Source organism: Vipera ursinii, assembly GCF_947247035.1.
Source record: "Vipera ursinii genome assembly, chromosome: 7".
In the NCBI taxonomy this organism is placed as follows: Eukaryota; Metazoa; Chordata; class Lepidosauria; order Squamata; family Viperidae; genus Vipera; species Vipera ursinii.
Genome location: NC_139521.1, coordinates 27,449,680 through 27,593,858, shown reverse-complemented (window position 1 = coordinate 27,593,858; position 144,179 = coordinate 27,449,680). Strand labels below are relative to the sequence as shown.

Genomic DNA, 144,179 nt, shown 5'->3' with positions numbered 1-144,179 from the left:
TTTAGTAAGATTATGCGTCGTGTTTTTCTTGCCTTCCTGCATGCACATCATGCATTCTCTGAAGCACGGTCCGTCGCCCTCTACAAAGGTGATTTTTACCTTGACATTTTGGTATTGAGGATGGTTTGATTTATGTTTTTGGAGATGCATGTTTCTGCGGCTGTTATCAGTTAGTTAGTGCTAGTGAGGCAGTGGTGATTAACTGCTGAAACATGTCAGGAAGGAAGCCACGGCTGAAAAGGAGTCTTTCTGTGGGGCAGCTCCCTTCTACTTTAAGAACTCCGATAGCTTCGGCCACACGCCTTGGAGAAGACGCACCTGCTCCTGTCGACGATGCAAGGTCAGTCACTCCTTTTTCTACTTTTCCAAGCTCCCTGGCAGCTGCTTTTGGAAATGTTCACACTCCAGGGGCTCAAGATGAATTTCAAAGGCTTGGAGCGAAACCTAAAGTTCAGCCGAAGAAAATTCCTTCTGCTCCTTCAAGCCCCAAGCAAACTATGCGAGATAGGGCTATGCAAGGCTACTGTGAACAAATTGGGGTTTTTGAAAGGCGTTTGCAGCAGGCAAAGAAATATGTGTCAATGGTTCAGCAATATGAGAGGAATTATGAGCATGAACCGGCCATATTGCCACACCCACAAGGAGAAGCCATATTGCCTCCTTCTTCTCCGAAGCCAAAGTCATTGAGTGTCATGCAAGACGATTGGGAACCGGAGGCTCCTATGTCACATGATTATGGGCTGTCCCAAAGGACATACAGAGCCACAGTGATGCCTGAAGCAAATGTTATAGCACCATCTACTGGTGAAGCTGCATTAAGACATGCATTGGAGCTCTCACTCTCGCAATTGTCTATGGAGGAGTCTTTGCTCAGAGATACAAGATTTCTGCCGTTATCTGAGGCTCCAGTCCCTGATGGTGCTAGGATTCCTGTTACTATTGCTTCTCTTGTTAATATTGCTTCTATGCAAGCCCCTCTACCTGGCAGAACACAGCCATATTTAACCCACATGCAATTGCCACCGGGTTCTTATATGCGAAGGCCAGTGTCATCTGCAGGTTATGCTAATGCACCAGCCCCAGCGCCAGCACCTCCTGCTGGCCAGGGTGGAATAGCAGCTCAAAGACAGTCGCAGCCAGCACCAAGACTACCGGCAGCTTCAATGCAACTGCCGCATGTCCAGGCACAGACGCCACTGGTGCCTCCTGCAGGTTATGGTCAGATTGCACAACCTGCACAGCCAGTACCTCAATTGTATATTCCTCATCAAACACCTTCCATTGTACCACTGACTGGTGATTCAAAATTAAAGAAGTCAGGACAGAATTACAGGGCATGGGTCAGTGAGGTTGGACTTTTGTTACGCAGAGAAGGTACTCACATGATGGTGTTTAATCCTCCTGCCCAGCCATGGACTCCTGACATATGGGACTTGGATAATAGAGCATGCACAACATTATTGATGTCAATGGACACTGAATTGCAGCTCACGTTTTCACAAGATGCAACTGCCCAACAAATTTGGACTCAGTTAGAAACATGTTATCGGCCTACATCAATTGAGTCTACATGTTTGCTTTTGTCTGAGTTCCATGGTTCCAGATTAAAACCTGGTGAACATATTGGAGCACATTTGACTAAAATGAAAGGTATTAGAAAAGAACTGGGTGAAAAAGGCTATCCTATTGATGATTTTCAAATGATCAGCATTATCATCAATTCTTTGAATCATGAGTGGAAAGATGCTATTTCCAAGATCAATCAAGTGCCTATTGCTCAACGCACAGTGGATCATGTATGCAGGATTTTAGCCGAAGAAGAGGCACTTATGCAAGCTGCGCCACATTTAAGGGAACCACCTGCATCAAGAGCTTCAGCGAGGCGTGCCTTCCGTGGAAGGGCCTACGTTCCAAGGATGCCAAGATGCTACATCTGCAATCGTGTGGGACATGCCACCCGGGATTGTCCCCAACGAGTTCCAGCGCCCGTCACATACCAGCCCAGAGGAACAGATTCCAGAGGAGGCAGAGGTAGAGGCGGACGACAAGGTCGTGGTCGTGGTTCCAGGCGTGATCCACAAGCTCCACTTGTCACATTGGTTGTGACCAACGATCCACAGCCTCAACCAGAGTACGACAGACGACTTCTTTGGACTTTGGACAGTGGAGCAGCATTACATGTTACCTACAGAAAAGAGTTTTACACAGAGATGCACGAGCCTGAACCTGAACTTCATGAACTTTACTCTTTTTCCAATCATCCTGTTCAGGTCATGGGAAAAGGAACTGTCTATATTGAAGAGCTGGATGCTCTCATTCCAAATGTTTACTATGTTCCGTCTGCCAGTAGTAATTTGCTTAGTCAGAGTCATTTGTCTAGGTTTTCTCATTTTCAGGTCCACCATCTTGAAAAAGCAAGTTATATAGTCAAAGACGGAGATATTGTTGCTGAAACCGTGTTGATTGGTGGTGTTTATTACTTAAAACCAAAGTCTAAGCAGCAAGAGCAGGCAAGTATACACGTTCCAAAGAGCACAGGCCCAGAGAGAGACGTCTCAGAGAGAGATCCTGTTGCTACTCCAAAGGTTCCTAAAGATAATAAAAATACAAAAAAGACACAGGTTGCTCACAGCAAGCCTGGGGTTCCTAATAAAAATGCTGATGTTGAGAATTCACTAACAGGTAAACCTTTGCATTCCAGGTGTATCCATAAGTGACATAGAAGATTGGGTCATGCCAGTTTCCGTGTTCTGAAGAAGATGCCAGAGTTCGCAAGAGGTTTGGATCTAAAGGGGTGTAAGGTGTTTTTGGACTGTGCTGTCTGCAAGAAAGCCAAATCCAAAGCAGCAGCAATTCCAAAACGTGCTACACGCCTGTCAACACGCATTTTTGATTTGGTACACACTGACATAGTTGGTCCTTTTGCACCAACACTTGGTGGTAAAAGATATTTCTTGACAATCGTTGACAATTATTCTAGATATGGATATGTATATCCTATGAAAGAAAAATCTGAGACCTTTCAGATCTTTAAAGACTTTGCTAGTCTTGTCTATACCCAATTCGAGGTCAACATTGCCAGAATCCAGAGTGATCGCGGTGCTGAATTCATGTCTCAGCGTTTCCAGGACTGGATGCGTGAGAATGGGATAGTACATCAGACATCTGCTCCTTATACTCCAGCTGAAAATGGGGTGGCAGAACGCAGAAATGGGGTTTTGCAAACCATGATGCATTGCCTCCTTGAAGATGCTAACCTCAGTCTTCCATACTGGGGTGAAGCTATCAAATATGCTAACCATATCATCAACCATACTTGGAGTAGTGTGATAAATCAGACCCCTTATTTCATGTTGTATGGACACAAGCCTGATCTCTCACATCTCCATATTTTTGGTTCCTATGCTATGGTGAATATTCCTTTAGCCCAAAGAAAGAAAGGGGGTCCTGCAGCAAAAAGGATGAGATTTATGGGCATTGATGATAATTCAAAATGGAGCAAATACATTGACTCTCATCATGTTATTGTGGTTTCACAATCTGCTACTTTTGAGGAAGATGCTGACTGGTCCAGGATTCATTCTAACGATCCTGGAGTTTATTTTCCTAGAGATGATGTTGCTGATGCCACGCAACCTGATCAAGAATCACAGGAGATTGTTCCTTCCATGAGTTCTTCTCAACCTACTGTTCCGTCTTCGCAAGCCACTGATGTTGCTGCTGGCGACGATGAAGACGAGCACGACACAGAAGAAGAATGGACGGTTGGCCTGAGATGTTCCAAGAGGACCACAAAGGGAATTCCTCCAAAACGGTATTCGTGGCAAGTAACAAAAACACCTGTACCTTTGATTTGTAATGTTACACTTCCACCTGAGAAGTTCACACAGATCAAACATCTTCCTGAATCAGAACAAGATAAATGGTTTGAGGCAATGCAGGGTGAAATGGACAGTTTAAAGAAACTTCAAGTGTTTACGCCTGCAAGCCCTCCAGCAAACAAGAAAGTTATTGGTACTCGATGGGTCTACAGGATCAAAAAGAAGCCGAATGGTGAGTCGTTGTACAAGGCCAGACTCGTAGCCCAGGGTTTTGCTCAACGTTATCCTGAGGACTATACAAATACATACTCACCCACAGTGCGGACTGAAAGTGTGAAAATTGCATTAGCCACTGCAACTATCCTTGGCCTGGAAGTTTTCCAGTTCGACGTTGAAACGGCTTATCTACACGCTGATCTTGACGAGGACATCTACGTCAAAGGTCCTCCAGGTTTCAGACAGCAAGAAGGGGATACCTGGTTTCTACACAAAAGTCTTTATGGTCTGAAACAGTCTGGTTTAATGTGGTACTTATGTCTTTCTGAGAAACTAAATTCAATGGGCTTTATTAAGTCTGAAACAGATGAATGCGTGTTTACCAAAAGATCCGGTAATAGGTATGAGATAATTCTTGTTTATGTCGATGATATTGTTTATATTGGTCCAAATAAGCAGATGAGTGAGGTTTTTGCTAAAGCTTTACAAAAGTTTTTCAAGTTGAAGTCTTTAGGATGTATTAACACTTATTTAGGTGTTCAAATTGCCAAAACTCAGAAGGGGTTTAGTCTCACACAAGAAGAGAAGATTGAACAACTGTTACATCACTGTAACATGGAGGACGCTAAGCCTGTGAGTATACCCATGCAAACTGATTTTCACATTTTGGCACATGAACCAAGTCCTGAGTTCGAAGATCAAACACTATATCGCTCAGTCATTGGGTCGCTGCTGTATATTAGTAGTTGGACTAGACCCGACATTGCACTTAGTGTTAATCTTTTATCACGACACGTAGGCAAGGCAAAACAGTTTCATTGGACATGTGTTAAAAAGTTATTGAGGTATCTAAAACACACTAAAGACATGAAGTTGTTGTTGGAACCAACACATACTGACTATGCAGAGTTATGTTGTTTTGCAGATTCAGATTAGGTGAGTGATAAGAAGTCACGGAAAAGTACATCAGGTTACATGATGTTCTTAAATGGATGTCCTGTTTACTGGCATGTGCGTAAACAGACTTTTGTTTCTTGTTCCTCTACAGAAGCTGAGTATGCTTGTGTGTCTGATGCATGCAATTCTTTAACCTGGTTTGATGCTTTAGTCACAGATATCTGGACACATCCGATTCGACCAATCACAGTGATGGAAGATAATGAATCTGTGGTTTATATTTCTGAAACACGTTTTACAGGTTCAAGGTCCAGACACATTGACATCCGATATCAAAACATAAGGCAACTGGTTAAACAAGGTTTTGTGACGTTACAGTATGTGCCTACACGTGATCAAATTGCTGACATGCTGAACAAACCACTTCCTACAGCCCAGCATGAGTATCTGCGTGAGAAGATGTGCCTTACTTGAGTCTTCACTTTGCTGACGAAAGAAGGGGAATGTCACTGCACGTTTTTTTTATGTTCGTCAGAAAAGTTCATTTCTAACTGTACATTTCCCCTGCTTTCTGCACCTGTTGTGATAACTTATCTGGTAACCATAGTGAATCCCATATGACTAGCTATGTTATGGTTTCAGTCTGTTTATTGCGCATGTCTAGAGAAAGTTCTGAGTTATTATCTGTATTGTTTTTTTCACTTTGCTGTTACTGTCTGTTACGTTAGGATGTAGTGAGCTAGCTCTGTATAATATATATTTAGTTTTTATATTTTTGTAAGTAAAAGGTATTTAGTAAGATTATGCGTCGTGTTTTTCTTGCCTTCCTGCATGCACATCATGCATTCTCTGAAGCACGGTCCGTCGCCCTCTACAAAGGTGATTTTTACCTTGACACGACTGATCATTGTGAAAAACAAAACACAGTGTCAAAACCCATTCCTTTTTTATTTTATTTCATTTCTATTTCATTCCACCTCTCCTGGGTTTTGCCAGGCTTCCAAGGGGGAGGGGGGATGTGCCTGCAGGGCATTGCTTTCACTTCCTCCCCTCGCTACAATGTAATCACTTACTTTGTTTATTGGGTCTGTATCTTGTTTCCTGTGTTATCTCTCTCTCTGAACTCTATCGGCCTGCCAGCTGTTGAGATCTGAGATGTCCTACTCCTCAGAAGAAGAAGTGGGAGATACATGCAGCCACAAATCTCGGTGGTCGATGGTCATTGGGAAGAAAGATGAGTGGGAGAAGAGATCAAGGAAGGTGACCCTGACATGTGGCAGCCACCAACATGGATGTAAGCAAGAAATGGAGAGATCCCTTCACCTTAGCAAAGAGGAAGGAGATTGTGCGCAGCACTCAAATTGGATCCTAAAGAAAGCTATTGACCTGATGTGGAAAACCCTCGGCGTTCTTGGGGATGAGAAACCTGAACTCCGCAGCCGCTCCACTATCGTGGACCACAGCCAGAGAGACACTGAGGGGGAATCAGATGCTGAAGTCCTGGGGACATCTGCTGATGCAGCAGCCACCACTTCGGCAGCCCCCACTCCCCGCCTGCCTGCAACCACTGATTGGGATGGGAGACAACACCGTCGGGCGGCGAAAGCACCGGACCATCCAAAGATTTCTGCCACTGGATGCAAAACTCAGGGGGGAGTTGCAGTGCTTGGGGTTCTTCCTAACTGAAGTCCTAAGTTACATGGAAGAGTATGGACGAGACATCCCCAGTGACAAAGCCCAGATCCGTATCGTGCAATCCACTCAGGACAGGGCGGCTACAGACTGGATGGTGAACCTGCATGATTCTGACACCTCAGAGCTCCACAACTTCAACCACTTCATGTCCTCTCTGAGAAGGCTATTCGAGGACCCCCTGGCTGAATGGAAAGCCATGAGAGAATCAAAATGGTGAGGCAGGGCAGGCACCCAGTAGCTGAATACAAACAAGAATTCTGGGCCATCACCAACAAGCTGAACTGGCCAGAAGACATTTCAAAGACAGACTAAACTAAGACCTGTATGATGCTTGCCTGCCTAGAGGAGACCCACACCAACTTGATGAATGGTATGCCCTAGCGGAGGAGGCAGAAATCGATCTACTGAAGAGACACCACCCAGGAAGACCATGGGGCTACTCACCTTCTGAGCCATCGTGCGAACCAGCTGTCAGAAGAGTAAATAAAACCCTATCAGAGGGCGATGAATCGTGGTTCATTTGATGCATGATAAACAAAGGTGAAAGAAAGAAAACCTGAAGCATATATTCTTCTATTAACCTTTTAATTACAAAAAACTTGTAAAAACACAGAAAGACTCATGCCTGCATGTCTATCTCCCCAGAGAGCACAAAGGAAAGGAAAGAGAAAGTAACTTTTGTTTTGGACATGCACACACAGTAATAAATATAAAACCAAACAAAATACATGGCTGAACATGTGACACTCACCATGGTTACAATGATAAGATAACAATTCAACTTGCAAAGAAACAGACTGCAAGGAGCTTACTGACAAAACCTAAAACACGCAGTGACACCAGCAAAACCACTGGCCACAGCTAAGAAATCAACAGGCTGTTTCAAATGTGGGAGAGAGGGGCATTGTGCCTTAGAGTGCTACTTGAAAGTCCCTCCACACAACCCAGACCAATCACCAGCCAGGAATTGGGAATGTCCCCAGCCTAGCCATGAGAACCTGCCACAAGGGCAACAGAGGCTGCATTGTCCCCACCATCTGCCAAGCATGGGCAGGGAACTCTGGCCTAAACCACAGGGGTGGCAGATACCTCGGATGACAACTCAGAAGGTGAACCCCTGGTAAGTGGACCCATTGCTCCTATCCTCAAGACTATATTAGCCCCCTCCATGCCCGAAGCTGTCAAAGTAAAAGCCTTAATAGACTCTGGCTGCACCTGCATAGACAGGGACCATTGGTGGAAGCGTATTAAGAGGCCCCTGGTATGTTTTTAGCCAGTTGTTTTATGGGGTTAGGGAGGGGGTGGAATGGTAGGGTTGGGAGAGATATGGGGTGTATTTGTTCAACCGGTTGTCAGTCCGGGCCAGAGACAGTTCCCGGCGAGACAGGGCTGGGGTTGGGGACCTCCAGTTTTCCCAGCAGTGGGGTGGGGTTTCAAATACCCACGACGATTGGGAATGGCAGCAGGTGGTTACACGGAGGGCCATATCAACACCTGGGATCATGCCCCTGCTGTCTTCAAGCGGTGGCGTGCTCCGACCCTCCGGTTGCTACCCGTTTATCCGGGGGTGAGGGGGGCCAGGTCCCTGAGCTCAGGCTGGTGTATTTTAATGCCAGATCTGTTGTGAACAAAGCTCCCCTCATCTGTGACTTGATCGAGGAGGAATGCGCGGATCTCGCATGCATTATGGAAACCTGGTTGGGCTCGGAGGGAGGTCACCCTCTGACTGAGCTTTGCCCTCCAGGTTTCTGTGTGTTTCACCAGCCATAGGCTCAGGGCAGGGGCGGGGGTGTGGCAGTGGTTATACAGGAGACCTTATGTCCGCGGGAGACCACTGTTGTACAGGTGGGTGGGAGTCACTCCTCCTGAGGTGTGGCCCTGGGGCTCAGTTGGGCTTGTTGCTTACATACCTGGTGCCCAGCTGTGTAGCAACGGCTCTGCCCGGGCTTTTCAACGCCCTTTCAGGGTTGGTGGTTGAGTTTCCCAGACTCATAGTTCTGGGCGACTTTAACCTCCCTTCCCTGTGGGGGGTCGTCAGAGTTGGCTCGGGAGTTCATGGCTTCCATGACGGCCATGGACCTGACCCAAATAATTCAGGGTCCGACTCATAGGGGGTCACACTCTCAACGTAGTTTTTCTATCTGGACAGTGGCTTCATGATCTGGGAGGGGGCTCGCCAACGATTGCCCCCCTGTCATGGTCCGATCATCATCTCCTACGGTTGGTCTTCCATTTTGCCACCCCTCGCTGCTGGGCTGCGGAACTGACCAGGTGGTTCCGCCCCAGGCACCTAATGGATCTGGAACAGTTCCAGACGGCGCTTGGGTCTATACCTATCTCCCTCAGTCACAGCTCGGCTGACGCCTTGGTGGACGCCTGGGAAAGGGCTGCCACCAAGGCGCTCGACCATGTTGTACCCTTGCAACCCCTGATCCGGCGCAGATCCCGATGGGCCCCATGGTTTTCTATGGAGGTCTGGGAGATGAAGCATCAGAGATGGGGTCTGGAGAGCAGTTGGAGATCCAGCTGGTCTGAATCTGACCGATTGTGGTTGAGAACCGCTACGAGGCTTTACCTTGAGGCAATGAGGATGGCAAAGTCTAATTACTTCACTGCCCTCATCGCGTCCGCAGATCATCACCCGGCTGCCCTGTTTAGGGTGACCCGCTCCCTCCTTAATCAGGAGGTGAGGGAGGAGCCCTTGCAGGGGCGGGCCGAGGAGTTTAGTCATCATCTTGTGGACAAGATGCTCAGATTCGAGCTGGTTTGGATTCTGACTGGGCGGAGACTGACGGGGAGGAATTGAGCGGTCTTGAGAATGCCATTTGGACTGAATTCGATCCTGTGACCCTGGATGAAGTGGACAGGTTCATGAGGAGCCTGAGTTCCACCATGTGTTTATTGGACCCATGCCCCTCCTGGCTGGTGTATGCAGCTCGGGAGGGGACACGAGGCTGCTTCCAGGCAGTAATAACTGCTTCTTTGAGGGAGGGTATCTTCCCCGCCACCTTGAAGGAGACTGTGGTGAGGCCCCTCCTCAAGAAGCCTGCCCTGGACCCAGCTATTTTAAATAACTATCGTCCGGTCTCCAACCTTCACTTTTTAGCGAAGGTTGTTGAGAGCGTGATGGCGCACCAGCTTCCCTTGTTCCTGGAGGAAACTGATTATCTAGACCCATACCAATCGGGCTTTAGGCCCGGATACAGCACGGAGACGGCATTGGTCATGCTGGTGAATGATCTCTGGCAGGCTCAGGACAGGGGTTGCTCCTCTGTCCTAGTCCTGTTAGATCTCTCAGCAGCTTTTGATACCATCGACCATGGTATCCTACTGCAGCGTCTCAGGGGGTTGGGAGTGGGTGGCACTGTTCTACAGTGCTTCTCCTCCTACCTCCTGGGCCGCTCGCAGTCGGTGTTGACAGAAAGGCAGAGGTCAGCTCCGAGGTCTCTTGTTTGTGGAATTCCTCAGGGGTCGGTCCTCTCCTCCTTCCTTTTCAACATCTATATGAAGCCGCTGGGCGAGCTCATTCACGGTTTCAGGGTGGGGTATCATCAGTACACTGATGATACCTAACATTTTCTTTCCACCCTGAACCAACCCAGTGATGCCCTCGACATGATGTCCCGTTGCCTAGAGGCGGTCCGGGTTTGGATGGGGAGAAACAGGCTTCGACTCAATCCCACCAAGACTGAGTGGCTGTGCATACTGGCATCTCGGATGAACCAGTTTTGTCCATCTTTAACTATGGGGGGATGAGGTGTTACCCCCCGTTGATAGGGATCGCAACTTGGGCGTCCTCCTGGACTCACGGCTCAGTTTGGAAGATCATATAGGAGCTGTGACCAGGGGAGCTTTTGCCCAAGTTCACCTGGTGCACCAGTTGCGGCCCTATCTGGACCGAGATGCCCTACGCACAGTCACTCATGTGCTTGTGACCTCCCGGTTAGACTACTGCAATGCTCTCTACATGGGGCTGTCCTTGAGGACCACTCCAAGGCTTCAGCTGGTGCAGAATACAGCCGCACGAGTTGTGATGGGAGTTTCTTGATACTCCCATGTAACACCTCTCCTCCGCGAGCTGCATTGGCTCCTGGTTGCCCTCCGGGTGAGTTTCAAGGTGCTGGTGATGACCTATAAAGCCCTAAATGGCATGGGTCCAGGTTATCTTAAGGAGCACTTGCTGCCAGCATCAATCTCCCATTGTCCTGTGCACTCCCACAGGGAAGGCCTCCTTAGGGTGCTGCCGGTCAGTGAGTGCCGGTGGGTGATCCCCCGGGGGAGGGCATTCTCTGTGGACATGCCTGCCCTGTGGAACGACCTGCCTGTGGAACTCCAGACTGCCCCTGACCTTCGTTCGTTTCACCAGGACCTAAAAACCTGGCTGTGTGATTTATCTGGCCTGGACTGAGGGGTTTTAAAATTTTAAAATTTTAAATTTAAATTTTAAATTTGGGCTATTGTTATTTAATCCTATTTCAATTTTAACTTTATCTTAACCTTTGTACTGTTTTAACTGTTTTTAACTTTGCCCTGTAAACCGCCCTGAGTCCTTCGGGAATAGGGCGGTATAGAAATCTAATTAATAAATAATAATAAATAAATTAGCCTGATGCTAGTGGGGAACCTGGGCATCCTGGTGAGGAGGCTGAGACAACTGATCTCATTCAGCCAGTTAGATGGGTCCATAGTATGAAGGGTACCAGCTACCCTAGCCACTTTACCAATCCATCTATCCCTGGGGGCCCACAAAGAAGACATAATATTTGTAGTGACCCCAGGCATGGAATGCCCAATGATCCTAGGGTTGGAGTGGCTAAAGAGATGGAACCCCAGGGTAAATTGGAGGATGGCAGAGCTCAATTTCCTGGAGGGGGATCTTGTGAACTTAACACCCCAAAGGCCCCCACCAACCCTAAGAGTGGGGGAGAAGAGAAGGGATTACCAGAAATACCAGAAGAATACTGAGACCTTGCTGAGGTCTTCAGCGAGGAATGAGTGGATGAGCTCCCTCCTCAGCAATCCATGAAATGTGCTATAGAAATCAAACCCAGGGCAAACTCCCAAAGCCCAGATTGTACTCCATTAGCCCTAAAGAGATGGAGGAGATGGAAAGATTCATAAATAAAAACCTAGAAAGGGGATTTATCGAACCTGCCAAACCCAAAGTGGCCGCCCCAGTCCTCTTTAGTGAGAAGAAAGATGGCACTTTGAATTTTTGCATGGATTACTGTGCCCTGAATGCAATCAGTGAAAGTAACCTGTATCCCCTCATGAAGGACATGTTATCCCACCTATTGAAAGGAAGGATTTTTACCAAACTAGACATAAGAGAAGTGTACTACTGCATTAGGATCAAGGAAGGGGATGAATGGAAGACTGCATTTAATTGTCCAATGGGATGCTACCAATTCAAAGTGTTTTTTTTTAATTCCATTTATATCCCGCCCTTCTCCGAAGACTCAGGGCAGCTTACAAGCTTAGCAGTAGCCTTCATTCTATGTATATGCCTGCTTATTAGGGCTTTCACACCCCTCCCAAGCGGCATTATTACAAAGTCATCTTAATTGCCCCCAACAATCTGGGTCCTCATTTTATCTACCTCGGAAGGATGGAAGGCTGAGTCAACCTTGAGCCTGGTGGGATGCGAACCTGCACTAATTGCAGGCAGCTGGTGTTACTTAAGGAGGCATTAGCCCACTGTTCCACCAAGTTTTGCCATTCAGACTACAAGGGCCTCCCACAGTCCTCCCACAGTATTTATGCAATTAATCAATGAAGTGCTAAGGGAGTACCTATTTAAGGGGGGGCTGGTTTATTTAGATGACACTAAAACACCCAGACAACTCACTCCTAAGCAAGCCCGCTGGTCTCAGCATTTTCACCAATTCCGTTTCACACTTGCCAAGGGGAAAGAACTTCCTGGCAGATGCACTGTCTTGCATGCCCCAATATAAGAGCATGCAAGCCACCAATTCTAAATCACTCATGCCCGAACCACAACTGGCAGCACCAGTAACCAACAGGGCCCAAGCCAAATAAAGCTGCAGCTGGGTAGCCAAACCATAATTGAATTCCACAAAACTTTAGAAACAGATGAATGGTTCCAGAGAAATATATGTGTGTGAACGATCAAGGATGGGCTGCCATGGGTGAGAGAGAAGTTATATATACCAGCCACCCAGAGGGTCAATTTCATGCAGCTGTGCCATGATACAAAATCAGCAAGGCATTTTGGATTTGTAAAAACTTTACATTTTATTAAAAGGCAATTTTGATGGCCATCCATGAAAAAGGACATAGAAAGCTACATGGCCAGCTGCCCAACTTGCACCGCTGCCAAGAAATTGCAAGGGAAATCACCTGGACTGCTACAACCAGTGGCGAATCCGTCGGCTCGATGGAAGGAAATATCCATGGATTTTACAGTGGAATTACCAGAAATCAACAGAAACACTGTCATCTGGGTGATTATGGACCTGTTCTCAAAACAAGTGCATTCATCTGGGTGATTATGGACCTGTTCTCAAAACAAGTGCATTTTATCCCTTGTCAAAAGATCCCCACCACAAAAACTTTAGTGAAACTATTTGTGCAGCACATCTACAGACTGCATGGGGTACCCCAACACATCATATCAGATAGGGGAGTGCAATTTACATCAGAATTCTGGAAGGAGTTTTTATCCCTCTTAGGAACCACTCAGGGACTGTCATCTTGTCATCATCCTCAATGTAACAGCCAAACTGAACGGTCCAACTCAGTACTCGAACAATACTTAAGATGCTTTATTAATTTCCAGCAAATGAACTGGACAGACCTACTCCCTTTTGCAGAAGTTACCTACAATAATACAGTCCACTCTAGCATAGGCTACACTCCCTTTCAAGTAGCCACTGATCAAAGTTTCAACCCTATGCCAGAACTAACCCCAAACCATTCATTGTGTACAAATACCTAAAATCCCTACAGTCCTGTAAAAAATGTGGTCCAAAATATATAGGACCTTTCCCAATCAAAAGAATCATAAACCCAGTAACAGTAGAATTAGAAGTGCCCAAAACCTGAAGCAAATACACCCATTTTTTCATTGCAGCTTGCTGAAAAGAGAACAACAGTCTCCCTTAAGACCAAAACTCCCCCACCACCACCTCCAATTATGGTTGAAGGGGAACAACACTTTGAGATAAAATAAATCTTAGATTCTAGGAAGTATCATGGGACAACACAATACCTAGTAGCCTGGAAACACCTTCCCTCCTCACAAAATGAGTGGGTCCTCAAACGTCTCATCAGAGCACCCAAACTGCTAAAGAAGTTTCATACAGAATATCCTAACAAACCAGACTAACCTATATACCTGTTTTGTTTTCTCTACAGGTGTATCTCTCCTATTTTTAAGGGGGGGCAGGATATCAAAACCCATTCCTATTTTATTTCGTTTCATTTCTATTTCATCCCACCTCTCCTGTGTTTTGCCATGCTTCCAAGGGGTAGGGGGGATGTTCCTGCAGGGCTATTGCTTTCACTTCCTCTCCTCGCTACAATGTAATCCCTTACTTTGTTTGTTGGGTCTGTATCATGTTTCCTGCGTTATTTCTCTCTCTGAACTCTATCTTTTAAACTGTCAATTAAGAACAAAGGAGAAGATAGAACAAAGGAGGAGATAGGAATCTAACCTAAGTGCCTGGATTTTGTCTACACTCCCAGAGAAAGATGTGAAGAGATGGAGACAGGCCAATATTATCTCTTTGGTTCCCACAATGGACTTAACATTTGGGGATTGGCTATCCCACATGGGTGGGGTCGATCTATGGGGTGGGGTCCTGCTTGGGGACATTATAATCTACTGTGTTGCATGGGAAATCTCAGATCCTGTCTATTATGCCTGCTATCTCCTATTCTTAATAAAAGTTCCTGCTTGGAAGAAATTGTTTCCAAAAGTTCTGCTTTTTTAAGATGTGGGCTTCAAGTGGGTCCTGACACACAGAACTGATGTGAGCTTTGGACTAATTGAACAAGGCTCTTCTTAATTATAACAATATATCTTTATATTTATATTTTAAAAAGCAAAAGCAAGTGTGTGTTCTCTTCTGCAATGAGTAATATCTAATAGTGAAGTTGGTTACAGGTGGGTGGTTAATCCATCTACACAGCATGACTTCTTCCCTTAAGGCTTGGGATTGAATGTAGCATTCTAAATACACCCTGGCATTTTTTCTGTACCAGCATGCATTTTTTTAGGAAATATGAAAGAAAAAAAATCAATTTGTTCCACATTATATGTTAGATAGTAAGAAACATTTAAAAATATAGATTTTATATATGAGTCATTTTTAATACAAAACATTTCTGTAGTACTAAATTGTATAGAAATGAAGTGCAGGCTGTTTATTTTTATGACTTATGAGTTACATTTGTTTTTTAGTTTGTATATCATCCTTTGTTCAAAGCAACAAAACAAAATAGGAGAATGGAATGTTGTTTCAAAATCCTGCCCCATTTGATGACAAGCAATTTAATAATGTGATATCTTGTTCATTTTAATTTATTTAAATACTTCATGCATTGCAGCTCCAAAGTACTTATTCTAGTGCAGAAAAAAACCAGAGTACACAACCCAATCCAATACCCAAATATAAATATGAGATAAATATAAAGATGCTATATACATTCTAATTGATAAATGAACTAGTAAGGTCTCAAGAATCTAACAAAAACATCTACTTGAAAAGGTTATGGAAGAATCTTAGAGGTAAAAGACAGGGGGGAAAGTGCTATTCTAAAGTAGCAAATGAAAATCAATACACTTGGTGGCCACTGATAGCTTTCAGTGTATGTAGCTTTCCGCTTGCCCATGGTACAGCAAGGATGACAATGTCCTATATTTTTATTTATTTATTTGTAAAAAGGTAAAAGTTTTCCCTGTAAGTCATACCAATTCCAGGGCACAATGCTCATCACAGTTTCTTGGCTAAGGAAGCCAGCATTGTCCAAAGACAATTTCTGTGGTCATGTGGGGTACATTTATTTCCACCTCACTCTTATTATTTTTACAAATAAGGCAGTGAACATATCTAACACACCTTTGTCTTTCTGTTTTCCACACAACAACCATCCTGTCAGGTGGGTTGGACTGACAGAGAGTGATTAGCCCAAAATCATCCATCTTGCTTTCATGGCTAAGATGGGATTTGAACTAATGGTGTCTGGTTTTCTAGCCTAAACCAAACCACTAGAGCAATAAGGTGGAGTGACAACAATGTTAGTCATGGACTGCAATGTCAGTTTTATGTAGTTCTATTATGGTATCAGCCAATTAAGATGTCAGAACCCATTCCTATTTCATTTCTATCTATCCCCTCTGACCTAAAATCAAATCTCACCTTTCCTTGGGTTCTGCCATATTCCTAAGGGGGAGGGGGGATGTGCCTGCAGGTTATTGCTTTTGCTTCCTCTATCCACTACAATGTAACCTTTTGCTTCATTTATTGCCTCTGTATCTTTGCTTCCTGTGTTATCTCCATCTCTGAACTTTATAACCCTAAACTGTCAGCTAGAACAAGGGAGGAAATAAGGAAGGTAATCCATAGCATATGTATTTCTACACTCTCAGAGGAAGGTGTGAACAAGGCGCCGACCCTCGCTGCATGAGCTGGATATGGGCCAGTGTTATCTCCCCTTTTCCCATGATGGACTTAACACCTGGGGATTGGCCGTCCCAAACCAGATGGGCGGACTATGGGGTGGGGTCTTGTTTGGGGATACTTTAATCTATTGCTCTGCGTGGGAAATGTCAGATCCTGTCTATTATGCCTGCTATCAACTACTTTTAATAAAAGTTCCTGTTGGAAGAAATCACTTCCAAGAGTTCTGCTTTCTTAAGATGTGGGATTGAGGTGGGTCCTGACAAAAGCTTTGTAATCACCACAGCTTATCCCCAATCTTGCAAAATCTTTGATATCCTCCCTGGCCATGGAAATAGGATATGGCTGGAAATAGAATATTCCTGGAAGAGGCAGAGCTGGCCAGTTAACTATTAGCATAAGCAGGTCCTGTTGGTAGATACAATAAGACAGTGTAACCCTTGTTTGCAGATGGTATCCAGCTGCAGACATTTCAATTATAAATAATACTGCTTCTAGCTAAATAGAAAAAAGTTAAACAATTAACTGAGCCTGCTAGAAACTGTATGCAGTATATACTAGGAGAGATATGAAATCACAGGAGATACGTGGTGAGTATTTAACCTGTATTTCTTGATGAAACTATATGCTGCACGTGCACAGTAGGACAGCCATAATTATTTCATTCTTTTCTTCCATGCATAGCAGATTCAGCTGTGGCTATCTCATGCCCATTCAAAGTCTTTTCAGTTTTATTAATTGACTGATTGGCAGCTGAAATAAGGTGCAGAATCTCTACCATCGTGTTATGAATGCATATCTTCAGTATGCAAACTAATCAGCCTGGGAATCTTGCATCACCAGGACCAAGTCGAAACAAGAAAATTCTTATCACCGATCTTCCCCCATTTCTGAAAAAATGTCCCTGCACACTTTCTGAATGGGGAGATAATCTTCTCACCATTTAACTTTCTTTTATGATATCTGATAGCAAACCTTTCTTGATACATTGGTAAATACACTTCCAAAATATGTTTGGGAAATAGAAAGCAACAGAGATGCTTTCTGCTCCTACTTGTATTTCATACTACTCTTGCTCCTGGCAGGAAAAGTGCAGCATGAAGACATCAGTATGCAAAAAACATTATAGAAATATACATGTGATACAAAATGGAATGGTTTGAAGGGTTATACGGAGGGAGAAGGCCTAAAGGAAAAATAAATGTAATTTTTACCAATACAACATGAGCCTGAGCTATGGAAGCTCTTAAACCAGGCAAAAGAGAGGAAATATAACCTGCACAGAAAGTGTTATCATATCAGCAGTAATGTTTCTTGTGTGAGATAGTTTAATGGAGGCAGATGACAACAGATATTTAAGCTAAATGTGGCCTGATGGGTAGAATGCTAATCTTGTGAAACTACGACTTTTAGAATAACCTAAGGTAGTAAAGAGAGCTTTCAAATTAAAAGTTAATAATAAAGCCTCCATCTGACATTATTCTAAGTACAACATCATAACAAAATAGAAGAGATATAGTACAGATCTACAACCACAGTGATGCAAACACTGGCACCATTCTATCTTGGCTCTCTTCTGTCTTCTGTGTTTAGAAAATTGAGTTATCAAAATACTTGGTGATCATCTGGTTCTGTTCTCTGATTACATTTAAAGCATTTACTAAAATATATTTTATAAGCTGTTACTATTTTATTAAGTAAAAATGGATGAAGTAAAAAGTCAGAGATTTTCCATCTAGTTAAAGAAATGAAAATCTCTCTGTAAGGAAACAAGCATTTTATGCATAAGCTTAACAAAAAGGCACAAATAACTGATATTTGAAAATTTTCTGCCCAACTTAAGCAAACCTCAGCATTCTTGTTTGTGCACAGATAAAATAAATTCAGGGATTTAATAATTAAGAAAGATCTAGACCTTGGATAATAAAAAGGAAGCAATAATCATTATTCCTTTTGGTTTGGAATTCTTCTCTCTGTATACGGAAGAGTTGCTATTATTTATAGCTCTATTGATTTCTGTTATTTATTATTTTAATCTAATTATTTTAATTTTAATTTATAGATTTATACTTTGTCTTTTTCTCCAAAAAAACATAGGTCAAATACCATAGCCACTCAATTTACCCCCTCAATAACAACAATTCTGGGAGCTTCAAAATTAATTGACATTTCTAAGTAGACCCTATTATATTTTCGGTTCTTCAGGCATTAAGCGAGACAAAGTGTTGAAACAGCAAACAAGTTTATTAACTCAGAACAGAAGCAAACCCTAATGGCTGCTGCACAGCTATTTATACAGTTAGCCTCTAGGGGTCAACCAATAGGTTTAAAGTAACAGTTTTCCACCCCAAACCTAATTATCAGCCTGGAGACAGCAAGTCTGGTTTTCAGTAACAGCAACCATTACATAACAGAGAAATCTAGGTCAGACATTAAGCAAGTGATCAGACATTAAGAAAGTGATTTAAACAATTATGACCAATGCATTACACCCCTTCCTCCTAGATAGTTCAAACTCTCAATTGTTTGACATAATAAAGAGCCTTGGTGGAGCAGTTGGCTAATGCCTCCTTAAGTAACACCAGCTGCCTGCAATTAGTGCAGGTTCGCATCCCACCAGGCTCAAGGTTGACTCAGCCTTCCATCCTTCCGAGGTAGGTAAAATGAGGACCCAGATTGTTGGGGGCAATTAAGCTGACTTTGTAATAATGCTGCTTGGGAGGGGTGTGAAAGCCCTAATAAGCAGGCATATACATAGAATGAAGGCTACTGCTAAGCTTGTAAGCCGCCCTGAGTCTTCGGAGAAGGGCGGGATATAAATGGAATTAAAATAAAAAAATAAAAATAAATAATCTTCCAGATATTTAGGCGGCCTTTTTGACCATTCAGAACGTCTAAGGGTTACAGAGATCTCTTGGTCTACCTGCTTGCCTGCCAGGCTGGATAGACCAGGGCTATGAGGTTCAGTGGAGTGGGATTGACTCGAGTCCCTTTGGCTGGCCAGTCCCAGTCAGCCCAAACCAAAGTGCGATTGTGCAACAAAGTCTGCAGGGCTGTCTCTCAGTGCAGTTTGCCTATCCTGATCAGTGTATACAGTCTGTGTGTCCAGAGGAGACTCTTCTATGGCCATCTCCCCATCTCCTTGAGCAAAAGTTCTTTCAGAGTGTGCAAACTGCTCTGTTGGACTGCTGTCATGCGGATCCTGTGTTTGGCTCTCTTGGGAGTCCTGAGCCAGCAATTGATCTGCTAGCCACCAACACTGTGCTGGCTAATGACTTACCCATCTTCCAGGACCACCTCGTAGGAGAGTGGTCCTGACACCTTAACAACCCTTGCTGCCACCCACAAGGCCCCTTGCCCGTAATTCTGGGTCCAAACCCAGTCACCCACTTGTAAGCTTCTTGGTGCCTTTGGCTGTGCAGTGTCTGAGGTGACTCTGTCAGGGTGTAGCCTGTCCAGTTTGGTCATCAAGCATTGGCCCCATTGTAGCTTGGATGGGCTCCTGCCTGTGGTGGTGCAGGGTGATGTGTGCTGGCAGAGTAGAAAATTGGCCAGTCTGTGGTGCCAATCCCCTGTGACAATCCATTTCAGGGATTCCTTGGTTGTGCGGACCATGCATTCTGCTTGACTGCTCGATGACGGGTGAAAGGGAGCTGACGTGGCATGCGTTATGAGATTTGCCCTGAGGAAGGCCTGGAATTCTGAAGCAGTGAACTGATTCCCATTGTCTGAGACTAAGACATCTGGAAGCCCATATGTTGCAAATATTCTGCGCAGTTTCTGAATGGTCCTGGCAGTAGTCATAGTGGGAATTGGTACAACCTCTAACCATTTAGAGTGGCTGTCGACCACTATTAAAAACAGCTGTCCCTGAAAGGGCCCAGCAAAGTTGATGTGCATCCTTGACCACTGTGTGTAAGTGTCGTCTCATCGGTGGACAAGGGCCTGTGGCATCTCTGGTCTGGATTGTTGGCACATGTAGCAACCATGTACTTGGGCCTCGATAGCTTTATCTAGCCCTGGCCACCAAAGGTAGATCCTCGCCAGTGCCTTCATCCGGACTATTTCCAGATGGCCTTCATGCAGAGACTCAAGAACTCTGGGCCTTAAAGAGCTGGGGACTATATATATATATTTATTATTGGTATTTTTTAACAGAACATAAGTCATTCAGTCATTTGTAAACAGTATGTTGTCTGGGTAACTTTTATAAGACAATCTTTAACAATTGATTTCTATAATCTATATTCCATATGTTAATTTCAGTTGATTTCCACTTTCTTCAAAATATCTTTCTTTGCAAACATTAGATTAAAACAATTCTCATTATTTTGATAAACAATTTATATAGTTTTTCCAATATTCCTATTTGTCATTTTAGTTGCCTTATCGTAAATCCTGTTACCATGCTTATTTCAGTTTATTTCTCCCCCCAAATTCTAAATATTTTTACTAGTGACAGTTTCTCAACAATTAATTACATTTACATTGGTGGATTTAATTTTTTTTTCATATAGGTCCTCTCATACTTTTATATTTGTTAATCAATAGGTAAAAAAGTAGAAAGAGAAAAGAAAAGAGGAGAGGGACAAAAAAGAGGAGAAAAAGAAGAAAGAGAAAAGAAAAAAATCATAAGCACTGAAATACAAAAAATAACATACTACTTAAAATATGTATTCCTCGTAATTTAATATATATATATTCTCTCAATTTCTTATTCTTTTTAACCATAGCTGAGAATATATTTAATCTATTTAAACTTTAAGTATTCCACTCAATAGATCTAATCATTTAATCCTTTAACTCTAATTCCAAACACATTTTTATGCTTTTCTCATTGTCACATTTAAGTAACTAAAACATTTGTTTTGTTTAAATCATTTCAACTTTTTTACAGAAAGGAAAAAGAAAAAACCCCATTGTATTAATTAAAAAAATCATCCCTCTAAGAGTAATATATTCCAAAGTTTTTCCATTTCTTTAGCCATATTCAAACAAATGTTTCTTTTTAAGTATTCTCTCTGATAAGTCCCATCATCTATTTTCTGGATTTCCATTTTAATCTTTTTTCTCTGGCCATTGTCTTTCTTAATCAATGTATTTTGCTGCATCATTCGTTTCTCTGTAAAGTATTTTTTCTCATTCTTTTTCTTATCTTCAAAGTTGTTTGGACGCATTGAAATATCTCCCACTTGAATTAAGTCATGATTTTTTATTTTATTTTATTTTTCATTAAAGAGTTTTAAAACAAAATTTTACAATACATATCCCCAAAACCCACCCACCCCAAACCATCCCCCTCCCCCCCCACTTCCCAGAGCTGAATACAGGGTTATAGATATAATAATCATATTCTAACTAAAATTATCCATTATAAAATTAACCAAATTCATAATGTGCTTTAACTCCCCTTTAATATAGATACATTCAAATTATTAAAAACATAATAATAATAACTTAAACAAAAATGTAATCAATACTAATACTAAAATTAATAACAATATCCCTCTAAAATCTACTTATAAGCTAAATGGAACTTTTTAGTCCCATATTTGTTCTGAATATAATCTATCCATCTTCTCCAAACTGAAATATATCTTTCTTGTGAATGATCCTTCAAATAAGCAGAAATCTTAGACATTTCTGCAAGATTCAATACTTTAAGTACCCATTCTTCTATAGTAGGCAAACTATCCTTCTTCCAGTATTGTCCCACCAGTAACCGTGCTGCTGTTATCAAATTCAACATCAAATTGGTTTCTTTAGTATCACAATCTACAACAATACCCAATAAAAACAATTGTGGAGAAAACTTTATCTTTCTCTTAAAAAACCTTTTGAATGTTCCACCAAATTTTAATCCAAAAAGCTTTTATATTTCTACAAGTCCATCACATATGAAAATAGGTGGCATCTAAACTACCACATCTCCAGCATTTAGACTGTAGGTTAGGATACATGTTAGACAACTTTTTGGGATCCAAATGCCATCTATAAAACATTTTATAAAATTTTTCTCTTAAATGATTTTTTATTTTATACAGTTCCATCTTTAAGTCTCTATCCTCAGAATTAGGTTATGTCATCTCTACTGTATTTTCCTGTGAAATTTCTTGGAGTGAAATTAAGTTGAAGATAAGTTGATTCATACTCTCAAAGTTGTTCTGTATTTCTTTGTAGTTTAAAATCATTGTCCTTTGAAATGGTTGCCGCTTATCATGTTTCCTTTTGTGAAGTATTCATTGCTTCAGATTTGTTAGTCTCACTTTATTTACAAAGATGTACTTATTAAGAACTTTGAAGGTCAGAGAGAAAAATCCTCACCCACCAGTAGGTGTCAGCGTTTGCGCATTTATCAGATCTTTCTAGTCTTTTTCTCTCTCTAAAGAGTAAATTTCGCTGCTTCCAGTAGCCAAGAGGAGGGAGCAGAAACCCCCTCCTTTTTTCAGAGATCTCTTATTTTTGGGACTTTCTTCTTCAGGAAAATAGATAGGATAGAGAAAATCAATATTCTTACGGAGATTCAAACATGCTGTTTAAAATCCGCTTAATATAAAGCTTGTGACTTCCATTGTTTTCAGCTTTGGCTGTACAATGGAGTTAGCCAGCCTTTTCTTCTGTTGGTTTCTGGAAGGCTTCTCCTGGACTGTTTGGGGAGACCGCCATCTCTCCTAAGTCCCTGGGATTTCCTTCCTTCATTCCACGTCTTCAGGATGGGTTCTGGCCCCTTAGAGTCCCCAACAAAAAGAAATTTCAGCCAAAGGGTTCAGCATTCCGAATCTTCCAACAGGAACAGGAAGTCTCATTGCCACTATTATATCTTTGGTTCTTTAGGCATTAAGAGAGATAAAGTGTTGAAACAGCAAACAAGTTTATTAACTCAGAACAGAAGCAAACCCTAATGGGTGCTGCAGAGCTATTTATATGGTTAGCCTCTAGGTGGTGACCAATAGGTTTAAAGTAACGGTTTCCCACCCCAAACCTAATTATCAGCCTAGAGACAGCAAGTCTGGCTTTCAGTAACAGCAACCGTTATATAACAGAGAAATCTAGGTCAGACATTAAGCAAGTGATCAGACATTAAGCAAGTGATTTAAACAATTATGGCCAATTCATTACAGACCCTACTGTTTATTTATGTATGGATCTATTTATTATATCTAGCTATCTATTTATCTATCACTTTTCAAAGCAAAAGTATTCCTACATACAGTAGCTTACAAAATACTTCAAAACACAAACAAAATTTTTTAAATAATGCAGTTATAAATATTATAACATATTTAAAATAAATATTATGGGTTTCTAGTCCATTATATTTGCTAACTCAGCCATAATTCTTTGCCCATCTTTTTCTTTGGGGTTCCTTTCCCTTATTTACAGACGAGTAACCACAAACTACCTTAACCATCTAACGAAGTGAGCTTCTGTCACAGAAGTTCATGCCTCAAAAAGATGATTGGTATGATCTCCATGAGTAAAAATAATTAACATGCAGTCCATAATCATGTTTAAATAGTACATGATAAAAAAGCAATGAAAGTAATTTAAAAGGCACCATTATAGTATATTAACACAATATGTAAACTTACCAATAACCTGAGATAATAAAAATATCTGCATAATACTAAAAAAAATCAAAATATGTGTTATTACTTTGGCATTTATTCCTAGGAAAGAGCTATCTTACATAGGATAAGTAGGGCAACCATAACACGGGTTTGAAAGATGATCTCAAAGTTGAAGTAGCAACATACAGACATAAGCCCCAAGAAGTTGAGAACATTAGAAAAGAAGCAGTTGTCACTCATGGCCTTCTTTCTCTAACCACTGGGACAAGAAAAAATTAGCACACTTTTTATTGCCATTATTTTAAGGAAAAGATGAAGAGAGATAAATTTTTAGTATTCTTGTAATTTTTTAAAAAATATATTATACATTTCACCATGCACAAATATAAAAAAAATCTGAAAATAATGTTGCTGTACAAGTTCATATGTGAAGATTATTTCAGCTACTGAATTTTTAGCAGTACTTAAGTGACATTCAAGCAAGCATGAAAAACTGATTACACTGATTATAGTCAGTTCTAATTTGTGGTCCATTATGACAATCTTATATATTATAACTGATATCTCCCTACACTGCTCTTTCTTTCAAGTGATTACTATGCGTTTGGAAATCCATTTTGGATTCTAAAATTGTAGCGCTTGGTTAGGTTACTGTGGCATAGACGGGATGTTATCTAGGCAGTGAGGTTCAATTCATGTAAAGAAAGAGTAAGAAAAAGTTAGTTTTATAAGATTTAACTGCCACAATGGGAAAAGTCAATCAGGAAAAACAAGCCTGATGCCACACCAAAGGGGGAGAGCAACATTTCTAGTTCCCAGCCAATATTGGGAACACACATCCTTTCCTAATACATTAAAATGCAAAGTAGTTGTTGGGTTACAATGGCAATTACATTGCTTAGCAATGGCAACTTCAGCATTTCTGGTTGCTGTGGTAACCTCAGCACCACATAGGTCATTAAGTGAGGACCTCACATGATTGGAATGTGGGAGTCCAGCCAAGCAGGCTAGTGAGCAAAAGTTATAAGCAGGCGGGTGGGCAGGTGAGCATCACAGGCACCACAAGCAGGTGGGTGAATGCTGTAGGAGGGGGAGTGACTTGCAACCTTCTGCTGGCTTCCCCATTGTCTAGCAACAGCAAGAATCTTTATAACTTTGGGCAGTCCCTGAACAAATGGTCATAACCCAAAGACTGTAATAGCTTCCATTCTCATTCGGGGGTATGGTTTTGTCTGGAAATGCATGTTGCCTCTTGCTTCCTTGTTCACATGAATCTCTGTGATGTGACACATACTGGCCTTAAATGGGAGAAATGATCAAAATTGTGGGTGCAACTGCAGTTGGGGAGAGAAGGACTAATGTAGGCCTGCAGGAGTCATGCAGGAAAGTAAAATGGAAGTGAGAAGATGTGAGCATCAGGACCTCCAATGATAGAAGAACCAGGTATACCTCTTGCTCTCTGAGCACAAATGTGTTTATGTTTTTCTGTGAATAAATTTTATGACATACCATGGGACTTTTTGAATCAGAATGATCATAGAATGTATTTTTGCCTAATTTAAATGGGATGCTTGGGAAGAAGAGTGTGCAGCACAGATCTGATTTGAAAAAAATGGCCAAATGTAATACCTGTCTGCAACTCTTTACAGCAGCTGGGTCTGATGACAATTTAACACCCAAAAAACTAGATGGTTTTTTTTAAATTTGGAAATTAAACTCAGAACTAATTTTACTAGAGATCCTACATGCATACATGTAGGGCTATGAACTAAGCTCATTTTTTTATCCGTACTGATTACCGCATCTGTTACAGAGTTAATCTTTCATTTCATTTTTACATCCATCTAGCATTTGTAAGCATAATCTGCTAAAGCTTTCAGTAAGAAGTTTATAAGATTTGCTTTCCTCCTTAATCAAGTTATTTCTTAGCATGTAACAGCATACCACCAAATATTTTATAATACCTATCAGTAAAACAAATTTTATACCACATACACCATATATCCTGCAATTTCAATAACTTTCTGTGGAATCCTCAGTACCCTAGTGTGGAGTTTAAATCTTAAATCTTAGTTTTAATCATCTAAAGGACTACAGACTGAAGAGAACAACTTTTTTGCTTCTCTTAGTGCTATACAATTAACTTTAATTTATTTTTATTTGATTCATCCCATATCTTTCCTTATCTTTATTCTACTGATTTACCTAAATTTTCATTGTCCTTAGCTTTTCAAGAGACAAGAGTCTATGCATTGCATCCAAGTAGACTACTCAACCAACTAGGTCATGTCCCAAATTGCATAAGACTAAAAGAATCATCAGCTTTATCAGCTGGAGTACGCTATTAATGAATAAAAAAGTTGTGCCACTTCAATTGACCGCTACTCTTGAGGAATTAACAGGACATGAAAATCTAACCTAACTAGATATATGTCCATATTTAATATTGTAAATAAATAATATTATTTCAAGGTTTATTATTGTACTGATTTTCTACAATTTTTTCTTAACAGTTTATGTATTTAAAGTATATGATATAATTTTGTTCAAATCCATAGTTACTTTTTCACCACAATCTCTGGCAAAAAAACCTTTTCAAAGATTTTGAAAGCCATTAAATACCTTTCTCTTTTTTATTAACCTTTTTGAAAAACTTGACAGGTAGGAGAGCATACAAGGTGAACATAAGTTTCTAAAACCGATGAGAAAAAATGTAAAAGGGCAAATTCTGCAATTCATGACTGTGAGGTTTATAAAACATTTCAAAAGCCAATTGGCTAAAATGACATTTTAATGGTAGAATATAAACTATATTTTCTTTTAACTTTGGTACTTGGTGCTGGAAAACCAGCCAGATAACTTGATTTTTTAATGTTCAGAACAGATTACTAAAGGAAGACTTCCACCTTAACCCTTTAAATTGTTCACAATTCCTGAAAATTAAAATGGTTACAAAGATAAATAAAAAGCATTTTTTTACAAAAACACTTTAAATAAATCTGTGTATAAAACTACTCAGAGACCTGAATATATTACACATGTTTAAAATTTTTAGAGTGAAGAGAAAATGCAATATTACAATGCTTCTTTTTAACAAAAAATATAATATTTACTTATTTGTTCCATTTCTATGGCCATGAATTTCAGTTATCTTGCAATTCTAAATTATATATTACAGTAAAAATATTAAAAACATTTAAAAACAATAAAAACCCTAAAATATCTAAGTTAAATACATAGGAGGACAACACTTAGTAAGCAAAGTAGCTAGGAAACGGGGCCCTTGACACATTCAGTGCCCCAAACATTGCAGATTGATAAGGTGAAATAATATACAAATAAATATTTTTTAAATTCCATTTATATCCCGCCCTTCTCCCTTCTCCCGCCCTTGAATATTTTTTATTGAAAAGTTTTAAAATACAATTTTCCTTTGAAAAACCCCCTTCCCCCTCCCTCCTCCCCTCCCTACCTCCCCCCTATCTCCCCCCCTCCCCCTCTCCCTCCTCCCTCCCCTGCCTCCCCCCCCCTCTACTTCCCCTCCTCCCCCCCTCCCCCCCCGACTTCCCAGAGCAAAATACAAGGTATATATCTAAAAAGCAATCATAAACAATCATATACTAACAATTATAAACTCTAAAATCCATCACTCTCTAGCTTATATAGAGTAAACCAATCCTTAACAATACTAAATATGTATAAAGAACTAAAATAAAAGAAAACTAGCATCATTCCCATCTATGTTCTTCCACAATTCACTATTACCTAGACATATTCTCAATTACACATCACAAGCACCTATCCCTATTAACCTCTCTAGCCAAAATAGGCTATAATAGATAGTTCTTACACAAATTAACCCGCATTAACCCACAAAACTTTCTTCCTCTTCCTCTGTAGTAAATTGTCCATTAATTCCAAATTGAACATTCTGTTACCATACATATCATCCCAAAACTCTTAAAAACACAACTACCACTTAACTATAAGTATATTGTGGAAGTTCCATAGATTTCTACTGGTCTTATTTTTTAATCTTTTTTTGAGCGTTTTAAGGCAGCACGCGTCACCCTCTGTTCTCTAGGATCATCCAAAAGAGTTGCAGCTTGATCTCCTCCTGTACCCTTCTCGTCTATCTGTCCATCTTCATCCTCTTGATGTTCTCCTTCTCCAGATCCCTCTGCAGCTTCCAGAAGTGTTGATGGGGTTGCTTTTAAAACATTGTTGTAAAAATCATGCGCTTGCTTCACAGTACCCAAACAGTACCTTTTGCCATCATACATGAAGCTCAACCCAGCTGGGATCTCCCATCTGAACCTTATATCTCTTTGCTTGAGCTCTTGCACAAGAAATATAAAGTCCTTCCTTCTCTTTAAAATCTTTGGAGGAATTTCTTTTAGAACCAAAACTTCTTGACCAGCAATCACAACTTTAGTATCATAGGCAGCTTGTATAACTTCATCTCTAATTTCCCTTTTTACAAAATAAACCACCACATCTCTAGGCAACTTTCTCTGCTTAGCAATCCACGAATTCACACGAAACACTTTGTCCATGCCTTGTTTTATTTCAGATGCTGGATGGTTCAATACCCCCTCAAAAGCCTCAGAAACCAGCTGCTTTAAATCTTCCTTAATATTCTCTTTTAGGCCTCTAATTCTAACAGCAAACTGCATCTGATAAAATTGAGCCAAACTCTGTTCGCTATCCATTTTGTCTTTTAAATCTTCAATTTCCAATACTTTTGCTTCTAATATAGCATTCTTTTGAGTCAAGTCTTCCACTTGATCATCCAGCACCTCCACACATTTAGCTACTTTATGCACTGAGGACAAAATGTCTACCTTCATCTCTCTAAGTTTCTGCTCCATCCTTTCTTCCATTCTCTGCTCCAATTTCTCCAATTTCTCCTCCATCTGTGCAAATTTAACACCCATTGACTCCAAAATTAACTGGGTATGTTTTTCAAGATCCTTCGATGTCAATACATCAGGAGAATGCAACGCCTGCAGCAATGATTGTTGTTGCACCGGAGAATTTCCAGCACTCCGAAAAGTTCTAGGGGGAGGTTTAGCCGCCATCTTTTACTTACAATTGTGACGCACTTTCACTTTAAGTTTTAAGCAAAGTCCATCAAGCTTGAGAGTAAAATAAAATAATCCTCTTCATCTCTTTATCTTTCCCTCTTGTACTGCTCTGCCTGCTCTTTTCCTTTCATAGTCTCTCCTTCAAGCAGGGATGGTCGCAGACGCCTGGCTCTGCTCCATAAAGTCCGGAGCAGAGACGCTAGCCAGCTGGGAGCAGCCCAGGCTACGGGGGAGTTCAATCCTTCAGCCGCCCAAGCTCCAAGCTCAGGCGGCCCCGGAGAACTCGACCCCTACCTGGGGGCTCACCCCCTCCTCTTCTCCCGAGGAGGGGGCTTCAAATTCGCCCGAACAGCTGATCGGCGCTGTTTCGGGCGAAAAATCACACAGCTGAGCCGCGGGCAGCCCGGGAAGGCTGTCTCCGGCGCCGCGGAGCCACCGGAAGAGCCCGCCCTTGAATATTTTACGTTACACTACCAACAATGTTTTGTTGAAAGTCACACCATTTTTAACTATGATGTTTACCTCAATTTACAATGCAGAAATAAATTATTAAATATTCTATAATCCAGTATATTCATTGTTCTACTGAACTGCTTACAATACTTATTAGGTGTCATTTCCAGACTAAGGATCACACATGAACAATTAGTCATGTTGTTTCTGATTTTAAAATTTCATCAAGCATTCTCATAAAATATCTTGAAATACTTTGCAATGATAATTAGGATCAAAATTCAAGAATTCATTTTACCGTATATACTTGAGTATAAGCCGAATTTTTCAGCCGGCGGCAGGGCACGGATCCAGCCGGCGGCAGAGGCTTGTGGAGCGCGGATCCAGCCTCCGCTGGCATGCAGGCAAATCCTGCTAAAGGGCTTTCCCCCCCCACTGGATCCGCGCTCCGCAAGCCTCTGCCGCCGACGGAGGCTGGATCCGCGCTCCGCAAGCCTCTGCCGGCGGCAGGGCGCGGATCCAGCCGGCGGCAGAGGCTTGTGGAGCACGGATCCAGCCTCCGCCGGCGGCAGAGGCTTGCGGAGCGCGGATCCAGCCTCCGCCGGTGGCAGAGGCTTGCGGGGCGTGGATCCAGCCGGCGGCAGAGGCTTGTGGAGCGCGGATCCAGCCTCCGGCGGCGGCAGAGGCTTGCGGAGCACGGATCCAGCCGGCGGCAGAGGCTTGCGGAGCGCGGATCCAGCTGGCGGCAGAGGCTTGTGGAGCACGGATCCAGCCTCCGCCGGCGGCAGAGGCTTGCGGAGCGCGGATCCAGCCGCCGGCGACAGAGGCTCGATCCGCCGTTCTGCAAGCCTCCGCCGCCGGTTAATACCCTGTATTCAGCTCTGGGAAGTGGGGGGAAGGGGGAGAGAGGGGGAGTTTGGGAGGAGGGGGAGGGGGAGCTCCACGGTGCAAAAATAAAGCCCTGCCACTCTTCGCGTTGCTTGCCCAACTGGCTGTCACGGGACCGCATGGATCGCCTCGCTCCCACCAGCAGCTGATTCCTTTGAGTTTGGTCTCGAGCGATTTTGCATTTTCTCCAGTGCTGAAAGCCACTCGGCGGATCCCAGCCTCAGCTTATACTTGAGTCAAGAACTTTTTCCAGTTTTGGGGGGTAAAATTAGGGGTCTCGGCTTATACTCGAGTCGGCTTATACTCAAGTATATACGGTAATTCTTATCTCTTCAGCCAGCCTCAGGGGGAAAATGTCCCATCAGAAGGTGGAATTTTCTGTGGTCTTTGTATGTAACTCCTCCTCCCTTGCCCCAAAAATTATATATTTAGCTGCGGTTATTTTTTGGAATAGCCTTGGGTTATCAGTCTTGGCAGGCCTTTGAACTGTGGTGCTATGGTGCTGGAGAAGACTCCTGCGAGTCCCTTGGACTGCAAGGTGATCAAACCGGTCAGTCCTAGAGGAGATCAACCCTGACTGCTCTTTAGAAGGCCAGATCCTGAAGCTAAAACTCAAATATTTGGCAACCTAATGAGAAGGAAGGACACTGGAGAAGAGCCTAATGCTGGGAAAGATTGAGGGCAATAGAAGAAGGGGACAACAGAGAATGAGGTGGCTGGATGGAGTCACTGAAGCAGTAGGTGTGAGCTTAAATGGACTCCAGAAGATGGTAGAGGACAGGAAAACCTGGAGGAACGTTGTCCATAGGGTCACAATGGGTCGGACATGACTTTGCAGCTAACAACATCAGTCTTGGCAGACAGCAGATAGCAGAAGTGGTTGAAGTACTGTATTTTTCCATCTATAAGATGCACCCTTGTATAAGATGCTGTGGCATGTGAGTTTCTCCGTGTCAATCAGCTGTTTGCCGAATAGCTGAGCGGGCAAATCTGGAAGTTCAGCCAGCCGATGATCTTTCCCCTCTCCCCTCCCATTACTGGCAAGTCCTCAATTTATGACCACTCATTCAGATTGGTTCATCTAGCAAGAGGGAAACGATTGAAAGAAAGTAAAAAAGGGAGAGAAACGTTTGAAAGATATTATTCCTGTATGAAACAGGACTTTATTAAAAAAACCTGGCTCATGAATCAAAGTACCCTGAGTTTTAGAAAACATTTAATTGTATATTTTTTCAGCTTTCATATTTTATTGTGTCTTCATTTGCTGTGTTCATAAAGACTCACTCACACATTTACAGATTGGTACTATCTGAAGTTTTTTTTTTAAGAGCAGAACTAGTACAGTGAAATGACTAAAACATGCAGATTACTGATTTAGGGCCTGTTATTCTTTTAAATCCAGCCTATATCACTGGGTTATTCAAGTAGGAAAAATTAAAGAGAATTCTTATATAAACTAACTTGAGCTCTGAAAGCAAAATTAGGTTACAAATATGTATATTTGTGTGTCTGTGCATCTGTGATGTGTGTGTGTTTGTGTGTGTGTGTGTGTGAGAGAGAGAGAGACAGAGAGACAGAGAGAGAGAGATGTGTATATAACTAGATAAATGCCTGTCAGAAACAATTTACTTTCAGCAGATCTCACTGCAGACCAGAAGATTAGACTTGATGACCCTGGAAGCCTTTCATGGACCTATTATTAGAATGCACAATATTGCAGTTAATAATTCTTTTTTTAAAAGTTCCTTTGGTCTCTGTTTGAATTGTTATAACTAATGGGTCAACAGCTAGCATGAGCAACGGGGAAAAATGATTTGAAAAAAATACAGAAATGCTATTGAACAATATTGTGATTTTCAAATTATTGTCAGAGGTTTTATATACAGTGCCACTCTAAGAAACACTACTTCAGCCAAAACAATGTCAACGGATTTAAATTAAGGGGGGGGGGAAATCTTTCGTCCATATTTGTCAGTTCAACTTGACAATGAAAAGGAGATAAACTGAAAAAGAGCACTGAAATGAAGATATTGACAGGCAGGCTTTAACTCATTTTACTGTTAGTTTAGCTCTCACAGGGAGACTGAAAGGCACATAGCTTAATCTAATACCAGACTATGATGCCTGTCAGAAATTTCTTCCTGAGATTACTGCCTCATTTTGTTTAGTCTTACTGCTAGTCACCTATATCCATTTGAGATCAACCTCTGCAGAATTATTTATTGACATATATATTAACTAGATTGAGAAGCAGTTTGGTGTAGTGTTGAAGATATTAGTCTAGAAATTGAAAAATCTAGTTCTTCCTTAGGCAAAAAGTCAGCTGAGTGATCTTGGACTAGTCAATTTCTCTCAGGCCTAAGAAGGAGAGAATAGCAAATCACTTCTGAAAAGCCCTGCCAAGAAAAGTGCAAGGATTTATCCAGACAGTCCAGGAATTGGATATGATTCAATGAAGGGAAAAGTTAATTAAACTATAATAAGTTTTATTTATCATAAAATAGAAAACAGATACATACCACACAAATATTAACTGATAATTCATAAACATTAATCTTCTATTAAAGTATCAAAGAGTCAGTTATATTGATCTTTCTCCTCAATTTTCCAGCAAATTAGTTCCAGTTTCCAAACTACCATGATTTCCATTGAAAACATGTCTTATTATTAGTTTACAAATGGCCACTAACAGAACATAACTGTTACTGATGCTCAGATGCCTCTTCTCCCCTCCTCCCACCTCTAGGTTGCTTGCTCTCTGTCTAGCTTTATCTATCTTCTACTACCATTCATTACTGTTGCCTTCCAAAACTCTAATCAATTTAGACAAGTAGAAAAATAACCACTCACTTAATATCTTTGTTTATGAGCATAGAGAGATATGAAAAAATATGAAACCAGACCTTCCCAGGCCCATACTCTATGCACTATATAACATGGGTTGAATCCAATGTTCTTAATAATTAGGGAAAGTTAAGTTCCCTACTGATTTCAGAAGGTTTATTATAATTGCACCATGATGCTTCTGCAATTAGAAAATGTATATAGGCTAGCATAGCTTTAATAAAAAGTATACTAAACATGGTCCCATTAATTATTTACAGTTTCTGAAATGAATTCCTGAATTAGAATTCAGATCTTAGTGGAAAAGTGTTAATGGAATAGAAATCATTCTATTTATATACCAGCTGGACTATATTTAACTAGAGGTTTATAGTTTGTAGAACTCTGACTAATATTTGCACTTGGGGACTAGTTTCTCACAATTGTTGGCTAGTACAGAGAAGTAGAGAGATAGCCTTGAGGAGGAAACGTAACAGCAGTAAGTAAACAGAGCAGCCCTGAGATAGAGCAGAGTGTGAGAAAGATTACCATCTTGGTTCTCTTTGGTATTAGAAGGGGTAGGACACTATTCTGTCAGACTTCAACATTCTTTTATTGTATGCACACCAATAAAGCTCCATTAGCCTTTGTGCTGTCTGTTTCATGACCTTGCCTAGCTGAAAGGGATGACAGTTCTGGCCATTAGAAAGTTCACTAGTGACTAGTAGTTTAGTATTAGAAGTAATGAAGTACTATAATGTTATTAAACTGATGGGAATGCAAAAATCCTAGTTAATAGGCAAAACATTACAAATTCATGTATATGAAGAAAGCATGAAGAAATAGAAAACAGGCAGTAGCATCTCAGAGAATCTGTCCATCAGTGGTTGAATGCTTCTTATTTATAACCTTTCTAAAAACAAAACAGGTTTTAGGATATGTGCTGATGACTTCTGTTATTCCCAAAGTATACTAGGGAATGGCAGGAAATCAGATTTCAAATAAATATCAGGAAAAGCTCTTAAATGAAAAAAAGTGCTTACTGAAACAAAATCAGAAGTGGGTAGACTATTTTTTAAATTGGCTTAATTAGCCATTCATCCATAATGCTACATTCCACCCTCCTGTTATGTAGATCTACATGATACAATTAATTGCATTATATGATTCTACAGTCTCTTTAACTAAAATGCTAAAATCCAGTTACACAGAAATGTGAATATGTTTCTGTCCCTTTATTTTCTCTTATATTTAAATAACTCCAGGCAATAGCATGGGACCTTGTGTGGAATACAGGAAACCTGTTGTCTCCACTTAATAATAAATCTGCATCAAGATTTGGGATTACAGCTTAGAAAGCTAAGAAATGATGCATTATAAGAAAAATAAATATTTTTAGCAAATAATTTTTAGTTACTGGATTCTTTCTCTGCACACTTCAGATCCCTTCTCTGAAAACTTGCCATCTTGCAGAATCTAGGAAGTGTGCCTTTTCCATTGCAGTCCCCACCTATGGAACAAATGTCCCCTTAAGATCCAGGTAGCTGCTACTCTTTTAACCTTCCAAAAACTATTAAGACTTGGCTTTGCCCCAAGGGTTGAAGAAAGGGTAAAATTGGAGTAGGAAGAGCTACTTGCTTTCAGGAAGTTTGAATGTGACACCACGTTTTCCTGACCTTGTTTCTATTGGTTTTGTTTTGCTTTTACCATTTGAACATACTGTTTTTTCTTATGATCGTAATTTGCCTAGGTTTTGCTTTAAGATGGGTAGACATAAAAATGTTTTAAATAGATAGAAGATGATAGATAGATAGATAGATAGATAGATAGATAGATAGATAGATAGATAGATAGATAAACAGACACAACACAAGCACACAGAAATAGAGGGAAATGTGGTTTCTCATCAAAATATTGTAATGTTCAATCTATGGCAAACTTTAAACCAAGATAAAGTATTTTAGAGTGTGTCTGCATGATATATATAAATAGATAGATAGATAGATAGATAGATAGATAGATAGATAGATAGATAGATAGATAGATAGATAGAGGAAGGAAGGAAGGAAGGAAGGAAGGAAGGAAGGAAGGAAGGAAGGAAGGAAGGAAGGAAAACATGTTATTACTGAGTGCTAACAATAATCTGTCCCATATTTCAGGTTCAATGGAAGCATAATCTGACACAAATTATATGAAATTCCCATTTTCAAACAACATTGAACATTGAATGTATAGTTTCAATGTAAATAGATTCATAGCCATTCCAGGACATTTTGAAACTACTTGATGGGTGTTCATTTTTAAATAAATATAAGCATTTACTTACTTGACTCTGAACAGATGTGTTTTTATTTTTCTAAAGCAGTTGATAGTGCCTGGATAACTAGGTTCATAAACATGCTGCTGAATGGTGTGTAATTGTGACTAGCTATAGTGTCTGAGATATTTTAAAATGTTTCTGATTCTCATGAAGCAAGTCTTTAAAATAAATTCTACATGTCTCTTTATGGATTATGCCTTTGTTCTAATAATTAAATTCACACATCTTGCAGACTAACTATGCTAAAGGGATGATGGAAAACTTTTTTGAAGTCTTAGTATGTATCTCAAGTTACATGTTGTCCCAGTGCTATTTATCAAGCACCTGAATCCATAGGGGAGATAATTTGAGTTTTGATTGTATGTATTTGTCCATTTCATCTAAATCTAAAAAGCTGTGCAAGCTCCAGATCAATGTCTACATGAAGATTAGAAAGCTGAAGTTTATTCCAGACAAAATGAGAGTTGGACAGGAGATAAAAGAAACAGTATGTGATAGTAATATTTTCCTCAAGCTTACCATTTGGATGGAGGTCTGGTTTGGCCAACATCTACCAGTGTTGGCCACAAATGTATTCTTTGTGACTATGTTTAACTATATGTCAACTATAGCTATTCCTGGAGATGATAGGCACTAGTGACTTCTCATTAAAGCTATTAGTATCTATTTTGTATAGTGCTATTATTCATAATAATATTTGGTAGCATAATGTTGCAATCAAACAATGATCAATACATTAGTGCATGATTCCAATAATAGATTTTTGATTATCCTAGAGTTAAACCAATACATCAAGAACTTTTATTTATTGATAGAATTATCTTTGAGACATATTTATCATTATCCATCACAAATTCATCTTAACTTGCAGCTAATATATGATAAACACTTATGGAAAATTTACTCTATCTTCATTGCTTTTAATTACCGTAGAAAATTTTGTCTTCATGTCTGGTGACAAATTTCAAACCCTTCCCAATATATATACCATAACTGAAATTTCTCATTGCTCTTAAGTCTATTACCAATCTATGTCTGGAACATTGATATGTGAAACAAAAAAAGGCAGGAGAGTTTCATATTACATTCACATCCTTTCATATTTATGTGAAATAGTCTAAGAAACAAAGAGGTAAGGTTTTCAGGAAAGATAGAATGGCAATATGAGTCATCATACAGCACCCCACATCTCCAGGTCAGAGCTAAAGTAGCTATTATCATATTCTACTGCTTTCATTAAAAACAAATAATGTTAGAAACCAACAAATTACAAACTACAACTTTTCTAAGGAGTGCTATGTTTTTCAGCATTTTACTATGTTTGGGAAGCTGTCTAGAATATTAAGGAACAATGGCCTATGATAAACTGTGATATATTTTAAAGCCCGCATTCTACATTCAATATATCCCTGGTGTGGTGATAATAATTACATGCAATTGTCTTACTACTCCATAATGTTGATTCTGACATTGAGATTGGCCAAAGTAAGCTGTTCTTCCATCAAATGGGAGACTCTTTTTTCTTGTGCGGGAATTATTGCACTTCAGTGAATAGTTGTGTGTGTGTGTGTTTGTGTGTTTTAAAAATAGCTTTCTTTAGGTTTCAAATATATTTGCTTATAAAAATTATACTTGAATATATATTCTAGAAAATTTTAAGATGGGTGATCATCTGCATCTCACAGGTTTTTTTTTAAACAAAAATATATTAAAAGGCTGCTTTTAAGAATTTGATTTAAAAATAAAATAAAAAGATGGTACTCTTCAGTTCAGCCTATGTTTGAAGATAGCACAATTTAATAGGTAGGTACTACTCTGTGGGTAGTACAGAGTTTAGTACATTCCAATAATAGAAATGTATGATTAAGATGCATAAAGAATAAATAATGAAACCAAATAGAAGAAGTAAATATCTTTAGATCTGACATGTTTTCAAAAACTGCTAAACTTGCTTGCATGCTTAATTGAACATCTCAAACCAAAATTTCACTATCCTATAAAGCCTTCTAGGCTTCCCCCCCCCCCCCCATGGAAATGGATATTTTTAATCCTTTGTTAAAAGCAATCAGAACATCAAATCAAAATATGTGAAATAAGTAAAATAAATTGCTACATATAGCACAGATTCTGATACAACATTTTAGGACTACTGAATAATGCATATATAATGCAATACTACTTTACAAATTAGAACGTCATGTTTACATTAGAAATGCCATTATATAAGTTTTAAGTACTAGTATGAAAAGTATTACTGATCACATCAATCTCTAAAGAAAACAAGACAATAACTTTGCATTTTTTAAAAAAAAGTATATAAAAGGAACCTAAATGTTCCTTTTATTGCACTATGCATGTACAAATAGTAATAGTATTCATTTAATTTGGGTGGAATTTACTAATTTCTAGTTGATTATTTCATTAAAAATAATCCTTATATGTAAAAATAATGCTTACATTGTATTAAAAGAGTAAAATTATAATGCTTACTGTATTTTGTCATCATCCACATATGTTTGTATATGCTTTATCTTTTAGACTCATGTGCTTGTGTGTATGTCAGTGCAAATATATAAATAAAATATTATATACATCCTCAGAGAAGACCATTAATGCAGCTTTATTAATAGAGCATTTATACTGATAAATTATGTGAAAGTTTTACCATCTCCAGTGCATTCATAGAAAGGGAGACAGAAAGAGACAAAAAAGAAGATTCAATCCACCTCCTTCCCCTCAAGTCTTCCAAGTACACAAAAGACTGGTAATAATTCTCCTTCTCTGGAATTCTAAGATCATGCATTCTTTAGCCCAAGATAGAGATGCCTCACCACAGGTTTCCCCCAGGCTTCCATAGCTAAACCTTTGATATAAATTTCAAGACAAATGATTCCCAGAGTGACCCATTTTTACATTAGGCATATAAGGCATGCGTATCGATCCAGGAAAAGCTATCTCTTTGGAATAGTTTCTTCGCACAACCTTCTATTTGTCTGGGAGCTCCCCGACTGGCAGGGGAGGTGGGAGGGAAGTCCACTGCTCTGAATCTGTCTCCGCCTCCTTCCCTTTCCTTTCTAGCCTTGCTTTGCCAGTGTTCAGGAATGTGGCGAATTGGCTTCTGGATAGAGAAGGAAAAAAGGGACAGAGGAAAACCTCAAAGTAGGTGTACTTTGCTGCAGCTTGCCTTTCCCCGATGCCCTTCATTGGCTGTCTGGTCTTGCCCCCTGGGATTAGCCTCTCTCTTTAGATGCACAATACAAACCCTAGCGAGCTGGTTGCCAACAACAACCCCAAAATGCATGACATCCCAAACGCCAGCGAATAGATCACCCTGGAAAAGACGTCCTCGGTTCGCACAGGTTCTGTTGATTGTCAGGGAGCTCTCCAGGGTTCTGAAAACTCGGCAGCTTTTCCAGGAAGCGATCTCACTCCGAACTCTCCGATCCTTCAGGAACCTTCCCCTCCCCTTATGACTCCGACACGTTCTTTTGGGAGGAGGTTGTAAATACCTCACCATACTATGGCCCATATTAAATACCTGCGTACTGCTATCTCAGGATTCTATCTGTGGGAAGCTGCGGTGCTGCTCAGGTAAGTCTCGGTAAATATCAGCAGGTATGCTTTGGCTGATGTAAATGGATAAGAAAAAAAGTGCAATGATAGAGCTGTAAAAAGGATTCTGTAATCTAATATTCAATAGACATTGTTTTGGATGATGATTTAGTACACTCTGGACAATATTATTTTGTCTTAGTTTCTTGTCCTAATATTTTATTCTTCCTTTTAATCTCAAATTCTTATTTTTGTAACTAATTCAAATCAGCAAACATACCTAATACTCCTTCCTCTTTCTATTTTTCCCACAACAACATCTATGGGAGATGAGTTGGGCTGAGAGAGAGAGAGTGATTGGCCCAAAATCACCCAGGTGGCTTTCATACCTGAGGCAGGTCTAGAATTCAGAGTTTCTTGGTTTCTAGCTTGGTACCTTAACCATTAAACCAAAGTGTTTGTTGGCAGTTCAAATGTTTCTTGCCTCTCTTTGCCCATGGTTCAGATACATTTCTGATTCCTGCTTTAAACTCTCTCAGTTTTCTTAAGGATCATTGCTTAATAGTGTGTGTTTGTGTGTGTGTGTGTAAAGGGGGGGAGAAACATCAAAAATGGAGCAAGGCATAGCAAATATTCAAAAAGACATAACTATTAGTGTAACAAAAAGATTAGACTCAACCAGTATTCAAGGTCTGTTGTTCAGCATATATGTCTAAATATTATATATCTTATAGTTTGAACTACATAATATACTGTTTTGATAAATATATGAAAATTGTGGTGTCTCTTCCTAACTTGCCCTTCAAATTCAAATTTACTTTGCATAGAACAAATGAAACAAGTGTGTCTGTGTGTGTATGTGTGTGTGTGTGTTAGCCAGGACAATAATAACAAAATGCAGTTTAAGTTTCTGCATAAATCTTTTCCCTAAATATCTTTCTCACACTGAAACATGATGAAATAAATACAAAATACATTATTAATACCATAGAATATATTTATTTCTTGTGGCTGACATCACAAACACTTTCAAAGTAAGGTGTTTGGATTTAAGACAGTTTAATTTTATTCAAATAAAATGGGAAGACAAAACTGGATTTTTTAAAAGGTTAAGTAATTTATAGAGTTATTACTGAGTAGTAAAACTCAAACATTACATTGTAAATATTTAGTGATACACAAGGTTTATGTTATGCTGAATTCTAACTATTATTAATAATCTTACCAAGATATATGAAATTTAAGTCTGTTCTGATGTTTTGTTTTTCAAGAATTGAATACATCTTGCATAACATATATGCCTAAGTTACTGAAAGGACATATCAACTATCTACAATAAATAATAATCTCAAAAAATACAAATAGTAGCAGTGGCAAGCCCTTTAAAAGTTAGTCTTAACATTGATCATTATTTTTGAGACAAAAACATTCACATTCACAAACAATGCAAATTATATAAATAAATTATATTTAAAAACTGAATTAAGAAGCATTTATTTAGTAAATATTTTCAATAAAATAAAAGTGTTTCTGACAGCAAAAAATATATCTCTGGTTGGGTAGATGATTCTATCCCTGAATTATAGAAAAAAATAAAAGTGTATATGCCAGTGAGCATGAGTCCTTGTATAGACTATGGAATGATTTTCAATTTTACATATCTATTGTTATCTAAACACTTTTACACCAATTATCTTGTGTTTTATGTAAAAAATAAAAAAACAATATATTCTAATCTTGTTTATACAGTTTGTTAGCATAATGAAATTATTTTCTGGTTGCTTACTAAACATTACTAAACTTTATTGAGGCCTTTATATCCAGAAGTGATCATTATATAAATTCCTATATATAAGCAAAAATTATTTAGAACAAAATAAAACATAAATATAGTGGAAAGGATGTGAAACAGTTTGTACAAAACTACTTCTAAAAAATCTAGTGGTGATATTTGTATTGCAACAGCAGGCTTTATGGATGGAAATGTTATTCCCTTTTACTCTAATATTTTGAGAAGTTAATTGAAATAAAGATAGCTTTTAATGTCTTGCACTAAATTGTATGGTATTATTTTTATTATAGATATTATATATTTTAATCTTATTTATCTAAATAGATAAATAACCTGCTTAGTGTAAGTTTTGGTTGGAGTGGCCTATAGCCCTTTTAGTAAACTAATACAGTAAAACAAATATTTATATGGAAACCTCTAATGGCTTATTCATTCTAGCAATAAATTCAATTAATGAGTGGTAATGTGCACAATAAAAGATACTTGAAAAACCACATCAGCATCATCACAATATACAGAAGTGAACATTGTAGTATTGTGTTTCAATGTTTTTGTAAGATCACTATAGTGAAAAATTGTTAAGACAAGTAAAAACTCACAATAAAATGTATGCATGGTGCTTCTGTGCAGGGGTCCAGTCACTCCAGAATTTTTCCATCCTATTTTGTTTTGTTTTTAATTATATTTAAAGGCTTTAAAGAAATTAGGATAGATGTTATATTAATAGCTTTGATTTTTTTCCTATTGATTATTTGCATTTTTTCCTTCTCAGAAAATGCTGTGGGGAGGGCATGAAAAGATGTGCATGCAACTATATTGTAGCGCACACAGAGTTTCTAAAGAGATTTAGCCAATCTGATAGAACATTCCTCCACAATGATCCATGGGACCATAGGTTAAGGTTTGAAGTTTTCTGAATTTTCTGAATTTTCTGATTCTGATGACTCCTCCATATATTGCTGAATTGTACTTATACAATTCCTGTTCACTAGTCATGCTAGTTGAAACTGTGAGCTGTAGTTACACAGTTTCTGTAGTGTCACAGATTTCCTACCTGTACTTTATGAAAGAGAATTTTCTTAACCTTACATTTATACTACAATCCTAATCCCTCTCCCCATGGTGTATAAAACTGTTTCGGACTTCAGGAATTCAATATTTTCCTGTATAGCTGCCTTTAATATTTAAATAGCTAACAATTATGCATAAATGTCTGGTTTGCTTTGACTGGTCTGTTTTACTACTGGGATAAAATAGACAATGTATTGGATTAATCCATTGGATGAGTACAGTCGTCACCCATTAGTCATCCTTAACTTGATTTCATTGGAATCAAAGGGTGAGTAAGATTGTTTAAATACAATATATATCTTAATAAGTTTTAATTAGTGATTTTTAGAATGAAGAACAGGCTAGTATGCCACAGTAAAAAATGCTGGTATTACCAATATTACTCATATAAATATATAGTGTCCCTTATTTTTCCTGCAATATTTGTAAGAATATTATAGAATTCAATAATGTTGTCACTTAACATGCAATGCTATTTTCTTGTCATGACTTGACCGTGCCTTTCCTGTGTATTGCAGTAAATAATCTTCATTTATTCTTTGCTTAAAATTGTCAGGCTAAAGCAATTTTTTTTGCCCTGAAGCCAAGAGTCAAAAATAATTTACAAAAGTTCTTTATTTGGTTCATGTTCTATTCATATTGATGTCTTTTTGATATTTAGATTGCATTTTTTTCTGATGGGTGGCATCCTTAAAACTATAGATAATAATATAACTTGTTCCGTGACAGAATGGTGGTGGTCTGTATCATACATGAATGCCAAGACCTTTGTTCAGAAAGGAAAACCTTTACATTTACCTTTATTCATCAAAGAAGACTTATTCATATTCATAGAGAGAACTGACTGAGTTAAACTTTCATGTCAAACATTTGATGTTTTCACTTTCTATCGACCCTAAGGGTATTATGGCATTAATAGTCATATGGTGCATTTTCATTTGAAGGATGCACAAAACCTGTCTTTCTACCTGATTACTTGTAGGGAAAAATGGATCTTTTAAAAATTGATGTTCCTGTATTGCATAGATTATAGGCTTGTTTAGCCCATTATTATAGACCCTGACTCATACACGTATATAGGAACTGGCAGTGCTACGTTACAAATGTGGAAAGCATTTCATTGATGCTTTCTCAAAATATATCAACTGGTGTTCAGGGATTATTATTTTTTTTCTTTTATACACTTTCTGTCTTTTGATATTCCTTTATTTTTTCTTTGCTTGTAATACATTTTATCTTTATAGTTGTAAAATCCAATGATGTTATTATTTAGATAGAAGGTGAACCATCACTGTTTATAAATCCCAAGGAGGGTCTAGAGGGTATTGAAAGATTATAACAGAAGATGATGTCATTTCGCTTTGCAGCATGCTAGCTCCCCACCTTTTTTTGGGTGCATTGATACTTAGATATTATATTGATCATATGTTGTTGAGAGCCACTCAGAGTTACTTAATATGGGCAGCCATAGAAACCATTTAAATAAATAATATTGCCTCTCCTTCTCCAGCAGATAAAGGAGAAGCCTTTTGCAAGGCCATCTGTCCTATTTAGCAAGGGATAACTAAATCAAAAATTATTTTTCATTGTTACAATTTCTTTCTCCCAGTAACTTTGATTTTTTTTTCTTGTGAGTTATTTTTGAATTACTGGACAAAGAGAATGAATATAGATAAATATTAGCAGCTTAAAATGTATAGTATTTATTTTATTTTGTATATTAATTTATATACTGGCCATCTCACTAACTAAAGTTACTCTGGATTTGCTGGCTGGGGAATTCTGGAAGTTAAGAAGTTCACAAATTTTAAAACTGCCAATGTTGAGAAACACTACTCTAGATAATAAAGGCAATTTTAAAATACTGTATATTAATTGAGGGGGGGAAAAGAAGAACCGGAGCTAGGCATAACATGTTCTTGCATGAAATTCCAAACAAACTATAAAATATTTACAGATCCATGAAAACAAGCATAAAAATGTAAAAATATTTTTGAAGTCTTCCTTCCTTGGGTTTAGCGAGCAGGAGTTATCATCTTTCCCATTTTTATGGTAATATCCTGATAGATTCTGTTTGATACATTCTATATAATTATTTGTATTGGCTTGTTGCATGTTCTATTATAATGATTTGAAAGGGATGCCTTCCTTCCTTCCTTCCTTCCTTCCTTCCTTCCTTCCTTCCTTCCTTCCTTCCTTCCTTCCTTCCTTCCTTCTTTCTTCTTTCATTTTCTTGATATCTGTATGTATAGATTTTGTACTTAAATAATCTACCTTGTTTAAGCATTAGAGACGGCAGCCACATTTTTTATAGATAAAGAAGTTCTTTATTGGCAGTAGTCAACATTACTACTGAAGCTAAGAATCTGTATAAAATGAAGAACATGATCTTCCATAACATGGTATACAGTAGTCATACATTTTTGCAATTGTAGTTAATATATGTAAACAGCCTCTTACTCACTTTGAGTAAGGATACTCTGGATACCAGTCAGTGGGAAGCTCCAGTGAACATGGGGAAGCTTAGCGAACTTTTATGTACTTTATGTTCCAAGCATCTGTCCCAATCCCAGACATTTGGCATTAAATAATGCTACTGTTAATGAGAGTACATGTTTCTTACTAATCAGGTGTTAAGATTTCTAGACAGCCCATTTTTATGCCTTGCCAATATTCGACCTACATTAATAACCCACCTGGGGAAAATGTTATTGTTTAGAGTACATTTACGTATCTTTTGTAACTTTTCGTGTCTAGGGACTCATCTAAGCTCCTTAACCTTGATCTTTGTTCATAAGTAAAAAAATGTACCATATAATTCATTTTATTTACCAAACGTCCCAATTTGATCTCTGCCCCCGACCTTCGTTCATTTCGCCGGGACCTAAAAACCTGGCTCTTTGAGCTATCTGGTCTGGACTGAGGGGTTTAATGTTTTTTAATTGTGATTTAATTTTTGCGGCTAGACTTAATTTAATTTTATTTTAATTTTATATTGGATTGTTTTTAAATTTTGCCTTGTAAACTGCCCTGAGTCCTTTGGGAATAGGGCGGTATATAAACCGAATAAATAAAATAAATAAATATATGAGAAATGGCCAATAGAGGCATGATGAGGCAGGATTTCCAGATTTTAAATACAAAATACAATTTGTCTTCACTTATAATAGTTTTCGATAAAACTTTTCTAATGAAAAATAAGCAAGATATTTTTATAAGAAACTATAGTGAGGCCTGCTAAGTTATTTCTAGAAAACAAATTAAAATTGGCTTTCTATTTATACTTCAAACCCCATGCTGTGTTAAGCTCAGTTTCTCACTGCCAGCACACATAATATGCCAATCAAAGTGAAGTGAACAATAAATAAAAGGAAATCATATTGAGGTTACTAAGATTATTCTACATGAACACTAACTGCAAGTTAACCCAATAGCAAAAAATTGGAAGCTGAGAACTCCCAGCTTCTCCTAACTATTACTAGATTTTACTAAAACCCCACAAATGTGGGAATACATTCAGGTATGCACACATATTACTATACCACATATGTTTCAATAAAAATATATACAACATGCTGATGTATTTATTATTTGCTCCTTTTCCATTAATGTTCATTCTTAAGCCAGCAAGAAATTTGATGACATAAATCTCACTTTTTCTAGAACCAAATTTTACTGTAACAGCAATGAAGCCAAGAAGTGGTGTTGTCCTTACTATTTTTAATGTAAGTTCAGTTGGGCAGCGATTGATGGATTCTATGGCATCCTTTCGCCTACAATTCAGCCTCACCTATCAGCAGGATCAATCATCTATTGCTCTTCAGAATTTCTGGTGGAATAGGGCTGGCAGGATCCTGAATATCATGGGAGAGGGGTTTGCCACAGAAGTGTTAGTAATCTGAGATTTAAAAATATTCTACCATACCTACCCCTACAATCAAGTACCTTCTTGGGCTTCCTAGTTTTAGGGTCATTTAACTTTGAGGTTAAACAAACAAATTTATGATAAATTACTCATGGAATCACAGAACAACTTACTCTGAGTTTCCTACCTCAAACTATAAAAAATGGCTTGAGAACCACAGTTGTATTAGATTGTCTCCCTGCACTATAGATAAATGTCTATATTCCATATTTTCAAAAAAGGAGCATAATTTTGTAATTGTTTATTATTGGTTACAAAATAATTCCAAAATTTAGGTAAATAAAGACAAAAACAAGAAAATCAAATAAAAAGAATAGTACCAGCACCAAAAGTATGCAAAAGCTGCATACTTTAAATTAAAAAAACTTACCTGGACAAACAAATTAATTCATTGATGGTGCTGGAATTTATTATGTTCAGTGTTGACATAATAGAGCAGATTGCTGTATAACAAATTCCTTCCAGATATGCTCCCATCAAGATAGGCATTCTAGTAGATCTTGATGGTAAACCACCCATCTCACCCTAATTATTATTAAAACAGAAAAATAATTTTAGTCCACATAATCTAAAATTCTAAAATCAATTGCCTTCAGTCTTTTATTTCATACTATTTGTATCTTGCTCTGTTTTTCAAATTATTCAATTCCATTTTATCATAGACCCAGAAATGCCTGAAGCTCTCCTTTTGATTGCTGTGAAGCTGTTACATTAGTCCTAGGTAAAGGTAAAAGTTCCTCTTTACAATCATGTTCAACTCTAAGGGGTGATGCTCATCTCTGTTTCTTAGCCGAAGGAGCCAGCGTTGTCTAAAGATGCTTCTGTGGTCAGGTGACCAGCATGACTCTATGCCAAGGTGCACAGAATGCTCTTACCTTCCCACCAAAGTGATACCTAGTTATCCTCATTTGCTGGCTTTCAAACTGCCAGGTGAGCAGAAGCTGGGACAAGAACGGGAGCTCATTCTGTTATGCAGCACTTGGGTTCCGAACCCAGGCTGACAGCTTTCCAGTGACAAGCTCAGCATTTTTAATCACTGAGACATTCCCCCACATTTGTCTTGCTTTATGTTAATAATAAAGACTATAATATGTATATTTATTTATTTATAAATGTTGCTATATCACTATAGTTATACAGGTGGTCCTCAACTTACAACAGTTCATTTAGTGACTGTTCAAAGTTACATCACTGAAAAAGTGATTTATGACCATTTTTCACACTTACAACCATTACAGCATCCCCATGGTCATGTGATCAAAATTCAGATGATTGACAGCTGACTCATATTTATGATGATTGCAATGTCCCAGGCTCATGTCATCATCTTTTGCAACCTTCTGACAAGCAAAGACAAGGAAGCCAGATAGAATGGAGCAGAGCAGAGCAGAGCAGAGCAGAGCAGAACAGAACAGAACAGAACAGAACAAGAATAATAACTTTATTGTCACTTTGAGTGTACACTAATTGGCATACATTAAAATGAAATTTCATTGCATTCAGCTCTCAAAGGGTCACCACCTCCAATATACAGTACACTACATAAATATGATGAAAATAAATAAATAAATGCAGAATTATGCATATACCCACATATATTATATGGCACAGAGAAACAACACAGCCTAGTTTGGATTATCTATACATGTGCATGGCGAGAAAAACGAATCTTGCGCATTTACCAGATGGATGGCATAGGGAACAAAGTTATTACAGAATCAGGTAGTCCTGCTAGAAACCTCCTCCCAGAGGGGAGCAATAGGAACAGACTGTAAAGTGGGTGTATGGGGTCTCTAACAATGCTTTGAGCTCTAAGTATATAGCACTTATAAGCAGCATCCTGAATACCAGGGAGTGAGCTTCCTATGATCTTTTCGGCTGTCCTTACCACTCTCTGTATGGACTTTCCATCTGAGGCACTGCTGCCACGAAACCAGACAGTGATGCAGTTTGTTAAAATACTTTCAATTGTGCCTCTGTAAAAAGTGGCCAGGACAGAAGGAGAGAGATGTTCTCTCCTCATCTGGTGCAGGAAATGCAGATGCTGGTTTGCATGCTTCACTAAGGATGAGGTGTGGAAAGACCAATTCAGATTGTTATCTGCACCCACAGATATTTAATATTGTTGACCACCTGTATAGCTGCATCCTTGATACTGAGCGGAGTATGACTATGCTGGCTCTTTCTAAAATCTGCAATGATATCCTTTATTTTATCAACATTGAGAACCAGTTTACTTTTATTGCAGCAGTCCACCAGAGCCTTCACCTCTTCCCTGTCATCCTGGATAAGACCCACCACTGCCATGTCCTCTGCATACTTCACAATATGATTCGTAGCAGATTTGGCACAGCAGACATGGGTCATCAAGGTGAACAGTAATGGACTCAAGACATAGCCCTGTAGGGTACCTGTACTCAAGGAGATGGAGTTAGAAACTTTCTTTCCAACTCGCACAACCTGGGGCCTATCAATAAGGAAATCAAGTATCCAATTACATAAAAGTGTATAAAAAACTAATAGGCCCAGTTTGTTCACTAAATGCTGAGGAATGATTATGTTGAACAGCAAACTAAAATAAAAAAACAGCATTTTCACATGAGTATTCTTCCACTCCAGGTACGCCAAGCTAAGATGAAGCACACAAGAAAGTGCATCTTCTACAGAGTAGTTCTTCTGATAGGCAAAGTGCAATGAGTAGGGGGGAAGGCATGCAACCATATAGTCCTTTACCAAACTCTCAAAACACTTCATCATGATGGAAATGAGTGCAACTGGATGGTAATCATTAAGTCACTTGTCTGAAATGGTATAGGTTCTCCTGCTTGAACAGGGGGCTGAACTAGAAGACCTCCCAGGTCCCTTCTCTATTCTATTTTATCCAGGTCACCAGAATCCACCGGACATAAGTGGTGAACTTGGTATCAGTATGCAAGGAATTCGCAGACGTTTTTGACACTAGCCTAGGAATGTACAAGGGCCCTCCAACAGCCTTTAAACTTCATCCTGCCAAATGCCTATCAGGATCAAACCCAGCAGAGTGCCATTTGTGCTTAAACAGAAGATTGATGCTGAGCTGGATAACCTAGTGAACCAGGGGGTACTACAGCCCATAGATGGGGGTGAATGGAAAACCCCAATTATCATGCCACTTATGGCCAACAGGAAGGTCAGGATTTGCGCTGATTACAAGTGCACTATAAATAAGGCACTTAGGCAGCATGCGTATCCAGTGCCAGTCATTAGCCACATCTTGGCATCACTGCAAGGGGGTATGGTTTTTACAAAGTTAGATTTGGCACAGGCTTAACAGCAGTTACCTGTGGATGAGGCCACAGCCACTGCACAAACCATTGTAATAGGCAGGTGGGCTTTTAAAGTCAAACGCCTCCAATTTGGGGTTAGTGTAGCCCCTGGGATTTTTCAAGGAGTCATAGAACATATGCTCAAGGGTATTTGGGGGGTTTGCTTCTATTTTGACAATGTGCTCCTCACTGGTGAGTCCACTGAGGTGCTTTCAAGGAGGCTCAAAGCCGTCCTTTAACAGTTCCATGAAGTGGGCCTTAAAATTAAAAAAGAATAAGTGCAACATTGGGGTTTCTTCTACTGAGTTTCTGAGTTTCCATGTTGATGCTGAAGGCATCCACCCTTCCAAGTCCAAGCTGAAGGCCATTCAGCTGGCACCTAGCCCCAGGTCAAAAGGAGAGCTTCAGGCATTCCTGGGTCTCCTTAATTTTTACCATAACAAGGCCGCAGTGGCAGAGCTGATACACCGGCTCTTAGTCAAAAACAGCCCATGGAAGTGGACCAAGGTCCACAAAAACAGTTTTAAGACAGTAAAGTCACTACTGTCATCCAATTCAGTGCTCACTCACTTTAAAGAGTCATTGCCTGTATGTCTTGCATGTAACACATCCACTTATGGGGTAGGGGCTGTTTTAAGTCATCTGGAAGGTAATGTGACCCAAGTCCCAATTGTCTATTACTCAAGGACATTGTCCTCTGCTGAGCGCAATTATGTGCAAATTGACAAGGAGGCCTTGGCCATTGTGGCCAGGGTGAAGAAATTCCATGATTACTTATATGGTAGGGAATTCACGGTCTTCACTGACCATAAGCCATTGTTGGGGTTATTTACTACAGATAGGCAGACACCCCAAATACTGTCCCCTAGGATGTTAAGATGGTCCATCTTCTTGTCAGCCTACAGCTTCAGGCTGGTTCACAAACCCGGCAAAGACATGGGCCATGCAGACGACCTTAGCCAGTTGCCATTGCCACAGATAGAGCCAGATCCGGCTCTAACAGCTTGCATTTTGTCTGAGTTTGCCTTCCAAGCTGGGGATGTGGCTGCAAAAACTGCTGCAGACAAGATTTGAAGTAGAGTTTTGTCCTGGATGCACACAGGGTGGCTTGAAAATAGTCCTGGACCTGAGTTCCAGAGCTACTTCACACGTAGACATGAACTTTCAACTCACAAAGGCTGCATTTTATGGGGGAGCAAGGTCATTGTCCTCAGTTCATTAAGAGATAGGGTACTTCAATCTTTGCATGAGGGACACCCAGGCATAGATTGTATGATAAAATGGGCCCAGAACATCCAAGAAGTTATTACAATGGACACGTGGGAAAAGATCTGGGTGAGGAACGTAAAATTTACACAAGCTCAAAATTTAAGAGAGAACTTTTATAAAATGTTTTATAGATGGCATTTAGATCCTAAAAAGCTTGCAAGTATGTATCCGAATTATCAGCCAAAATGCTGGAGGTGTGGTGGTGAAGATGCAACATATTTTCACATTTGGTGGACTTGTAAAAAGGTCAAGGCTTTTTGGATAAAAATTTGGTGGAATATGCAGAAGATTTTCAAGCAAAGGATAAAGTTTTGTCCGCAACTCTTTTTGTTGGGTATAATTACAGATGCTACGGTTGTGGACACTAAATTGATGTTGAATCTAATTACAGCAGCAAGACTTTTAATAGGTCAATATTGGAAGAAGGAGGAATTGCCGACCATAGAAGAATGGACTTTAAAGGTTTCTGACCTGGCAGAGATGGCAAAGATCTCGGCTTATTTGAAAGATCATTCGCAAGAACGTTATATTATGGAGTGGAAAAATGGATTGAATATATCCAGAACAAATATGGGACTAAAAAGTTTCATTTAGCATTTGAATAAGTCTTCCTTTCTATTTTCTTTTTTTTTCTTTTCTTTTCTATATGAAATGTTAGTATTGCTTGTAGTTATCTTATTTGAGCTAGAGAGTGATAGATTTAAGAATTTATTGTTGGTAGCATATGGATGCTTATGATTGTTCTTTGTTTTTATACCCTGTACTTAGCTCTGGGAAGTCGGGGGGGAGGGGGGAAAGGGGGGGAGGGATAGGTAGGGGAGGGGGAGGGGGGATTGTTAAAGATAAAATGTATTTTAAAACTTTTCAATAAAAAAAAAGGATTCACATCGACTTCACTGGGCCCTTTCAGGAACAGCAATTTTTGATAGTGGTCGACAGCCACTCTAAATGGCTGGAAGTTATTCCTATCGCAAATATAACTACTGCTAGGGCCATCCAGGTGCTTAGAAAGCTTTTTGCCACACACAGGCTACCAGACATCGTAGTATCTGATAACGGGGCCCAGTTCACAGCGGCAGAGTTTCAAGCCTTCTTGAGGACTAACTTCATAAGGCATGCTACATCAGCTCCCTTTCACCCCTCGAGTAACGGGCAGGCCGAATGGATGGTGCACACTACAAAGAAGTCACTCAAGCGCATAGTGACTGGAGATTGGCACCATAGCCTGGCTGACTTCTTGCTTTGCTAGAACACTATGCCTTGCACAGCAACAGGCAAGAGCCCAGCATAGCTTCGCTGGGGAAGAAGGCTCATCACAAAATTGGACAGATTGCATCCAGACCGGGTGGCAGCAGACACCGCTTGCCCAAAGCCTCCAAGGGGTTTGTAAGTGGGTGATGGGGTGTGGGCCCGGAACTATAGGCATGGGAACTTCTGGTGTTCTGTTCCCCCCCCCCAGGTACAAACAGACAGACAAGCAGGCAAAGGTTAATTCCTCAGACTTTAGTAATTGCCTTTTGATAAGGCCTTGGCAGCAAAATACAAACAGTCAGCCAAAATAGGCTCGTTACCTCAAGCGTCCGCTGGAATGAGATAACTTCCAATTACTCAAAATGAGTCCAAGCAAACAGTCCAGAAACAGAAGTACAGAAGCATTGTCAAGAATTCAGGCCAGGGTTTCAAACAGGTAATAAATCCGACAGACTTCTGAAGATGTGACCAGAAGTTGATTAAATTATTGTTCGTCACAAAGTCCTGAGAGCAGCCACACCCCTTTTGTACCTTGTGGGGTGTGGCTCAGTGATTCAGCTAATCCCTGACCCTCCTCCTCTTCCTACGCTACTGTACACGCTTGGCTCTGTGCCGTTCTCAGGGATCAAGCCATGATTCATCTCCGCTGCTCTCCATCTGCTGCAGCTGCTCTGGCTGACTCTCAGCCTGGCTAATCACAGGCTGCTCCTGTCGGCCTTCAGATGGAGACGGAGGCCTTGCCAGAGGGGAGGGTCCCAGACAGGGAGGCCTTGCCAGTTCCTCCCCATCATCCTCAGAGTCCTCTTCCTTGGGTAGGACAGGCTCGGAGGTCGAAGCCACAACATCTGGGTGCCGGGTGAAATTGTCAAAGTCTCAGGCCTCCTCTCATATGAGGTGGCTCTGGATGGTGGGCAACACCATATTGATCAGCTGTGGAATCGGTTCCCACAACGACCACAAAGCGAGGAAACTGGCAGCCAAGTGGGGCAATTCACATGCTCTGAGGACTCCACCAGTCAGTACAACAGGGAGGTGGTCATAGATGGGCAAAGCCCGGGAGTGCAACATCGGTCTCCCAATGGGGAAAGTCAACCCGACCAATACAGCCACTGTGCTAACTCTGCTTCTTCATTAGACTTTGGTCTGGGCTGACCTGGAATGAACTCATGAGTCCTGGTCTACCTAGCCTGGTGGGCAAGCTGGTAGACCGGGAGTTGCCTGGATCACGCAGACCACCAACTTATTAGCAGGATTTTGTGCTTAAATGATTGTATTGTTGCAAATAGTTGTATTACTGCTGCACTCTATTTTCAAAGTTTTTTTTATAATGTTGTACATTCTAGAAGGGAGGGGTGTAATGTATTGGGCCTATTTACTTGAACTGTTTCCACGTGTCTTTGAATGCTGCTTGAGATTGCTTAATCAGGGAGTCTGTGTAATGGTCGCTGACTTCCCAGACATGCAATCTCCAGGACAATCATTGGTTGGCTCTAGGGTGGCAATAGGTTCCTTCAAACCTATTGGCCACCACCTAGTGGCCAGCAATATAAGTAGCTGCATAGAAGCCTTGGTTACTAGTTCAGTTCCTGTTATTCAATTAAGCAGTGTTCCTGTTTGAACTCTCTAGTCTCACCTCCTGCTTGCAAGAAACCCAGTACATAACAATTTCATTATTGTCCTTGCCTCTGGATGCCTATTATGTATAATGGAGAACAACTGGTTGAACCAGAATTAAATATGTTTACTTTTGTTACTTTCTAGATGTTTTCTTCTGAAAGGAGTCTGGTTTATATGACTTAGTTCTTTCATTGGAATTTTTCTTGTTGAATCCAATACGTTTATCTACCGTAGTTTCCAGCGTATAAGACTACTTTTTAACCCATGAAAATCTTCTCAAAAGTCAGGGGTTGTCTTATATGCCGGGTGCTGAAAATTTAGGGACAGGGCTGGCTGGAAAACCTGGAGCGGATCTCCCATTTAGTCTGTGCAGGGAAAGCGGGACCAATTGGAGAAGAAGCTGCAGTCTGTGATTTTTTACAGGCTGGGGTCTGGGCGTCTTTTCTTCTAAAGTTGAAGAGCAGCTGTAGTATATCCCAACTTGAAAGGCAGGTGGGGAAGGCAGCAGCCAGAGCAGCGGCTTAGCTCTAAGGACACATTTGACTCAGAAACTGGGCGGGCTGGCTGGAAAACCTGGAGCGGATCTCCCATTTGGTCTTTTTTTTTAAAATCCGATTTATATCTTGCCCTTCTCCGAAGACTCAGGGTGGCTTACAATTTAAAGCACAAATCAATGTGCTTAGCAATAGCCTTCATTCTGTGTATATGCCTTTTTATTAGGGCTTTCACCCCCCCCCCAAGCAGCATTATTACAAAGTCAGCTTATTGCCCCCAACAATCTGGGTCCTCATTTTACCTACCTTGGAAGGATGGAAGGCTGAGTCAACCTTGAGCCTGGTGGGATGTGAACCTGCACTAATTGCAGGCAGCTGGTGTTACTTAAGGAGGCATTAGCCCACTGCTCCACCAAGGCTTTAAAAATCATATGATTAGAAAGTCATTGATTAATGTGTGGATGAGATACAAAGACCTGTTAGAAAGTAAAACACCCAGGTGGATTTCGCCACTAGAGGCTAAGACCCAGAAAAGGTCAAATATGGAAACCAAGTGGTTTGTGTTACTTAAGGCTCTGCACAGGGAAAGCTTTAGAGTGAATTAGGAAAAGTGAAAAAGTGAATTAGGAAAATAGGGAATGGTTGCTGGAATCAGGGGCTGCCACAAAGAAGAGGGAGTCAAGCTATTCTCCAAAGCACCTGAAAGCAGGACAAGAAGTAATGGATGGAAACTAATCAAGGAGAGAAGCAACGTAGAACTAAGGAGAAACTTCCTGACAGTTAGAATAATTAACCAGTGGAACAACTTGCCTCCAGAAGTGGTGAATGCTCCAACACTGGAAGTTTTTAAGAAGAGACTGGACAGCCATTTGTCTGAAATGGTATAGGGTTTCCTGCCTTAGCAGGGGGTTGGACTAGATGACCTCCAAGGTCCCCTCCAACTTCTTCTTCTTCTTCTTCTTCTTCTTCTTCTTCTTCTTATTATTATTATTATTATTATTATTATTATTATTATTATTATTATTATTGTTTAATCCACTTGCACTGTTTTATGTTTACATGTTTGATGACAAACAGCCTTATGTTTATAAGTGACAGTTTTCCTACTAAGCACCTGCATGTCATAAGCATTTGAATTAAAATTACCATATTAAAATCAAATCTGATTTTTTAATTTTTTATTTGGTGTACATTGGAAGAAGGGTAGTCTTATATGGCAAGTATAGCCCAAACCCTATAATTTAAAAGGAAATGTAGGGAGTCGTCTTATACGCCGGAAAATACGGTACTTTCTTTTTCTAACTTTGCTGATTTCAGTAAACTTGGCAGCCTTATGTATTCTCCACTCATAATTGAGGCAACTTAAAGTGCCATGATACCTACTAGCCAGATATAAAATTATATGGGGACATCCAGTGGTAGGATTCAGCCGGTTTGCACCACTTTGGCAGAACCAGTAGCTAATTTTTTGTTGCCCAGGCCCACACTGGTCTTCTGGAAGCAGCATCCACACAGAGAACTAGTTGTTCCCATATTTGAATCCCACCACTGGGCACATCCCTGCTTTCTCTGGAATTGTCTTACATGGTCTTCTACTTTGGAGAGTGGGAAACAAACATTTCTGCCAGATCACTAAGCCAATTCCTGAATATCAATTGACTAACAATAGCAATGGGAGAGCTTCACAATAGAATTCTCCCTTTATATATATCAAATATTGTTTGCAGTGCTTTTGGAGACAAATTTGTCATCTTTTGGGATAGCTATTTTCTAAAGAGACTATTTCAATAAATAATGAACAACATTGCTTGGTCTAGAGATGGCACCAATATATTAATTGCTTTGCTTAAGAACTTACAAAAATGAATAAAACCATCCAATAAATTAAAAATGCCAAACAAAGACAAATTATGAAAAAGGCAGATGGACATGGAATCAGATTGTTAATCAAATGAAAAAAATGATGGGAGGAGCAAGAGATTTTAATTGATTATAACAAGGTTTCTGTGTAGAACATGGCAGAATGTGGAATATATAATAATCACAATCATGCCAGAACTTTTTTTTTGAGAAACCCTTGCAATGAAGCTAAGTAGGTGAAACTATGGTGTATCTTGTCTCCATATTTGGCTAAATTGTTTTTTTATAATTAACAAGTAGAAACATGCTTATGTAATGTAATTAGAAAGTAGACAAGAAGTTTGGGAGAGGTTTGAAGGAGGTACATGAAGGGGAAAAAACAGTGGAAAGGATCAAGTCTTCTGTCCACCTTCAGCAAAAATGGTGGATACTGAGGATTCCATAATCCTTTGTCAGAAGTCTAGATATTGACAGTTTTTGTGATGCATGTTACATATGGTTTTTTTGTCTGGGATTTCTTTTTTAAAATAATATATTATAATATTTTTCATTTTTACCTTCTTACATAGGTACTTTGCATAGTTACAAAAGGCTGCTGCTATAAGATGAAAAAGCTAAAGGCTATTAGAACTGAGCTGTAAAAAAACCCATTAGAGATGGTAGTTAAAGATGATACCTTTCCTGTTAAGGTTAAAAGCATGCAGTATAACCTTGGCCAATAGGATTTTGATAAATATTGGGTTTGTTTTTTATAATTTTGGTTATTTACAAATTATTAATGTTAATTCTTGCTTAAACCTTTTTTAGTTCTCAGCAGCTTTATGTAAGATATAAAGTATTACATACTAAATTTTACAGCAGTTTATTATTTTCAAATAATCATGTAGTTATTAGCCCATTGTTAGCTGGATCCTAACACTACATTCCAAGTTCTTAAAGAAACACTTTTATTATATTTTATATTTATTTGCTTAATATAATTATATACCGCTTCACTTGGATAGATTCTAATTGATGTACAATTAATTAATCCATATAAAATGAATCACAATTAATAATTAAGAACAAGAAACACATGGCTTATAAACAGAAAACCCCCTCATTTTTCATGTTAAACTATTGATTTTTATAATACCTCCCCAACTTTTAAATGTAATTTCACTCTTGATTGTAGTTCTATTTATTGTCTTTAGAAATATTTGTGTTTTATGGTTTCATATCTTTTAATGTTATATGCTGTCCAGAGTCGCCTTGAATCAGGATCAGCAGTAAATAAATTTAATAACTAAATAAACTAAAAATAAATAATGTAAATTCCTTAAACCACTTAGCAATAATGCTGGCCATAGTTTAATTAAAAACAGAAGCAAAATATGTGAAACCAAAAAAAGGAAAATATGTTCATAATAAAGGGAAGAAATATACCTCATAAACTAATCCAACATGGTTCAGTCTAAATGGTCATTCGAAACTGGTTTTCAAGGCCCATTGAAAGGATGGCAGAGTCAAGGTGACAGTCTACCCTTGAATTACAACTCAAAGTTCATTAGTAACCTGTTTATGTAGTGGACATGTTTTTTTTCCACAAAACAATAATGAGACTGGAAAAAATATAATAAAATAGAATAAAAGAATAAAAAGAAAAAGTGGGGATGTGCAGCCACCTGAGCTCCGGCTGGTGTACTTGAATGCCAGGTCCGTTGTTAACAAGGCTCCTCTCATCCGGGATCTGGTTGAGGGTGAGCATGCGGACCTGGCTTGCGTCACGGAGACTTGGTTGGGCCCAAAGGGTGGTATCCCCCAGGTTGATCTTTGCCCACCAGGTTTCCGGGTGCTGCACCAGACTCGGGCTCAGGGTAGGGGAGGGGGAGTGGCGGTAGTTATGTGGAAGACCTTGTGTCCGCAGGAGGCCACCGTTCTTCAGATAGTTGGGTGTGAGTCTCTCCTCCTGAGATGTGGTCCTAGGGCGCAGTTGGGCTTGCTGCTGGTGTACCTTTCGCCTAGTCGCACAGCAGCAGCCCTGCCTGAGCTTCTCGATACCCTCTCGGGGCTGGTGATTGAGTTCCCAAGACTTATGGTTTTGGGTGACTTCAATCTACCATCCCTGGGAGGATCCTCTGAGTTAGCTCGGGAGTTCATGGCTTCCATGATGGCCATGGACCTGACGCAAGTAATTCATGGCCCGACTCATGTGGGAGGCCACACCCTTGATTTGGTTTTTCTATCCGGATGGTGGTGGGGGCTTTCCAATTGTTATGCCCCTGTCATGGACCGACCATCATCTCCTGAGGCTGGTCTTCCATTTTGCCGCTCCTCACTGTGGGTGTGCTGAACCAACTAGATGGTTCTGCCCCAGGCGCTTAATGGACCCTGAGAGGTTCCAGGCAGCGCTGGGGTCCCCACCTGCCTCCTCTGCTCACAGCTCGGTGGATGCCTTAGTGGAAGCCTGGGAAAGGACGGCCACGGAGGCACTTGACCGAGTTGTACCCTTGCGGCCCCTGACCTGGTGCAGATCCCAATGGGCTCCATGGTTTTCCACAGAGCTCTGGGAGATGAAGCATCGGAGACAGGGCCTAGAGAGCTGTTGGAGGTCCAGCCGATCTGAATCCGACCGATTGCGACTAAGAACCTATATTAGGTCTTATCTCACGGCGATAAGGGTGGCGAGGTCTAATCACTTCGCTACCCTTATCGCGTCTGCAGATAATCACCCAGCTGCCCTGTTTAGGGTGACCCACTCCCTCCTTAATCAGGAGGTGAGGGAGAAACCCTTGCAGGGACGTGCCGAGGAGTTTAGTCAACATCTGTTGGACAAAATCGCTTGGATTCGGACCTGTTTGGACTCCGACTGGGCAGAGTCTGACGATCAGGACATGGGTGGTCTTGTCAATGTTATCTGGGAGGAGTTCGATCCTGTGACTCCGGAGGAAGTGGACAGGATTATGGGGAGGCTGAGCTCCACCACGTGTTTATTGGACCCATGCCCTTCCTGGCTGGTTTATGTGGCCCGGGAGGGGACACAAGGCTGGTTCCAGGCGGTTATATCTGCATCTTTGAGTGAGGGTAGTTTCCCCGCCATCTTGAAGGAGGCGGTGGTGAGACCTCTCCTCAAGAAGCCTGCCTTGGACCCAGCTGTGTTAAATAACTTTGCTTTCTTGCGAAGGTTGTTGAGAGCGTGGTGGCGCATCAGCTCCCTCTGGTTCTGGATGAAGCGGATTATCTAGACCCGTACCAATTGGGCTTCAGGCCCGGGTACAGCACGGAGACGGCATTGGTCGCTCTGGTGAATGATCTCTGGAGGGCTCGGGACAGGGGATATTTCTCTGTCCTAGTCCTATTAGACCTCTCAGCGGCTTTCGATACCATTGACCATGGTATCCTGCTGCGGCGTCTCAGGGGATTGGGAGTGGCAGGCATGGTTCTTCAGTGGTTCTCCTCCTATCTCCTGGGACGCTCGCAGTCAGTGTTGGCAGGGGGACAGAGGTCGACCTCGAGGCCTCTCGCTTGTGGAGTTCCTCAGGGGTCGGTCCTCTCGCCTCTCCTGTTCAACATCTATATGAAGCCGCTGGGTGAGATCATTCGTGGTTTTGGAGTTGGGTATCATCAGTATGCGGATGATACCCAGCTTTTCATTTCAACCCCAAACCACCCCAGTGATGCCCTCGACGTGATGTCCCGTTGCCTGGAGGCGGTTCGGGTCTGGATGGGGAGGAACAGGCTTCGACTCAAACCTGACAAGACTGAGTGGCTGTGCGTACCGGCATCTCGGGATATTCAGAATATTTCATCTCTTTCTATGGGGGGGTGAGTTATTACCCCCCGTAGATAGGGCTCGCATCTTGGGAGTCCTCCTAGATTCGCAGCTTTCTTTAGAAGACCATATAGTAAATGTGACTAGGGGGGTCTTTGCCCAGGTTTGCCTGGTGTGCCAGTTGTGGCCCTATCTAGACCGGGATGCCTTGCGTACGGTCACTCACACGCTCGTGACCTCTCGTTTGGACTACTGCAATGCTCTCTACATGGGGCTGCCCTTGAGGACCACTCGGAGGCTCCAACTGGTATAGAATGCAGCTGCGAGAGTTGTGTTGGGAGTCTCCCGATACTCCCATGTTACACCCCTGCTCCGCGAGCTGCATTGGCTCCCAGTTGTCTTCCGGGTGAGATTCAAGGTGCTGGTAATGACCTACAAAGCCCTTCATGTCATGGGTCCGGAATACCTCAGGGAGCACCTGCGGCCGGCATCAACCTCCCTCCGCCCAGTGCACTCCCACAGAGAGGGCCTCCTCAGGGTGCCACCGGTCAAAGAATGTCGACTGGTGGCCCCCAGGGGGAGGGCGTTCTCTGTGGGCGCGCCGGATTTATGGAACCATCTTCCGGTTGAGCTCTGGATGGCGCCCGACCTTCGCTCCTTCCGGCACGATCTAAAGACTTACCTGTTCGAACAAGCCGGCCTGGCCTGATGGGTGATGGGTTTGGGTTTTATTGTTTTTTATGTATTTTAACTTAACTTATTGTTATAGTTTTTGGGCATCTTGTTTAATCTTTTTTAACTTTTGTATTCTTGTTTTTTAACATGTATTGCCCTGTTCACCGCCCTGAGTCCTTCGGGAGAAGGGCGGTATACAAATATAATAAAATAAAATAAATAAAATCTAGCAAATCATAGGGTGCTTTGGGGAGGATTGGCTTTGACTGTGATGCTAAACTGAAATAATGAAACCTCATCTAACAAAAGCATAATTTCTAAGACCTGAAAAAATTGTATGATTACACTGATGAAAAATTTTCTTGCTTTTAGTTTGGTGTCCACCAAGGAAACTGACAGTGCGAGATCCCGTAGTATGCCAATGTCTCCTTCGGATTTTCTTGATAAATTAATGGGAAGAATGTCTGGCTATGATGCAAGAATCAGACCAAATTTCAAAGGTAATTTAATCTCCTAGATTATTTATTTAATTCTAGTATTTTCATTTGTGCCAAATGTTGCTTCTAAATTACTTTCTTAAACAACACATTTAGCTAAAGCTATAATTTAGATTATGGCCTTGATTTTACATATTTTAATTATATATATATATATATATATATATATATATATATATATATATATATATATGTGTGTGTGTGTGTGTGTGTGTGTGTGTGTGTGTGTGTGTGTGTGTGTGTGTAAATTTTAGATTGCTAACAAAGAATTAAATTCTTTAATTCTTTGTTAGCAATCTAAAATTTACACAAATATGAGCTGTCACTGGTGTGACTACTGCCTGTCGATCGCCTTCGGTTAGGCTGAAACAGGAAATAAAGATTTGTCCCATGTTTGGGGCATAGCAAGGTAATCTAACTAGTTAACAAGCATACATACATACATACATACATACATACATATATATATATATATATATATATATATATATATATATATATATATATATACACATATATATACACACATATATATATATATACACACACACACACACATACACATATATATATATATATATGTGTGTGTGTGTGTGTGTGTGTGTGTGTGTGTGTGTGTGTGTAATTACTAACAAAGAATTTAGGGAGGCTGATATGCATTTCGGACTCATTAGTCTTCATCAGTCAGTCATACCCAGTCAGTAAGAGCCTCGGTGGCGCAGTGGGCTAATGCCTCCTTAAGTAACACCAGCTGCCTGCAATTAGTGCAGGTTCGCGTCCCACCAGGCTCAAGGTTGACTCAGCCTTCCATCCTTCCGAGGTAGGTAAAATGAGGACCCAGATTGTTGGGGGCAATTAAGCTGACTTTGTAATAATGCCGCTTGGGTGTGTGTGTGAAAGCCCTAATAAGCAGGCATATACATAGAATGAAGGCTATTGCTAAGCTTGTAAGCCGCCCTGAGTCTTCGGAGAAGGGCGGGATATAAATGGAATTAAAATAAATAAAAATAAATACCCTTCTGAGATTCGAACCTGGGCTGCTTGCACGTTAGGCAGTGTTTTTACTTCTTGAGCCACAGGTTCTCTCTCGCTTTGTTAGCTTTTTTGCAAGGGGAGAAATATGTGTCATATGTTAACTCTTAGATTACCTTGCTAGGCCCCAAACATGGGGCAAATCTTTATTTCCTGTTTTCAGCCTTATCTCAAAGGCCATTGAACAGGCTGTAGTCACACCGGACAGTTCATATATTTGTGTAAATTACTAACAAAGAATTTAGGGAGGCTGATAAGCATTTCGGACTCATTAGTCTTCATCAGTCAGTCATACCCTTCTGAGATTCGAACCTGGATCCTTGGTCATTTGGGTATTTTTCCCACGTAGAATTGAAGGTGTAGGAGCAACGTTTTGACGGAATCCCATCCGTCATGCTCAGGCTGGTGGCTTCAGCTTCCTTCTTCTGGGAGAAGCATGTGGTAGTGGCTGTTTGTTCCTCTTTTTTAAACTGCCAGAGGGGGTGTGTTCTGTGGGTGGAGGTGTGCTTTGATTGGGTGGGGGATTAGGTGTGTTCTGGTTGGGTGGGAGTGTGTTTTGAATGGGGTGTGTGTTCTGATTGGGTGGGGGGGTGTTTTGAGTGGATGGGCTGGTCTCAGCTGCCAGCCTTAGACCTGAGCTGGTGAGTTGTGCTGCTTTTGTTCGGCTTCGTGTTTGTGGTGGTGCCATGTTTTTATCGTGGGTGTCAGTTTGCTTATTGTGTGATTCGAACATTTTAACAACAGAATAATCAGAGAAGCCATTGAGATAGAAAAACGCCCCTACAGCTGCAACATCAGCCACTTTAAACCCCTCCAAACCACACAATAAGCAAACTGAAGCCACCAGCCTGAGGATGACGGATGGGATTCCGTCGAAACGTTGCTCCTACACCTTCAATTCTATGCGGGAAAAAGCCCGAATGACCAAAGATCCATACACACACACACACACACACACACACACACACACACACACACACACATATATATATATATATATATATATATATATATATATATATATATATATATATATATATATATATATATATTTATATCCATATTGAAATTTGGAGAGAATTTGCAAGGTAGAGTCTTAACTGAGGACAAAGTATATTTTATTATTTTAAAAAATGAATACAGGAGATACTGAATAAATTACAATATAAAAGGATGCTTTTAAAATTTTTCAAAGAATATGAAAGGGTTTATGTTGTATTTACACAAATATATTTGAAACTAGGATATTTAAAATTATGTTAAAAAGCCATCATTTTATTTATTAATAATGGTAATCTGCAGGGGAAGGAACACATAGTTTGTTAATCCAGCAACAATTTCATAATCAGCACATTATTACAGTGAAATCTAGGGTCTTTTATAGCTATTAAATTCCTATTATTTTTATAATTAAAATTGATATGTTTTGTAATATTAAATAATACTATGTAAATTGCACTCCCCTATCTGATATGATGTGTTGGAGTGCCCTGTGCAGTCTGTAGATGTGTTGCACAAATAGTTTCACTAAGGTTTTTGCGTTAGGGATCTTTTGGCAAGGGATAAAGTGCACTTGTTTTGAGAAGAGGTCCGTAACAACCCAGATGAAAGTGTTACTGTTGCTTTTTGGTAATTCCACTATAAAATCCATGGATGTTTCCTTCCATGGGGCTGAGGGATTGTAGCACTGGTTGTAGCAGTCCCGGCAATTTCCCTTGCAACCTTTTGGCAGTTGAGCAAGTTGGGCAGCTGGCCACATAACTTTCTATCTCCTTTTTCATGGATAGCCACCAAAATTGCCTTTTAATAAAATGTAATGTTTTTACAAATCCAAAATGCCCTGCTGATTTTGTATCATGGCACAGCTGCATGAAAATGACCCTCTGGATGGCTGGTATACATAACTTCTCCCCCACCCATGGCAGCCCATCCTTGATCATGCACATGTGTCTATTTTTCTGGAACCATTCATATGTTTCTAAAGTTTTGTGGAATTTGATTCTGGTTTGGCTACCCAGCTGCAGCTTTATTTTGGCTTGGGCCCTGGTGGTTACTGGTGATGCCAGTTGTGGTTCGGGCATGAGTGGTTTAGAATCGGTGACTCGCATGCTGTTATATTGGGGCATGTGAGACAGTGCATCTGCCAGGAAGTTCTTTCCCCCCGCAAGTGTTTCAGTGTGAAATGGAATTGGTGAAAATGCTGGGACCAGCAGGCTTGCTTACGAATAAGCTTTCTGTGTGTTTTTAGTGCTTCCAAGTTTTTGTGGTCCATCCAGACCTGAAAGGGGATTTATTCCATTCAAGAAAATGGTGCCATGTAAGTAATGACCACCTCACTGCGTACGCCTTCTTTTCCCACCCAGCCCAGTGTTGTTCTATCTCAGTGAGTTTCCTGGACATATACACACACAGTTTCAGTGCCCCATCATTGTTTTCTTGTAATAATACAGCCTCCATCGCCACATCACTTGCGTCCCCCTGTATTACGAAGGGTTTATCTGGGTCCGGGTGCCTTAGTATGAGTTCAGCAGAGGTCTCTTTAACCTCTCAAATGCCACTTGGCATTCCATTGTCCATTTCAGTGGCTGGCTGGGTTTCACTGAGGATACTCCTTCATTTTTAACAAGTTTGTGAGGGGCAGGGCTTTTGGGTGAACAAAGAGATGAACTAGCGGTAGAGGTTTGCTAAACCCAGGAAACTTTGCAATTGCTTCCTTGTGCGAGGTGGTGCCCATTTTATTACTGTCCTGACCTTCTTGGGATCCATTTTGATCCCCTGTGGGGATATGCAATAACCCAGATAGTCTATTATTTTCCTGGTAGAATTTGCATTTTGATAGTTTGGTATGTAGGTGGGCAGCTCACAGTTTTTTAAAAACCACTCTGACTAGATTGACATGCTCCTCTTTGGACTCAGTGAAGATAAGGATGTCATCTAAATAAACCAGAACCCCCTTAAATAGGTGCTCCCTTAGCACTTCATTGATTAATTGCATAAATACTGTGAGGGTCCTGGCAGTCTGAATGGCAAAATTTTGAATTGGTAACATCCCATTGGACAATTAAATGCGATCTTCCATTCATCCCCTTCCTTAATCCTAATGTGATAGTATGCTTCTCTTATGTCTAGTTTAGTAAAAATCCTTCCTTTCAATAGGTGGAATAACATGTCTTTCATGAGGGGTAGGGGATACAGGTTACTTTCACTGATTGCATTCAGGGTGCGGTAATCCATGCACAAATGCAAAGTGCCATCCTTCTTCTCCCTAAAGAGGACCAGGGTGGCCACTTTGGGTTTGGCAGGTTTGATAAATCCCCTTTCTATATTTTTATTTATGAATCTTTCCATCTCCTTGGTCTCTTTAGGGCTCATGGAGTACAATCTGGGCTTTGGGAGTTTTGCCTTGGGTTTGATTTCTATAGCACAGACTGTGGGTTGGTGAGGAGGGAACTCATCTGCCCATTCCTCGCTGAAGACTTCAGCAAGGTCTCAGTATTCTTCCGGTATTTTGGGCAACCCCTTCTCCTCTCCCACTAATGCTTTCTCTGCTCCTGGGATTGGTGGGGCCCTTTGGGGTGTTAAGTTTGCATGATCCCCTTTCAGGAAATTGAGCTCTGTCATCCTCCAATTTACCCAGGGGTTCCATCTCTTTAGCCACTCCAACCCCAGGATCATTGGGGATTCCATGCCTGGGGTCACTACAAATATTATGTCTTCCTTGTGGTCCCCCAGGGATAAATGGATTGGTACAGTGGGTAGGGTAGCTGGCATCCCTCCTGCTATGGACCCATCTAACTTGTTGAGATCGGCTGTTTCAGCCTCCTACTGTTTCCCACTAGCATCGGGCTAATGAGGCAGTGGGTGCAGCCAGAGTCTATTAAGGCTTTCACTTTGACAGCTTCAGGTATGGAGGGAGCTAATATAGCCACTGTCTTGATGATGGGCATGATGTGTCCACTTACCATGGGTTCACCCTCTGAGTTGTCATCTGAGGTATCTGCCACCCCTGCGGTGTAGGCCCGAGTTCCCTGCCCATGTGTGGCAGATGGTTGGGACTCTATAGCCTCTGTTGCCCTTATGGTGGGTTCTCGTGGCTAGGATGGGGACTTTCCTGATTTTCTCATCGGTGATTGGTCTGGATTGTGTGGAGGGACTTTGAAGTGGCACTCTATGGCACGATGCCCCTCTATCCCGAATTTGAAACAGCCTGTTGATTTCTTGTCTGTGGCCAGTGGTTTTGCTGGTTCATGCAATGTCTCAGGAGGTGAGCGACCCCATGGTTTTCCTTGGTTTTCAATAGATCGATCTCTGCTTCCTCTGCTAGGACGTACCATTTGTTGAGTTGGCGTGGTTCTCCTTGAGGCAGGCAAGCATCATACAGGTCTTTGAAATGGCTAAGAAGGATGTCTTCCAGCTAGTTCAGCTTGTTAGCGATGGCCCAGAATTCTTGTGTGTATTTGGCTACTGGGCGTCGGCCCTGCCTCACCGTTTTGATTCTCTCATGGGCTTTTCAGTCAGCCATGGGGTCCTCAAATCGCCTTCTCAGAGAGGACATGAAGTGTTGAAGTTGTGGAGCTTTAGTGTGTTGGAATCATGCAGGTTCACTATCCAGTCTGTGGCCACCCCATCCAGAGCGGATTGCACAATATGGATATGGGCTTTGTCACTGGGGATATCTCGTCTGTACTCTTCCATGTAGCTAAGGACTCAGGTTAGGAAGAACCCCAAGCGCTGAGACTCTCCCCTGAATTTTGCATCCAGCAGCAAGAATCTTTGGATGGACCAGTACCTTCACCGCTGACGTTGCTGTCTCCCATCCTGTCTCCCATCCTGGTCGATGGGGAGTGGGGTCTTACGAAATGGTAGCTGCTGCCTTAGCAGACATCCCTGGTACTTCCGCTTCTGATTCCCCTTCAGTGTCTCTCTGGCTGCGGTCCAAGGTAGTGGTGTGGCTGCAGGGTTCAGGTTTCTCATCCCTGAGAGAGCCGAGGGTTTTTTTGATCAGTTCAATAGCTTTCTCTAGGATCCAATTTGAGTGCTGCACGTGATCACCTCTATCTTTGCTAAGGTGAAAGGATCTCTCCATTTATTGCTTCCATCTGGTTTGGTGACTGCCATGTCTCAGGGTCACCTTCTTTGATCTCTTCTCCCACTCATCTTTCTTCCCAATGCCCATCGACCACTGGGTTTTGTGGCTGCTTGTCTTTCCCACTTCTTCTTCCAAGAAGTAGGACATCTCGGATCCCGACAGCTGGCAGGGTCCTGGCCGAAGGGAGGGCTCCCCCTTCATGATGGGTTCCTTTTTCCCTGCTTTGTTGTCTGACATTGTATTTTTTGCAAAGTCCTCTGGTAAGGGTCTTCCTTCCAGGTTGACAATTACTGCAAATCCTGTCTAATGTCAGGACCCACTTGAACTCCACATCTTAAGTAAGCAGAACCCTTGGAAACAATTTCTTCCAATAAGAGTTTTTATTAAGAGTAGTTGATAGCAGGCATAATAGACAGGATCTGAGATTTCCCACGCAGTGCAGTAGATTATAGTATCCCCAAGCAAGACCCACCTCATAGATCGACCGCCCAATGTGGGATGGCCAATCCCCAAGTGTTAAGTCCATTGTGGGAAATGGGGAGATAACATCAGCCCATTTACAGCTCATGCAGCGAGGGTCGGTGGCTTCTTCACACCTTCCTCTGAGAGTGCAGACATTAACCAGGCACTGAGGTTACATTCCTTATTTCCTCCTTTGTTCTAACTCACAGTTTAAAAGATAGAGTTCAGAGAGGGATAATGCAGGAAACAAGTTGTTACATTTCGATGGCACAGACCCAATAAACAAAGTAAAGGATTACATTGTAGCAAATAGAGGAAGTGAAAGCAATAATCCTGCAGGCACACACCCCCTCCTCCTTGGAAGTATGGCAGAACCCAAGGAAAGGTGGGATTTGTTTATAGATCAGAGTGGATAGATAGAAATGAAATGAAATAGGAATGGGTTCTGACACTGGCACTGGTGCCCAGACCAAGCCAGGTCCAGATCTTCTGAACCCACCTTGAGATGGAGTCCCCCAGGTCACTATACTTTCAGAAAGGCAGGCTGGTAAGTTGGTAAGCTGGCAAAGAGAGTCCTGGCATGGAGGCCCCGATAGTGCCTATCTTACACATTTTCCACCATCTACTGTTCTTCCATCCTTGCTCACTCCTCATCTCGATTTGGTTCACTCCTTACTCCTCTCTCCTCAGCTCAGGCTTAGCTCATCTTCCTGCTTGCACAGGGTCAATACACTCCAGTTGGTCAACCCAGGGTTGAGTTTTGGAGGTCTTTTGTTTGTCTATATGTATGTATGTATGTATATATATATATATATATATATATATACATATATATATATATATATATATATATATATATATATATATATATGTGTGTGTGTGTGTGTGTGTGTGTGTGTGTGTGTGTGTGTGTGTGTGTGTAGATCTAGAGTCTCGGGTTTCTTCCCACGTTCCTTTCATCTTCAGAAAGTTGTGGCGACGTTTCGACGAAATCCCATCCGTCATCATCAGGCCGGAGTGTTCCTCCTGCTGCTTCCAGGAGCAATGCGTGGTCTGGCTGTTCCTTTCCTTCCAACTGCCGGTGGGGCTGTGTTCTGACTGGGTGGAGGCGTGGCTGCTTTCTGATTGGGTGGGGGTGTCCTCCGACTGGGTGGAGGCGTGGTTGTCTTCTGATTGAGTGGAGGCGTGGCTGTCTTCTGATTGGGTGGGTGCGTGGTTGTCTTCTGATTGGTTGGAGGCGTGGCTGTCTTCTGATTGGTTGGGCTGTGTTCTGAATGGGTGGGGTTTTTTGTTGTGTTGTAATATCCTGAGTGTTGTGATTTGGTGTCCTGAGGAGTGGGCTGTGTAGTGGCCTCCAGAGCTTTGGTTTGGCTCCGAGTTCGAGGACCTGCTATGTATCTCTGGTATGGGTCAGTCAGGTTCATGTGTGCGTTCTTCTGCTTGGGTGATGGCACTTTTGCTTGACTTGTTCTGTCTTCTGTGTGGGAGAGTTTTTGTTCTGGGTGTGGATGAGTCTTGCTGGGGCTGGTGGCATTTGGGGTTGTTTGTTGGTTTTTTAAATCCTTGTTTGCTGAAATTCGTTTCTCTATCAATGCTGGTTTCCAAATGGCATGTAGGCGGGAGGTGTCGTCTCGCTTGTTCATACTGTCTGGGTGTTTTTCTATTTCAATGGCTTCTCTGATTATTCTGCTATTGAGATGTTCTATTTTGGCGATTGTTTTTGTACCTTCAAAATTGATGTTGTGTCCCGTAGTGTTTATGTGTTGTACTAGTGAAGATGTGTGATCTTTCTTCTGTACTGAGTTCTTATGTTCTTCTACACGTACCTCTATTCTTCTGTTAGTCTGTCCGATGTATGTTGCTGGACAGGAGGCGCATGGGATTTGGTATATGCCCTGGTTTTCCAGTTCTATTTTGTCTTTGGGATTTCTCAGGATGGTTGATATCTTTCTGTCAGTGTTAAATGCGGTTTTGATGTTATGTTTGCATAGTACTTTACTGATTTTGTCGGTTGTTCCTTTTATGTAGGGCAAGATGGCTCGTCCGTTGTTCTGTTCTTCTTCTTGGATGTTTTTATGTTTCGGAGTCCCCTGCTGAATCATATTGGTGATTTTGTTTTTTTGGAACTTGTTTGCTGTCAATATGTCTGTCAGGGTGTGTAGTTCTGTTTGTATATGTGTTTCATCTGCAAGGCGTCTGGTTCTTGTTATTAGTGTTTTGGCTACTGAATTTATTTGTGCTGGGTGATGATGTGATTGTGCATTGAGGTAACGGTTGGTGTGTGTTTTCATCTTGCCCTTTAGTTCTACACATGGATCTTTGGTTATTCGGGTTTTTCCCCGTGTAGAACTAAAGGTGTAGGGGCGACGTTTCGACGGAATCCCATCCGTCATCATCAGGCTGGTGGCTTCTGCTTCCTTCTTCTGGGAGAAGCATGTGGCTGTTTGTTCCTCTTTTTTAAACTGCCTCAATTTATTTTCAGTGGCCTGAGGATAGTGTAGCGTTGTATGGCTACACATATTTGCAATATTTGTGTGGTTTGCTGATTTGGTCTGCAAATGAAGTAGTTAGTAACTCTGATCTAATCCTTTGCTCCAAGACTATTGTGAAAAAGCATTTACTGTATATATCTATTCATAAGGAATCTATTCATAAGAAAATTAGATTCATTTTGGCAGTATTTTACATATGCTAGATCAGGGTTCTTCGACCAAGGTTCCAGGAACCCTTGGATTCTTCAAGAGGCCACTAGGGGTTCCCAGGGAGATCATGATTTGGATTTCTTGTAGACTAAGATGGCTCCCTAGGACACACTATCTACCATAAAAAAAACACACAAACCGCTATCTGAACGTACTCTCACACCACCACCCAGCACAGATCAACTCCGTAGCCAAGACACTCATCTCCAGAACAAAACACCTAGCTGACGAACAACACCAAAAAACCAAACTACACACTCTCACTAATGTACTAACAGCCAATGGATTCCAAAGAAACACGATTACCAACTTAATCCGAAGAGAGACACCCACAAAAACCCAAGACAGAGAACAAGAAAATGGCAAAGCCCTCCTCCCATACTTAAAAGGGACCACAGACAGAATCAGCAAGGTCCTCCAAAAACACAACATCAAAACAGCATTCTACACAGACAGAAAAATATCCACCATCCTAAGAAACCCCAAGGACATAATTGGCTTAGAAAACCAAGGAGTATACGAAATCCCATGCCCCACCTGCCCCACCACATACATCGGACAGACCAACAGAAGAATAAGTGCACGCATTGAAGAGCACAAAAACTCACTCAGAAAAGGAGAACAAACTTCATCCCTGGTCCAACACTTTGAAGCCACGGGACATGAAATTGATTTTAAAAAAACCAAAACTATCGCCAAAATTGAACATTTTAACAACAGAATAATCAGAGAAGCCATTGAGATAGAAAAATGCTCCCACAGCATAAACAAACGAGATGATACCTCTCGCCTACCAACCATTTGGAAACCCGCCTTGATTGACAGACGAGTCCCAACCACCAAGAATGATAGACCCAAACTCATGATAACACCACATGACATCACCACCACACAACCATTCAAAAAGCAAATCCGAACCCACAATGATAACAAGGCACAACCACAAAACAGAAACCTAACTACAGCTGCAACATCAGCCACTTTAAACCCCTCCAAACCACATAATAAGCAAACTGACACCCACTATAAAAACATGGCACCACCACAAACACGAAGCCGAACAAAAGCAGCACAACTCACCAGCTCAGGTCTAAGGCTGGCAGCTGAGACCAGCCCATCCACTCAAAACACACCCCCACCCAATCAGAACACACCCACCATTCAAAACACACTCCCACCCAATCAGAACACACTTACTCCCCCACCCAATCAGAGCACACCTCCACCCACAGAACACACCCCCTCTGGCAGTTTAAAAAAGAGGAACAAACAGCCACATGCTTCTCCCAGAAGAAGGAAGCAGAAGCCACCAGCCTGATGATGATGGATGGGATTCCGTCGAAACGTTGCCCCTACACCTTTAGTTCTACGCGGGGAAAAACCCGAATAACCAAAGAGGGATATAAATGGAATTAAAATAAATAAATAAATTATATATATATATATATATATATATATATATATATATATATATATATATATATATATATATATATATATATATATATATATATATATATATATAAATCATGATCTCCCTGGGAACCCCTAGTGGCCTCTTGAAGAATCCAAGGGTTCCTGGAACCTTGGTAGAAGAACCCTGATCTAGCATATGTAAAATACTGCCAAAATGAATCTAATTTTCTTATGAATAGATTCCTTATGAATAGATATATACAGGATATGCTTTTTCACAATAGTCTTGGAGCAAAGGATTAGATCAGATTTACTAACTACTTCATTTGCAGACCAAATCAGCAAACCACACAAATATTGCAAATATGTGTAGCCATACAATGCTACACTATCCTCAGGCCACTGAAAATAAATTGAGGCAGGTATACTATATAATCTAAACTTCTATAATTACTTAAAATGAAATATACTTATAATATTGCAATATAATTTCAGATCTGAATTCTTCTTCACTACTTTTAATTCTTACGCCACCATTGCCATGACTTAAGCTGTTAATATTTATTTATCACTGTTTAGCTTATCAGGGCAACTTCCAGTTCAATTTAATATAAAGCTATTCTGAATAGATTATTTCAAACAAATACTTTCCTCTCCTTTTTTGTGCTTTTAAAAAGATCTCATAAAAGAGGATATAAATAGAAAGCTTAAGTCTTAGTGATTCATTTAGTGATTGGATTCTGAAGCTTAGAATATATACAGTACAATCATCCCGATCTACTATATTATAATGTAGAATGGATTTCAACTTCAACTTCAAAATATTTAGGATGTTGTTTGGTATTTTTGGCTGATTTTTTAAAAAAATTATATACTGAATTTGAAAAATCTCTGTCCTTATTCTTGTAGTACAGTTGGCCAGTTGAATGATTATGGAGTTTGGTCTATAAAATTCTATTCAAATTTGTCAGTTACAAAGGGCAAGCTTCTGTTTGCAAGTTTGTGTTGGTTTGCAATTACAGTAAAAGATAATATGCATTTTCTTGGCAGAATTTCTGATGTCCATTTCATTTTTCCTGGTGGTAGTTTGTGGTATTTTACAAGTACTTGGATTCCAGTTAAGCAGAAAGCAGAAAATACAATAAACAAAATGTTATAGTTACACTATGTATCCACAGTGCTATATAACTGGAAAAGAAAAATATGTGGGAATTAAATATAACTTATTTAATTAACTCAACAGATTTTGTTTAAATTTAATTAAAATTAAAAAGAAAGTTACTATGCTGCAAAACAAAATACCAGCTTTCAGAATTTTATTTTATTATTTTTTAAAATAAATTTACAATGGGTTTCATTGTAAAAAAAAAAGAATGACTACAGCATTATTTTTTAGTTTGTACCTATTTATCCTCACAAAAGAAGGAAAAAAGCTGTAGGCAGATAACAGGTATCCTCTAAGAGTGGGAGAATGTGATTGCAACTAAGGCTACCAGATTTTTTTTTCTAGTGAATTAGTATTTTTTGACTGGCCATTATCAATTGGGCAATTATTTCATCAATAGTATTTGATCATTCACACATAAAACATGGAAGTGATATTAAGATAGGCAATAAATGATCAATTGATCACCTTCATTTAACTGAACCATTTGGGACAATTTAATATTTCTCTTTAATTTAATTATAAGAAAACATGTTTCAAATGATTTTTTAAAAAACATTTTAACACTATAATAATTGCTCAGAAATTGAGTGAATACCCTTTTACTAGTATATTCATGTCATTTATTGGAAATATTTTACATTTTATTTGTGCACTGAATTTTTAAATAGAAGAATTTTTGCCTCTAAATATTTGCAATTACAATGTAAAACATGTGTGGATCATGACACTGGCATGAAATTCCCTTATTACCTTATTACCTTTCAGAAGTATTGAATTGGATTGGTTTGAATTGGAAGAATAGCTTTGTGAAATAATATCACTTTTAGTCACTGTGCTTTAGAACTACATTGTCTATTGTATCCCTCAACATAAAATCAGCAACTCAACAAGTTGCACAAAATTATCTTTCAAAAACATCCAAATATTTGATTCAATGCTCATGAATTCTTTATTGTTCAGAAACAATACTTCTAGCAGCTTGGTCAATTACTAATGGATTGCAAGAACTATCAGTATCAACCCAATATAGACACATGATTACCATGCAGTATAATATTCAACATTTAAACTGCATCCTCAAAATATCTTTCTTTTCCACTGAAAATTAGCCTGTTAATAAATCTTGAAAAATAGTACAAACTTCACTTTCATGTAGACACTGATTTCTTCATGCCTTATTGTTTTATAGGGCCTCCAGTAAATGTTACATGCAACATCTTCATTAATAGTTTTGGATCCATTGCAGAAACAACAATGGTAAGATGCTCTTTATGGAAAATTCAATATATTAAAGTTTATTTATTTAGTATACAGCATCACTGATGTACAACACTAATAAAACACATTATACACACAGAAAAATATAAGTTTAAAAGAAATATCAGCAAATATATGTACAACATACATAAAATAAAGATAATGATAAAGATAAAATATTAATTTAAGGTAAAATAAAATAAAAATACCATGATGTAGCACTATAAAGTCACAACAGGATAAATGTTATAATTCAATAGGAAACTAACCATCTAACTACAACATATTTGAGTGACCATTATACACAAATGAATTTGAAATAAGTCCCTAAATATGTGTAAGAATAGATGGTGGAGCAACTAAAATATTATGCATTTATTGCATAATAATTATGCATCATGGATATACAGTATAAATAAATAAATAAATAAATAAATAAATAAATAAATAAATAAATAAAAAATAAATAAATAAATAAATAAATAAATAAATAAATAAATAAATAAATAAATAAATATTAAACTAGGCTATTTATATGCATTGTGCATCACATATATGTAGTACTTTAATGCAGTTTTAGTTAGTAGGATATCATTCTATAGATGCATGCTTACTTTTGAAAACATTACAGAGATTAGAGATTCAGATCAGACAATTTCACTAATATCTAGTTATATTGGAACTAGTTGTCAAAGAAAAGAATGTATTGGTAAAACAGTCCCTTTACATTATATAATCTTTCAAACGTTTTATATAAAGAGGTGACATTTGATTCTTCCTGTTTTGGTTATTCATTTAGCAATAATGGATGCATGTGTATTTTAATTATCAGTTAATAATTATTTTTTTAAAAAAATATGTTAAATCTTGCTTGTTTCTATTATACAAATTAAAAATAGAATGGAAAAGGTACGTAGATATAATTTATCAGTACAATTGATTTTAGGCCCAGTTTACACAAAACAGGACTCCATGACGTAACTATCATTATGTGAAAATGACAATCGGTATGTTATGATATCATCATCATTATGAACTTGTATCATATCTCATATAAATATGCAATATGAATCCTAATACATGATCATCCTATGAACAAAGAAGAACAATGCCCTTTTCATGAGCTGGGAGCAGAGAAGCTTTGAAAAGTACTGCAGCAAAGTGATTATTCAGAAGCATGAATATACAGAGTATAAATGAGATTATGGAATTATTCTTAAATTAGAGTAACATACAATGGATACAGTATACACTATGCATACATATATATATATATATATATATATATATATATATATATATATATATATATATATATATATATATATATATATATATGTACACCGTATAGTAACATCAGATAAGGAGTAGTGTTTCACTCTGTTCTTTTAATAACCATTTTAATAGAATTAAGTCTATTACAATACATTTCAAATATTTAAGTATTTCATTAAGTACTAGATCATGCATATATTATTATTTATCATAATTCTCCATTCCAAACACCAACCCCACATGCTCACATTAGATTTCTTCTAAGATTAGTGTTATGCCGTATATCAGTTCAAAGAAACCATACATATTATACAATCTATCATGCAAGCTACATCTTCCGGTATGCATATTGTTGCAGTTCCAGGAAGCTCAGCCTAACAAATACAAGATGTGCCAAGTCTGCTTCTATATAGTGACAAAACAACACTGCTTCATCTTTCCATTGATTCTCTACTCCAAACTTCCCTTCTAATTTTAACCACTGTGCTGTTTCTCAATTTAAAAAAATAGAAAATAAAGTTATTAATGGAAGGAGCAGGAAAAACCTTTTGCACAATAGCACTTTGTAGGTCACCAGTGGCCCAATATAAGCAGAAACCAAATGTTACTATTTTCCTTGTTTTTGAATTTATGACTGTCACACAGGTGACTTGATCAGGAGAATACAGTATATAGCAATGGGATTAATTTCATTCCCATGGCATTTTATTTTTGAAAATCTCATTAGTTGTGAGATCAAGTTTATACACATCATCTTAATATAATCTATCCTGTTAATTATTGTTCTTGAAGTGTTTGATTTATGATGCTGTATATTAGGTTTTTTTTGTTTGCCTGCTATATAAATCTTATAAATGTTTTTTTTAAATTAAATCTGAAAAAATATTGAATTCAGGGGATTATTTGGAAATAAATAAAACTGCGCGTTTCATGATGTCTTCAGGTATGTGCATCCTGAGAATTGCATGATTCTGACTATCTATTTCAAACCATATACTATATAATAGGAAAGTGTTATACAGGACAAGTAAGTGATTAAAATGCTGCAATAACTTTCTATGGGGAACATTACAGCAGCTGTGCCTTATTGTATAGAGGGAAAAAAGGAAATTTAATTGGTTGATAATCACAGTAAAAGAAGACTCCTGAATTCCATGGATATCCTAACAATACCATGCATAACCAAGAAAAGACATAAATCAATTTACGGTTCTCACTCAAGGGGTAAATGACAATGTTTAAATTATAATATTTTAGACATATTATATGAAAATCTAGATCACATGATAAATTATATATTTATCATGTGATCTAGATTTTCATATAATATGTCTAAAATATTATAATTTAAACATTGTCATTTACCCCTTGAGTGAGAACCGTAAACCGTTTTGGGAAAGGTGGAGGAAAAAAGGAAAGAGCCACCAGCAGCAAGATAGGTTATACAATGTTAGAAGACCTGATGGGCCAGGAGACCATCTATCTATTTGTTGCTGGAAGCCAACACTGACTTCTTTGTGAGATATTGGGACATGATAGCAGTGTTCCAATAACTCAGTGGCTGCCACAGAGAAGAGGGGGTCAAACTATGTTCCAAAGCACCTGAGTGTAGGAGAAGAAGCAATGGATGGAAACTAATCAAGGAGAGAAGCAACCTAGAACTAAGGAGTAACTTCCTGACAGTTAGAACAATTAACCAGTGGAACAACCTCCCTCCAGAAGTGGTGAATGCTCCAACACTGGAAGTTTTTAAGAATAGACTGGACAGCCATTTGTCTGAAATGGTATAGGGTTTCCTGCCTGAGCAGGGGGTTGGGCTAGATGACCTCCAAGGTCCCTTCCAACATTATTATTATTATTATTATTATTATTATTATTATTATTATTATTATTATTAATTATTATTATTATTATTATTATAGAATGGATATCAGTTTTTATTCCTATTCAAAACATGAAGCAACTGAAGTTAAGGGTGGAAGATTCAAGATAGATAAAAAATGCTGTTACCCACAGTGCATAATTAACTCAATGAATTTGTTTCTTGAAGATGCAAAGATGGCCATCAAAGCAGATGAATTTTAAAAAAGGTGAACATAGTCATAGAAAATAAGTGGAAATATATCACTTCCAAAAGAAGAGAAAAAAGGCATAACATTATCAATTGCTAGAAACCATGAGGGGGTGATACTATTACACTCAAGTCCTCCCTGGGGACTTTTCATTGGTCCATGGAAAAAAAGTAATGGATCTTTAGCCTAACCAGCATAGCTGTTATATGCTGGAAAAGTGTCAGTTAGGAAGTTCATATTAAAATGCAAATTAAATACATTTCTGTCATAACTTTAGCATCACTTCAGGATAATGATAAATGTAAAGATAAAGTATGTAAAAATAGCAGAAAGCTGGCATACTTTAGTTGCCAAGTGAATTCTCAGCAATTGTTTCACTACGAGTTCAGTTACTTAGTGATAGGTTTTCACTAGAACTAAGTATAAGCATGGGGATTACATAAAAATTAGCACATCTGCAGTCACAATCCGCAATCACACCTTTGGGCATGTAGCTTATTAGTGAATTCATCCCTGTCAAATAAATTTATCAGAGCAAAAAAAAGGCATTACTGAAATTTGTAATGCTAAGTATAGCTAAGGTTCAGAAAATATTTTGATGATTTTCAAAAGAACATATATTTTTCATTTCAATATCACATTAATTTTTCTACCTTCTCCAAGATTTTCAGGCAGCTAACTACATTATCCAATAAGAAGGACAAAACCATTGTAATTCTAATTAGATTAGAAATAGCATTAATTATTCTAATTAAGATTTTCAACAAATCAAAACAAAAATATTGCTTGGTATCTGTGATGCTAGAATACACCATTATAAGGTATGAGGACAGCAGAGTTCTTTAATTAAGATTCTCTATTTTTTGGCATGGTCTCAAAATTCCACCTTTAATTCTACCTTTCCACCTTTCAGCCTTTACCCACTTATTTCATAGTTATATCTATATCTATATCTATATATTGATATTGATAGATATAAATAGATATAGATATAGATGCATATAGATACATATAGATACACATAGATACACACACACACACACACAAACATGTATATATATAATGTATAAATATATAAATAAATGTAATAATGTATAAATATAATGTTTCCATATTTTATCTATATCTTAAATTTGCATTTTATTACTATTTTAACTTAAATTGTATTTTAATTCCATTTTAAATTGTATTTTATCAAATTCTATTTTGGATTGCTTTTATCTAGTTTTGGTGACGGTTTGTTGCTGGAACTTTGTACTTTGATATGGCCCAAGGGCTAATCAATAAAAGTTGTTGTTGTTGTATATAAGGTGTTATTTATTTACTGTTGTACAAAAACAAACTTGGTATAACTGTTTGTGAATGTTTAAAGACTTAATGATATGCACACGTTAGGAGCCAACACAGGGCTGGTATAATTTTTCTTGATTAATGAATTGTGCTGTACGACTTCACAGAGCAAATACAAACAGACTTTAAAGCATGTAGGCTTTTCTTAGACTATAGAATGAGCAATATCAAAGTGTTTCCTTTACTTATTTTTTTTTAAAAAAAAACAATTGCTTGTTTGTATTGGGAAAATCTGACAATTCTAAATTATCTTAGAAAAGGTTGTATTTTTATTATCATTCAAAATTTGTAAAAAAAAGTTTTTTAGTATTGATATCATCTGAAACTATTGTAGTTTAGAATGAAAAAGGAGGGTCCAATGATTTCAGATCATAACAGTATTAAGGTGTCTGTCAGAACCCCTCAAATACATTTGCCTACAGTTTATTGCTTATGCCTCTGTATTAATTTTCAGGGCCTGCTATTCTGTTGGGGGAGGGTTTGCTTGGTTGGGGAGAATGTATTTGCTTTGCTCTTCTCTGCCCTCCTTCCATCTGAAAGGAATGTGGTCTGAAAACATCTGTCTTATCTCCAGACAACTGAGCCTAGGACCGTTGGGAAATGAAGAGAGAGAGAGAGATCTTGAGAAGGGAGCTAAATCATAGGTTCTCAAAACAAACTAGTACCTATGGATTGGCTGGATTTCAAATGGACAGTTGGACATTGGGGAGAGGGAACCTGAATAGGCTGTTTGTTGTAACCTTTCACATGTGAAATCTTCAGACCTTGCTTTGTCTTCCTGCTATCACTAACTCTCAATAAAAGTTACTTTTGAAACAATGCCTGTTTCAGGAGTTCTGCTTTCTTGGGGGATCTAGTTGAGACAGGTCCTTTTGCCTGAATCTCTTTAAAAATAAAGCCACATAGTAGAACCTATTCATTCCTACATTAATTATTGACAATATAAAAGCATGAAGCACCATATTTGATTATAACCTTGCTGAGATTGCATTAAATACCATCTGTAAGCACTAACTGAATTCTTTTGCAAACATATTAACTGAAAACTAATTTAGAACTCCATTTGAATGTAGAAATTCCACTTAGCATAAGTTTCCCATTCATTCCAGTGCACGAAGCAATTTTCAATCCATGTTCTTTTGTCTAGAGTAAACTTTAGTGAACTGAAGTGACATATTTTTTCAAAAAAGGTTTAATGAGAGAAACACTCAGACTACTATTACAAAGTTAAAGATAAGTAAAGCTGCAAGAAGAACTTGTAAAGAACATTTTATATACAGCTTGAAAAAAGAATGTCTTGCACATATGGGAAAGGAATTCCTTTTGAAATAGTTATAACTCTCCATTCAGAATGGGGGCAGTTAGAATAATAAACTGGTATGAACTAGCCCTTCTGCTTGTATTGTTCCATTATTTTCAAAGATCTATACTACATTGTTTATGTCAATTACATGTGTTTTAGCAATGAGCCTAGGGCAGGGGTCGGCAACCGGAAAAAGGCAAAGAGCCACTCAGAACCGGTTCCGTCACAAACACAAAAAAGTGGGAGCCGCAAAATGTGCGTGCGCGTGCATGCACGCACGCGCATGCGCAAAACAAGGCAAAACGTGCACCAGCCCTGCCCCCCATCCACCTCCAGTATGGATGGCTCTGCCAAAAGAAAAGCAGCCGAAGCAAGCCTCCCATTGAGAGAATGGGGCGGCGGAGGCTTGCAAAACGGCGGATCCAGCCTCTGCCGGCGGCTTGCAAAACGGCGGATTGAGCCTCTGCCGGCAGACACGCTTGCAGAATGGTGGATCGAGCCTCCGCCGTTCTGCAAGCCTCCGCCGCCGGCAGAGGCTCGATCCGCCGTTCTGCAAGCCTCCGCTGCCGGCAGAGGCTGGATCCGCCGTTTTGCAAGCCTCCGCCGCCCCATTCTCTCAATGGGAGGCTTGCTTCGGCTGCTTTTCTTTTGGCAGAGCCATCCATACTGGAGGTGGATGGGGGCAGGGCTGTGCGCGCTTCCCCCCCTTCCCTCTCGTCGCCGGGGCTGTGCGCGCTTCCCCCCCTTCCCTCTCGTCGCCGGGGCTGTGCGCGCTTCCCCACCTTCCCTCTCGTCGCCGGGGCTGTTCGCGCTTCCCCCCCTTCCCTCTCGTCGCCGGGGCTGTGCGCGCTTCCCCACCTTCCCTCTCGTCGCCGGGGCTTGCAAAACGGCGGATCGAGCCTCTGCCGGCAGACACGCTTGCAGAACGGCGGATCGAGCCTCTGCCTTCTATTCAGCTCTGGGAAGTGAGGGGGAGGGAGGGGGAGTTTGGGGGGGAGGGGGAGCTCCACGGTGCAAAAATAAAGCCCTGCCGCTCTTTGCGTTGCTTGCCCGACTGGCTGTCACGGGACCACACGGATCGCCTCGCTCCCACCGGCAGCTGATTCCTTCGAGTTTGGTCTCGAGCGATTTTGCATTTTCTCCAGTGCTGAAAGCCACTCGGGGAACTTGAGTTACCAGCTCCCCAATCGCTCCACCCTCATCTTCTCTTCGTTCCCGCTTCCCCTTCCGAAGGTTCCTCTCGCCGTCCGTGACTAAAGTCCCACTCCCACGCCCCGCGGCAGGTTGGATCCCCCCCAACTATCTTGAGTACCTACAGCCCCGCGCTGCCCTCCCCCGGGCCACCGCAGCTGGAGAGGATGGCTCTGAAGTTAGATATTTCGCCCGTAAGTCGCAGAGGGACCCCGGGTGTTCATAATTGATCCATAAAAACCTAATACCAAATAAAAGTAGGATATATCAATAAAAAGATCCAATTTGATTTTCCCCCCACCACACACACACACACACACACACACACACACGTTGGAGATCCTCCGGCGTGGCTTGGGCACCCAGAGGCTCCCGCTGCCCCCTTTTCTCCACCGGGCGAGAGAGGCAAAACGTGCACCAGCGGATCCAGCCTCTGCCGGCGGCTTGCAAAATGGCGGATCGAGCCTCTGCCGGCAGACACGCTTGGAGAATGGCGGATCGAGCCTCTGCTGGCGGCAGAGGCTTGATCCGCCGTTCTGCAAGCGTGTCTGCCGGCAGAGGCTGGATCCGCCGTTTTGCAAGCCGCCGGCAGAGGCTGGATCCACCGTTTTGCAAGCCGCCGGCAGAGGCTGGATCCACCGTTTTGCAAGCCCCGGCGACGAGAGGGAAGGTGGGGAAGCGCGCACAGCCCCGGCGACGAGGAGCCAACGGGGGGCGGGCGGGCGAAGCGCGGCTTTCGCTCAGCGGGGCTCTCAGCCCCGGCGACGAGGAGCCAACGGGGAGGGCGGGCGGGCGAAGTGCGGCTTTCGCTCGGCGGGGCTCTCAGCCCCGGCGACGAGGAGCCAACGGGGAGGGCGGGCGGGCGAAGTGCGGCTTTCGCTCGGCGGGGCTCTCAGCCCCGGCGACGAGGAGCCAATGGGGGAGGCGGGCGGGCGGGCGAAGCGCGGCTTTCGCTCGGCGGGGCTCTCAGCCCCGGCGACGAGGAGCCAAAGGGGGAGGCGGGCGGGCGGGCGAAGCGCGGCTTTCGCTTGCCGGGGCTCTCAGCCCCGGCGACAAGGAGCCAACGGGGGAGGCGGGCGGGCGAAGCGCGGCTTTCGCTTGCCGGGGCTCTCAGCCCCGGCGACAAGGAGCCAAAGGGGGAGGCGGGCGGGCGGGCGAAGTGCGGCTTTCGCTTGCCGGGGCTCTCAGCCCCGGCGACGAGGAGCCAATGGGGGAGGCGGGCGGGCGGGCGAAGCGCGGCTTTCGCTCGGCGGGGCTCTCAGCCCCGGCGACGAGGAGCCAACGGGGAGGGCGGGCGGGCGAAGTGCGGCTTTCGCTCGGCGGGGCTCTCAGCCCCGGCGACGAGGAGCCAATGGGGGAGGCGGGCGGGCGGGCGAAGCGCGGCTTTCGCTCGGCGGGGCTCTCAGCCCCGGCGACGAGGAGCCAAAGGGGGAGGCGGGCGGGCGGGCGAAGCGCGGCTTTCGCTTGCCGGGGCTCTCAGCCCTGGCGACGAGGAGCCAACGGGGAGGGCAGGCGGGCGAAGTGCGGCTTTCGCTCGGCGGGGCTCTCAGCCCCGGCGACGAGGAGCCAAAGGGGGAGGCGGGCGGGCGGGCGAAGTGCGGCTTTCGCTTGCCGGGGCTCTCAGCCCCGGCGACGAGGAGCCAATGGGGGAGGCGGGCGGGCGGGCGAAGCGCGGCTTTTGCTTGCCGGGGCTCTCAGCCCCGGCGACGAGGAGCCAACAGGGGAGGCGGGCGGGCGAAGCACGGCTTTCGCTTGCCGGGGCTCTCAGCCCCGGCGACAAGGAGCCAACGGGGGAGGCGGGCGGGCGAAGCGCGGCTTTCGCTTGCCGGGGCTCTCAGCCCCGGCGACGAGGAGCCAAAGGGGGAGGCGGGCGGGCGGGCGAAGTGCGGCTTTCGCTTGCCGGGGCTCTCAGCCCCGGCGACGAGGAGCCAATGGGGGAGGCGGGCGGGCGGGCGAAGCGCGGCTTTCGCTCGGCGGGGCTCTCAGCCCCGGCGACGAGGAGCCAACGGGGAGGGCGGGCGGGCGAAGTGCGGCTTTCGCTCGGCGGGGCTCTCAGCCCCGGCGACGAGGAGCCAATGGGGGAGGCGGGCGGGCGGGCGAAGCGCGGCTTTCGCTCGGCGGGGCTCTCAGCCCCGGCGACGAGGAGCCAAAGGGGGAGGCGGGCGGGCGGGCGAAGCGCGGCTTTCGCTTGCCGGGGCTCTCAGCCCCGGCGACGAGGAGCCAACGGGGGAGGCGGGCGGGCGAAGCGCGGCTTTCGCTTGCCGGGGCTCTCAGCCCCGGCGACGAGGAGCCAACGGGGGAGGCGGGCGGGCGAAGCGCGGCTTTCGCTTGCCGGGGCTCTCAGCCCTGGCGACGAGGAGCCAACGGGGAGGGCAGGCGGGCGAAGTGCGGCTTTCGCTCGGCGGGGCTCTCAGCCCCGGCGACGAGGAGCCAAAGGGGGAGGCGGGCGGGCGGGCGAAGTGCGGCTTTCGCTTGCCGGGGCTCTCAGCCCCGGCGACGAGGAGCCAAAGGGGGAGGCGGGCGGGCGGGCGAAGTGCGGCTTTCGCTTGCCGGGGCTCTCAGCCCCGGCGACGAGGAGCCAATGGGGGAGGCGGGCGGGCGGGCGAAGCACGGCTTTCGCTCGGCGGGGCTCTCAGCCCCGGCGACGAGGAGCCAACGGGGAGGGCGGGCGGGCGAAGTGCGGCTTTCGCTCGGCGGGGCTCTCAGCCCCGGCGACGAGGAGCCAAAGGGGGAGGCGGGCGGGCGGGCGAAGTGCGGCTTTCGCTTGCCGGGGCTCTCAGCCCCGGCGACGAGGAGCCAACGGGGGGGCGGGCGGGCGAAGCGTGCCTTCTTGCTCGTCGGGGCTGCTAGCCCCGGCGACGAGAGGGAACGGGGGGGGAAGAAGCAGATCTACTTACGTTTTACTTCTTCCTCTCTTCCTCTACTCTGCCAGTAAAAAAACAAAGGTTTGTGGGCGGTCCCACAAACCAACCAATCAATTTAAACTTTTCAAGTTTTTTTGTGAGAAGTTTAAATTGATTAAGTTTTTTTAGTACCATTTTTTTTTCAAGAGGGAGGAGGCCTGGGAGCCGCATGGGCCGGCTCAAAGAGCCGCATGCGGCTCCGGAGCCGCGGGTTGCCGACCTGTGGTCTAGGGAATAAACTCCTGCCCTTGGATTAGTCTAACTGCAGCTTTAAAAAAATAGTTTATGAAAAGCAGAATTCCATTATTATTATCATGTTCAATTTCTCCTGTTGGACAGAGGACAACAGCAAAGTTTACAAAAGTAAATGTAATGTAAATGGCCATTGTATGTATTGAACATTTTTCCTATTTTATTAGCCTCAATATGAAAATGAAACAGCACTTTTCCTTTGGAGTTCTACTAGCCTGAACGATTTAAGTATGTAGCATTATTCAAATACCTGTTATTCTTATTTCTTTTATTCTACATAAATCCTCAAGTTTCAGATAAGTACAATATAAACATTTTAAATAAATAAAGCAAACTACTAGATATAATGTATGATATGCACGAAGAATCCTCCATATATAAAATAAGTGTCTCCAATCTCATCTACCACTCAGTCACTTTTGTTGGCTCTCCAAAAGCAGAAGCAGGATATAACTTAGAATTCTCAGAGGTCTATCTAAATTTTTAAACATGTTTTAAGACATTTCCTTTAAAATGCAGTGACAAACCTCTATTTCTTGTTTCCAAGAAAACTGTCTGAACACATCCATGTTATCACCAGAAATTGCACTCAACTTCAAGCAGCTATGTCTCGTGGTTATGAATTTGTTATGTTTTTAATCACAGGACCATTCTACCAAATTCAGTTTAGTAGTTATTTTTTTAAAAAGTAAAAAGTTAGTTTTTTAAAAAAAATTGAGATCAGTATGCATTCACTCAATTCTGAACAATAGTAATCAAACTGAAAATCCAGGAGTTGTTGGTAGTTGTTCTTAGCAAGCTAACATAACTGTTTTGAAAGAAAAATCAAAGCCAAAATGAAATTTGTAATAATTGTGAAACAAAAGTGGGAACAGAAAATAAGAGAGCAGAATAGAAAAAGTTCATTTAATGGTCAACACTAAAGCTTATATTTTAATGCAAGGGAATCAATTTATCTCTGAAACTGAAATAACGTAAGATTTTTTTTTATTTTGTGACTTTGGTCAAATTAATATAATTATTATGAATTACCTTCAGTCCTCTCCTGCCAGCTTTTGCCATGTTCATTAGGAATTTATGAAAATAAAAATATTCTTCAGGGAGATTCAAGTGAGCACCGAGATAATTTTACAATAGAACTGAATATAAAAATTGAGCCATTATTTTATGTCCTGTAAGGCTGAATGGCTTAAAGGTGCATACATAATCTTGAATAGGTCACTGAACATACATTCTATCTCAAAGAACAGAAAGGGAGGTCATATCTAAACTCTTAAATGTTCAGCTGTCAATGAACATCATCAGAGACTGTATTTCAGAAAGTGCCAACATTGCCACAAGGATTTTAATTCTGCCTTTATGACTCACTAAGCAGTTTTCTATGGTTGGAGAAGTTGTCAGAATTGATCAGGTGAATATAGAGAAAAATATAGAGAAAGAAATTAAGGGCTGGAGAAGAAAGGACTTTTCATTTTTTTAAAGTCTTACATATATTTTAAATGAATATAAAATATATTCAAAATATAACTACTACATTAGCAACAACTGGCAGATTTTAACTTGTTTTTCTTCCAACCAGTTTCCTCACTGTACACACTCATTTTGAGGTAGGCTATGGTTCTAGGTGTCTTAAAGTGGCAAGTTTCCTAAATCAGTCAGCTATACCTTCTTCTCTTATTCACCCTTTTCCTCTGACATGAGGAAAATAGTAAAACAGTAAAATATTTCATAGCAATTGTAATTTGAACCTGGAGCTCTGCATTCCTAGTTACTTATTATACCTTTGGAAATCATGATTTTAACTCTTGAAAAAAATCCTGCAAATGTACAGCTATTAAAACATATTTTTGGCTTCTGGTTCTGCGCAGCTAGCACACTAGCTGAGGGATCAAGATGATCTGATTCCTACAGCTGATTTCTCCCTCTTTGGGGACCCTAAATGGTCCCAAAGCCAAAGTGGAAAGGAAGGAGGGAAGCCAAGACAATCCTGGGGATACAGTGATTGATCCAGATGTCTGGGAAAAGCTCTCCAAAAACTGACAGAAGAAAGGCTAGCGTCATTTGTGAGTCTAGCCCAGGCTACATGCAGCCGAAGCCAAAAAGTACTAAACTAAGCATGTTTGTAAACAATGTGACTGAACTGGGTAAGAATATTGATTTTCTCTCTCCTACCTGACTGATTTCCTGAGAAAAAAAGAAAAAAAATCCCAAGTAAAAATCTGAAAGTGAGGGAGGGTATCTTTGTTCCACCCTCCTCTAAACTGAAGAAGTGAATTAAGTTTATGGGAAAAAATTGAAACATTGACTGGTGCTGACATCTAGTGGTCGAGGAAAATACTGCTCAAATATACAGCCCAAAAACAAAAACCTCTTGTTATGAACTTCAGGGTGTTGATTAAAGAAAGAGCAGCTGTTACAAAAGAAATGAGAACATTGTGGACTATCTACAAAGTGAGAACTACAAAACTTATAAAAAATTGTCCTTCCTGGATTATAAATATTTTTTAAATTGCAACTTTAAAGTAATTGGCAGAGAAAGGACTTTTGGTCGTTATGGAACATCAGAGATCTGCAGAAACAACATACCAAGAAAAAATAAATACTTACCAGGAGGAAATGTTTGTTCTGTTACAACAAATGCAAATGATATTAACTTCAAACCATGATGAAATTAAAAATGAATTTGAAAATTTAAATCAATGCATTCTCAATTTAACCTCACAACAATCAAATGATCAGAAAACAAAGAGAGAGAGAGATCATGTAAAGCAGACAACTGAATATAAGCTAGTGGAGACTCAAGTGGAGAAGGACTTACAAGAAACTTTGAATATTGAAAAGCTAACTCTAAGATTACAAAGTAAATTTGAGGATGAGGAAAAAGATTTGACAAAATGGATTGCTGAGCCTTTGGGAGTACCACAAGAAATGGGGAGACAAGGGAAGATGAGAGAAATCTTCAATGAATATGAAGGGGCAAAATCTTTTTACAAAGACATTATCAGGACCTACTTCAAGCCACATCTTAAGAAAGCAGAACTCTTGGAAACAATTTCTTCCAAGCAGGAACTTTTATTAAAATTAGGAGATAGCAGGCATAATAGACAGAATCTGAGATTTCCCACACAACACAATAGATTATAGTGTCCCCAAGCAGGACCCCACCCCATAGATTGATACCCCCCCATGTGGGATAGCCAATCCCCAAGTGTTAAGTCCATTGTGGGAACTGAGGAGATAATATCGGCCCATCTCCAGCTCACGCAGCGAGGGTTGGCAGCTTCTTCACACCTTTCTCTGGGAGCATAGACAAAATTGAGACATTGAGATTAGATAACTCTATTCAAAATGTTTTGAATAGAGTTAAAAGATTAGATGATTGGATTTAAATGGAACATTTAAAGATTTTTTTTTATTAAAAAGTTTTAACATACAATTTTTCCCCCTTACAAATCCCCCCTCCCCCTCCCTTCTCCCTCCCCCCCTTCCTCTCCCCCCTCCCCCCCTTCCCCCCCACTTCCCAGAGCTAAATACAAGGTATATATATAAAAAAAGCAAACATAAACAACCATATGCTAACAACCATAAACTCTGAAATCTATCACTCTCTAGCTTATATAGGATAAAACAATCCTTAGTAATATTAAATATATATAAAAAAACAAAAAGAAAAAAAAACCCCAAGATACAAAGAGAAGAAAAGAAAAAAGAGTTATTCAAATACTACATAATACTTCTTAACCCTATACTTGTTCTAGATAAACTCAATCCATTTTCTCCATTCCATAATATAACATTCTTACAAATAATCTTTCAAATTGACCAAAATCTTCGCCACCTCAGCCAGGTCGGAAAACTTTAAAGCCCACTCTTCTGTAGTCGGCAGTTCCTCTTTCAGTACTAAGCTATCAAAAGTCTTGCTGCCATAATTAAATTCAACATCAACTTAATGTCCACAACTGTAACATCTGTAATTATTCCAAACAAAAAAGGTTGCGAACAAAACTTTAACCTCCATTTAAAAATCTTCTGTATGTTCCACCAAACTTTTATCCAAAAAGCCTCAACCTTTTTACAAGTCCACCATATATGAAAATATATTGCGTCTTCATCACCACACCTCCAACATTTAGGCTAATAATTCAGATACATACTTAACTTTTTAGGATCTAAAAACCATCTATAAAACATTTTGTAAAAGTTCTCTCTTAGATTTTAAGCTTGTATAAAATTTTGCATTCCTCACCCAAATCTTTTCCCACCTCCCACTACTTGGCTATAAGTACGTTGTAAAAGTTCCATAGACTTCTGCTAATCTCATTCTTTTCTCTTTTTTGATCGTTTTAAAGCAGCACGCGTCACCCTCTGTTCTATAGGATCATCCAACGAAGTTGTAACTTGATCTCCTCCAACACCGTTCTCCTCTGTCTGTCCATCTTCAGCCTCTTGATGTTCTCCTTCTCCAGATCCCTTTGCAGCTTCCAGAAGTGTTAATGGAGTTGCTTTTAAAACATTATTGTAAAAATCACGCGCTTGCATCACAGTAACCAAACGGTACCTTTTACCTTCATGCGTCACCATCAACCCAGCTGGGATCTCCCATCTGAACCTTATATCTCGTTGCTTGAGCTCTTGCACAAGAAATGTAAAATCCTTCCTTCTCCTTAAAATCTTTGGAGGAATTTCTTTTAGAACCAAAACTTCTTGATCAGCAATCACAACTTTAGTATCATAAGCAGCTCGTATAACTTCATCTCTGATTTCCCTTTTTGCAAAATAAACCACCACATCTCTAGGCAACTTTCTCTGTCTAGCAATCCATGAATTCACACGAAACACTTTATCCATGCCTCCTTTTATTTCAGATGCTGGCTGATTCAATACTAATTCGAGAGCCTCAGAAACCAGCTGCTTTAGATCTTCCTTAATATTCTCCTTTAAGCCTCTAATTCTAATGGCAAACTGCATCTGGTAATATTGAGCAAGACTCAGTTCTTTATCCATTTTGTCTCTTAAATTTTCATTCTCCAATACTTTTGCTTCTAATATAGCATTCTTTTGAGTCAAGTCTTCCACTTTTTCCTCCAAATCTTCCACACATTCAGCCACTTTATACACTGAAGACAAGATGTCTGCCTTCATCACTCTGAACTTCTGTTCCATCCTCTCCTCCATTCTCTCCTCCAGTTTCTCCAATTTCTCCTCCATCTGTGCAAATCTATCATTAATTAATTCCAAAATTACCTGGGTATGTTTTTCAAGAGCATCTTGTAAGTCCTTCGATGTCAATACATCAGGAGGATGCAACGCCTGCAATAATGATTGTTGCACCGGAGAAGTTCCAGCACTCCGAAGAGTTTTAGGGGGAGGTTTAGCCGCCATCTTTTACTTTCAATTGTGACGCACTTTCACTTCAAGTTTAAAAAAGTCCATCAAGCTCGAGAGTAAAATATAATAATCCTCTTCACCTTTTCCTCTTGTACCGCTCTGCCTGCTCCTTTAATCCATAGTCATTCCTTCAAGCAGGGGTGGTCGCAGACGCCTGGCTCTGCTCCAAGAAATCAGGAGCAGAGGCGCTGGCCAGCTGGGAGCAACCCAGGCTACGGGGGAGTTCGATCCTTCAGCCGCCCAAGCCATAAGCTCAGGCGGCCCCGGAGAACTCGACCCCTACCTGGGGGCTCACCCCCTCCTCTTCTCCCGAGGAGGGGGCTTCAAATTCACCCGAACAGCTGATCGGCGCTGTTTCGGGCGAAAATAACTCAGCTGAGCCGCGGGCAGCCCGGGAAGGCTGTCTCCGGCGCTACGCAGCCACCGGAAGTCCGGAACATTTAAAGATTAAACACAGGTTTAATTATAGGTAAAAAGAACATAAAGAATTTGGAAATAAGTGTATACTAGTTCAAGAGGGATACGTATTTTAAGTAGTAAATTATTTTCTTTTTTTCTTCTCTTTTTCTTTTACTCTCTCACGTCTTTTCTTTTTCTATGTCTTTCTTTTGTGTCTTCTTCTTATTTATTTTTTAAGATATAAAAATAGATTTAAATACTTTAAGGTAATTAATTCTGGGAAAATTTTAACCAGTAGAAATGTTTTGAACATTGTAGGGAAAATAAATTTAAATAAGAATTGTAAACAGGATTTGTGATGAGATAACCAAGATGACCAGATAGAAAAGAAACATGATATTGATGAGATTATTATTGGTAGAAATTTTAGAAAAATCTTTATATTTAATCTTTACCTATTAAATTAATAAGAATTTTATTAATTATTATTTTATTAATTATTTATTAGGTTCCAAAGAGAATATTATTGGAAGAAGAGAAAATCAAGAAATATTATTATGTGGCTTTGGGAATATAGAAATTAAACGTTAGTGATTACTTTGTAAATATAAACCCAGACAACATGCTGTTTACCAAATATCAATATGTTTATATTTTTAAAAAATCAATAAAATATATTTTTTTAAAAACGCATATTGTTGTCACCTGTCCCAAATTTATTTCCAAAGTTTCATTAAGAACTTCTTACACATACAGAGATATGTGCACATATAAAAAGAGAATGGGCTTGTAACTAAACTAAAATGAAGCTTGCTTCTTTGACATTTGTATGTTACTGAATCCAGCAAAATCTGGTTATTTGGTGAAATGATTAAGTAAATTAATGATATGGCACAATATCTGAATCCAATCAGTTTCTTTGTTAATTTAAAAAAATAAATTCTATTTCTTTCTGATAAATGCTGAATAAGAAGAGAAAATGTAAGGTTTATTTAGTAACCTCTTTACACAAACATGAAATTATTTATAAATATTCTCTTTGTGTTTATACAGAATTTGAGAACTTTGCTTTTATACAAATTCCTGAAGAGAATAGAGATCAGAATGTGCCCATTCATTGGTTAGGTTTTATACAATAATATGCCTAATATTTAAAAATATATCTTTAAAATAGGTGTAAGGCTAAATAATTGGTTTTCATTTTTGGAAAAGTTAATTAAATACTCTACATATTGTTTAATTAAATGAAACAATAAAAAATCATTTTTTGTTTTTTTCCTTAGGATTATCGAGTGAACATTTTTCTTCGTCAGAACTGGAATGATCCACGCCTTGCTTATAGTGAATATCCAGATGACTCTTTAGATTTAGATCCATCCATGCTGGATTCAATCTGGAAACCTGATTTATTTTTTGCCAATGAGAAGGGTGCCAACTTTCATGAAGTAACAACTGACAATAAATTGCTTCGAATTTTTAAAAATGGAAATGTTCTTTATTCTATAAGGTAAATTGTTGAGCACAAAAATATGAGGTTATGACAAAATTTCATGGTAATCCAAGTTCCATTTAGGCATAAATATTGTTGCTTTTATAGACTGTACATATTTCACATTGAAGTATATAAGTATATAACTTGATCTTCAAGATATAAAATAACTTGTGCAATTATTGAAGATTGATTCAAATGTCATAAGTAATATAAAAACTAATTGATCCCCCAAAATATTGGAAATTTTAATTTTGAAAACAAAAAGGCAGAACTTTTCTAAGGATAAGTTGTATTAATTCTTAGTGTAAAATTAAGTCAGACATAGGATATCTTGTGATAACAAAAGTCATAACTTCTATACTTTTATTCTTGGAGAATGGATCAGTTTCATTCTTGTGTGCTTCTTGCTATAAACAACAAGCACACATGTTCACCTCAGCAAACATCACCATTTCTTTTACATTCCCAGAATACCTCTACAAAGTACAACCATAATATTCAGAATTTTTTAGGGAAGGGAGTAAAAAGGGGCAAAATCAGTAATTATAAATAACAATTACTAAACGCCTTAGTAGAATTTTTAACTTCTCAATTTTCCCTCAACAATTAAAGAGTTTGTATCCTCCTGCTCTAAGCTTTCTATATTTGTTGCTATCAAAAGCCTGTCATATAACTACATCTAATATTTAAACATTCTTCCTTTTCCTTAAATGTTCCATATCTTCATTGCGTACATTAGGTCTAAGTTATAGTTTATTAGCATACAAGACATTGCAGAATATACATGTTGTAGATTACATTGATTCTGAATAAGGGTTTTATACTTCTGTGCTTATTCAAAGATATTTACTTTTTTTCAAAATGTATCTGGATTAGGCTTTCTAATCATTTGTTCTTTATACTATATATCTTCTGTCAAAATTCTTTCATTGATTTTCCCAGATTTTTAAGTCTAAAGTGTACAGAGGATAACAAAGCTACTCTTATTTGAAATTAAGGATTAATATTCTTTGTAACAGAAATGGTTCATATGATTTTTATTTGAAAGACTGAATATGTTGTTTTAATAATAATTTCACAAATCACTAAGAAAGCTACATAGAATGAGGTTATGTGTACCATATTGCTGAACATAAGCACAAACTGCACACAGAGAATACTGTAAAATTACTAAGTTTAAAGATATTTATTCATAAATAGGTTTTTCTGATTTTATGAGGTTTGTTTCCAAGAAAGTTTGGCAGAATTGCAGTTTTAAAATCAGTTCTAGGCACTTGGAGTCTAATACAAAGACAACTTTATAATATTTAATCATTTAAATGAACTGCAGTTTATTGTTTTGTATTAATTATACATATGCTGGATTTGCCAACTTTTCTCCTTATTGTAGATGGATGTAAGGAAATATATGTGAAGAAAGTATTCTTTTTGTCTCATTTTCTTTGCATTCTATCAGGTTGACTTTAATACTTTCCTGTCCAATGGATCTCAAAAATTTCCCAATGGATGTCCAAACCTGTATAATGCAACTGGAAAGCTGTAAGTATAAAATAATCTATTCATAGAAAAAAGCCATGAGATACATTATATGCTATTATTTGGGATAATATGAACTTCCATGTGCAGGAAACTTTTTTTAGCTCTCAGGATTCCAAGCCAGTGAAGTAAGAAATTTGGTATGTTGAAGTCCCAATACTTTAAGTGGTCATTCAATTGAGTAATAATGTTTGGGGGGAAAACAAAAACATAGATTACATAATCTTGGCAGACAAGAATGTTTTCTGATACAAAATATCTCCATTGGTTATGGGGAACTTTAGTTAGGGGGAAAATATTCATAAACCTATATGAGACAAACTTCGGCTATACCAGCAATTTTCAGTTTGAGGGGAAGATGGCAACTTTGTTGGGAAATTTGTATTTTCAGCCAATAATTAGCCATCAAAATCCACACTCATACCTGAATTTTAAGCCTTACTGTTTCCAAACTAACCTTGGTTAATGGCCAGGGCAATAAGTAGGGCTACTCTCTCAAGAATTGTATTTGCACTGACTCCACTTTGCACCTGAACCCTATTTAGAATTTGGACCAAAATTATGTCTGAGAAAGTTTTCATGCAACTGATATTAGTTTTTTAGTAAAGAAGAAATAAGTAATAGCAGTTCTGGAAGCTAGGTGTGCTACATAATCATGATGTGAGTCAAGGTCATTTTGGCATAGAAAATCAGCCAAAACATTTCCAGGTCAATGCTATTTCACTCTGATGAAAAACCCTAAACCCAAACCCTATTTCAGTTTTAATGAAAAAGATGACCCTGCACTTATGGAAAAATGGTAGGAAGAAAAAATGGTGCCAGAGTGAGGACTCAGGTGAATTACATCTAATTCATAGAAAAGTAACACACTTCATCATCTATTGTATGCATTCATTATATATATATACATTAGTACAAAACCCATGTTTTATTTCACATATTTTTTCAGAGGAACAAGGAAATTTCTTCTCTTTATATATCTGAGGAAAACATGTAGCTCATCAGCGGTCTTCATATAAAATATGAAGACAGGAGGGATTCAAATGGCAGCTGTTCTCATTCAGTTCTTTCTAACTCAGGATTGTCTGGCAGTAACTGTTTCCCTCAGCACTTGTAAGCTTATATTTGTGAGAGATTGTGGTCACTTTGTCTTCTGTCAGCCTTTATTTCAATTGCTTTTCATTTTCCAAGCATCAGGGTCTTTTCAAAATGTCTTGACTTCACATTATATTAAATGGTTACCTATAGTTTTGTTATTAGTGCTTTCCCTGAGTTTTCTTATTTTCTTTTATTTAGTACTGAGTTTTTTGTTTTTCTTCTGGTTCACGTTATTCTCAACCATTTTGTCACATCACAGTTCAAACACATTATTTTATGTTCAGACTTTCTGATTCAATTTTCACAACTATGTAACTAATAAAATCATAGTACTGTGTTGTTGTCAGTATGGTTTCTTTGCATTTTAATATTTTGTTTAGATCTGTCATAGTATTTTTTCCACGTAACAGATGACTCTTTTTCATGACTACATTCATCATCCCCCTATAACAGGGGTGTCATGGGCCAGTTTCATCATACCGAAACTGCACCCACCCAAATTGCCGGCAATGCAAAAAGAGTCGCAATATGTCACAACACATCACATGACGCGTCGAGTTTGACACCCATGCCCTATAATTTTTAAGCCTATCAAGAGAAAGTTTAGGAAGATTCTTCAACTTTATCTCTTATCATAAGTTGGAAGTTCTTGTTGACAAAATCTTAGCTATTTTTTATTATTGGCAGCAGACCAGCAGCTATATTTTGCTTTTCAATTTTTACCTTTGACAAGAAATTCCTTGAGTCTTTGTCGCTCCCACCTATAATTTTGGTATCATTAACATTTCTGAAGTTTTGTTTCTTGCAGCAATTTTAATTTCCAATTTTCCTGAACCAACATTTTGAAATATTTTGGATGTGAATTAAATAAGGTTTTTATATACAGATTGATGCAATATTTTCCAGTTTTGAAGATATTTGTTGTTCCATAGCCCGTTATATTAGATGATTGTTAGTATTATACAAATTCTTTAACAGACAGATAGCCAGTTTTGCTCACATTTCTAAGAGGAATCTACAATATGTTGTGGTCTGTATATTCTAAACTCTTTGTATAAACAATAAAGAAAAAATCTTTTTGAAGTTCTTTGAATCCGTTAAAAGTTAGCAATTTGATATTTGACAGCTCATGGGCTGGCAACTATCCTGGTGAGTTTATATTTATCGTAGGGACCAAAACCAGCACCACTGATTATATCCTAACTTCTATGGATTTACTACATTATATAGAAAATGTTGAAGTCCTACCTTACCTAGAAAGTGATCATCAACCACTGTGTATACAAGCTCTTTATCTGGCAGATACCCTCTGGGCACTATTTTATTCCTGCAATTTCTACAGCAGGCCTAACAAGATGTTGGGTCAAATAGACCCAACAACTTGACCAGAAGGTGACGAGAGCCTCAACTTTCAAAAAATCCACTCACCCTTTATATCAGCCTACCCTATTCAAGATTTACTAGAACTATATAAAAATATACTTCATAAGCTACAACCACTAGTAGTACATGACTGAAACTTCTCAGCTAAGAGACCTTGCATCGCCTTCTATCCATGGTTTGATAAGGATTGTGTAGAAGCCAAAAAAGCTCTTACCTTGGCATATAAGGTGTACAAAAGTGAGACTGGAAATGGCAATGAAACAACTCTTAAACATCTACTCATACTCAAAAAACAAATTAAGCAATCAAGAGGCAGCAAAGCAAAATAACTCTTCTTTATTCTGGCATCTAATAGCTTACCACTCTGAAATAATATATACCCCATTAGACTCCCATATACCTCCTACAACCTGGGCACTTTCGGAGAATGTATGAAGACCCCTACAGTGAGAGAATAACATACACAATGAAGGATTTACCTGAGTGGCTTCCAGTTTCAGAGTCTGAAATTAAATCCTTCAGTGGGCAACTCAGGACTGGGAAGGCACCAGGAGCTGACTTTATTTCTGCTGAAGTAATAAAGTACAATATGGAGTGGTGAATACTAGTCCTGGTGGAACTATTCAACTATGTCGACTCCACTAGCCATGTCCCACAGGACTGGGGCTTGGCAATTGTGGTCCCAATTTATAAAAAGGAAAAGAGAGATGACCCTGCCAATTGCAGACCAATAAGTCTGCTAAATATAATCAGCAAACTCTACACCAAACACCTCCAAGATAAATTAAAGGATTGGCTGACTCTTGAGAACTTGATTCCTGAAGAGCAAGCTGGTTTTCGAGAGGGGAGGAGCACCATAGATCAGTGCTTAGTTCTCCATCCTTTGATTGAAAAATATGTATCAAATAGACCTGTAACATTATACACTGCCTTTATAGATCTCAAGGCAGCTTTTTATATGGTTACAAGGAGTGAGTTATGGGAGAAGCTGGAAGCTGCTTCAATTGATTACAGGCTTCTCCATCTGTTACGTGCCTTACATACTAAAACATCCCTCAAGATGAGGTGCAATATGCAAGGGTTTCTCTTGAGGTCAGTTGAAACTCAAAAGCTTTTCAACTTTTATATAAATGACATGGTAAAATGGTTAAATAAACCAAATTACCACCTCCAAAAAATAGGTGTTCAAAGTATTGCCCTGCTGCTCTATGCAGATGACACTGGGATCCTCTCCAGGACACCAGTAGGCCTCAAAAGAGCCCTGTGAGCCCTTGTCCAGTATTGAAACTACAATAAACTGGACATAAATTACTAGAAAACAAAGGTTATGTCTTTTGCAAAAAGGCCAAAAGTCTACTCATAGTATCCTAATGGTCATAATATACCATAAGTACCTAGGGGTGGTCATCCATGCCACTGGCTCAAGAAAAGCACATGGAGAATATGAGGCTGCCTCTGGTCAAAGATCAGTGAACACCATCCTCAATTTTTTCTGCACAAAGAGAGGACACTATGTTCCAGCCACAATTAAGCTCTTTCTGGTCAAGTTGCCCACAAAGCTTCTCTACTACAGGACCATGCTCAGATCCTCAGCCTCATGTTTCACACCATTGAAAAAAGTTCAGTCCAAATTTATTAGAGCAATTCTCCAGATGCTCCTTTGTGTCTAAAATGCACTTCTATGCCTGGAGACAGGATCTATAAAAGCCAAAGCAAGAATCTGTGTAGCTTCTTTAAATATCTGGCTAAAACTTATCTGGCTCCATTAATCCTCCAAGACAAATTTTCATCATCATGGATCAAGGCAGTTGAGTCCAATCTTGCCAAACTAGACTTCTCTCCAGCCTCAATACTCAAATTAAACTACGACCAAGCAAAACAAACCTTGCTACAAAGGGTAGTGGACATCGAGAGGCAAGCAGACTTAGGAATAGGTCCACTGTTTCAGGCTCCAGACTCTATTAGATGTTATTACTTCCACCAGTTATCTTAGCCAGTTGGAGTTGGCAAACACTGCAAAGCATTTTTGCTCACACGGTGCCATGTGCTTCCATTGGCCATCCTGTACAGCAAGGATAAAAAGATAACATTGACTGAAAAAGTCTGCTCCTGTGGTTCAGGAGAGGTGGAGACCATTGGATACATATTCCTTCGATACTCTTTCTATAGAGATATTTAAAAAAACCATATCCTCCCAATAATCGATAGGTATCCTGACACTACTTATCTCCAGTGGCTGCTTAAGGATGAACAGGTGGCTAGATTCTGCACAGCAGCACTAGGGATTTATCAGAAACGTAAATAAGATAAATGTATTTGAAAATATTATTTTTATATCTTTTTAATAATGTTTTTTTAAAAAAATAATTTTATTATATGTGTTCTTATTCATCATTAGATCATGTTCAGTGGATTTTTATACATGTATGTATGCATCTAGCATACAATTGGATATTTTACTGTTTCTGTTCATATGGCTGTAATAAACTGATTTGATTTGATATTGGAAGCCCATTTTCACTCCAGCTTGTACACCTGACTGTTTTAGTTCCAGTTATTCCCAAGATCTGAATTGCAAAACCTTTAGCTTTAGCTTACTACCACATGTGATAAGTGCAAGCATTTGGTAGTTTTGTCTTTTCTTAGCACTATGTTTTTGTTTTTGCTTTGGTCTTGGAATAGCAATAGCATTTGGTAATAGCAGTTAGACTTATATATTACTTCACAATGTTTTATAGCACTCTCTAAGCAGTTTACAAATGTCAGCCTCTTGTCCCCAACAATCTGGGTCCTCATTTTACCAACCTCAGAAGGAAGGAAGGCTGAGTCAACCTTGAGCCAGTCAGAATCAAATTCCTCGCAGTGGGCAGAGACAGCCTGCAACACTGCATTCTAACAACTGCACCACTACAGCTCTTACAAATTGATCCTTTCTAGTATTTGAGGTACTGCTACAATTTCCATACTTGCCTACACACTGTATGTAGTACTTTAATTGCATCATCTTGTAAGATTTTAAATAATTCTACTGGTATTTCTATTATTATCCCACCATACATACATGCATACATATATACATACAATCAAGATAATGAACATATCTAATAATCCTGCCTCCAATTTCCCCCAACACAACATTTTTGTAAAATGGATTGATCTGAAAGAGGGACTGGTCCAAAGCTGGCTTTTGTGCTGAAGGGAAGTCTGGAAGTCTCATGGTTTCTAGGCCAGCATCTTAACCGCTGTACCAAACAGGTTCTCTGCAATTCCTGCAATTTTGTCTTTAGCAATATTTTATAGATATCACTTTATGTCACTTTCAGAACATCTGGATCTAGTTCAGTGATTTAGAACTTCCTCTTCTGCTTTTGGGGAACTTATGATCTCTATTAGCAAAAAAAAAGATGCAATTCAGAATTCATCCCAAAATAATGCACATATCTAACATCATCAGTTGTTAAGATTAATAGACTGTTGGTCTTAAATTGGTATAATTGTGATTATATTTGTGACTTATCACCACAATAATTTCTATACTATATCATTAGTTCGATCAGATTGCTATTAAATACAAGTAATACTCAACTTACAACCACAACTGAACCCAAAATTTATGTTGCTGAGATGTTTGTCAAGTGAATTTTTCTCCATTTTTTGCCACTGTTGTTAAGTGAACCACTGTAGTTGTTAAGTTAGTGACAAATTAGTTATCTGAATCTGGCTTCCCTATTGACTTTGCTTGTCAGAAGGTCACAAAAGCTGATTACATGATCCTGGGACACTGCAAGCATCATAAATATGAACCAATTGCCAGGCGTCTGAATTTTGAACATGTGACCATGGGAATACTGCAATGGCCATAAGTGTGAAAAAGTCATAAATCACTTTTTTCAATGCTGTTGTAACTTTGAACGGTCATTAAAATACTGTTGTAAGTTGAGGACTACCTGTATATGATAAAATTATTGATAAATTACATCCATTAAGGCAAAAGCTTATTTTATGAATCAGAATTAATAAAGCAATGACATGACTGGTACAGAAGTTGCATTTTCTGTCCATATACTGTAGCACTCCAGAAGTTCATATACTTTACCTTTGACATACAAAAATGTAATTTGAACCACATGTAAGGGACACAGAGATTTTTATTTGACAACAGTATTGTTTTTTTATGTTTGATCCTGCCTTGTTTAATTGAAGAAACATTTGTCAATTAAATGTGTGTTAATTTTCATTCAACTTTTTTTTACTTCCTTTCCTAGTTGGTTATACAATGAATGATCTTGTATTTGAATGGCAAGAAAATGGTGCTGTACAAGTAGCTGAAGGACTCACTTTGCCACAGTTTTTGTTGAAAGAAGATAAAGATCTTTGTTACTGCACAAAACACTACAATACAGGTAGGAATAGTTTTGTCAATTGAAAGAACATTGTAACTCCTTGTTCTCTGAAAATGTATTCAAATGTGTAGTTAATCACAGAGTAGTAATGATTCTTGGGCTAAGGATTGTTTATATGTAGGAGAAGAGTTTCATAATACACATCATAATTTCATGAATAGGTGATAACATCAGCCACAATATATTAGACAACAGATAATCCAGTACAGTGAAAGAAATAAAGCCAATTTAGAGAATTTCCATGAGGGTAGACAGAATTAGGCAAAACATTGTAGGCTGGATACCTAAGATCCTGCTTTATAGTATTTTGAAGGTTTTTGTCCTCATTTTCAAATATATGATTCTTTTTATTAGGATAATTTTATTTTAATTTGCTACTTCCAGATTCAAGACTATAAAGGAGAATATATAACATAAATAATATTATTGTAAATAACAATATTTTTAAACCACTTGACAATGCTGATTCAGGAAAAAAATGCTTCCTATGTCATTATGATAGAGTAAAGATTCTGCTGCTGGTCCCTTATGTTTTTTGTCTTATTTTACATATACAAATGTTTTACACCTGGAATGCTGCGGGATATTTATCAAAACAGGAAATCAAGCATCTTTATGACCATTGGGAACAGCTGTGCTTCTGCCACTGTTGATTAAAGAAAATGATCATAGTTTTATAAGTAGGAATAGTAACATGTTGATTATGTCTGGTTTTCTAAGAAACAATTATTGTTGTATTTTGCATGTATTTTTGCATTCCTTTTATTTATTGTTAGCATCAGCCCTACAAAGAAGCCGAGTAAAGCGAGTTTTAGACAGCCAATTATTTATCATTAACATTATTACTGAAGTAGCTCCATCTTTAATTATCTATTTAGTGGGTTATAATAAATAACTTAAAATTAGTTCATTTGCTTTAAAGTTATTTAAATAAATATTTTCTGTAGATTATACTACAAAACTCTTTTTAGATAAATGTTTTATTGATTTTCTAGGTTTGGATTTAAGTATTTAAAAAGCAACATGGCAGCTGAGTTAATCAATAATACAATGACGCGGTGGCTCAGTGGTTTAGGACACTGAGCTTGTCGATCAGATGGTCGTCAGTTTGGCAGGTTGAATCCCAAGTGCCGCATAACAGAGTGAGCGCCTGTTACTCGTCCCAGCTTCTGCCAACCTAGCAGTTCAAAAGCACGTAAAAATGCAAGTAGAAAAATAGGGATCACTACGATGGGAAGGTAACAGCATTCTGTGTGCCTTTGGCGTCTAGTCATGCCGGCCACATGACCACGGAGACGTCCTTGGACAAGTGCTGGCTCTTCGGCTTTGAAACGGAGATGAGCACCAGCCCCTAGAGTTGGAAACGACTAGCACACATGTGTGGGGGAACCTTTACCTTTACCTTACAATGACATACAAGTATCTTTAGTACAAGTCTCAAATTACTACATTGAATATTTCCTCTCTTTTCCCCTTAATATTTACTGTCTCTAAAAATGATATTCTTACATTTATCAATACTTTTTGGCTTATACATATTATTGTTATTTTAACATTCAGTCTTTATAGACAATCAATGTCCTAATTAGTTTTCCCCAATTTTTAGTTTCCCATTAATATTTAACTTTAACATTTAATACTTATAATTTCCAAGTTTTAAGTAACCAAAGTTCCCTTTATCACAATTCATCACTAAGTCTAATATTCAGAATACACATCTTATCTATTTGAATATATTCTATTTCTCACCATCTTATATCAACTAATTAATAATACAATATAACATTATTTTCTATTAATTTAAATGTTTTAAATTTAGTAACCAAATTTTCTCATTTCAACATCAAATACTTTTTCTTTTTTTCTCTTAATGTCTACCTTCTCATATTTAAGCTAACACAGTTTTTATTTATATCAGCTAAGCAAAAACATGTTTATTATGTTTATCAATATATTTTAGCTTATATATATTTTAATTAGTTTTGCATTCAACCTTTATAAACAAATCAATATTCAAATTTAACTTTTAATATTTATACTTCCAAATTTTTAAAATAACCGAAGTTTTCTTTATCTCAGTTTGTAACAAAGTCTAGTATTCAAAATACATATCTTGTCAAATCAAATATATTCTATTTTAATCCTCACTATAAATCAAAGCCCCAATTTTCTTCAGCCTTATTCTAGCTTTCTTTCTTTGCCAACTCATCTTCCATGACCGTGCTTTCAAGTCATCAAATAGATCTCCCTCTGTTGTTATATATATATTGTTTGAAGTAAGAAAGGCCATCCAGTCACCATTTTTTTGAAAGGGCTAACAAATTGTCTCTCTATTTTTTTCTCCCGGTGTAGTTGTCCTGAAATGTTTGTCTTCCCTTTGGTCTGTTCTTCTTCTTGATTCTCAGGTTTCTCCTGGTATGCATAGAAAGTCTTTTCCATTTTCAGTGTTGTCAATCCCTTTTCTGGGTTTTCCATTAAGTGTGTTTGTTGATCAGTTGGATCTTCTATCATAATATTTGGTTGCTCGACTTCTTCTATTATATTCTGTGTAGTTGATTCTTTGGTTGTAATCAAAGTTTGGGTTCATATCTCTGGGCTGACATCTTTTTCTTTTCTGTAGTTTTTTATTTCATCAGTGGCTTTAAGAATAGTTTCATGAATTGCTTTCAACATAAATAAAATCTGTTCCTGATCTTCATCCATATTCTCTAAGTAGTGTAAATTAAAAGTCTTACAATCAGAGAATGAGAATAATTTTATCACTGAGTATAGAACACAGCTGGGCATCTCACAGCTGATTGCCAAGGTTACAAAAAGTCTTATCTATAGTCTGGGCTTCAAACCAAGTCTCTTTTAGACAATAACAGCTTGTAGTATCAGGTTTAGCCACAAGATGTCACCCATATCGTTTAGGATTTTTTTTTAATCCAAGATTTTTATAGTCCTTTTTCCAATTTTTCTTCTTTTTTCATAAGTAAAAACCCAAATCTTCAATAAGAATAAAAAGTCTTTTAATTCTCAGGTTTTAGAAACATAAAAATCCAATTAAAATCAGGTTATTGTTACGTTTTAAACTCCCCTGGATAGTCAATCGCCCTGTTTTTAGAAGGTGGGGTAAAATACTTTGGGCAGCTTATAAAGGTGGAAAAAGTAGTTAGGACTGAATAGAAGTAGATCTCACCCAGTCTCATCCATGCTGCTTTTATAGGTGCCTGGTGGTAAGTTTGACTTTGGCTGTCTACAGCCTAGTGACGAGACATATTTCTATGGCTGGTCTTTCGTCCACCAATTTGGAGGGCTGCACTGGATCAAGCAGAAGGGCTACTGCCCTCCCGCAATCCAGTGGGGATCCCTTCCTTGCTGGTCACTCCTACAAGTTATCTTTTGACCCTTTCCAGGGTCCCCCAGCAATGCAAAATCTGATGTGGAAGATGGAGCTTGCCTTCCAAATGTCTGCAGCAGCAGTCCTATACTACAAAACTCTTATTTCTGTAACTTTAAACTGAACAAAACTGTACATAGTATGACTTTTTTTAAGCAAAGTAACTCAAATCGGTTAACTTACAGAAATTCCCATGGAATTGAAATTTAGAAAATTATATAAGCATTTTATGACATTGAAATTATCATAAAACAGTTTCTGACATGATACAAAATGTTCAAAAAGGGTTATTTTCAAGGAAGGTAAATTTTTGAATGTGTCTCAGTTTTTATAGTTAAGACATTACAAATTCTGCCATTGTTGAAGAAAATGAGGAATCTGGTAAGGAAATATCTCTGAAAAGATGACCCAGTGGATCATGGGTTGCCTAAAGTAAAATTAAATCTGGATCCATTCTGGAAATCTTTACAGGATTTTCTGCCTCATATGCTTAACCTTGGACACTGGGTAAAATTCAGCTGAACTCAAGTTGTTTATAAAGAGTTTGACCATTATAAGCATGCATTTTGTACTACTCCAGGCAAGATTGATTTAATCACATTGACTGGAATTCACAAACAGATCGTTAAATGCTTCAGGAAATTAAATGAGTATAGGAGTTGTAGAGTACAGATACAATAAATAAATGAACAAGTATATGAACAGTTAGTGAGGGATGTTGTAATACATTACAAGCAAATAGTAATTGACATTATTCTGTAATTGCATCAAGGACAGCTAATAATGGAATATAGCTGGTTCCTCTAACACAGGGATGTCAAACTGCTGGCCTGTAGGCTAGATGCGTCACACCAAAACTGTGACTACCCCATTGCCGGCAATGGGAAAAAAGTTGTGATACATCGCGACATGTACATGACGTTGAGAGTTTGACACCTGTGCTCTAACAGTTGTTCTCTGTTATTACCAGGGAAGTTTACCTGCATTGAAGTTCGATTCCATCTTGAAAGGCAGATGGGATATTATCTTATTCAAATGTATATTCCCAGTCTTCTGATTGTCATACTGTCATGGGTGTCATTTTGGATCAACATGGATGCTGCTCCAGCTAGAGTGGCTCTAGGTATAACAACTGTACTCACAATGACAACCCAGAGTTCAGGATCACGGGCTTCACTCCCAAAGGTGAGCCCTTCTGAAGTTTTTTATTTTGATTGATTATAGAGAATTATCTCTTATATATACAGTAGCTGTTGAAACTGTTCTTATACTGTAAATATCAAAATTAATTGAATATAGAAATATAAACATGACATTCCATCTTACAAGCTATAAACTGTATATTTCTAAATAAGGGATATTGTTGCTGCAGGCTTTACAATATAGTATGGATTATATTGCTTTACTTTTGTAATAGGGTTCTACATTTCTTTCTATTATCATAGCTACTATGGAGAATAGTATTAGTCAAGCCATCTTATATCCATTGCCATAAGAAAAGTGAGTGTTACTTTAAAAAATAAAGTAATAAGATAAATTATTTTATTTCATTTTACAGAAAACAAATTGTGGCAGTTATGTCAATCTGATTGTTTACCTGATAATTCTTGTAGAATGATGCAAGACATAAAGCATCATAAATGGAATACCAAACATTCAGTAATCCAAGTCAAAGTTTGCTGCCTTTCACTATGTATAACCCCTGATGATTATTTAAGGTGATCTAGCATATTTCTGCCTAACATGGAATGTCATAAAGATAAAGTCTTAAGATACTTTGAGACTAAAACTCACTTCTAATAATGTTGCTTTCAGGACATACATACAGTATTTTCCTCTTTCATCCTTTTGTTGTAGTTCACTCTTTACTATGATTTGAGGAGGCACATTTTCTTCCCTTGACATTTGGAGACATTATACTGTCCTATCTCTGTTTTTATACCAGCAATCCTCTACTCTGTATTATCTGTAGGTATCATATGTCAAGGCTATTGATATCTGGATGGCTGTTTGCTTGCTTTTTGTATTCTCGGCACTTCTGGAATATGCAGCTGTAAATTTTGTGTCAAGACAACATAAAGAACTGTTAAGATTTCACCGGAAAAGAAAGAAAAATAAGGTAAATATGACAAGCACAGGTTACAGAAATATAAGCAGAAAGAAAATTCTGATAGTTTTATAACAATGATAGATTGTTCTAAAGTGACTTGTAAAACAATGTATTGATCTAGAATGACATTTTGTATATAGTTGACACAAAGCATATGTAATTCACAAATTTTGTGATGTCTTCAAAGTAAGGATTTAAAAGAATTTAAGTGAAGAATCGTGCATAGGTTTCTGCTAGTTTAATGTCACCAAAATTCTAAAAGATTGATTTTTATGGAAACTGATGATTTGAGATATTTTAACATTATTTCCTACAACTATTCTATGGAAGAGAAATGATAAATATATTCAGCTTTTTCAATGAAAAGAAAAAGCAACTCATACTGAACTTTTCTTTTTACGTGGGTGAGAGGCAAGACGAATTTTCTCATGTCAAATAAATGCTAAAAATGTGAGATGTGTTACAAGAATCAAAACTATTTATTTTTTATTTTTATTTATTTTAATTCCATTTATATCCCGCCCTTCTCCGAAGACTCAGGGTGGCTTACAAGCTTAGCTTATACCTCAGAATCGATTTTAAACAATGATACAATAAACACAAGATTTGTCTATGTGTTTTTGACAACATACAATGGAATAGCAGTAGGCAAGGTATCCAAGAATATCATTATACCATAGGAATTATAAATGCCATGGTTGATCTTAGGGCAAGTGAGAGCAAAATATATGCAGGGGAAAGTAAAGGGTGAATATAGTTATCAGATTTTTTTTTCTGATTCTGTCATAAGCATCTTAAGATAGGGAAGTACTACAGCCCTGATGTATTAAATAACTATGGGATTTCTGCATACTTCTGTGATCTTTATAAGATTTTAGAATGGGAATGTCAAAAGAAATAAGGATTATATCTAGATTACAGTATCAAGTGCCAGAGTGAAGCTGCATCAATGACTATGTGTGGATGTTGCTTCTTTGAAATTCTAAGATGGGGTGTCAAACTGCTGGCCCATGGGCCGCACCCACTCCAGCTCTGGCAAAAAGAAAAAAGTTGTGATACATCATGTGACGCAGTGAGTTTGACACCCCTGTTCTAAGACATTTTTTTTTCTTTACATGACACGGATACAGATAATTTATGCCACATATTGTATTAATTCATATTTTAGGTAACACATTTAAGCCTATTTTCTTTTCACACACACAACTATTGGATTTACACTATATTAAATATTAAATCATAGCAGTGAAAAGGCTTCAATATTTATGGATTGTTGGCTTATTTAAACAGCTGATTAGAATGAATATCTGTAGTATTTAATATTATATTTTACTGATTCTTACACATCTACTTTGACAGTCTTTTTAAAGAATTATATTCTGTCAAGCCCTATTGCAGTGACTAAACCAGTTCCTCCAGATCTATCTCTATGTAAAGTACTCAATACATTATATATATTAAATCATTTAATTGTTTAAATCAAAATGATTTAATATGGCCTGACTCATTTATTCTATTCTTCATCTTTATAACATGTGCTGACCATGTTCTGTGGTGCTTGCGTCTTGAACCTGGGCTACCGGCTGTCCAGTCAACAAGCCCAGCTTCTCACTGATCCACCACTGATACCCTTGCTTGGTCCCAGACACGGGACAAATCTTATTTCCTGTTTCAGCCTAGCCCAAGGCCATCTACAGGCAGTAGCCACAGCAGTGGCAGCTATATATATATTTGTGCATTCTACTGATGCAGAATCTGGAATACTTGATAGCATTTTCTTTTCTGTCCTCCTTAAAAGATAGTGTTATGTACTGGGCTCATTAGTAATACCATGTGGGTTGCTGGAGCAGCTAATGGCTGCTCCAGCCAACACCCCCCCCCCTCATTCCTCAGGGACTATTTTGCAGGTACCTTTAGCTCCTTGAAAATGCCGAAATTTTTAAAAAAATCTCATGAATAAATACAAATTAATAACATACAAAAATAGACCTCTAGTAATCCAAATCCAGCACTGTTTTAGATTGATCCTTCTCCAAAGCACGTAGACTCTACATTTTCCCCTAATCATATTTAACTACAACAAGTACGGCTAAGTTTAGGTGGATACATGATACCCTTCTAAAGTTTAATAAAAGATTGTCCTGTCAGTCCTGTCTGGTTCTAAGGCAGTGGTGGCGAACCTTTTTGAGACCAAGTGCCCAAACTGCAACCCAAAATCCACTTATGCATTGCTGGGTACCGGGGGCATGGCCACTAAGTGGTCAATGCTCCAGCGACCTGATTCAGGTGTCAGAGGCCTGCAAAATCAACCATGGGGGGAGGAGCGAAATTGCTCTGCAGCCCTAGGGCCCTAGGCCTCCGATACCTGGATCGGGCCTCAGAAGCATCGTAAAATCGCTCCACGGCCATGGATGCAAACTCCAGAAGCTTTGAAAACACTTCTGCTGCCCAGATCAGCTGTGAGTGGGGGGGAGCAAAATCGCTCTGCAGCCCTAGATCTGGGCAGCAGAAGCATTTTGCAGGCCTCCGATGCCTGGATTGGGCTGCTGGAGCATTGTAAAATGATCGGACGGGGGGGGCACAAAATCGCTCCGGAGGCTTACCTGGACTCATGCTGCAGCTGCCTCCACCATCCAGCCTGGATCCACCCAGCTCTTGCAGCTGCTCCCTGACTCTCAGTGTAGAGAGAAAGAGAGCAAGAGCACAGGAGCACATGGAGAGGGGGCAGGGCAGCCTGGCCCCGCCTCCATCTTGGGTGATGGTGCACATGCCCACAGGGACGGCTCCGCATGCCACCTGTGACATATGTTCCATAGGTTCGCCAACCCTGCTCTAAGGCAAGATGCTCATTTCTGTTTCTTGGTCAAGGTAGCTAGTGTTTGAAAACCATTTCCATGGTCATGGCTATATGCCAAATGTACATGGAACACTGTTATCTTACCAACAAAGTGGTAACTTGCAGTTAGAAATCATGCAAAATTTTTAATAATTCTTCATAATATTAAAGAAAACAGACTTTAAAAATAATTATTTAATAGATAAGAGTTAATCTGCATTTTTTGAATCACAGAACTGGAATCAGAACGGAAACAAGAACCACATAGCAACTTGTATTACCATTAATACAGATGCACCTGGGGGAAAAGCTGCAGAAATTGAGGCCAGAAATTAACCAAATATATCTACAGAATATGATAAAATATCTACAGAATATAGTAAACAGTATCTCATTGCTGGCCTAACTGTGCAACTGAATCTCTGCTGAGTTTTTATGTGTACTATATGGAAGATGCACATCAAAAGTAGACAGAGCTTCAATGTACTGTCCCAGCCAACATCTTCACTCTTTTACCACATTCTGCAGAGACTATAAATTTTGTTTAAATACTACATTTATTTATTAAATTTGTTTGCCTGTCTCACTGTGGCAATAGATACCATCTCTACTTGAAAGGAAAATTTCTCTGAGTTTAAAATGATTCCATCTCACAAAGGAAGAGTGGACTTTCAAAAATAGTACAAAATTATAGAAAATTGTGGACAATGTCCAATAGCCGTCTCACTGACCCTGACACCAAAGATTCCTTTTCTTAAATGTGTGCATTTGACACACTTGTATTTTGTTTTTTATTGCTTTAATAAATAAAAAGAGACTGAAAAAGAATACAACAGAAACAGAAAAAAGATGTATTAAAATATATTACTAATGGAGAAAATAATGCAGCTCATTTTTTAAATACATCATAAAATTTTGACTGCACATTCCATGACATCAATAAGGGGCCAGTTTTTAATCACAAAGCAAATATTTATTTTTGATCCAAGATTGCACATGTGTATCACACCATTTTTCCGATGCTGTCAACCTTTTTGCTATGTCTAATGCTGTGTAAAATTGTATTTCTTTTTAAAAATATATATTTTATTGATTTTTTAATATAGTCACCTTAATATTTGGTAAACAGCATGTTGTCTGGGTTTATATCTAAAAACAATCAATAACAATTAATTCTATAATTCCATAATCCACATAGTAGCTTTCTTTGATTTTCTCTTCTTCCAATATTCTCTTTTACCAGCCTTGAATTAGTACATTTCTTAGTATTTTGATAGATAATAATTGAATATAAACATTTTCGAGTATTTAACAACTATGTCAATATAAAGCTTCTTTTCTAATTGATAATCTTAAATACCTCATCATAGATCCTGTTTTCAAAGTTCTTATTTAGATTTGTTTTCCCCGCCATGTTCAAAACATTCTCACCAGCTAAGATTTTCTCAGTTAATTACACTGAAGTATTTAAGTCTTTTTCCTCATATAAGCCATCCCAACAATTTTACATTTCTCATATCTTAAAAAAAAACAAAAAGGAGAAGAAAAAAGGAAGGAAATAGCATATTACTTGAGAAACATATTCCTCTTAAGCTAATATACATTTATATCCAAAAACCTTCTATTTTTTAAACCATATTCAAACAAAAGTTTAATCTTTAAATATTCCATCTAATAAATCCAATCATCTAATCTTTTAAATCTATTCAGAACATTTTGAGATTGAGTTGAGATTGTTGGGTTCCATCTTTAAATCTCTTTCCTGATTTATATTCAGTTGTCTGCTTTATCTGATCACTCTCTATTTTTATTTCTGAGAGGGTTTTGTTGTTGTTGTAAGGTTAAATTGAAAATGCGTTCATTTATATTTTTAAAGTTGTTTTTAATTTCCTCATGGTTTAAAATCATTGTCATTTGAATTAGTTGCAACATAGCATACATTTCCTCCTGGAAAATATTTGTTTTTTCTTGATATGTTCTTTCTGCAGATCTCTGAGGTTCCATGATAGCCAAAAATCAACATTTTCCTTTCTCTGCAAATATCTTTAGAGTCACAGTTCAATAAGTATTTATAATCTAGGAAAGTCATTTTTCCCCCTAAGTTTTATAGTTCTCACCTTGTAGGTAGCTCAATGTTTTCTTTTCTTTGTTACAGTTGTTCTCTGTTTAGTTAAGACATTGAAGGTCACAAAAACAAGTTATCTTTTTCTGGGCTTTCTGCCAATTCCTGTATTAGAGCAACTACAGTTGTATATTTTCATCCACCACTAGATGTCAGCACCAGTTCGTTTTTCAATTTTCAAAACAAGCAATTACTTTCTTCTGTTTTCAACTTTTGAAAAGAAAATCTTAACAAATTCCACCAATTTCAAACTTATCCAGATTTAACTCTTATATTCATTTCATTTCAATATATTTCTGTCCCCCATAAAAGTTTAATTCACCACTTCCTTCTGTGAGAGGGTAGGGCAAGAGTCCCCCTCCTTCTCACTTTCAGAGGATTTTTGCTTCTTGGTTGTTTTTTTTCCTGGAAGTCAATTATCAAGTAGAAGTAGAAAATTGATATTCTTACCCAGTTCCAAATACATTGTTTATGATCAAGCTTAAAGTAGTGCTTTTGGGCTTCAGCTGCTTGTAGCTTGGGCTAGACTCTGGAGTGAACCTAGCCTTTCTTCTGCTGGTTTCTGGAGGGCTTTCCCCGAATGACTGATTGACCGCCATCTCTCCATAGTCAGCGGGGCTTCCCTCCTTTTTTGTCACCTCTCTGAGGTGAGTTTAGCCCCATTTAGTGTCCCCTAACAGGAAATAATTGGCCATAGGATGCAGAGCCCACAATTCCTTGGCTGCTGCATTACTGCATAAAACTGGAAGCCGTAAATTTGTATTTTTTTAGAGAGTTATAAATTTGACAATTGTGGCACATAATTCAAAGTATAGTCATATTCTAAACCAGGGTGTATATGTATATGTATATATATATATGTGTGTGTGTGTGTGTGTGTGTGTGTATGTGTGTGTGTGTGTGTGTGTGTGTGTGTGTGTGTGTAAATTTTAAATTGCTAACAAAGAATTAAGGGAGACTAATATGCATTTCAAACTTATTAGTTTTCATCAGTCAGCCATACCCTTCTGAGATTCGAACCTGGGCTGATTGCACATTAGGCAGTTGTTTTTACCTTGAGCCACAGGATCTCTCTCGCTTTGCTAGCAGAGAAGCAAGGGGAGATATATGACAAATGCTTGTTAACTCTTAGATTACCTTGCTAGGCCCCAAACATGTATATATAACAAACTTGAGACACTGAAAGAAGATACTCATGTCATATGAGTACACCCACCCATTTTTATATGTGACAAACTTTATACTAATTTACAGTATATGTATGTTGACTTTACCTTCCAGAAATTATATATTAACTTTCTGAAAAATATTTGTTTTCCCCATCTGCCAATAGTAAACATTCTTTCTCACAAACAAAATGACTCACATATAAGTAGATATATGTTTTTCTTGCAGAAAAAAAAGAGAAAGGAACCAAAAATAAATTGGTGATGGAGTAAGGGAAAGGAGTTACTGCACATGAAAAGGAGCAAAATACAAATAGGGAAAATGATAAAAGCAAGAAGATAAGTAAGAGCAAGAGATAACAGGACAGGGAATTTAAAAAAGACAGAAGAACCCTATTTCAAAATTAAACAGTCAAGCAGCAACAAATCTTCAAGCTAATATTTAAAGATATTTCCTACAGTTTGCAGCAGCAATGTTTTTGTTTTCAATATCTTCTTTTTTTTACAAGGGATATCATCTTTCCTCATATTATTTACAAAAGGGAAAAAAAGAAAACTTTCCTATAAACACAGGTTCAAGAATTTTAATTAAAGTTTTCTTCTTTCTTTCTTTCTAACAGGATGATGATATAAGGGAAAATCGGTTCAATTTCACAAGCTATGGAATGGGACCACCATGTATACAAGCAAAGGATGGAGTAGTCCCCAAAGGGTCCAATAATCCAGTTCAGTCTGCATCCCTTACTCCTGAGGAAATGAGGAAAGTATTCATTGATCGGGCCAAGAAAATTGATACCATATCCAGAGCCTGTTTCCCTTTAGCCTTTCTTATATTCAACATTTTCTACTGGATTATCTATAAAATTGTTAGGCATGAGGACATTCACCAATAACAAAATTAAGGTTTTCACTTTTTAACAGTTCTCATTTTGATTACAGTGGTAAAAATCAGTATTGAAATACTTTTTAAAGAACAAGAGCTCGATGGGGGGAAAAATCCAAGAAACAAAATACTTATGTGACTTGCTATGCAAAGTCACAATGATGGGGGTGGAGGAGATATCCAATAAAGATGCAGCATAGTCTACCACAGTATTTCTACTTGTCATTAACTTTAGTTTTTCAAAGTAAATGACAATGCTGCTGCCAATCTTTCTACATATTTTACATAATAATGTAGTATTCTTTGAAGTCCTTGTTATAATTTTTAATTCAGCTATATTTTTTTAATCTGTGAAAAGTAAGTCCCCAAAGTCCTGAGATAAGTGCCATACAATCAAGCCTCCTCTAAATTTTATAAGTGAACACTGTTTTGAGTCTTGAGTTTAAAAAATCTTAACTATTTTAAGTAAATAAAGCTTGTTTTCTAGATTTAAGGACACTGCCAATGGCCTTTGTATTAAATAGAATGCATTTTAGATAATACACCGAAAAAATAAACTGCATGCAAACACAAATACACGCAATCCACAAATCACTTATTCTATGAAATTATACCAATGTTTCCTTTAATGTGTTGATTCTATTCTGGAAAAAGATACACTGGTAATTGTCAGCCATATCACAAATATGACTGATAATTGATTTCAGATACAAGATTGTTGACATACAAAAAGGTAGGTTAGGTCATTGCATATTATTCAGCATAATGTTAGAAATTTTGATCTTCTTTTGAAGTTGGGTGGGGAGTGAGGGAAAGAGAAGACAGCAGCTCAATGTCATAAATTTTGAAAATGTATTGTTTATTTATTTAGAAACTTTATATAGCCTACTCACTCACAGTGACTCTAGGCAGCTTACAAACAATAACACAGTATAGGGGGAAAAAATTAAAAAAATAACCCAACACCCATCCACCCCTGGCAACAACACTCAGTCAAATAAGCCATTTGATGGGCTCCATCCCACTCTGGGTTCCCCAGGACCACTGGCAAAATCAAGTCTTCAGGGCCTTATGAAAGAGTGTTAAAATGGGGGGGCAGTTTAATTTCTGAAGAGATGATATTCCAAAGGGAGGCACCCACCAACAGAGAAGTCCCTTCTTATGGGTCCCACCAGAAGTACATCCATTGGGGACAGGACCCATAACATTCCTTGCCTCCCCACTCTAATGGGTTGGGTGGATATAACTGGCAAGAGATGGTACCTCAGATAATAATCTGATATATTAGATGGTAGTGTAGTATTTCCAACTCAGTACAATATTTTTCAACAACCATTTTACCACTGCAATTTGTGGCATAGCTTTGACAAAGATGGTCCTAGTGCAATGATTTGGCTTTATCTATTATTACATAGGACACAGATTTACCCATCCATTCATGTAAGTGCTCCTTATAAATAATATTGGCCTGAGAATGTTAACCATGCTTAAAATTATTCAACTTATAGGTAACATATACTCAATTAATTACACTGTATACCTACTTACTGAAAAGTTAGTACCATTGGAATCAAACTTCTGAGGTAAGTACATTTAAAATCAGCCTGATCCAGCATTCATTGACAAGTCTAATAATAAATACTTAAATAATTTTTGAACCACTTTTTCCAAGAAAACAATCAGCATATTTCAGGATAACAAAAGGTTCTTAGCAAATCTATATATTGGTTGGGAGAAAGATAAATCTTCTATTCCAAATATTGTTTGAAGGTCACTATGTACATTCTGAATCCAATTTTTCATTATATACAGTGTATATATACATATATATACATATATATATGTAGGTCTTGGCATATTTGGGTCTTTTCCCGTGTAAGATTGAGAAAATCAAGTATTTCTCACAGAAAAGTATTGCAGGAACACATGTTTGTTTGACATTATGTCCAATTTGCTTTTTTTCCTCCCTTTTTTGTTGTGTTCCAATACACACAAAGGGAATAAACCTGTGTATAGCAAAACATGTGTTCCTGCAATACTTTTCTGTGAGAAATACTTGATTTTCTGGAAAAATTTCTGGGGTGCCAACAATTTCGGCCATGATTGTATACATACATACAATATATATATATACAGTACATACATATAGTATACATACATACATACATACATACATACATACATACATACATACATACATATATATATATATATATATATATATATATATATATATATATATATAAAATCTCTTTTAGTTTGTTTTTTTTAATCTGAAGTGGATGGATCCTGTATCAATGTTCATTGGAAATATTAAATCATTTGTTGGATCAAAAATATTTCTTGGATTAAAAAATATCCTAATGATGGATTTTTGGAATATTTTTCATCAAAGTTATTGTCTGTTTACAAAAAGTAAACTGGAAAATTGCACTCTACTACTAGAAATGAGGCTGCAGAAATATACAATTATGTATGGTTCAGCTTTAACTTTATTCTGTCTACATGAACAGAGGCATTTTAGTCATCTTTCCCTGAAATGTTAGTTTTGATAAGCCAAAATAGACTTTGTGTAAAAACTGTGGAATTCATCTTTGAACTTGGATTCAGAAACATTGCAAAAAGTTTTGAATGTTTCTGCCACTTCAATTTTTGATTTTTTAAAAAAAGCTTTAAAATGTAGAAATTCTATTTCACATTGATTATTCCACATGTAATTAGAAGTTCTTAGCACAGTGAGACTCTACATTGCTTTCCATATCTTCTGACTTTTTAACCAAAGAAGTTAGGCAAAAAAGGCTAAGGGGGTCATTATACGAAGAATAGCAGTTGTAGTTATTTATTACATTATCATGTTTGGCCTTTCTTTAATGTTTATTTACTAATAGACATATCAATCATATTCCCTGTTTATATTGTAGTCTTCACTTGCTCAACAAGTAACCATTTCAACTCTGAGTTATGATTAAAGGAATCAGTCACTGTATGCAAATACTTCAAGGACTACTTTCAATCATATTGTTTTTACCTAATTTGGCTTCTTCGTCTATTTAATTTTGTTTATACATAAATAAAAGTGTGTTTTAAACATGGTATAATATCAGCATCAGACTGATATTATAAGTATTCAAGTAAGATCTTGAATCTTTAATAGAATAGAACTGGAAGGAACCTTGGAGGTCTTCTAGTCCATCCCCCTACTCAAGCAGGAGAACCTATACCATCTCAGATAAGTCTAGTCTCTTCTTAAAAACCTCCAGTGCCCATTCTGGAGGCAAGCCATTCCACTCATTAATTATTCTCACTGTTAGGAAGTTTCTCAGTGATTCCAAGTTGCTTCTCTCTTTGATTAGTTTCCAACCATTGTTTCTTATCCTGCCCTCTGGTGCTCTGGAGAATAATTTGATTCCCTTCTCTTTGTGGCAGCCCCTCAAATACTGGAATACTGCTATGATGTCACCCTATTTCTTCTTTTCTTTAGACTAGTTGGTCTTCTGGGGTCTTGGCTATTCTTGCCAGTTTTGTGTCATCTGCAGATTTGATGAGTTCCCCTTCTATTCCCTCATCTAAGTCATTTATGAAGATATTGAAGAGTACTGGGCCTAAGATGGAACCTTGTGGTATCCCACTGCTTACTTCCCTCCATATAGATGTAATACCATTAAGGGCCACTCAGTGAGTATGGTTTGTCAGCCAGTTACAAATCCATCTGGTGATGATGCTGTCTATCCCACATTTTTCTAGTTTACCAAGAAGTAGGTAGTGGTCTACTTTGTCGAATGCCTTGCTAAAGTCTAAGTATACTATATCCACAGCATTTTGCTGGTCTACTAATTTAGTCACTCTGTCAAAAAATGAAATAAGATTAGTTTCGCATGATTTGTTTTTAACAAACCCATGCTGGCTACTAGTTATAATTTTGTTTGCTTCTAGTTGTTTCCAAATCTGTTTTTGGATTATCTTTTCCAGGATCTTTCCAGGTATTAATATTAGACTGATTGATCTGTAGTTTCCTGGGTCTGTGTTTTTTCCTTTCTTGAAGATGGGAACCATATCAACCTTTTTCCAATCCTCAGGTACTTCCCCGGTACTCCCGGATTTATGAAAGATATGGTCCAATGGTTCTGAGATAACATCTGCCAGGTCCTTCAGAACTCTGGGATGTAATCTGTCAGGTCCCAATGATTTATATTCTTCAAGGTCAGATAGGAGGTCTCTTACCCCTTTCTTGCTTATTTTAATTTTTGTTTCTAGTTTGTCTTTTGCAGTAGTTTTTTGGGTATGTTGGGCTATAGACTGATGCAAACAATGAGTTAAGCAGCTCTGCTTTCTCCCTGCTCCCTGTTAGTAGTGGGGTGAGTTTTAATGTAGACTGAAAAATAAATTAAGTGTGATTCTACTTGCAAATAAAAATATGAGTTGAAATCAATCTATTTGCATACAATATTGTCAATTGAAAGTGCTTTTTCGGGGGAAAAATCACTGAAATAGAATAAAAAATCCCTAATTTGTAGATATTCTGCTTCCCACTGGAAATGGGTGGCCAGTAAATATATAAGGAAATTGAGAGGAAAACATCACTTAATTGATTCCTATGTAAATTGTGCTGCTATCTTTATAGCATACATTGCTAGGAAAGAATTAGCCACTTTGACTAATTTTCTCAGGACTACATTACAGTACAGTTCTCAGAACTGTAGTCTGCACACATGATAAAGTTGTGCAACACACCCCCCCCCCAAAGATAATAATAATAATAACAATAATCATATGTCTGCAAAAAGCTGATTATCTTTTTGGAAACAAGACTAACAATATTTTCTGTCACCAGGAACATGCCCTTTCAGGAAACTCAGACAGATTTTATTATTTTATTTTATTTTATTTTATTTTATTTTATTTTATTTTATTTTATTTTATTATTTTATTTTATTTTATTTTATTTTATTTTATTATTTTATTATTTTATTTTATTTTATTATTTTATTTTATTATTTTATTTTATTTTATTTTATTTTATTTATTTTATTTTATTTATTTATTTTATTTTATTATTTTATTTTATTTTATTATTTTATTTTATTTTATTTTATTTTATTTTATTTATTTTATTTTATTTTTTTATTTTATTTTATTTTATTTTATTTTATTTTATTTTATTTTATTTTATTTTATTTTATTTTATTTTATTTTATTTTATTTTATTTTATTTTATTTTATTTTATTAAATTTATATGCCGCCCTTCTCCCTATGTTAAAAAACATAGAGTAAAAAATTTAAAAGAGAATTAAACAATAAATGCAAAATACGATACAATTTAACCCAGTAAAAAGCCTAGTTAAAAAACGTAGTCAGTCCAGGCCCGCTTGTTGGAACAACCAGGTCTTCAGGTCATGGCGGAAGGACCGAAGGTCAGGGGCCGTCCGCAGCTCCGGGGGCAGTTCATTCCAGAGGGTTGGCATGCCCACAGAGAAGGCTCTCCCCATGGGGGTTGCCAGCTGACATTGCCTGGCCGACGGCACCCTGAGGAGGCCGACTCTGTGGGAGTGAACCGGGCGATGGGAGGTTGACAACGACAGCAGGTGGTCTCGCAAGTACCCCGGGCCTAAGCCATGTAGGGCTTTAAAGGTTATTACCAGCACCTTGAATCGCACTCGGTGGGTAACTGGAAGCCAATGCAGCTCACGCAGGAGTGGTGTAACATGGGAGTACTGAGATACTCCCATAGCACCCATGCGGCTGCATTTTGCCCCAGTTGAAGCCTCTGGGTGCTCTTCAAGGGCAGCCCCATGTAAAGAGCATTGCAGTAATCCAGATGAGAAGTGACAAGGGCATGGGTAACTGTGCATAGGGCATCTCGGTCCAAAAAGGGGCGCAACTGGCTCACTAGGCGAACCTGTGCGAGGGCCCCCCTGGTCATGGCCATTAGATGATCTTCCAAATTAAGATGTGAATCCAGGAGGACACCCAAGTTGCGAGCCCTTTCTGAGGGGGGCAATACCTCCCCCCCATCAAAAGAGATGGAACTTGTATGCCAGTATCTACAGCCACTCGGTCTTGGAGGGGTTAAGCCTGAGCCTGTTCTTTCCCATCCAGACCCACACTGCCTCCAGGCACCGGGACATCACATCAAGGGCATCACTGGCTTGGCTTGGGGTGGAGATGAACAACTGGGTATCATCCGCATATTGGTGATACCTCACCCCAAAGCCACAGATGATCTCACCCAGCGGCTTCATATAGATGTTAAACAGGAGGGGGGAGAGAACCAACCCCTGAGGCACCCCACAAGTGAGGGGCCTCGGGTAGATCTCTGTCCCCCTGCCAATACAAACTTTGAGTGGCCCAAGAGGTAGGAGGAGAACCACCGTAAAACAGTGCCTCCCACTCCCAACCCCTCGAGCCGTCACAGCAGGATACCATGGTTGATGGTATCAAAAGCTGCTGAGAGGTCAAGTAGGACCAGGACAGAGGAACAGCCCCTGTCCCAGTCCCGCCAGAGATCATCCACCAGTGCAACCAATGCCATTCCCATGCTGTAGCCTGGTCTGAAACCAGACTAGTACGGGTCCAGATAGTCTGCTTCATCCAGGAATTGCGGGAGCTGACACACCACAACACTCTCAACAACCTTCGCTACAAAGCGAAGGTTGGAGACAGGATGGTAGTTATTCAACGAGGCCGGGTCCAGAGCAGGCTTCTTGAGGAGGGGCCTCACCACCACCTCTTTTAAGGCAGAGGGGAAGACACCCTCCATCAAAGAAGCATTGACAACTGCCTGGCCAATATTAACTGGGTCTAATGAGGATAAGGGTTCACAATGACTCAGCAGTTAAGACACTGAGCTTGTCAGCTGGAAAGCTGACAAACCATGTTCAAGACCTGAGTGCTGCACAACTGGGTGAGCTCCCATTACTTAGCCCAGCTATTGATAGCAGTTTGAAAGCATGCAAATATTAATAGATAAATAGGTACTGCTTTTGCAGGAAAGGTTACTGCATTCTGAATTTTCATACTGGCCATGTAATGATGGAAGCATCTCTCAGACAAACATAGGCTCCCTTGGCTGAGAATTGGGGATGAGCACCATCCCCTCGAGTCTATCATGTCTGGACAGGGAAAACCTTTAACCTTTTAATAGGATAATTATGTCTTGATTTGCATCCTTTCAAATAATAGCTTGAAATGAAGCCTCATATTAATTTAGTGCAAAATGAAGATAACGTGCAAACAGATTTGTTACACGGAAGTTGGTTTTTCACTGAAAAATCAGTGGAGTAGCCAAACTGTGTGTTCTATAAAGACTTGTACACTGCTATTGCCTTGGATGGATTCTAAGAGACTGAAGGAAGCAATTTGGTCAAAGCTGTGAAATGATGGTAACCCTGATATTTTGATATGCTTCTACATTATTGCATTTTCTTTCTTTTTTGCCATCTCCGTCATATATGCATAAGACTTGGGCCCCAGGTTTGAAATTATCAGAGGAGACGACCGACTTACATATTGCAGTTTTGGATATTAACTTGTGAACTACTTATAAGGTTGTGCCATATGCTTTTCATATGAAGATTAAACATTAAATACAGTAGCTTGTGTGATAGTGAGCTTTATTAGCAGCTTCCTCAAAATGTGACAACCAAATCAACCAAACAAACAAACAAACTGGATATTATAGTGTATTCATTATTTCTGTAATTTTTAAGCAAATCTTTCTCTGAATTTTGTCTAGACAAGAACAAATGCTAATTTATGTCTAGAAGTGTTTTATTTTAGTAAAATAATGAAAATGTGCATGATTAATATTTCTTTCTTATATTATTTGTATATTCTGCACTACTGTGAACATGTTCTGCTGACAGAGGTGTTAAGATGTATGCGGCCATGATGTTCATCTAATTGTAAATATTTTGTCCTAAAACAAGAATAAAAATCACATTTTTTCATGAATTACTCTGTCTCTCACCATTGTTTTAGGCACTGGCTACAAAATTTCAAAAATATAATATCTAAAACTGAAAACTGTGTTCCCTGTCAATGGTAATACCTAATCCAATGTTGAAGCAAATTGAGCATGAAATTTTGAGGAAAGCAAATGCTAAGAAAATAAAGAACATTTTAAGAGATGGATTTTTAAGTCTTGGATAATATTAGGTAATGAAAGGTTTGCAAGCAAACAACCAAACTCAGAGAGCACCAACAACAACTCACGGATAGAGAATCATATTATTATTAATGTACAATTCCAGATATAAAATATGGTCTGGGTCATCTAAACAATGAAAGAGTCAAAGTATTTTATTATATTGAGGGGGCGTTACATTTATTATCACCATGATACACCACCTATCATCACAGTACAAGAATTTCTACTGTTCTGTTTCAAATAAAGACGTGAATGCTGATCCCTCTTGAAACAGCCAGAATAAACTCAAATGAAATAGGTATTTTCAAATAACTTTAATCACATGCTTCCAATGTCAATAACTCATGGTTACAGCACTGGTCCATCCGGAATGCAAGGTTGAAATTTGAAACCCATCTCATTAGGTGAAAAAATGATGATCTTTCCATCCTGTGCAAAGCTGGATGGAAGATGGAGCGAGATCCCCAGCCATGCCAGGGTTCATTCCAGAGAGATAGTACAAAAGACAAAGGCAGGAAGTCCTACCATAAAACTTAAAACTCCACCCACTTAACTAAGTAAGCATGGTACTCACTAAACAGTTAGACTACAATTCCCATAAGGCATCTCTTGGGGAAATAACATTTAACCCTGTAAATGCTACATGTTCTTACATACACTGCTGCTAGTATTAACACTGTATATGCTGAATACACTAACACAGTTCTTAATTCCTAAACTAGATATAAAATAGAGCAACTGAACATATACTGGTCCAGCACATCTATCATTTTTTTTAAAAATCAGGATTGCCCAGCCAAATATTTACCTAATTCTATTTCAGAAAATGGGGAGAATGTAACAGATTCTAGAAAATTAAAGGCCAAATGTTCATATTTTAAACTAGCATAAAACATGGGAACTGATGAACTGTTGATCAATCAGTGTGACACAACTGAATATTATTAGAGTAGATCATGAAATGATTGATTTGCAAGGGTGTTAAAGCTGTAATTATTAAACCCACATTTATTTGTTAAGAAACTTTATCAGTCTTAACCTATTTCAGTTATTGATTAGATAATTTCCTTCACAGAGTCAAATATTTGCTAAAGTGGTCCATAATATTCTGTGTAGCAAGCTTGTTACATATGGATGATGTATGTCTCTATGCAGTAGTGGGATTCAAATATGTGAACAACTGGTTCTCTATGTAGATGCTGCTTCTGGAAGTCCATTCTGGGCCTGGGCAACAAAAAATTAGCTACCGTTTCTGCCGAAGTGGTGCAAACTGGCTGAATCCCACCACTGTCTCTATGTCTTGTATTATGATTCATCATAAAATCTGTTGTTTCAATCCTTCCTTGTAGCAGATCCAGGAGTCAGAGTGGGAAGAACAGATTGGCATTTAGGTTGAAAAATAGCCAAGGTAAGCAATTTACTGAAATACTTGATGTGAAGCTCTTTAGTGATTTTGATGGAAAGTGGAAATAATGCACAAATTTCTTAAGAAAGCAGTAAAATATTATAGTCTTCTGCACCCTATAGGCATACATGCATATGTGTAGGGGTCATTATTGTATGTTTAAAATATTCATAATTTTTGTCCAGTGTCTTATGGTTAAAACCAACAAAATTACAGAATAATAAGTAAAGATATTAAAGCACTGGTGAAACCAGAAGATGGAGAAGCAAGTGTATTTATGGGGTTACTATCAATTTTTATTTTTCATGTTTTAGCCTATCCTTTGTAAAAAGATGATTTAATCTTTTGCATACAAGACATGATTTTTTAAAATCTTTAAACTTTGCCTACAAGATGTGATTTTTTAAAAACTTTAGCCTGAGCCATGGAGGCACAGTGGTTAGAATGCAGTACTGCAGGCTAACTCACTGCTCACTGCCAGGAGTTCAATCCTGAATGGCTCAAGGTGGATTCAGCCTTCCATCCTTCTGAGGTCAGTCAAATGAGGACCCAGATTATTGGGGGGAATATGCTAACTCTCTAAACCACTTAGAGATTGCTATAAAGCACAATGAAGTGGTATATAAGTCTAAGTGCTATTGCTATTCTTTATTTATTTTTTTGCAGATTGCTTCTTTAAATATCAGTGTGCTGAAAAGATTAATAAATATTGGTAGAACTTTATATATCTTAGATTTATTCAAATTCACTATTCATATAATTATACATATATCTTACAAGTGTACTTTCTTATATGAATGAAACAAAACTCAGACCACTTATCTAATTATTTTTAACATTATTAGTCCTAAATTGTTATATTCCATAAAAACTTCAAGACCAATGTTCAGTATCAGACTTTTAAATATCTAATGGGATACCGATGGATTACTTTTTGTAAGTAATTTTTCACATATTCACTTTGACAGATATGAACATCCAATAATGTCAATACTAATGTATTAAGTGCTTTGCTGACCATATCATCTATGAATAAAATGACAAAGAATCAAAATGCCACAGATGCAAGAGCTGATTACAAATGATCCATATTTTACAATTCAATGTCTTTGTGGAATTTTCTTTTAGAAGTGGGTGAATGCTTTAGGTTGCTCCTGATCTATGCCATGAACACTTCCCTACCTCTTCAGTCATGGCTAAAAAGTTAATGACTTTGGTTTTGTATCATTTTTGTTAATATATTTAAAATGTATTCATTGTCTTCTATTTGTTTTTTATACTTTTCTTTTATATTTATCACTTAAGGCATTTTATAAATTGAAAGCTGAGATAGTTTATTTATTTATATTAATATAAACAGAGTCTGTTTGAACACTGTTGACGTAGTGCCATCCAGTGTTGTGGGGGTTTTCTTCTGCAATCTTGTAACCACTGGCACTGCTAATTGCTGGGTTGGTAACAGAGGTTTGATTACCTCCATCTTGGTGTTGTTGTACTGTGGCGTTTTGGATAGAGTGTCAGCTAGGAAAGTCTTCCCTAGTGGAGAATAGTGGAGAATTAAATTGAATCAGTGGAAGTGTTGGGCCCACCATACTTGCTTAGAAGAGAGCTTCCTAGGCATCTTTAGGACTTCTAAGTTCTTATAATCAGTCCATACTTGGAAAGGGATCTTATACTTGGAAAGGGATCTTACTCCTTTCCAGAAAGTTCTCCAGGTGAGGAGGGCCCAGTGCACTGCATAAGCTTCCTTCTCCCAAACAGCCCAGCTTGTTCAGTTCTGATAGCTTTTTAGATGTGTGTTACTCTCTTGGAGTAACACAGCTGCTACTGTTACATCACTGGCATCAGACTGGATTACAAATGCCTTTTCTGGATCTGGGTGTTTCAGAACCAGCTCTGTGGAGAAAATGCCACTTGGCAATTCCATAGTCCACTTCAGGGACTGGCTGGGTTTCGGTTTATCAACCCCTTTTACTTTTAACAGGTTAGTGATAGGTAAAGGTATGTGGGTGAAAGAGGGGATGAACTGTTAGTAGAAGTTCGCAAAACCCAGGAAGCTTTGTAGCTCCTTTCTAGTGTGGGGGCTACCCCCTCTAAAACAGCTTTCTCTGATCCATCTTTCTCTGGATCCATCTCCACCCCATCGTGCGAAATCCTGTAACCAAGGTAGTCAATTTTCTCTTTGTGAAATTTAGACTTTGACAGTTTTGCATAAAGTTTAGCTGCCTGGAGTTTATTTAGGACTGCTCTGACCAATTTCATGTGTTCCACTTTCATTTCAGTGTAAATTAAGATATCATCCAGGTAAACCAAAACTCCCTTATACAGGTGCTCATGGAGTACCTCATTGATCAGCTGCATGAATACCATGGGGGGCGGGCTTGTAGACCGAATGGGAGTACTCTAAATTGGAAGCACCTGAGGGGCAGTTGAAAGCAGGTTTCCATTCATCCCCTTCCCTAATCCTAACTCTATAATATGCTTCCTGAAGGTCCAACTTGGAAAATATCTTTCCTTTCGATGGGTAGCCAGCATATCCTTCATGAGGGGTAGTGGGTACACATTTTCTATGCATTCAGCATTCAACCCCCTATAGTCCATGCAGAGATGAAGAGATCCATCTTTCTTCTCCCTGAACAGCACAGGTGGCTCTATGAGCCCATGGGCCAGATTTTGTCAATGAATTTGCACAATTCCCTTGGGAGGAGGGTGTCATCAAATACAGCTTTGGCTTTGGTAGCTTCACCCCAGGAATGATCTCGATAGCACAGTCTGAGGGTCAGAGGGTGGGCAGTTCATTTGAACCTCTTTCACTGAAGACCTCAGCTAGATCACAGTAATCCATAGGTATGGTTTGTATGGCTTTGCCATTTAAAGTAGCAGCTATTTACCTGGTTTATTCTCTTCTCAGTGGGTTGTGTCTGCTCAGGAAGGGATTTTTTTCTTTGGGGAAGTTCAAATGTCCCTCTCCAGCGGATTCCACTTTTTCAGCCACACCAACCCCAGGACAAGAGGCCACTCCATTCCAGGGGCCATGATGAAGGTTAGAGTCTCTGAGTGGCTCCCTATAATTAGCCCTATGGGTTCTGTAGCTAATGTGCTGGGATGCCACCTGTGATAGACCTGTCAAATTGGCAGAATGAAATGGGATTTTTTAACCTCCTTAGCTGGACCCCTAATTTCCCGACTAGGGTTGGCCTGACCAGGCATCTGGTACACCCTGACTCTATAAAGGTGGTCAGGGCCACTTTTCCTCCTCTTCCCAGGCATGGTCATTGGCATGATCAGTCCACTTACCAATGGGTCATCATCGTAGTCATGTTCTGGCATCCCCGGTTCATCTTCTGGTGAGGTTGGAGTTCCAGCCCCTGGTTTAGGGTTGAACGGAACTCCAAGACCTCTGCACTCCTCAGGGCTATGTCTTTCTGGTGTTGGTTGGGCTTAGTTTGCTTTCCTCCAGACTGCCGCTTCCCTCTTTTGGCCGTAGGTTTGCTGCAGCACTCTACAGCATGATGACCTTCTTTGCTGCATTTGAAGCAGGCTGTTGAATGTGTGTGGGTGGGGGTGCAACTGAGGTGTTAATTGCTTCTCTCTTCTGCAGTCAAGACTGTTTCCATGTCTTCCCAGAGCAGTATGGGTTGCAGTGCTGATCAGTTTCCACCTCTTCAGCCAGGAGGCACCAGTCATGTAAATGGACTTGGGCACCCCTCGTCATGCATGCATTCTACAGATTATCATTCAGCCCATCCTGGAAGCAGCTGATTAATATGTCTTTGGGCCAGTTGAGGTGGCATGTCAGATCCCGAAATTCTTCCATGTACTCAGCTACCAGTCTATGCCCCTGCCTCACAGTCTTTATATGATCTCATGCCTTTTGATCAGCTAGACAGTCTTCAAACCTCCACCTCAGGGCTGTCATGAAACAGTTAAAGTTTCAGAGCTCTGGTGGGTTACAGTTGTACAGGGTAACCATCCACCAAGCTGCAGTTCCCTCCAGGGCTAGGGTGACAACCCTGACTTTGGCTTCCTCACTGGGGAGGGTTCTCCCATACACTTGCATGTAGGTGACCACAAGAGCCAGGAAGAAGCCTAGTTGCTGGGGGTCTTCATCAAATTTCACCCCTAGGAGAACCAGCTTTCATTCCTCTGGGGGGACTCTCTCTCTCTGGGAGCTGGTGGAGCATTTCCCCCCCCCCCGCTGGGAGCTGGGGGCTGTTGTGCTGTCAGGGTGACCACTACCATTTCTGTAGAGCCAGACACCCCCGACATGACTTTGGTTGTCCCCAACTCACCCCCTCCGCACTCAGTCACTTCCAGCTGCTCCCTCCTTTTACTTCTGCATCGACTGGATTTCATCTTTAGGTTATGAAAACCTTCTACCATGAATTGCACAGCTTGCTTCAAGATCTGGTTGGTCAATTCCTGCTCTCCTTCAGATTCATCCTCCTCATTGGACAGCAGTTCCATCTCCCACTTCCAGCCTTTTTTCCAGCTGCCTCGGGTGAATGTTACTCACTGGGCTTTTACTTCCCACTCTTCTCTCTTCCCTACTCCAACCAACCATCTCAGTTTCATGGAGCTTTCTGTTGTGGCTATTTCCTCCATCCATCTGGAGGAGCTTTCTTTTGGGTGGGTCTTTGCAGTGGATTCTCCCCAGCATTCAGTCTCATCTTGCTTTCTGCCATGAGGAACATGGCATGGACAGTCCCCATGGTAGGGTGGTTGCCCTCTCCAGGTTGACCTTTTTTGCAGATTTTGCTTAATGAAAGGTCTTACCTCAAGTAGTCCTCCCAAGAAAGTAGAACTCTTGAAACTGGCATTGTCTTAAAAGGAACTTTTATTGAGAGATAGTCATAGCAAAAGAGCAAAGCAAGATCAGAAGTTTTCCCATAGGAAACATCACATTAGGCTATCCCTTTTGCAAGCCCCACCTCAAATGTGCAGTTTGAATCCATCCAATCCTCAGGTGCAAAGTTGTTATGGGAACCAAAATGATAGCGCAATTCCCAGGTGCTGTTCCCAAGGATTTGTTTCTCTCTCAATGTCCTCTCATTGAAGTGGAGATAAGGCAGATGACTCATAGCACATTCCTTCTTCAGTTCACACCCAGAGGCATCAAAGGGATAATGAGCAATGGGGAGAAAACCCATATCCCCTCCCCCTCCCAACAGAATGACAGACCTGAAAGCAGAGCAAAGGAGCAGATTAAAAAATACAAATGCTGAGGAACTGACAGCCTGCTTTTTGTCCAACTGGGTAAAATAGTTCTTGAAACTCTCTTAATAATAGATCACAGACATCTTAGATGCATTTTTGGAATGTAATGAATTATCATTAAAACAATAGATTGTGTTTTGATGGGAAAAAACAATCTACAATTAGAAGACACAGAATAACAGAATAACCAAGTTGGAAGGGACCTTGGAAGTCTTCTAGATCAACTTCCTATTCAAGCAGGAGACCCTATATCATTTCAGGCAATGGCTGTCAGTCTCTTCTTAAAAGTCTCCAGTGATGGAGCACAAACAATTTCTGAAGGCAAGTGTTCCATTGGTTAATTATTTTCACTGTTAGGAAATTTTTCCTTAGTTGTAGGTTGCTTCTGTCCTTGATTAGAGTCATGGTTATGACTAATGAAACACTTCAAAGAACCTTCAGGCATTGTTTATCCTAAAAAGTCTTTAATAGTGAAAACAAAGTGTCGGCACAGCATGGTTGAATGCCAAAATCTGAATTCCCCTCCCTTCAGCACCTAATATCTGGCACGATTCCCTCCTCCGATTAGCAGTCATAAATCACGTTCTCCCATCAGTTTGAAGGGCAAAGCTTCCCTTCCATTCTGTAACGCACCATTTCTTATCTTATTAAAAACAACCGGGGGAAACATTCTCCCTCCTCCCTCCAGCTTCATCTAATTCTAAGAGCAAAACAATTTAAAGGAAAAGGCTACCTCTTATATTGTCAAAGCAAAAACATCCAATGTTTCAGCATTGACAATTCATTTCCATCCATTGTTTCTTGTCTTGCCTTCTGGTCCTTTGGAAAATAGGTTTACCTCTTCTTTGTGGCAGCCCCTCAAATATTGGAACACTGCTATCATATCACCCCTAATCCTTCTTTTCACTAGACTAGACCAGGGGTCAGCAACCTTAAACACTCAAAGAGCCACTTGGACCCGTTTCCCAGAGGGGAAAAAACACTGGGAGCTGTAAAACTCATGCGCGCCCACACACAAGGGGGAGAACTTGATTGAAGAGTTTAATTAAAAAGAAATAGAGGCTGCTGTGCATGAGCTCTCTCCCCCCCTCCCTCTCTCCAATCTTCTGCTCACCTGGCAAGCTGGCTTCAGGCTGTTCTGGACAAGCTGACACATATTCAGCTGGCTCTCTCCTGCCCTGCTTTCTGCTTCCTGCTGCTTCCTGCGGAGATGCAGCAAAGGCAGTAGCCCCGCCCAATAAGCTTATCAGCTTCTCGGAGAACAGCTTGAGTTACACACACACACACAGAGAGAGAGACAGGGACAGAGACAGAGAGAGAGAGAGAGAGAGAGAGAGAGAGAGAGAGAGAGTGACAGAGAGAGAGAGGAGAAGTGCAAGTGCTGGAAACCACAGGAGAAGGCTGAAAGAGCCGCATGTGGCTCCAGAGCTGCGGGTTGCTGACCTGTGGACTAGACATACCTAATTCCAGCAACCATTCTTCATATGTTTTAGCCTCCAGGTCCCTAATTATCTTTGTTGCTCTTCTCTGCACTCTTTCCAGAGTCTCAACATCTTTTTTATATTGTGGAGATCAAAACTGAATGCAGTATACCAAGCATGGTGTTAACTAAGCTTATAAAGCAGTACTAGTATTTCACATGATCTTGATTCTATCCATTATTGCAGCCTAGGATTGTATTGACCTTTTCAGTTGTTGCCACACCCTGTTGGGTCACCTTTAAGTGATTGTCCACTAAGACTCCAAGATTCCTCTCACAGTTACTGCTGTTGAGCCAAATTTCACCTAATCTGTACCTGTAATTTGGTTTTTGTTGCCTAAGTCCAGAACTTTAATTTTCTCTCCATGGAATTTTATTTTGTTAGAGATGGCCCAGTGTTTAGTCTGTCAAGATACATCTCTCTCTTGAGCTTATGTTCTGTGCTATTGGATATTCCTGCCAGCTTAGTGTCATCTGCAAATTTGATGAGTTCCCTTTCTATTCCCACCTCTAGATTGTTTATGAAAGTATTGAAGACTACTTGGCATAAAACTGAATCTTGGGGTATCCTACTATTTCCTTCCTTCTGTGTACATGTAGCTCCTTTATGGATTACATGTTGAGTGTGGTTTGTCAGCCAACTACAAATCTATCTGGTGGTGGTGCTGTCAATCCCACATTTTTCTACCTTACTAAGAAATAGGTTGTGGTCTACTTTGTCAAATGGCTTACTGAAAACCAAGTATACTATGTCCTGAGCATTTCTCTGGTCCACTAATTTAGTCACTTTATCAAAGAATAAAATAAGGCTTGCTTTTGACAAATGTGTTTTGGCTTCTGGTTATAACTTTGCTTGTCTTTTTGCTTGATTATCTTCTCCATTATCTTCCCAGGTATTGATGTCAGGCTAATTGGTATGTAGTTTCCTGGATCTGTTTTTTTTCTTACTTTTTTGAAGATGGGAACCACATCAGCTCTTTTCCAGTCCTCTGGTAATTTTCCAGTGCTCCAAGAACTTTGAAAGATATGGTTCAATGGTTCCAAGATCACATCTGGCAACTCCTTCAGAAATCTGGGATGTAATCTGTCTGGTCTTGGTAATTTGAACTTGTCTAGAGTGGAGAGGCATTTTCTTATAATTTTCTTGTTTATTTTAATTTGTATTCCTAGCCTGTCTTTTACAGTTCTGTTTTTAGTAGGTTGGGCTATATTTTCTTTTTATTTGAAGACAGATGCAAAGAATGAATTAAACAGCTCTGCTTTCTCTCTACTGCTCATTACTTCCTTGCCATCTTCTCCCACTCATGAACAGATTGTTTCCTTGTCATTTTTTCTTGTTTTTTATATGTTTAAAGAAATTTTATTTATTATTTTTAACATTTGTTGAAAGTCTTACTTTGTTTTGAACCTTGGTTTATATACTATCTTTACAGGTTCAGGCTGTTTGCTGGTATTTCCTCTTTCCATTTTTCATACTTATCCTTTCTTTCTTTCAGTGTATCAGAAAGTTCTTTGTGTAACCATGCTGGTTTCTTCTTGGATTTTTTGTTTTTCTCTTTCAGTGGTATTGAGCTGGACTGGGCTTTTATAATCATATTTTTCAGAGTCTCTCAAGCTTCTTGAGTTGTTTTCTTCTTTAAGATTTTCATCCATGGAATCCTTCCCAAGTTTTCTCTAAGCTTGTTAAAATATTTTAAAATCTAAGACACTGGTTTGATTATGTTCTATTGCTTTTGCCTGCATTATACTGAATTCCAGTATGACATGGTCACTGTCTTGCAAAGTCCCTGCAAATTCAACCCCCTCTATCACTTCTCTGTTAGTGTGAATTAAGTACAGTATAGTTGTTCCTTTAGTTCCCTCTTCTACCTTTTGAATGACAAAGTTGTCAGGTAGGTTGACCAGAAATCTGTTCAAACTTCCTCTTTATGCAGAGTTTGTTTCCCAGTTGATGTCAGGATAGTTAAAGTCCCCCATTACTACTGTGGTATGTTTCCTACATATATTTGTTAACATTAGCAAAAAGTTCATCTTTTTTTTTTTGCTTGATTGGATCGCAAGTTATGGTTTCACTATATTTTGTTTCATGAAACGTATTTAAATTGTTAATTATATTTATTAGACTAAGTGCCATTAGATATTAATAGGACACCTGTTGTTAGTTCTCCAGACAGATCTTAAAAGAGGAAAACATATATGCAGTCATATTGGGCCATTGATTTCTTCCTAATAGTTCCAGGGATAATTTATATTGCAGCTGGCTCATTGATCACTTCCCATATTAGGATTTAAATGTGATCTTAATTTGGATGTGCACAGTCCTGCTTATGTTTTTTCATGAAAATAATTGTTTCTGAGATATCAAGGCCTATATCTTTTTCACAATAAGTGTTCCTTTGACAGCTATTGTAAACAATGAAATAGAAAGACAACACTGGGATAGCTGCAACAATGCTTTCCCTGCTAAACTTCTGAAAATACTTTGAATATTCCATTACATTTATATCTGTAGACTTTAGAAGAAATCAACTACAATTTTCAGGAGATGGCAGTTGGTCTTAACTTATCTCAGAAAACTAAATGAGTAAACAGATATTATGTGACATTGTAGGAAAAGCTGCACAGTTACAAAACATCCAGAAGACAATGATAAACTATGTCCATATTGCTGCAAAGAAAACTATGTGAACATGCTCATGCTGTCATCAGGAGTAATCAATCTTATCACAATTTTTATAATGGAGACTGAACTACCTGTGAACTGATATTTTTTATGTACATGTTTGCTTTAAGCACACAAAAAGATTCCAATAGTTTCATATTTTATGCTGTCATATATACATTGCTCTGCCATTTTGTTCAGGGCTATTATCTGTAGTTAGTTCATATGTACACATGACATGATTCAGATTTATTTGATTCTTCCTTGCCCTCCCCAAGTTATCCCTTTCCAAAAATGTCAGTTTGATAACTAAACTAAACTAAACTAAATTCACCACAAGATGTCTCCCTTCCATTATCTTTAGAGGATCGTTCTATTCAACAGTTTCTAAATAATCTTATACTCATGATGAAAATGTCTGGCTGAAATAATGAATCTGCATGCCAAAGCAAACTGTGTTCTTAATTTGAGCTTCCTGTTTCTTTAGAATAGGCTTCACTTCATCCACCAAAACAAAAAACCACTTTAGCAAGTCATTGCCTTCTTGCATATCTCTTCTGGAATTCTAGGCTTAGTAAATTTATCTGGCGCACTTGCACAATGATGCAATCAGAAAAGTTCAATAGGAATGCCTCTTTAATTATGCAATATTATCTTAGACTGAGGTCAAGTGACTCACTAAAAATGGTGTGGTACCAAATGCAAACACATTGACTTAATAAAAAGTTCTTAGAAATCAGAAAATAAACAAAGAAAACATTTCAGTGAACAGCTTAATCTGGCATGTCAGCTCAAAACTATGTCTGCTTGATTTTAATTGCTCCAACTCCCAAGTTTTGTGTTTATAGAAATGCTGCCTTAGAGTATAAGTGCAAAACTAGCTTTTGCTTATGTTATTAAATAAGTTAGACCTTGCCATAGCTAAACTCAGAAACGATTCATTAAAATTAATGGAACTTGCTGATCATGTCTAACTAAAGTACATTTGATTTCAATTAGTGTTCTCTAAATATGACTAAGAAACACATGGTTTATTATCTCCTTCAAGCTAACTTGTGTCATTGGGGAAATATATAAGGATTTTAGAATGATTTTATCATTTTAAACATCTGTACCTGATGCAGTGCATAGTTCTACTTGAGCTTAACCATAATACAAAAATTCCTTGACATTAACAATTTATTCCTTGGTTATAATGGTATTGAAATAGTATCTTCTCTCTTGTTCTGATACTCAAGATGCCTCAAGATATGTAAAATTTGTTAGGCTATGTGACACAGTCTTTTTAAAGATATCAGATGACTGGCAACTGAAGTAAGATAGGGATTTGAAATATCATATTGGTATCGTATTCTGCCAAGTCAAAGAGGGTGGATAACACTATAAATCTGTGGTAAGGAAAGGACCACAAAGTAGACATTTTAAACAGAATTTGTGTGGTATAAAGGTTAAGGAAAGATCAGGGATGAGAAACCCAGTTCCTAATCCACTCTTAGCCATTAAAACTCAGACTGATTTTGAGCCAGTTGCTGTCTCTTAGCCCAGCCTATCTCATAGCATTATGAGCACTAATATAAGTACTACGTGCATATTAATTCACAATAAAATTGTTTAAAAGCTTTTCTAAACTGTATCACAAAAGACAAAAACTGAATCCTAGAAAAGCCAATTATAAGGAATTTCAAAACAGTCCATATATAAATAATATTATTTAGAAGTGTTCTTATATATCCATATGTGAATGCCACTGTAAAAAAAAGTTCTCATTTTTTATTAACTTTATATCACTTAGTTTCTCTAAAAGGCAACAGGTAAGAAGAGTGTATCTGCATGGTGGTGCAGTGGTTAGAATGCAGTATTGCAGGCTAATTCTGCTGACTGCAGATTGCCAGTAGTTCAGCAGTTCAATCCTGACTGGCTCAAGGTTGAATCAACTTTTCATTCTTCAGAGGTTGGTAAAATGAGGACCCAGATCATTGGAGCAATATGCTGACTCTGTAAACCATTTTGAGAGGGCTGTAAAGCAGTATGAAGTGGTATATAAATCTACATGCTATTGCTATTTTTTTCAGACAGCTGATTTTGTAAAATTGTGAGTCTATATAATCAGTATTAAACCATTGCAAATTAGAGTTTTGTGTTTTTCGAAGAAATAAATGGAAGGTTGGCCTACCCCAGTTGGACTACAGAAAAAGAGAATACGAAAACTCTAATTCTGAAGGCCATCTGGAGTTTACCTGTCTTTCTGCTTCCTCTCCTTGTTTTCCTTGCCATCCACAATTAAAAGAAAAGGAGCAGGGAGAGAAGTGGAAATCATGGCTCCTTTACTGCCATTTCTCCAATTCCATAAAATCAAAAGAAACAGCCCCATTCTGTCCCCATGAAAAGAAAAGTAATGGGTACTTAAGGAGGGCAACTGGAGTCGTCTTTCACCCTACATCTATTGCCTGAATGACAGGGAAGCAAGGGAAAATAGGTCCTTTTCTGCAGTTCTCCAATCTTCAAAGTGATCATAGCACCAAAGATATCTTTTTCCATTCTCCTTCCTGCAGGCTATTAGTGAGGACAAAACCCTTTCCCTATTTTTAGCCAGAGAATAGAACAGCACCTTTTTAGGCCAGCCTAGCTTTTTGCCAGCAAGCACACTGGAAAATCACATTTTTAGTGTTCACATACACCGTCATAAAAAAAATGAATATGTCAAGAACAAGATATATTTTTCCAAAATAGAAGCTTTCCAGAGTGGAAATATTATACCCCACCTATGTTAAGAACAAATTAATAATCATTTGCAGAGAGATGGTTTTTAAACTACTGACTATCAACTTCTATTAATGGAAATTAAGGTCTAATCTCAGCAGTATGTACTTAGATTGGTAAAAAGGTTTTGCTATAACATGCCCAAAGAATAAAACTGCAGCAAAAGAACATTACGTTCACAGTGGAGTTATATACAGAAATGTATACATTGTGCTCTGTAAGTGAAAAGGAGACTATAATTAACAGAAAAATCATTACTCATAACTGATTTGAATAAAACACATTGCCTTGCTTAACAGGATGTCGTTTGGGATTCACCTAACATTCTGAAGATGTCTAGCTGCTAAGCCATAAGAAGTGGGTTTATGTATTATGTCATTATGAGGCTGATCACTGGAGGAGGCGTAGTTACATCTGAAAAGGTGATGAATAAAATTGATTTGATTTTATTTAAAATGAAATATAACAAATGTAATTACCTTCTAATTGTCTAATATACTTCTTCATTCTGCACATTAAAAGCCAGCTAGGTGGCAGCTGCCAGTAAATTTTGTCTGAATTTGGAAATCTAAGCAAGATTTCATGAGGTTCACTTTAAACAGAGCACTATTTGGGATTGTAGGTTAGATTAAGAACTCAAAAAAGCATCTCAAAAAACAACAATAATTACAGTACAGGTCTGAGTTTCTGTGCCTTTGGACTAATTCTGCCACTATAAAATCCCCTGTTGTTAGTTTCATGTGTGAATCAGTACATTTGTGGAAGAAAAAACAGGCCCAGGCAAAAACTAACAGAATTAACCAATGTTTCTCCTAATGTTTATTATGTCAGCAGCATCTAAGGCTGAACAGCATATGCTGATCAAGAAAAATGCTGCTGTTCTAGTTTATGTAAATGACTCAACTTGGATGATTCACTTGCCCTTTGCTTGTGAAATCATAACATGGCAAAACATACTAATTGCCTTCTTCTCCTTAATGTATCAGCAGAAATTTAATCAACATCAACATTTACTGTGCCTTTTAGCTGCACTCAAGGAAAACTTTCAGTTTCATCTCCCTGCCAATCTGAACAGTCCAACAGAGTTCTGGTGCTTCTCAATTCTTTCTGTGTTTGAATTGCACTTGGGAAAGAGTAGTTCAGATGTATAACAATTTGAAGCTTGGAAGTTTATGTTGGGGCCAGACTAAGTAGTTAAGTTGCAGTTGCTTATCTCTAAAATTAACTGATGGTTGATAGGCACAAATGTTCTTTCAAAGGCTTCTTCAATATGTGGGCAAGAAAACTGGAGAATTTTTTAAAAAAAATTTCTCCAGAGTAAGGAGAAATCTTCAACAGCTTCTCAAGAACAGGACTCCTTGTTAACAGAGATGGTACTACTACTGCAACTGGATAAAGGAAAACACTTATTATTACACTCAGTGCTTTTTTCTTAAAAAAAAAAAAAAGGTGCCGGAACTCAGATTTGCTGTCACTGGGAGTGATGCCAGTGTCTTGCTACAGCGTCGCCGCCCGTCTTTTGCACCCCTGACCCTGCAGCTCGGAGCCACATGCCACAGGGATTCCCCTCCCCACAGCCGCCATGGGGATTCCCCTCCCCACAGTTGCCAGGCCGTGGCCCGTGCTGAGCCCCCACCCGGAGCTGCTCCGAACCGTGACGCAGAGCTGTGTTCCTCGTGGCAGTGGTCTCTGGCGACAAACAGCTGATGGCCTCCAGCACCGGCACTTGTTCACTTACTGCCCTGTTTCTTCCAAATGCAGTAAATGAGTGAGCGAGCAAGTGGCGTTTGGAAGCATTTGGAACTGATGGGGAAATGAGTGAGTGAGGGAATGAGCAAATGGCGTTTGGAAGCGTTGGGGCAGTAAGTGAGTGTGTGAACAAGTAAATGGTGTTTGGAAGTGATGGGGCAGTAAGTGAGTGAGCAAGCAAGGTGCCTTTGAAAGAGAGTGAGTGGGGGAGAGACTAAACGAGGTGCCTTTGAAAGAGATGGATGAGTGAGTGAGAGCAACTGGAGGCTTTTGTGAGCAAAGTGTGAGTGAGTGGGTGGGCTTTTGCGAGCGAAGGGTGAGAGAAAAAGGGAAAAGTGATGGGGAGAAGAGAAAAAGAAAAGGCACTGACTTCTGACTTCCTCCGTTACAGGAGTAGAAAGAAGCATTAACATTGAACTGCAACTTTTTGCTTTTCTATAATATTATAAACTAGCCATTTCTATAACAATAAATGAATCTAACCAATGTAACCCAAAATACCCCCCCTTTTTTAGTTATCAGGTTTTTGACACCTTGTTAAGCACTGTGGTGCTTGAATATTGTCATGTCCTAAAAAGTGGTACAATTTCTGAAAAGGTTGAAAAGCCCTGATGTAAATGCAACCTAAATTGTTTATTGCCATCCTATTTGCAAATAATATCTTACTTACCTAGTTGAGATGGTGTAGTTGGGCAGCAGGGAGGGGTGCAAAGTTCCTGCCTTCGCTGCAGACAACTTGCCTGTGCAATGTTTGCCAGCCGGGTATTTTGACATGCTCAGCAGCAATTCCTACTGGCTTTCAAAAGCCAATAGGCCAGGCATAGGCAACCTTGGCTCTTTTATGACTCGTGGACTTCAACTCCCAGAAGATGTTACATAACATAACATCAACTGGAAGATGTTAAACTGTCCTTCTGTTTCTTTCCTTCCCAAAAATTTTGTTAATGAGTCCTCTCTAAGCTCTGCTGATCAGCTTGTCCTGGATTGTTTTGCTGCAAAACGCAATGGTTTGCAAGTTGCAGTTGAGATAGCCCATCTCATTTTAGATATATCACATATAATTGAAGATTCTAATTAGTTGCGTGTGCACGTTCAGCAAGTGTGATGTATTTGTGCTGGCATTTCTAGGCCTCTTTCCAACCACATCCAGAAAAATTTGTAACAAACATTGGAATTCTTAAGGCCATGTTTGGTATTTCCCAGCAATCTGTTATTGGAAGGAAAAAGCAATCATTGCTGTGTTACTGATCCCAGAGAAGCATTTGCATGTATGCAGGTATCCTTAGGGTGCCATAGTTATGGATAAGAAATATTGGTTGCGAAGTTGGCATTTCTGGATGTAATACAGATATTTTGGACTTATTTTTGTTTCTTTGTATGTCTGATATTTTTAAAAAGGCATATGCTACTGACTACGCTTATGCACATATGTAACATCTTTTGCTAGGATACATGACCACTGTTTGTCCAGAATGTGAAAAGTGAAAGATTGTGACTAAACAAAATTTTAATGTACAGATAAAACCACCAGAAATTATTTTAGCCTTTTTAATAAATGTTGTTATTGATGTTAAGCTCACCATGAAAAACATCATATATTGTTATGTATATACTAGGTTAATTATTTAAAGACTGAAGTGCAACATAACTAGATTCTAAATAATCTATTTTTCAAAACACACAACAGTCCAAACAGTAAAAGTAAAGTCCAAATTAAGAATATTTCATTCTTAAGAATTGTTTAATTTAAAGTGGTTTAGTTGTAATAGAGATGTACAAAAGATACTATTTATTTTTCTAGCATCAGCTAGATTAGACATATTACATTGAGAAAAATGTTTCTCATTTTTTTCCTGTTACCTTTATTGATTTCATTGCAGAGATGTTCACATAGGAAATAGATTATTTTATTATCTAATTTTACCTTCCAAAAGACAGAAGCAGATGAAAAATGTGAGGTTCTTTCCTGTTGGCTTTTTTGAATTAGCTGTTTTAGATTCTAAAAGTTTAGTTCCTAAAGAAGTAACCTTGTAAATAATTTTAATGTCCTCCTCTAGTGCAGGGTAGGCAACCTTGGCTCTTTTATGACTCAAGGACTTCAACTCCTAGAATTCCTGATCCAGCATGGCTCAGCTTGGAAACCTCTCTCTTTCCTCTCAGTGTGGCTGGCTCAGGATTTCTGGGAATTGAAGTCCATGAGTCATAAAAAAAGAGCCAAGATTGCTTATCCCTGCAATAGGCTTTCGAAAGCTAATAGAGGGAGCTTTTTGTGTGTGTGTGTGCAAAAAAAAAAGGTGCCGGAATGCCCTTCTGAGCATTCTATGAGAAAAAAAGTCCTGATTACACTCCATTCTATTGCTTGTCTTAAAGAGTGCTTTAAATAAACTTAATAAAGATTTAAAGACAAAAGTACAAAGAAATTTAAATTTTTTGTATCTTGATTTTTACTTGCAAATTGAGTCACATGATATTGTTTTATCAAAAGTACACTCAAACCTCTGTTCCAAATTGAAATGAGATACTTATATATAGTAATATACTAAAAGATAAGAAATGAAAGGTGAAATAGGCACTCCACCCAAAAAAGGACAAACAAAAAGTAAAAAAAATACTATGCTATGCTAACACTTGGGAAGAACTTATTCAACTATTGGCATTAAAGGGAACATAATAGCATAAGATAAGCAGGGCACAGTCATCAAAATGACTGAATTGGCCACTGTGACAAGAACTGAAGAGTCATAAATTCCACATTTATGCTATGTTGCAGGGGTAAGATGGGGAAAGTGTCTCCCTCCTTCCTGTTCACCAGTCAGGTATGCAGCAGGAAAATCTTGCTTCTCATTTCCTCAGGCTTTGACATGCATTATAGAAGCTCTTATCACATTTTGGACCAAGAGGTGGGATCTAGTAAACCATAAATGAAACAGGAGAACTTTGAGCACCTCTGACCAAGTAGCTATAACAAGAGCTTTTGTGAGTCTTTGAAAATCTTGAGTGACTCAAGGGAAGTTATGGATGACTGCCAATGTAGGGAGGGATTCCTGTAGTTAAAACCCCACTAAATCTGCAAGGCACTTCTTTTTCTTAAGTCTATAATATTTAAAGTTGGGACACAGTCCAACAAATAGCTTGGCACAAAAACCAATGGGTTTAACTGTGCCTTAGCTGTGGTATTTGTCCTCAAGGTGTTAAATGGCTTTTGCTCGTCACATTTGTAGTATAAATAATTGTTTACATTTTGTATATTACTCTATTGTGTGAACAATACTGATATTTTCATTTTAATTTATATTTCAGATGCAGCATAAATATCAGAGCATCCCTAAAGTTTTTGTATTTAATGCAACCACAGGGAAGGGGGCAACTGGGACATTGGCAGAAATGTTGAATATTCTTCCCCAGCATTTTTATATCCTTCTTTTTTCTCCTCCCTTTTCAATCTTAGACATGAAAAAAGATAGTTGCTTGGACTATCTTATCGTCCCTTCTCCTTTGATGCTAATAATAATATCAATTTCAGAGGCAGATTTGATGGACAGGATGTAGCAGATTTTATATTCGTCTAAATCTGGGTATAAACCTACTTAATAGTTTAGATAATGACCATGTTACACTACTTCAGTCATGAAACAAGCAATAAATATTTCTTTTCAACAGGTCCTTCCTCCATTTCACAATTTAAATGACCTTTTTTTTAATAAACACAAGAAAAGGCAATGTGTTTTTTGGATCACATGAAATCTCACACCACAGACTTTTAAAATTCATGATTTTAACATGATCAAAGGAAGAAAAGCATTTCTTTCCTAATGCACATTTACTTTAAAATAATCACAATGTCATTATAGATAAAAAACTAGTCCTAGATGATAGATAGATAGATAGATAGATAGATAGATAGATAGATAGATAGATAGATAGATAGATAGATAGATAGATAGATAGATAGACAGACAGACAGACAGACAGACAGACAGACAGACAGACAGACAGACAGACAGACAGACAGGTAGATAGATATTGTTGTCCATATTTTCTACTTTCAGGATGGACATTTAGAGAAGCCACAAACATTGGTATTCAAACTGAATCTTTTGTTTCACCTTTTAGAAACATAATTGGCATTTTTTCAGGAACATGAAATCCTGCTTTCTTCAGTAAATATAGCCAGAGTCCAAATTGGAGAGGATGGGTGAGAAAAAGATTGTTGTTCATAATGGAACAAAATCATCCTGAGAAATCTAACTCACTATACCACTACCAAAGATTCTTTCTCTTTTCTTTGTAGTTTTACATTTTATACTTCTGCATAAAATATATTTATTAGTGGAGAAAAGTATATCTGAAATGAATTTATAAGAATTTGTAAGTAAATAAAATTTGGTCTCAAATACCATATAAAACACACATTTCTGTTTAAATCATTGCTATGAGGTTGTCCTAACCCTATCATCAGGAATGTCAGTAATGGAAACTTTCTGTTGACATTTCAATGGTGATAGATACCATATGTTTCAAACTGTATTTAGATATCACAATTACAAGGTCATTTGGAACTGCTGACATGTTCAAACCAGCTCTGTGTTAAATGTGCCAAAATTAATGATTATATTGTTTGAGCCAAAACAACTTCCTTTCCAATAACATTTATGAAAAGCAATATTTCATTTTCTCAGCTGTTTCCATTAGTGAACAAAATACAGGTGTGAGATTCAACACATGCTCTTATATTTGTTCAGATGAGAGATTCACAACTAAGATTGCCAAGTATTGTACTAGAGAAAAGTGATAGTTCAGGAACAGTGTTAGATTTTGAGGAGCAACTACTGCTCAATGCATGGTTTCTGCTGACTTTTCCTTTTGAATCAATGCCATTATGTGAGAATAAGTCCCTTTATGATCATCTTGTAGCTAAGTAACACAAACATTGTTTTTCAACATTGGCTTTATAAATAAAAGAAAAAATTCTGGCAAATAAATGATAAAAACAATAAAAAGCACCAGAATGCAAAAATAGCAATAATAAAATTGTATAATGTATTAGTTTTCCATATCACATAGTGGGAAATAAAATACATAATGATAAATAAAATAATATTTATTTATCTATAATTGTATGCTGCCTAGTCCTCGTGATTTTTTGTGCCCAATTTTAAAACATAATAAGTAAAGCAAATACTCATCTAAGCTACAGTATTGACACCTTTGGGAATCTTTCTACCCCAATAAATTCTTTAAAAAACTGTTTCTCTACAGCTAGTTTTACATGGAACATAATTTAAATGCAGCATTGATTTCTAAGATCACAGTTCAGTACTAATGCTGCAGTCTTGTGCATGTTTATTTTGAAATATTATTTCAATATGGCTTCCAATGAGCCTGATCTTATGTAATCTCCCCATTAAAAACACCCATGATAAGCGTCTCTCTGGTGACTCACACCTGACCCACCACAAGACCCTCACTTGACACACCCATAACTAAGCCCTTATAAACAGAACAGCACTGACACTGACATCCCCTAATCTCTGTTGAAGATGTTACCTAGCCTGGCAATGAAATGTTCAGAAACCAACCCACAAGCTTGGAGAACAAAACTTCATCTTCACAATATGCCTTAAACATAAATCTTCTATAGCTCATGAAAATGTGGGTGGTTGTTTTGTACAACAAAGCTATATGTATCCACAGTGGTTATAAAATTAAAAAGTTGTTCCTGCTTTTGCATGTGAAATGTTATAGTAGCTTTAGTTCATAAAAAAATAGAAATGGCAGTTCAGCAAATAAAGAATACTGAATGTAGTACTCAGCTAGGCTTAGCTGAAATGTAAAGTTGATTATTGAGGATAGTGAGCATTACAATAATGGATTATTATACTGTAATTTGTTACAGTAACAATAACAAAGCTTGTATTCTGAGAAAAGATGGATCCATAAACAGACTTCGTTCAGAAGAAAAAATGCAATTCCTCATTTAAGTCCAGAGGACTAAATATAATGTGTTTCTTCAACTTTCTATGCCAATAGAATGCAGATGTAGCTCAATATCTAAACTATAAAGTACAAATAGTCAGTTATAAAGACTCCCAAATATCTTGATAAATTTTTATAACTATTGTGTACTGTATTCTTTGCAAGTATTGAATAACAGGAACTGAACTGGCAACCAAGGCTTCTACGCAGCTATTTATATAGCTGGCCACTAGGTGGTGGCCAATAGGTTTGAAGGAACCTATTCCATCCCTAGAGCCAACCAATGGTCGTCCTGGAGACGACCTGTCTGAGGAGCCAGCGACCGTTACACAGACTCCCTGATTAAGCAGTCTCAAACAACATTCAAAGACACATGGTGCAGTTCAAGTAAAACAGGCCCAATACATTACACCCCTCCCTCCTAGAATGTACAAACATTATAAGAAATATTTGAAAATAAGTACAGCAGTAATACAATTATTTGCAATAACACAATCACTTCAGAACAAAATCTTGCAAATAGGTTGGTGGTCTGTGCAACCTTGCAGATCATGTGGGGGATCCAGGCAACTCCCGGTCTACCAGCTTGCCCGGCAGGCTGGGTAGACCAGGACTCCTGAGTTCATGAGAGTTGGATTGACTCAAGTGCCTTTGGCCGGTCCAGACCAAAGTCCAATGAAGAAGCAGAGTTAGCATAGTGGCTGTCTTGATTGGGTTGACTTTCCCCATCAGGGGATCCATGTTGCACTCCTGGGCTTTGCCCATCTACAACCACCTCCCCATTGTACTGACTGATAGAGTCCTCAGAGCATTTGAACTGCTCCGCTTGGCTGCCAGTTTCTGGCTCTAGGAGCCGACCCGTCATGAGGTCCTTGCTTTGTGGCCATTCTGGGAACTGCTTCTGCAGCCTATCAAAATGGCAGCAAACTACTTGTCCACCATCCAGAGCCACCTCGTATGAGAGGGAGCCAAATACTTTGGCAATTTTACCCAGCACCTACAAGTTCCCATGCCCATCACCCACTTGCAAACCCCTCGGAGGCTTTGGGCAAGAGGTATCTGTTGCCACCCAGTCTGGATGTAACCCGTCGAGTTTCGTGATGAGCCTTCTCCCCCAGTGAAGCTCTGCTGGGCTCTTGCATGTGGCTGTGCAAGGCATAGTGTGCTGGCAAAGCAAGAAGTCAGCCAGCCGATGGTGCCAATCTGCGCTTGAGTGACTCCTTGTTGTGCGCAGAGGGGTGAAAAGGAGCTGACGTAGCATGCCTTATGAGGTTAGTCCTCAAAAAGGCTTGAAACTCTGCTGCTGTGAACTGGGCCCCATTATCAGATACTACGACTTCTGGTAGCCAATGTGTTGCAAAAAGCTTTCTAAGCACCTGGATGGCCCTAGCAGTAGTCATATTTTTAATAGGAATAACTCAGTTCCAGGGCTGTTTTCAAGCCACCCTGTGTATATCCAGGACAAAACTCTACTTAAAACCTTGTCTGCAGCAGTTTCTGCAGCCACATCCACAGCATGAAGGGAAAACTCAGGCAAATCCTCAATTGACAAAATGCAAGCTGCTGGAGCTGGATCTGGCTCTATCTGTGGCAATGGCAACCGGCTAAGGCCATCTGCGTGGCCCATGTCTTTGCCGGGTTTGTGAACCAGCCTGAAGCTGTAGGCTGACAAGAAGATGGACCATCTTAACATCCTAGGGGACAGAATTTGTGGCGTCTGCCTATCTGTAGTCAATAATCCCAACAGTGGCTTATGGGCAGTGAAGACAGTGAATTCCCTGCCATATAAGTGATCATGGAATTTCTTCACCCTGGCCACAATGACCAAGGCCTCTTTGTCAATTTGCATGTAATTGTACTCAGCAGAGGACAATGTCCTTGAGTAATAGGCAAATAGGACTTGATCCTGTCACTTTCCAAATGACTTAAAACAGCTCCTACCCCATAAGGGGATGTGTCAGACACAAGGCATACAGGCAATGACTCTTTAATGTGAGTGAGAACTGAATTGGAAGACAGTAGTGACTTTACTGCCTTGAAGCTGTTTTCGTGAACGTTGGTCCACTTCCATGGGGTGTCTTTGTCTAAGAGCTGCTGTAACGGCTCTGCCACTGTGGCCTTGTTAGGAAGGAATGCATGGTAAAAATTAAGGAGACCCTTTTGACCTGGGGCTAGATGCCTGCTGAATGGCCTTCAGCTTGGACTCGGCAGGGTGGGTGCCTTCAGCAGCAATACAGAATCCCAGGAATTCAGTAGAAGGGACCCCAATGCTACACTTATTCTTTTTAAGTTTAAGGCCTGCTTCGCGGAACCATCGAAGGACAGCTTTGAGCCTCCTTGCAAGCACCTCAGTGGACTCACTGGCAATGAGCACATCATTGAAATAGGGGCAAATCCCCAGAATGCCCTTGAATGTACACTCCATAACTCCTTGAAAAATGCCAGGGGCTACACTAACCCCGAATTGGAAACTCTTGACTTTAAAAGCCCCCCTGGGCATTACAATGGTTTGTGCAGCTGCTGTGGCCTCGTCCACAGGTAACTGCTGATAAGGCTGTGCCAAATCTAACTTCACAAAAACCGTACCCCTTTGCAGTGATGCCAAGATATGGCTAACGACTGGCACCGGGTACGCATGC

General features: G+C 39.1%; 1 protein-coding gene across 1 annotated transcript; it reads left to right on the top strand.

The window, feature by feature from the left end:
• Nucleotides 1-38,935: 38,935 nt before the first annotated feature.
• GLRA3 (glycine receptor alpha 3) lies at nt 38,936-112,154 on the top strand (the record flags this gene model as incomplete). Its single annotated transcript, XM_083367030.1, has 9 exons — nt 38,936-39,006; nt 60,350-60,477; nt 73,533-73,600; nt 91,017-91,240; nt 92,682-92,764; nt 99,508-99,645; nt 103,998-104,212; nt 105,000-105,146; nt 111,882-112,154. 9 exons carry the CDS (start codon nt 38,936-38,938, stop codon nt 112,152-112,154), a joined length of 1,347 nt encoding a protein of 448 aa, XP_083223156.1.
• Between the last annotated feature and the right edge of the window lie 32,025 nt (nt 112,155-144,179).